At 44.6% G+C, this 142239-nt stretch overlaps 1 protein-coding gene across 1 annotated transcript; it reads left to right on the top strand.

Annotated features, from left to right (window-relative positions):
* The first annotated feature begins 48424 nt into the window (after nt 1–48424).
* kcnk9 (potassium channel, subfamily K, member 9) lies at nt 48425–136585 on the top strand. Its single transcript, XM_070876017.1, has 2 exons — nt 48425–48974; nt 135744–136585. The coding sequence occupies exons 1-2, from the start codon at nt 48425–48427 to the stop codon at nt 136583–136585; spliced, it is 1392 nt and encodes a 463-aa protein (XP_070732118.1).
* Nucleotides 136586–142239: the final 5654 nt, after the last annotated feature.

Here is a 142239-nt window from a genome sequence, read left to right as displayed (position 1 = left end):
CCTGGGTTCACTAGATGCTGGGTTCAAACCATTTAAACTTATTTTACATAGGGGCTAGGAGATAGCAGACAGTGGTCAGTTTATAGATAAGTAATAAAAGGTTTCTAATTATACACACATATTACTTACAATTTTAACAAAGAATATTTGAAAGCCATGGACATGCAAGAGTTGTAATGGGACCCTTTTGTAAATCTGTTCACTAATTACAGAAATATAATGGAGAAACCTCTGTTACCAGGACAGATTGCATCCACTGGGGTATTTTACATTGGAGCATTTTGATTTTGATTAAAATCTGATCTAATTTGCTGACCTTTTTGTGTTTGTTCAAGTTTTTTTTTTACATAAGAGTGAATGTGAATTGTGCATTAGAAGCTTATCCATGGATCCTATATGAATGCCCAATTTTAACAGCAAACAGATGGAAGGTATTGGCAACCATATTTGTTCAATTCATGGCTATGAAAAATTTTGATTATAATTGAAGATAATTAATTGAAGATTATACGTAAGTTGGAGTGTGTGACAAGCCAGTAACCCATGTAGGATTTCAGCTGAAATACAATGAACCAGCGAAATGCACTGCTTTTTGTAAATTCAGGTGTAGTTTGTTGGGGCAATTTAATTTACTCCACATATCTGCTGTTTATTTGTGGAAGAGCTGATAAGGTGCTAAATGTGTAAAGTGTTCCATTTCTGAACCCAGACAGTCCTCAACCTGATGTGCACAAAGATTCACCAAATAATACTTTATATATTTTTAATTGATTACGATTTGAGACAATGGGCCCAACTTTGTCCATGACTTGCATCAATTTTTTTGGAGTAAGTTGTTTTTTCTGGTGTAAGTTTAAAAAATGCCATTTTCCCCCCAAAATTTGCTCCAGAGTAAGTCAGTTAGGTATGATTTTATTTTTTAGGTCAGTTTTTTTTTCAAAAGGGGCCGTTCCCAGACACTTACGCCAGTTGTGGCCATTTATACCACTTTGGCCAGCAAAACTTATTCCAAATTGACTTAGGTCAGCGTATGTGGCCAGCTCTGAAAAACCTTTTGGGCAGTGAAGAAAAAGCAGCGCACATTCGGCAGACATTAGGGCAGGGATAGGGGCGGGAAGGGAACTGGAGAGGACCTCAACAACCAAGCAACAAAAATTGCAAGGAAAAGCTCAAACAATTAAAATACTAATAAAAATACCTCGCCCGGGAACTCGGCGGGCAGGCCGGCCAGTGCGGGAGGCCACTCGGCCGGGGATAGGGTACGGCGAGATCGGGCGTCCCTTCGGCCGGGGATAGGGGCTGCGAGCATCGGGTCCTGCTCACAGCCTGCAGGACACACTGCGAGGGCAGGAGCATGCACGCAGCCTTCACTGCACATGCTCGCAGGTGTCGGCAGTGCTTTCTGCGCTGGCCTGTTGCTCCGCCCCCCCCGCCTCCTTCAGTCTGCACGCCATGCCACGACTCCGGGGACTCCGAAGAACGGCCAGGATGGGGCCCCTTTTTTCCGGCACCCTTTCCAGCGCAATAAGTCGCCGCACTTAAGGTAAATGCATCAAAAAAAGGGGTTGGACAAAGTTGGGCCCAATATTACTATATTATGACCCACATTTTGAAAAATCTACAAAAACAATATAGCGCATTTAATAAAGTAACACATCCCAAGGAGCTTCACAGGAGCGTTATCAAACCAAATTTGACAATGAGCCACATAAGTGGATATCATAGAAAAGTACAGCACAGAAGGAAGCCATTCGGCCCATCAAGTCTGCGCCAACTCTTTCGAAGAGCAATCTAGTTAGTCCCACTCCCTTGCTTTATCCCCATATCCCTTCAATTTATTTTTCTTCAAGTATTTATCCAATTCCCTTTTGAAGGCTACTATTCAATCTGTATTCCTTCACCCATAGAACCATTCTCGTAAATCTATTCAGTACCCCTCCAAAGCCTTCACATGCCCAGAATTGGACAGAGTACTCCAGCTGGGCCAAAGTAGTATTTTATATAGGTTTTGTATATAGAGCTCCCCTTAGTGGACTTCTGCTCCATCTAGTGGACTACTGTAATGTAACTAATAATAAATAATTAAAGAATCATGTGACAAGGTCACATGACAAGTCCTGTAGAGCCATCTTGTGTATGTGTGTGTTTGTGATTTCGTAAAGAATATATCACATTGGTGATGAGGATAGGACAATTGGATTCTCTAGCTGAAATTTATGTTGGTGGATGATTCCTGCCAAGCAACAGAGTGACTTTGAGAGGGTCTTTGTTTTGCAACACAGCTGAAAATCCAAAGTAAATTTCAAGCACACTGTCTGAACTTCCAGAGTCCAGATGGCTGTGCCTTTGGGAATAATAGGATGCTTGGGTGAGTTCCATCGTGATCGAGAGACTTTCAGAGCATATGTGGAGCGGCTGGAAATGTTTTTCACCTCGAATAGTGTAATCAAATTCCCTGATGATGAACAACGTAACTGGGTGGTGTTAGAAAGTATCAGTGAGTACATTGTAGCTTTGAAAAAGCTATCCATTTTGGAAATTTTCAGAGCCGAGCATTACGTGAACGCTTTGTTTGTAGGATGAAAAATGAAGCAATCAGTTGTTGACAACCCCTAACTTGATTTTTGATTTAGCTTGTCAGACAGCTATGCCAATGGATATGGCCAACCAATACACCTGAGAATTTTGCGCCATTTCCAGTTGTCAGACAACCGAGGTGAATCACCTGCAGGTTAAAAATAAAAGGCAGTTGAGCCCCAACTGGCCAAGGTAACAGCACATTGAAGTCCTGCTATCGATGCCTGGGACAACACATTGCTCAAAGCTGTCCATATACGAAGGCAGAGTGTTTTTTCTGCAAGAAAACTGGGCATCTTGCATGCCGACTGAAGAAAAAAAAGATGTTCAATATTAGAAGTAGAAATCGGCAGACACTGCATAGCATTGAAGCAACAGGACAAGGAGGTTTTGGAGATGCGTGCCATCAGGAGCACAAGGGTACCTAACAATGATTCACGAAGTATCATCATCCAAGTAGACGTTGCAGGAACCAGGATACCCATGGAAATTGACACTGGTGCATCCATCAGCGTAGTACTGGAATCACTATATTGCGACAAGTTGAGTGATTTTCCACTGGAGAAATTGAAAATAGAGCTGCGAGGCTACTCAGGAAAGCAAATTCCTGGGGTAAGACGTATCACCGTACCGGTGAAATACAAGGATCAGTTTCAGAGCTTGCCTTTCATAGTAGTGGCAGAAGACAAGCCTGCCTTTATAGGTAGAAATTGATTGGGATTACTGAAGCTGGATTGGACTGAGATTTCTCATCTTGAAATGAGATTTGCATTAAAAGGTGATGTCATCAAGCAGTATCCGAAGATGTTCTGCGAAACAGGCAGTCCGATCCCAGGCTTCAAGGTGAGCATCAGGGTGCAGAAGGACGCTCGACCAGTTTACTGCAAGCCACATCCCATACCATATGCACTTGAGGAAAATGTTGAGCAAGAACTCGGAGTAAAAACTGAGAAAATTATCTCTAAGGTAGACCTAAGTAATTGGGCTACACCCATTGTTGTTGTACCTAAGTCAGATCGTAAGATAAGGTTGTGTGGTGATAAAGTAACCATAAACCAGGTTCTAGAGGGTAATCTACCCAATACATTGCCAAATGTAGAAGATTTGTTCACAACACTGACAGGTGGCCAGGTCTTCTCAGTTAGATCTCACAAATGCCTATTTACAACTTGAATTAGATGAGGAGTCCAAGTCATGCTTGATCATAAATAATCATCTAGCCTTATATCAATTTAATAAGCTACCATTTGGAGTGTCTTCCGCTCCCGCCATATTCCAAGGGGTGATGAACCAGATTTTGCAAGGCATTGAAGGGGAAGTATGTTATTTAGATGACATACTCATTTCGGCACCAAACAGGAAAATCCATAATAACATATTGAATGAAGTGCTCAAATGGCTAGAGAAGTACAGAGTACGAGTGACTGCTCACAAGTATGAATTATTTTAAAACTCAGTGGAATACTTAGGGCACAGAGTAGACAAAGATGGTTTCCATCTAACCAAGGGAAAGCTGGATGCAATCAGAAATGCACCTTTTGAAATATTATGCAAAGTTCCAACCAAATTTGGCTACAGTGTTACATCAACTGAATGAACTGTTGAAAAAAACAGGTCCATTGGAAGTGATCAGAAGAATGTGATGCAGCATTCAAAGAGTGTAGAAGCCAGGTGGTAGAGAGTACTGTTGTACAGCTGTCTTGCTCTTTTCACTTTGTTGCTTTAAACGTCAAATTACACACACACTCAGTTGTAGTAAAGGCAGGATCGGTCTTTTATTTAAACATTCAAACAAACCCAGTATAACTGCTACTGAGACACGAACACCACAAGCCAACTTTCTGCTTGCTCGGATTCCAGTGGCTACTTGTGAGGCACACACCTTCCGAATGTCCAGTGTCCAGTATCTACTGTGTCTGTGTCAAACTCTCAACTTTATACTAAAAAAACCTTGAACTCTTATTTCTTTGCATGGTACATTTAGACAATTAACATGCAGACGATGTGGAATCAAAATGGCATTGTCCTGAAATCACGGCTAACTGCTTTCTGAATCGTTTAACATACAGACGATGTCATCAAATTATTATTCACATTGAAAAAGAGTGGGAGAGCTATAGTGATAGAGGACTCTATTGCAAGGGGAATAGATAGGAATTTCTGCGGCCGTAACTGAGACTCCAGGATGATATGTTGCGTCCCTGGTGCAAGGGTCAAGGATGTCTCGGAGCGGCTGCAGAGCATTCTGAAGAGGAAGGGTGAACAGCCAGTTGTCGTGGTACATGTAGGTACCAACGATATCGGTAAGAAGCGGGAAGAGGTCCTACAAGCTGAATTTAGGGAGCTAGGAGTTAAATTAAAAAGTAGGACCTCAAAGGTAGTAATCTCTGGATTGCTACCACTGCCATGTGCTAATCAGAGTAGAGGGAGCAGGATAGTTAGAATAAATACGTGGCTTGAGCAGTGGTGCAAGAGGGAGGGATTCAAATTCCTGGGACATTGGAACCAGTTCTGGGGGAAGTGGGACCTGTACAAAAGGGATGGTCTGCACTTGGGCAGGACTGGAACTGATGTCCTGGGGCTAACATTTGCTAATGCAGTTCGGGAGTGTTTAAACTAATATGGCAGGGGGATGGGAACCTATGCAGTGAGATAGGGCGAAGTAATATGGAGTCAGAAACAGATGGTAGAAAGGTAAAAAGCAATAGTGGAAGGCTGAGTAAACAAAGGCAAGAAACAAAAAGGGCCACACTACATCATAATTCTAAAAGGACAAAGGGTGTTAAAAAAACAAGCCTGAAGGCTTTGTGTCTTAATGCAAGGAGTATCCGTAATAAGGGGGATGAATTAACTGTGCAAATAGATGTTAACGGATATGATGTGATTGGGATTACGGAGACGTGGCTCCAGGTTGATCAGGGCTGGGAACTCAACATCCAGGGGTATTCAACATTCAGGAAATATAGAATAAAAGGAAAAGGAGGTGGGGTAGCATTGCTGGTTAAAGAGGAGATTAATCCAATAGTTAGGAAGGACATTAGCTTGGATGATGTGGAATCTATATGGGTAGAGCTGCAGAATACCAAAGGGCAAAAAACGTTAGTGGGAGTTGTGTACAGACCTCCAAACAGTAGTAGTGATGTTGGGGAGGGTATCAAACAGGAAATTAGGGGTGCATGCAATAAAGGTGCAGCAGTTATCATGGGTGACTTTAATATGCATATAGATTGGGCTAACCAAACTGGAAGCAATACGGTGGAGGAGGATTTCCTGGAGTGCATAAGGGATGGTTTTCTAGACCAATATGTCGAGGAACCAACTAGGGGGGAGGCCATCTTAGACTGGGTGTTGTGTAATGAGAGAGGATTAATTAGCAATCTCGTTGTGCGAGGCCCCTTGGGGAAGAGTGACCATAATATGGTGGAATTCTACATTAGGATGGAGAATGAAACAGTTAATTCAGAGACCATAGTCCAGAACTTAAAGAAGGGTAACTTTGAAGGTATGAGGCGTGTACTGGCTAGGATAGATTGGTGAATGATACTTAAGGGGTTGACTGTAGATGGGCAATGACAGACATTTAGAGACCGCATGGACGAACTACAACAATTGTACATCCCTGTCTGGCATAAAAATAAAAAAAGGAAGGTGGCTCAACCGTAGCTATCAAGGGAAATCAAGGATAGTATTAAAGCCAAGGAAGTGGCATACAAATTGGCCAGAAATAGCAGTAAACCTGGGGACTGGGAGAAATTTAGAACTCAGCAGAGGAGGACAAAGGGTTTGATTAGGGCAGGGAAAATAGAATACGAGAGGAAGCTTGCAGGGAACATTAAGACGGATTGCAAAAGTTTCTATAGATATGTAAAGAGAAAAAGGTTAATAAAGACAAACGTAGGTCCCCTGCAGTCAGAATCAGGGGAAGTCATAATGGGGAACAAAGAAATGGCAGACCAATTGAACAAGTACTTTGGTTCGGTATTCACTAAGGAAGACACAAACAACCTTTCGGATATAAAAGGGGTCAGAGGGTCTAGTAAGAAGGAGGAACTGAGGGAAATCCTTATTAGTCGGGAAATTGTGTTGGGGAAATTGATGGGATTGAAGGCCGATAAATCCCCAGGGCCTGATGGACTGCATCCTAGAGTACTTAAGGAGGTGGCCTTGGAAATAGCGGATGCATTGACAGTCATTTTCCAATATTCCATAGATTCTGGATCAGTTCCTATGGAGTGGAGGGTAGCCAATGTAACCCCACTTTTTAAAAAAAGGAGGGAGAGAAAACAGGGAATTATAGACCGGTAAGCCTGACATCGGTAGTGGGTAAAATGATGGAATCAATTATTGAGGATGTCATAGCAGCGCATTTGGAAAGACGTGACATGATAGGTCCAAGTCAGCATGGATTTGTGAAAGGGAAATCATGCTTGACAAATCTTCTGGAATTTTTTGAGGATGTTTCCAGTAGAGTGGACAAAGGAGAACCAGTTGATGTGGTATATTTGGACTTTCAGAAGGCTTTCGACAAGGTCCCACACAAGAGATTAATGTGCAAAGTTAAAGCACATGGGATTGGGGGTAGTGTGCTGACATGGATTGAGAACTGGTTGTCAGACAGGAAGCAAAGAGTAGGAGTAAATGGGTACTTTTCAGAATGGCAGGCAGTGACTAGTGGGGTACCGCAAGGTTCTGTGCTGGGGCCCCAGCTGTTTACATTGTACATTAATGATTTGGACGAGGGGATTAAATGTAGTATCTCCAAATTTGCGGATGACACTAAGTTGGGTGGCAGTGTGAGCTGCGAGGAGGATGCTATGAGGCTGCAGAGTGACTTGAATAGGTTAGGTGAGTGGGTAAATGCATGGCAGATGGAAGTATAATGTGGATAAATGTGAGGTTATCCACTTTGGTGGTAAAAACAGAGAGACAGACTATTATCTGAATGGTGACAGATTAGGAAAAGGGGAGGTGCAACGAGACCTGGGTGTCATGGTACATCAGTCATTGAAGGTTGGCATGCAGGTACAGTAGGCGGTTAAGAAAGCAAATGGCATGTTGGCCTTCATAGCGAGGGGAGTTGAGTACACGGGCAGGGAGGTGTTGCTGCAGTTGTACAGGGCCTTGGTGAGGCCACACCTGGAGTATTGTGCACAGTTTTGGTCTCCTAACTTGAGGAAGGACATTCTTGCTATTGAGGGAGTGCAGCGAAGGTTCACCAGACTGATTCCCGGGATGACGGGACTGACATATCAAGAAAGACTGGATCAACTGGGCTTGTATTCACTGTAGTTCAGAAGAATGAGAGGGGATCGCATAGAAACGTTTAAAATTCTGACTGGTTTAGACAGGTTAGATGCAGGAAGAATGTTCCCAATGTTGGGGAAGTCCAGAACCAGGGGTCACAGTCTAAGGATAAGGGGTAAGCCATTTAGGACCGAGATGAGGAGAAACTTCTTCACCCAGAGAGTGGTGAACCTGTGGAATTCTCTACCACAGAAAGTTGTTGAGGCCAATTCACTAAATATATTCAAAAAGGAGTTAGATGTAGTCCTTACTACTCGGGGGATCAAGGAGTATGGCGAGAAAGCAGGAATGGGGTACTGAAGTTGCATGTTCAGCCATGAACTCATTGAATGGTGGTACAGGCTCAAAGGGCCGAATGGCCTACTCCTGCACCTATTTTCTATGTTTCTATGTAACAAGGTACTCTCAAATACAGACGATATCATGAATTACTATACACAACTCAGATTATTATTTGCATAGTAACAAGGTACACTCAAACACTCAACATGCAGACAAATGACCAGCCACTCTTTATCCTGAAGTCAAGTCTCACTTCCATAAATCAGCTCCCACCATGAAGTACTGTAAACACACAGGTGATCAGATAGACATATTTGAATGGCTACATGGCTCCATATCGTCTCGCAGCCTGTTTCGATTCAAACATCCTGTTTTTAATTCAAACATCAATCTTCAACTTTTAACCCTTTTGATTTCTCCAGACTGCGCCCAGGCAAAGAGTTTCAGAAATGCAGGCTTGAGAATATGAATGATTATTCTCATTCTTCGTAATGAGTTCCCATTATTATGAATGAGAACATACTTTACCTGATTGGCTACCCAGAGCCATGTGACTGCAGCTCCAGCCCTGCGCACGTCCTGACGTGCACACGCTCCGATGCGCAGTCAGTGGAAGCCTCAGGACTGGGAACTCATGTGGGCGCAGCAGCTTCAGGTAAGTGCGCATTTTTTAAAAGTTTTTTTTACCCAATCGCCCGCAGGAAGCAGCCGACCGAGATTTCTGGGCTCATATCTTTTGTTGTGTATAACCATGCAAGTTATGCATAATGATTATTTTGTTATGATTACTTTTTCATTAAGGAGGGAGAAATGTAATAAAGAGTTCCCCTAATGGACTACTACTCCACCTAGTGGACTACTGTGGTAATTCAACTAATGATGTATTTCATAAAAGGATCATGAAGGTCACATGACAAATTCCGATCGCGCCATCTTGTAGTGTGTGTGTTTGTGATGTCGTAAAGAATATAACACATGTTTAGCATAACTTTCTGGCTTTTATTACTCTCTGTCACTATTTATAAAGCCCAGGATCTCATTTGTTTTATTAACTGCTTTGTTAACCTGCCCTGCCACCTTCAAAGATTTGTGCACAAGCACCACTAGGTCTCTCTGTTCTTGCACTCCCTTTAAAATTTAACACTTCTCTGCATTGTATTTCATCTGCCATGTGTCTGTCCATTCCACCAGTCTATGTCTTCTTGAAGTATATTGGGACAAACTTGGTCAAAGAGGTAGTTTTAAGGAGTGCCTTAAAGAAGGAGAGAGGGGTAGAGGTGGAAAGGTTTTGGGAAAGAATATCAGAGCTTAGGACCTCGGCAGCTGAAGGTACGGCCACTAATGGTGGAACAATGAAAATCAGGGACACGCAAGTGGCCGGAATGTAGACGCAGAGTGGAATGTAGGAAAGTTGTCGGAGGTTACAGAGGTAGCAAGAAATTTAAAATTGAGGCATTGCCAGAATGGAGGCCAATGTAGGTTAGCGAGCAATGTAGGGTGATACGTGAACAGGACTTGGTGTGATTTAGGATACGAGCAGCAGCGTTTTAGATGATGTCAAGTTTCCAGAAGGTGCAAGATGGGAGGCTGGCCAGGGGAGCATTGGAATGGCCGAATCTAGAGGTAACAAAGGCATGGATGAGGATTTCAGCAGCAGATGAGCTGAGGCAGGGCGGAGATGGGCAATGCTGCTACCATGGGTAATAAATGTTGAATATCTACTGCAGTGTGGGTCACATGATGCAATGTCCACTGAAATGCAGGACACATGCAATGATATTAACTGCCGTGTGAGGCATATGGGGCAACGTGCTGAAATGTGATTCATATGGGGCAATATGCACTACAAGTAAACACATATGGTGCATTATCAACTGCATTGTGGGTCACATGCAGTAATATCCCCTGCAGTGTGAGTTTACATAGCGCAATATCTACTGCAGTGAGTCACATGCTGTTACATCCATTGCAGTGTGTCACATAATGCACTGCACTGTGGATAACATGGTGAAATATCCACTGCACTCTGAGTTGCATGCTGCAATGTGCATGCCATATTGACTGCAGTGTAAATCATATGATGTAATATTTACTTCAGTGTGAGGTGCATGGTGCAATATTTACCACAGTGTGTAAATATGTTCTGCAATATGAGACCGATGGCACATTATCTATGGCAGCGTGAAACAGTCAATCACTGATTCTGTCACTTGTGTAGCACCCCGTTTGGGGGCAGTAATAGCTGTGAGACAAGCGAGTTCCTGCATCAGGCACAGAAGTACCGCCCTGCTTGCGATATTGGGGTTACTGCCAGCAGAGAGCAAGTCGAGCGCCAAATTAACGCGTTCCACTTCCTCTGTGGGGCACAAACGGAGCAGAAACACACGGAGAGGGTGCAGAGCTACGCGCTGGAAGATGTAGCACTGCCACATAGGAGGGGCCCTACCCTTCATTAAAGGTGCGGGGTGCCGTGGCAGCAGCCTGGCACTCAAGCGGAGTGTCAGGCTGCCAGATCGCAGCACGGACTCTGCATTCAACGATGCAACAGCCAAGTTGGCTGGTTTTGTTTGCGCACGCCACCTCCCCTTTAACTAGCATCCGCGAGCATCCTACGTGCCCCCTGAAGCTGACTCTGTCATCGCCTGGCGCAGCTTCAGGGGGTGCTCACGAATAGGTCACTGCACACGAAGATGACGTTGTCATCGCCGACGGATCGGGATACTACTGGTTACCACCGCTGCTAAACTCCCGCGGAATTTAACAGGAGCCGTTAACGGTGCTGCGCCTGGGCAAAAAGTTGTTTATGCCCCATTAGCGCCCCCCCGGAAGCGCTAAAGGGAGACGCAAATGACCCCAATTTCTCCCCCTAAAGTTTCTGCAAATTTTGCAGCTTTCTAAACTTGTTTAAAGTTGTTGAGGTCATGTGGAGAATGCCTTGATTCTCATTTAATGAATTCTATTCACATCACTTGCTCACAGTCATGGGTGCTCTACTTGCAGTCCCCCTCGCACTCAATTATCTTAGGGGAGAGGGAGCGGGGACAGTGAAGAAGAGGAGAACATGTTCGCAGATGGAGAAGGAGGAGGAGAAGCAGGGGCAGGGGGGCTCTCAACAGGAGGCCTTACCCACCTCGGATCTTCCGCGAGCACTTCTCCTTCCTTCATTTAGCGAGCAGCAGTAAATTAGGAGGCTCCACTTCACCAAGGAGGTGGTCACAGAACTCTCTTACCTCCTGCAACCAGACCTGCAGCTTCAGAGCAGGGCAACCATATAGCCCTCAATTTCTTCACCAACGGATCCTCCTAGTCTGCCAACATCTCCCAGTTGGCCGTCCATCGTTTCATCCGGGAGGTCACAGAGGCTCTCTACTCCAAGAGAAGGGATTACGTTGACTGCTCTCTCAGAGAGAGAAACAGGATGAGCATGCATTTGGCTTTGCCAAGATAGTGGGCTTCCCCATGGTACAGGGTGCCATTGACTGCACATATATGGCTTTGCAGGCACCCTATACCAATCCTGAGAAGTTCTGTAACCACAAAGGTTACCATTCATATAATATGCAGTTGTTTTGTGACCACACCCAGTACATCATGATGGTAAATGTCAGCTATCCTAGCAGCAGTTATGATGCCTTCATCCTGTGCCAGTCTGGTTTGTCAGCAATTTTCCAGCAACGACGTCAAACCCAAGGGTGGCTACTCGGAGATGAGAGCTATCCAACCTGCACCTGGCTCATGCCTCCACTCTGCAATCCCACCACTCGTGCCCAATATTCGCTTAATGACAGCCATGTTGCCACCAGGAACATAATTGAGCAGACCATCTGAGTGTTCAAGCAACGGTTCTGCTGCCTTGATCACTCAGGAGGAGCCCACCAATATTTGCCGGAGCAGGTGTTCCATTTCGTGGTTGTCTGCTGCATGCTTCACAACTTGGCCATAATGAGGGCGCAGCCCTTGTCACCAAGGATTACGAGACCACCTCAGGAAGAGGTGAGGACGATAAGGAATGAAGAAAGAGGAGGGAGGGAGGAGGAAGGTAGCAAATTCTCATTTTGCACGGTCTTTCAGTCAAAACCCCTCATTAGACTCCGATTCCAGTGAATGAAGCTCTGGATCCCGTTGCTCACCACTTTCCCATCATACCATTCCTCTATCATGGAACATCACAGCATCCTCCTTAGAAACATAGAAAATAGGCACAGGAATAGGCCATTTGGCCCTTCGAGCATGCACCACCAATCAATAAGATCATGGCTGATCATTCAACCTCAGTAACCCTTTCCTGCTTTCTCTCCATACCCCTTGATCCCTTTAGCCTAACTCCCTCTTGAATATATCCAATGAACTGGCATCAACAACTTTCTGCGGTAGGGAATTCCACAGGTTAACAACTCTCTGAGTAAAGAAATTTCTCCTCATCTCAGTCCTAAATGGCTTACCCCTTATCCTTAGACTGTGTCCCCTGGTTCTGGACTTCCCCAACATCGGGAACATTCTTCCTGCATCTAACCTGTCCAGTCCCATCAGAATTTTATATGTTTCTATGAGATCCCCTATCATCCTTCTAAACTCCAGTGAATACAGGCCCAATCGATCCAGTCTCTCCTCATATGTCAGTCCTGCCATCCTGGGAATCAGTCTGGTGAACCTTCACTGCACTCCCTCAATAGCAAGAATGTCCTTCCTCAGATTAGGAGACCAAAACTGAACACAATATTCCAGGTGAGGCCTCACTAAGGCCCTGCACAACTGCAGTAAGACCTCCCTGCTCCTATACTCAAATCCCCTAGCTATGAAGGCCAACATACCATTTGCCTTCTTCACCACCTGCTGTACCTGCATGCCAACTTTCAGTGACATGTACCATGACACGAGGTCTCATTGCATCTCCCCTTTTCCTAATCTGCCGACATTCAGATAATATTCTGCCTTCGTGTTTTTTGCCCCCAAAGAGGATAACCTCACATTTATCCACATTATACTGCATCTGCCATGCGTTTGCCCACTCACCTAACTTATCTAAGTCATCCTGCAGCCTCTTAGCGTCCTCCTCACAGCTCACACCACCACTCAGCTTAGTGTCATCTGCAAACTTGGAGATATTACACTCAATTCCTTCATCTAAATCATTAATGTATATTGTAAATAGCTGGGAGCCCTGCAGCACTCCACTAGTCACTGCCTGCCATTCTGAAAAGGACCCGTTTATCCCGACTCTCTGCTTCCTGTCTGCCAACCAGTTCTCTATCCACGTCAGTACATTACCCCAATACTATGTGCTTTAATTTTGCACACCAAGCTCTTGTGTGGGACCTTTTGAAAGTCCAAATACACCATTTCGACTGGTTCTCCCTTGTCCACTCTACTAGTTACATCCTCAAAAAATTCTAGAACATAAGAACATAAGAATTAGGAACAGGAGTAGGCCATCTAGCCCCTCGAGCCTGCTCCGCCATTCAATAAGCTCATGGTTGATCTGGCCGTGGACTCAGCTCCACTTACCCGCCCGCTCCCCATCTTGCATGTCCATGTGCATGCCCATCCCCCTTCTTCTGAAGGCTGCCCCATCAAGGTCATCATCTGAGTCCTCTGCAGCAGAACTCATGTACGAACTCACCATCCGTGGTGCTGGCAGTCAAGCTACCCTTTCCCTCTGGCCTGGCTGCAGCCCATTCATTCCCCGTGACTCACAAGATCCCGTCTCTATACCCTCTAAATTCCGCAAAGCGCTGTTTTCTGAGCTGATGTCTGTGAATGTCAAATGCAGTGCCAGAGTTTCTTCTTGTTTGTCTCATCCTTGACCAAAGTGAACATGAGCAACAGGTTGGACTGCTGGCAGTTCTTGGGTATCTGAAAGCAGAAAGGCACATGGGTCAGGTTGTGGTGAAGGAGGGGGGAAGCAAGCTATCTGTGCATTAACCATCAGCAGCTTGTGAGTGAGAAGAGATTGCGGGATGAGGGGGGAGTAAGATGTGAGAAGAAGGATTAGGTATGACCATACCACCATCATCATCAATGGCTTCATCTTCTCTGCTGGCCACGGACTCCGCCACTGCCCTCCAATAATTTCAAGCACCAATTCCTCCAAGTTGGTGAGGTTCTGAATTGTGGCTTGGCCGCTTCCCGTCTGCCGCTGCTCCTGCCGGTTGTGAGCCGCCTTTGCCTGCAAGAGAAAGAGAAGTGTGTCAGTCAGTGTGGTGCAATGTGTTCGGGTGATTTGCCTGCCTTAGTTGAATAGCTGTCAGCATGTGCAAGGTGTGAGATGTGCATGTGAGTGTTGCAGCAGTGGTAAGGTTGTGAGTGTGAAGTGAAGCCATGATTATGAGGTGTGAGTGATGATAGGTAGAGATTGTTGGTAAGTGAGTGTTGGGGGCATGGTACATTGAGTTGTGTGTGAGGCTTATAGGATATGGCACTTGCTGAAGCCTTCACTTACCCTGTCCAGCCATGTGAGGTCATTAAACTTTTTTCAGCACTGGATCCAGCTCCCTTGGACTGCACTGGTGGTCGTGACAAAGTCAGTTATTTCCACATACAGCCTTCTGCAAATGGTCTTGGATGGCCTCTTGGCACCATCTGGGTACAGGACAGCCGGCCTTTGTTTCATGACCAGGACCAAGGCCTCCAATGCAGCATCTGAAAACATTCTTGCTTGCTCCCTTGGTTGCTGTGCCATTGCTAGCTCTACAATGACAATGAGGTGCTTCTGTAACAAAGCACTTCCCCTGGAAGTAGTACAGATAGCCCAGGCCAAACATTATTGTCCATTATATTGCACTCGATATCTCCCCAACCCCGTTCAGTGCTAAACCAATCAGCAGTGCGTTCAGCACTGAAATCAGTACTACAATCAGTATAATGAGCAGGCAGCACAAATTTTGTGTACTACCTGCACCACTTTGAATGGGTGCAGGCAAATAGCACTGGCCCGTGACACCGCCCGTTTTTGGGCCACATCCAATTTCTAGGCCAGAGTTTCGGACTAACTTGATTAAATTCTTTGATGAGGTGACAGAGAAGGTTGATCAAGGTAATGCAGTAGATATTGTATATGTGGACTTTCAGAAGATGTTCAACAAAGTGCCATACAGGAAGCTTATTAAGAAGATGGAAGGCTATGGAATTAAGGGGAAAGTGGTGGTAGGAATACGATATTGGCTCAGTGACAGGAAGCAATGGGTGGTCGTGGATGGATGTATTTCAGACTGGGAGGTGGTTTGCAGTGGTGTTCCCTCAGGGCCATTTTTGGGTCCATTACTCTTTGCAATTTTTAGAAATGATCTAGACTCGGGTGTAGGGAGCAGCATTATAAAGTTTGCAGATGATACAAAACTTGGTAAAGTAATAGAAAATGATGAGGATAGTTATAGGCTTCAGGATGGTGAAATGGACAGAAGCAGGGCAGATAGAGTTCAATGCGAGGAAGTGTGAAGTGCTGCACTTTGGGGGGACTAATATGGAAAGACAGTATACTATAAATGGCATGCTTTTGAAAAGTGTAGATGAGCAGAGAGACCATGGTGTCCATATACACACATCCTTAAAGGGGCCACAGCAAGTTGATAAGGTGGATAAAAAAGCACATGGCTTACTTGGGTTTATAAAAAGAGGAATAGATTATAAAAGCAAAGAGATCATGCAAGAACTGATTCGGCTGGAGTATTGTGGACAATTCTGGGTGCCACACTTCAGGAAAAATATAATGGCCTTAGAAAGAGTACAGAGGAGCTTTCTCAGGATGTTACCGGGGTTGAGGGACTTAAGTTATGAGGAGAGGTTGTAAAAATTAGGACTGTTCTACTTGGAATAGAAAAGGTTAAGAGAAGACCTAATGGAGGTTTTCAAGATGATGAGCAGTTTTTATTGAGTAGATAGAGAAAAAGTATTCCCTCTGGTGAGTGGGTCAATAATCAGAGGTCATATATTTAAAATCATTAGCAAAAGATCTAGGGGGAGAAATCGTTTCACTCCGAGAGTTGTCGGGATCTGGAACACGCTGTGAAAAGGTGGTGGAAGATGATTCCATAATTAATTTTAAAAGGGAGTTGGACAGGCATCATCATCATAGGCAGTCCCTCGGAATCAAGGAAGACTTGCTTCCATTCTTAGCATGAGTTCTTTGGTGGCTGTACAGTCCAATACGAGAACCACAGTCTCTGTCACAGGTGGGACAAATAGTCATTGAGGGAAGGGGTGGGTGGGACAGGTTTGCCGCACGCTCTTTCCGCTGCCTGCGCTTGATTTCTGCATGCTCTCGACGACGAGACTCGAAGTGCTCAGCGCTCTCCCAGATGCTCTTCCTCCACTTAGGGCAGTCTTTGGCCAGGGACTCCCAGGTGTCAGTGGGGATGTTGCACTTTATCAGGGAGGCTTTGAGGGTGTCCTTGTAACGTTTCCGCTGCCCACCTTTGGCTCGTTTGCCGTGAAGGAGTTCCGAGTAGAGCGCTTGCTTTGGGAGTCTCGTGTCTGGCATGCGAACGATGTGGCCAGTGCTTCAATGCTGGGGATGTTGGCCTTGACGAGGACGCTAATGTTGGTGCGTCTGTCCTCCCAAGGGTTTATAGGATCTTGCCGAGACATCGTTGGTGGTATTTGTCCAGTGAATTGAGGTGTCTACTGTACATGGTCCACATTTCTGAGCCATACAGGAGGGCGGGTATTACTACAGCCCTGTAGACCATGAGCTTGGTGGCAGTTTTGAGGGCCTGGTCTTCAAACAATCTTTTCCTCAGGCGGCCGAAGGTTGCATTGGCGCACTGGAGGCAGTGTTGAATCTCGTCGTCGATGCCTGCTCTTGTTGATAGGAGGCTCCCGAGATAAGAGGAGTGGTCCACATTGTCCAGGGCCACGCCGTGGATCTTGATAACTGGGGGGCAGTGCTGTGCGGCGAGGACAAGGTGAGGACCTTACAGGATTACGGACATAAAACCGGGTGTGGGATGAAGCACGACTGTTCTTTTAAAGAACCAGCACAGACACAACAGGCAAAATGGCCTCCTTCTGTGCTGTAAGTTTGTATGATTCTATGATTGTATGAATATTAGGCATATGGAAAAATAGCCACTTGTACAATATTGAGAGTAGTGCGAGCCACATGATGCGGTATCCTTCTGAATGAATTACATGTTGTAATATTCACAGCTGTGCAATTCAAATTGTGTGAAATCTTCTGCAATATGCGTCACATATGCATGCTAAACAGTGGATGCAGCAATCTATAAACAGAGCTCGGCGATTCCACAATCAACGGATCAGATCAAAGCTCTGCAGTTTTGTCACATCCAGTCGTGATTGATGGTGAACAATTAAACAACTAACGGGAGGAGGCGGCTCCATGACTATCCCCATCCTCAATGATGGCGGAGCCCAGCACAAGAGCACAAAAGACAAGGTTGAAGCCTTTGTAACCATCTTCAGCCAGAAGTGCCAAGTGGATGATCCATCCCAGCCTCCTCCTGAGGTCCCCACCATCACAGAAGCCAGTCTTCAGCCAATTCGATTCATTCCACATGATATCAAGAAACAGCTGAACGCACTAGATACAGCAAAGGCTATGGGCCCTGACAACATCCTGGTTGTCGTGCTGAAGACATGTGCTCCAAAACTAGCTGTGCATCTAGCCAAGTTGTTCCAGTACAGCTACAGCAATGGCATCTACTTGACAATGTGGAAAACTGCCCAGGTATGTCTTATCTACTTTCAATCATCAGCAAAGTGATGGAAGGTTTCATCGACGGTGCTATCAAGTGGCACTTACTCATTAATAACCTGCTCAGTTAGGGTTCCGCCAGGACCACTCGACTCCAGATCTCATTAAAGCCCATCCAAACATGGACAAAAGAACTGAATTCCAGAGGTGAGGTGAGAGTGACTGCCCTTGATATCAAGGCAGCGTTTGACCAAGTGTGGCATCAAGGAACCCTAATAAAATTGAAGTCAATGCGAATCATACCTAGCACAAAGGAAGATGGTGGTGGTTGTTGGGGGTCAACCATCTCGACCCCAGGTCATCGCTGCAGGAGTTCCTCAGGGCAGTGCCCTCGGACCAACCATCTTCAGCTGCTTCATCAATGACCTTGCCTCCATCATAAGGTCAGAAGTGGGGATGTTCGCTGATGATTGCACAATTTTCAGTTCCATTTGCAAATCCTCAGAAAATGAAGCAATCCATGCCTGTATGTAGCAAGACCTGGACGATATTCAGGCTTGGGCTGAAAAGTGGCAAATAACATTCACGCCGCACAAGTGCCAGTCAATGACTATCTCCAACAAGAGAGAGTTGAATCACTGCCCCTTGACATTCAACAGCATTGTTGAATCCCCTGCCACCAACATCTTGGGGTCACCATTGACTAGAAACTTAACTGGACCAGGCACAAGAGCAGGCCAGAGGCTTGGTATTCAGTGACGAGTGTCTCACCTGCTGACTCCCCAAAGCGTTTCCACCATCTACAAGGCAAGTCAGGAGTGTGATGGAATACTCTCTACTTGCTGGATGAGTGCAGCTCCAACAACACTCAAGAAGCTTGACACCATCCAGGACAAAGCAGCCTGCTTGACTGGCAGCTCATCCACAACCTTAAACATTCACTCCCTCCACCACCACGCACCATGGCTGCAGTGTGTACCATCTACAAGATGCACTGCAGCAACTCGCCAAAGCTACTTCGGCGGTACCTCGCACAAGCTCTACCACGTAGAAGGACAAGGGCAGCAGGTGCATGGGAACATCATCACCTGCAAGTTCCCCTCCAGGTTACAAACTATCCTGACTTGGAAATATATCGTCGTTTCTTCATCGTCACTGGGTCAAAATCCTGGAACGCCTTCCCTAACAGCACTGTGGGAGTATCTTCACGCCACGGACTGCAGCGCTCCAAGAAGGTGGCTCACCACTACATTTTCAAAGACAAATAAGGATGGGCAATAAATGCTGGTCTTGCCAGCGCCGCCCACATCCCAGGAATGAATAAAAAAAATATTCACAGTAATGTGAGACATATGACGAAATATTTACTTCAGTGTGTGTCATAGTGCGATGTGCACTATAGTGTGAGGCACATACTGCATTATCTATTTCAATGTGAGAGGTACTGTCATGTGTTCAACTGTCATTGTAACCCGTGTATAAACTGACCTAAGTTGTACACCATGAGAACATTGACCACTAGGTGGTGAACTTGTGGGAGACACTCCTAACCTAGACTTTCAGGTATAAAAGGGGAAGCTCCACCCAACTTCATCACTTCAGTGCTGGCTAATAAAGGTTACTGGTCACAGAGTGACCTTCTCTCAAGTATGGGCCTCGTGTGCATTTATACTGTATAGTAAGGACATATTATTGGCGACGAGAAACTGGGATATAGTCGAACCCAAAGGTGGAATTCAACAGAGACAATGGCTAGCTGAACGGCGATTCATGCCATCGCAAGGGACAATGCGGCCAGTAATGGGGCCATCAACACCTGTTAATAGTGCATTTAAGGACAGTTACAGAGACAGTCAGAGACGATCGACTGGTAATGGACCTTTTGTTTCCAACAACGGCTCATGTTAGAGGTGTGGAGGAAAACACCCAGCCAGAGCTTGCAGGTATCAGCAATATACCTGCAGAAACTGCAACGTCAGTGGTCACTTGGCGCGTATGTGCAGGAAGCCTGCAGCCAGGTTGATGTACGAGGAGGACGGGCCCGATGTAAGCCCTATGAGGCCAAATGAACATTGGGGGAAATCGCTGGAAGCTGAAGTTCAGCGAGTTCATGTGGAGCACATATACACCAGGACGCCACCGATAATGATGAAAGTGCTCCTCAATGGTATCCCAGTATCAATGGACTAGACACAGGGGCCAGCCAGTCCCTGATGAGTATCAAACAGTTCGACAAGTTGTGGGCGTCCAAGACCAGGAGGCCAAAATTATTTCCGATTGACGCACAGTTACGGACATATACAAAGGAGATCATTCTGGTGCTAGGCAGAGCCACGGTAATCGTGACCCACAAAGATTCGGAGAAAAGATTGCTACTCTGAATTGTCCTGGGGGACGGTCCCGCATTACTGGGGAGGAGTTGGCTTGCTGTCATGAACTGGAAATGGGGCGATGTCAATGCAATTTCTTCTGTGGAGCGAGTATCATGCTCACAGATCCTGGACAAATTTGACTCATTATTTCAACCCGGCATCGGCAGTTTCATGGGGACCAAGGTAGTGATTCACATAAACCCGGATGCCAGGCGAGTACACCACAAAGCTGTACGTGATACGGGAAAAGATAGAAGGCGAATTGGACCGCCTGCTGAGGGAAGGCATCATCTCGCCAGTCGAATTCAGTGACTGGGCGAGCCCGATTGTGCCGGTGCTCAAGGCGGATGGGTCGGTCAGGATATGTGGTGATTACAAGACCACCATCAATCGTGTGTCACTCCAAGACCAGTACCTGCTACTGAGAGCGGAGGACCTCTTTGCGACGCTATCCGGTGGCAAACCTTTTTCAAAATTGGACCTGACCTCAGCTTACATGACGCAGGAGCTGGCGAGTGAGTCGAAGAAGCTGATCACCATCACGACACACTAGGGGTTGTTTGAGTACAACAGATGTCCATTCGGGATTCGCTCGACCACCGTGATCTTTCAACGAAATATGGAAAGCCTCCTCAAGTCGATTCCAAGGATGGTGGTTTTTCAAGACGACATCCCCATCACGGGTTGCGATACTGAAGAACACCTCCACAACCTGGAGGAGGTGCTACGCAGACTGGACCGTAGGGCTGCGACTGAAAAAGGCGAAGTGCGTCTTCCTAGCTCCAGAGGTAGAATTCCTGGGGATGAGGATAGCAGCAGACGGGATCAGACCTACTGCGTCCAAAACGGAAGCGATCCAGAGAGCACCCAGACCCCGCAACACGACGGAGCTGCGTTCGTTCCGAGGGCTCCTGAACTATTTTGGCAACTTTCTTCCCAAATTGAGCACGCTGTTAGAGCCGCTTCACGTGCTCCTACGCAAAGGTCGCGATTGGGTCTGGTGGGACAGCCAGGAAAGGGCTTTTGATAGAGCACGTAATTTGTTATGTTCCAACAATCTATTAACGCTAAATGACCCATGTAAGAAACTTGTTTTAATGTGCAATGCGTCCTATGGGGTTGGGTGTGTGTTGCAGCATGTTAATGCCAATTACAGCCGATAACTGATGCCTCCAGAAGTCTGTCCCAGGCAGAAAGGGGCTACGGGATGGTAGAAAAGGAAGTGCTTGCATGTGTATATGCAGTAAAAAAAAATGCATGTTTGGCAGGAAATGTGAGCTGGAGACAGATTACAAACCCCTTACGTCCCTTTTGGCCGTCAACAAGGTGATAAATGCAAATGCATCGGCCCGCATACAGAGGTGGGCACTCACGTTAGCCGCTTATGACTATACAATTCGGCACAGACCGGGCACTGAAAACTGTGCCGATGCACTCAGCAGGCGCCCACTAGCCAGGGACAACTGAGCATGCTGCTGAGATGGTCATGGCTGTTGAAGCTTTCAAAAGCGAAGGCTCACCTGTGACAGCCCGTCTGATCAAAGTCTGGACAAATACAGATCCGCTACTGTCTTTAGTCAAGAAATGTGTCCTGAATGGGGACTGGGCAGCCATGTACAGGGCATGCCCTGAGGAGTATAAACCATTTCACAGGTACGATTCAGGCCGATTGCCTACTGTGGGGAAACCGAGCAGTCATGCCCCAGATGGGCAGAGAGGTGTTCATCAGAGAACTCCACAATGAGCACCCGGGCATTCTCATGATGAAGACAATTGCCAGGTCACAAGTTTGGTGGCCAGGGATAGATGCAGACCTGGAACTTTGTGTTCGCAGGGTGCAACACGTGTGCCCAGCTGGGCAATGTGCCCAGGGAAGCCCCCCCTTAGCCCCTGGTCCTGGCCCGCCAAGCCATGGTCACGCATCCATGTGGACTACGCAGGTTCTTTCATGGGAAAAATGTTTTTGGTTGTAGTAGACGCCTATTCCAAATGAATTGAGTGTGACATTCTTAATTCAAGCACATCCTCTGCCACTGTAGAAAGTCTAAGGGCAATGTTCGCCGCCCATGGTCTACCGGGCGTCTTGGTCAGCGACAATGGCCCATGCTTTACAAACATTGAATTTCAGGACTTCATGGCAGTAAATGGTATCAACCATGTCAGAACGGCACTGTTCAAGCCGGCCTCAAACGGCCAGGCGGAACGAGCAGTGCAGATAATCAAACAGGGGATATTCAGAATCCAAGGGGGATCCCTACAAAGCCGCTTATCACGCCTCCTGTTGGCCAATAGATCCCAACCACACTCGCTCACAGGGGTTCCACTCGCAGAGCTGCTAATGAAAAGGATGCTCAAAACCAGGTTATCCCTTATACACCCCACCATGAAAGAAATTGTTGAGAGCAGGCGCCAGTTACAATGTGACTACCATGACAGGAATGCGAGGGCGCGATGTATTGATGTCAATGACCCTGTCTTTGTCCTCAACTGCGCTGCAGGGCCCAAATGGCTCGCAGGCACTGTGATTGCCAAAGAGGGGAATAGGATTCTGGTAGTTAAATTTACCAATGGACAAATCTGCCGCAAACACGTGGATCAAACAAAAAGGAGATTCAGCAACCCCATAGAAGAAGCAGAGGAAGAACACGATGTGGAGTTCACTCCACCACAGGTGACCGAACACCGGAACCAAGTGGAGGAGAGCCCAGTCACTGTGGACAGTCCGGACAGACCTGAGGCACCGCAAACAGCAGACACTCAGGCCAGCGGGCAACAACCGGAGCCCCAACTTAGGTACTCTACAAGGGAGCATAAACCACCAGAGAGACTTAACCTGTGATCCCAATAAGACTTTGGGGGGAGGTGATGTCATGTATTCAACTGTCATTGTAACCCATGTATAAACTGACCTAAGTTGTGCACCGTGAGAACATTGACTACTAGGTGGTGAACTTGTGGGAGACACTCCTAACCTGGACTTTCAGGTATAAAAGGGGAAGCTCCACCCACCTTCATCACTTCAGTGCTGGCTAATAAAGGTTACTGGTCACAGAGTGACCTTCTCTCAAGTATGGGCCTCATGTGCATTTATACTATACAGTAAGGACATATTAGGTACAGTCAATTTCTGCTGCAGTGTCAGATACATGGTTCAATATCATGCAGCCTCAGATGGAATTCTTGCCTTATATTTATACGTGCATTACATCCATTCATGTATTTATACATCGAGGAACTTGCCACTCAGTAATAAACTTCCAATTTTATTCAATTGCTATGTATTTAGCAATATATAAATAATAACCTGTTTGATAATATATGCTATAAAGCAGTTAAACATTCTTTGATATAGTTGCTGATCAATTGCTGTTGCTTCAGTCTTGGTTCTCTGTTACCATCAATCTATTACTGTCAACAGCGAAGGTCTATGTTTCGGATGACCCCAAAAGTACGTCACCATCCTCCATCTACTCCACGATGACATGCAGGCCATGATCCTTACCAACAGATCCATCACAGACCCAATCCACGTCCGGACCAGGGTCATGCAGGGCTGCGTCATCGCCCCAGCCCTCTTCTCAATCTTCCTCGCTGCCATGTTCCACCTCACAGTCGACAAGCTCCACGCTGGAGTGGAACTAAACTACAGAACCAGTGGGAACTTGTTCAACCTTCGCCATCTCCAGGCCAGTCCAAGACCACCCCAACCTCTGTCATCGAGCTACAGTACACGGACGACGCCTGCGTCTGTGCGCACACAGAGGCTGAACTCCAGGACATAGCTGACGTATTTACTGAGGCATACGAAAGCATGGGCCTTACACCAGCCTGTCCTCGCCACACAGCACTGCCCCCCAGTCATCAAGATCCACAGCGTGGCCCTGGACAACATGGGCCACTGCTCTTATCTCGGGAGCCTCCTATCAACAAGAGCAGGGAGCAGGTATCGACGACGCGATCCAACACCGCCTCCAGTGCTCCAGTGCAGCCTTCGGCCGCCTGAGGAAAAGTGTGTTTGAAGACCAGGCCCTCAAAACTGCCACCAAACTCATGGTCTACAGGGCCGTAGTAATACCCGCCCTCCTGTATGGCTCAGAGACGTGGACCATGTACAGTAGACATCTCAAGTCACTGGAGAAATACCACCAACGATGTCTCCGCAAGATCCTACAAATGCCCTGGGAGGACAGATGCGCCAACGTTAACGTCCTCATCCAGGCCAACATCCCCAGCATTGAAGCACTGACCACAATTGATCAGCTTCGCTGGACAGGCCACATGGTTCGCATGCAAGACACAAGACTCCCAAAGCAAGCGCTCTACTCGGAACTCGCCCACGGCAAGCGAGCCAAAGGTGGGCAGTGGAAACATTACAAGGACACCCTCAAAGCCTCCCTCATAAAGTGCGACATCCCCACTGACACCTGGGAGTCCCTGGCCAAAGACGCCCCTAAGTGGAGGAAGTGCATCCGGGAGGGCGCTGAGCTCCTCAAGTCTTGTCGCCGAGAGCATGCAGAAATCAAGCGCAGGCAGCGGAAGGAGCATGCGGGAAACCAGACTCCCCGCCCACCCTTTCCCTCAATGACTATCTGTCCCACCTGTGACAGAGACTGTGGTTCTCATATTGGACTGTACAGCCACCTAAGAACTCATGCTAAGAGTGGAAGCAAGTCTTCCTCGATTCCGAGGGACTGCCTATGCTGATGATGACTCCCTCATTAAAAAGATGGGTTTTGAGAAGGTTTATAAAGGTACAGAGAGAATTGGAGAGATTAGGGGTTTTGGCAGGCGGTTCCAGAGAGTGGGATCAAAAGCGATTGAACTCTGTCACTGACAGTGGGACGAAGGGAGGGTGCTGCACAAAAGGCCAGAATAAGAGGAACAAAGGATACAGGAGGGGATGTATGGCTGGAGAGGGTTGCAAAAATCGATTGGGGTGAGTTCTTGGAGAGATTTCAGGACGAAGTTCTCAATTTAATACATTGAGCAAAGGGAGCCAGTGTCGGAGCCAGGATCGAGGCTGGGATGCCAGCAAAGAGGACTTTGCTGAAATTGAGTTTAGCAGTGCTAAAATTGTGGATAAAGTTTTCAGTGGTAGTGGGTGAGGTAAGGGTGGAGGTCGGCAACCAGTCCTTGTAATGGGTAGAATGTGTGGTTTTAAGCTCAGCTCTTGGTTTATCAGGGCAGCAAAGTTTCACATGGCTCGGTTTAATCTGAAGAAGTGACCGGCAAGGGAATTACAGTTATAGCAGGGACTGAAAATAACGGCTTCCGCCTTTCTACTTTACAGTTGGAGGAAATTTTGGCCTAGAAATTTGGGTCTTTTGCATCTTCCGTTAACGGGGTGCAAATGATTTTTCGCCCGGGTGCAGCACCGCTAATGACTCCTACTAAATTCGGCGGGAGTTTAGTGGCGGTGGTAACCTGTCGCACCCCGCAATGCCAGCAACAGCTTCAGGGGACATGAACTGAGCTGCAGGCCGCTCGCAGGGTGTGAGTTAAAGGGGAGGTGGTGGCCATGTTGAAAGAAATTTTTGCCATTTTTGTTCAATGCTCCATTGGCGCCACGATCACGGGGTTCATGCTGTGATCGTTCAGTCCGGCAGCCCCGCTCCCCAGTGGTCCATAGAGGCCCAGTTCTTACCCGCAGAGTTTGCCGTTGGGCTTTCCCCTTTAATGAAGGGGTAAGCCCCTCCTACGCGGCCCAGTGCGTAGCGCTATGTCCCGCTCCCGACCTGTCGGTCGCACTACTGCCCCAGAAAGAAAGTGGAGTGTGTTATTTTGTGCTCCACTTCCTTTTGGGGCGGTAACCCGAAATTTTCGAGGGGGTGGGACTTCTGCGCTTGGTGCCTCCCGGATGTTACCACCCCCAAAACGGGGCACAGCACAATTTCTACCCATTTGACTCATCCACAACTTGATATCAGACAAGCAATCTTTTGGTCAGGGCAAACAATGGATCTGGGTGTCATCAGCATACATATGGAAGCTGACTCCCGTGTATGGGGGTGATTAGTGGCTGTAGATGAGGAAGAGGAGGAACTGTGGGATAAATCCTTAGGGAACACCACAACTGATGGTGTGTGAGCAGAAAGAGAAGGTATTAAATGAAAATACCTTGGCTGCATTGAGACAAGCAGGAATAATGGAAGAGAATACCATGATATGACAGTGAGAGAATGGGATAAACAAGGAAGCACCACAGTTGGTCAAAATCATTCCTGTTTTTGGCCAGGGCAAGCTCAGTGCTGTGGACAGGAGCTGGATTGGAGAATTCAAAGTGTGACTGATAGACATTGATCTGAAAGGTGACAACACCTTGGAGGACCTTAGAAAAGAAATGGAGATGAGAGTTGGGGAAGTAGTTAGAGAGAACCGGTGAGTTGAGAGTAAGCTTTTTGAGGACTATGTAATGACAATGGTTTTGAATGATAGAGGGATGTTGCCTGAGCAAATGCAGCCAATTTGAGAATTAGTAGTTGACTGGGAGGAATCAAGGCAGCCAGAGGCGATTTCCATGGAAACGATGGCTTGGAAGGAGATAGGTAAGGAGAAAGTAACTGCAGAGTGAGGGGGTTTGGGGGTAGGGTGGATGCGACACTCAGGACATCAGAGACAGCAGGAAAGATGGGGGAGATACAGCTGCATGGATATTTTCAAACCTAGGGACAACAACATCCATGAGCTCTTTACACTTCGTGTTAGAAGTGTGGGATGTGGGATGGAGGAAAAAGGGTTTAGTGATTCTCTGCAGAGGGGCCACCAGTTTGTAAATTATCCTTCATGAGTTTTGCAGCGGTGCTCAGGACCACTCTGCCCATTTACCCGCTGCGGTGTGCACGTGCCGACCCCTTACTGATAGGCCGGGACACCCTCGCAAAATTGCCTTCGAGAGAGTGTTCGCGCACTCTCTGTAACATGGCGGCTCGGCCATCCATAAAGGGGAGGGCGCACTGCCCCATGACCGCCATGTTATTTTTTTTGTCGGCTGACTGCCAGGTCAGCCCGACAATTATGCCCCCGGGTTTGGCCACTGAAACCCTCACTGGTGGCCCAGTGGACCTAACTTAAAAATATGCAGAGCTCACAGCGGCTCTCCCATTTAACTGAAGAGGAGAGACATTGTGACGCGTCAGCGTGATGCGGCACGTCCACGTCATGCCTTACGTCATCAGCAATGCGCTGACGACTGGTCGGGGTGGCGGACCCGCTGCAAGGGCACTTCTGCCCCCCGAGTCCCCATGACTTTCGCCCCGAGCCAAAAAATACGACAAAGTGCCGAATCTCAACGGTAGCTCCGCGCATGGGTTGAGGCGGAGAAAAACTTTTTAAAATGGAGGGTGTGCCCCATTTCGGGCGGAGGGCAATTTCTATCCCATCATCTTTTGCTTCTGGGATAGTTGTGGTGTATGAGGAGAACTTGGCTGAGGAGAATGAGACATGGCAATGCTGAACCAGATCTAGCAACAAATGACTAGACCAGTATATAATTGACTTGTAAATAAATCTGACTCTTATTTTTAGCCTGAATGTAACAGTCCTTTGTATGCTACTTCATGCCTTTCAGAGTAGACAGGAGAACATGATGGGTATTGCACCAGGTTTCTAATGCAACATACCAAAGGGTAATTGTTAGTCTCATGGTATGCCATTCCACTCAGGGTATACCTAAGGGTACAGGTTTTGGTTCAGATGAGACTCAGTTTGTTTGTGGAAACTGTCTATTTGTTATGAACACCATTTCTGTATTAGTAGGAAGTTCTACACATAATGCCGCAACCTGTAGCTTTAAAAAAAATTACATCCCATGTATGATGCTTAAAAAAATTATACATCTTGTTTCATAGCCTGTATAGAATTTGAAGTTAAATGTTTGCTATTTTTTGATCAGCTTCTTGCTGGTTTTAGTGCAATGTCCACAGAAGCGTGCTATGTTCTTTTATCTTCACATGATTAATAATATTACTGCTTGTATAATTGATACTTCAAGATGTGAATATCAAAACATATATTGCACACTCATGGAAAACAATCAGATGGGATGTAGTTAATGGCTCAGAATTTGCGGTTGGAGGCTTCCTGCGGGCAGATGCCACCGACCGCAATAATTTCTATGAAAGTACCTGGTGGTTCCAGAGGTTTGGTGACTTGCAGTCCTGGGGCTCTATGCGAAGGACAGGGTAGGGTCCCACATATCCCAGGACTGTATGGGTTTTGTACGGATCTCCGAGATCACGTGGGCCGGCCCAACCTATCAGAGTAGGGGGAGCCCTAGTCATACTTTTGGTAATTCCGTATGTACGAAGCTGCCATAAGTATGAATGGAAACACAAACACTGAAAGTAAATTAAAAAAACACATTACATATTTTACATCAATGAAAATGCAATTTAATTAAATATTTTACACACACATTTATTTTTTGAAATATTTTAAATATGTTTTAATAGGGCTAAAATAAACTTACCTTAATGGACAGGGTTTTTAATATATAAATGAGTGACAACATTTTATTTTTCTATTTTTTAAAGATATTACACTTGTAAAAGCAGGCCTTACGCTTGATCAGCTTGCTTTTACCAGTGCAAGAAATTGAAGGACATTCACTGGGCAGGACCCAACTCTCCGCCCATGGAGACCCTTTTCCTTCGCATGCGTTCGATCTGTCAAAATGATTTTTGACAGATCGCAAATGTCGGGTTTAGGTGCATGCACTTCGCATACCTAAATCCAGAACTTGCGAGGACCCCACGGGCAAGTGCACACTACATACGCGCCCGTGGGGAATGCAATTTCAAGCCCGTTATATTGAGTTAACAAAAACTATCTGATCCAGCCAATTCAACACTTCTTCCTTAGTGTTGCTTTATGAGGAGTATTGATTGCTAGATTGATTAGCACTTAAAAAAGGAAACGGATTGGACATAAAGAATGTCCCCTGGGGTAAAACATTACAGAGTCATCATTTCCTGTGGAACTCAACCTTAGCATGAATTGACACCTTCAAGACAGGAGTGAGAAATAGGGAGGGAAAAAGGAAAAACTGAGGAGAGATGGGAGCAGACATAATGGCATGTAGGAAGATAGTAAGATGGCGGAACTGGGTGAGCCACTTCTTTGCCTCTAAAATATTTTATTCCAGAGGAATAATAAGTGGCCGCTTCCTAACACAATACGTGAAGCAGTTGCTGCAGTTGCTTTGGTACTGACCAATTAATTGGAAATGATTGGAAACCTCCCCATCCAGCTCTGCAGTTTCATTTTGTGTAAGCACAAACAAAACTTTTTGAAGGTAGCAAGTGTCGATTGTTGTCATTTAACAATTTAATGAACAGCTATGTAATTTCATGTCACATTATGATCGAATCTTAAAGGGCTAATGTGTTGTAAAATACAAATGTTATGGTATTGCATTTTATTTGAATTCTTTGTTCCCCTTTCATGTTGTGTATCAGTTTTTAATTATTGCAATGAAAGCTTACCTGTTTTGTTTTCCAGTTGAGGTATTACTATCTCCTTTTAAGATGTGATTCAGTGAAGGTCATAGATTTCAGACCACATGTAGTTTTTCCTTCTACTTTGAATCCTGATTAACTGCAGGTAATACTGGCATTAGAGGATAATGGTTTGTGAGATTATAGGATCTTCTCCTAATACCTATATAAGATAAAAACAAAAGCAAAATGCAGCAGATGCTGTAAATCTGAAATAAAAACATTTCAGGCCGATGACCTGACGAAAGGTCATCATCCAGAAACTCTTTCTCTCTCCATAGATGCTGTATGACCTGCTGCGTATTTCCAGCATTTTCTGTTTTTATTACTTATATAAGATAGTTCATCATAACACGACAATTAACCTAATATTCAAATATCATTGCGGTTAGGTTCAATGTAGTCTTGGCAAAATCTGGGTCCTTCATTGGATCAGTTGCTTTTACTGGTGTAGGGGGATACTGTCATGTCTGTGTACACCAGGAATAAAATTTTCAAAATATGCAAATATATTTTCAAGAGTTGAAAACCAAGCCACTTGACCTTTGGGAAATTTCCCTTTCTTAATTAAATGTTTAAGGCCCCCACTCCCTGCTCAAGGTGGACATAAAAGAACCTTTGATATTATTCGAAGAAGAGTAGGGGAATTCCTCCGGTGTCCTGATCAACATTTATCCCTCAAGCAACATCACTTAAACAAATGATATGTGGCTAGATTTTACACTTTTGTGCATATCACCCAAAAATGGGCGGTATTTCCGCATGGGCAGTAAAAATGGGTTTTCAGATTGCTGGCTTCTCACCCATTCTTAAAGCATCTAGTCTCCATTTTTGAAATTGGGCATTACCGCGAACGATATGAAATGGGCGGTAGCGTTAACCCTCGCTGACCTCCTGCCATAAAGTGTCACCGTCCTTAGCAACGGTATGGCAACGCTCAATTCCCGTCATTCAGAAGGTCAAGGATCATCATGACATGCGCAGAAGAGGAGAGAGAGAGGGAGCTGAGGGACTGAAAGCGTGTGTGGCTATGGTGTGTGCTTGTTTGGCTGTTGTGGGAGGCACGAGGGAGATTCACGAGCAGCAAAAAGCCTACTAAGGACAAAGAACATCGTTGGCACCGAGTCTTTGTCCAACAAATAATGTATAACATGGAAGGGATGGTGGGGGGCCTGGAGCTGGTAGCCAGGAACACTGGTGGTAGAGGGCTCCCAGTGGTCCCGGAGCGCGGCACTGCACCCCAAGGTGCTGCACCCCCATTGCCAACCACACATGAGAGCCAGCAGCAACATCTTGCTTCTGGCTCAGAGCATGTTCCCACCTCAGGACTGTCCTCTCCCGTATCCGTCCAAGCAGCGGTTCGGTCGTCATCCCCCTCACCCCCAACGAAGCATCGCCTGAGGAGCTCCTCGGCCAGGTGGCTTGGAGTCAGGAGGGGAAGGGGTAGAGGTGGGGAGGAGAAGCAGGCGGTGTAAGGGTTGGTTTTTACAGAAATACTGATGATTTCAGACAACTGTTCAGTTTAAATGTTTTTTATTTAACAAAACCTTGTTGCGCATTGAGTCAGATAGCTGCACCGTTACACACTGGTGATTCCTTAACATCAAAAGGTATAATTACACTTAACTTCAATCAACTTAAACTTTAACTGTCACCAAGGTGATGCCCACCATTGATGTATAACCTGCACACCCAGCAGTGTGTCAGCCTTGTAAATAACACCAACGTTCTTTCAGGCAAAAGTGCTCATTGATGAGCTGCTGACGTAAGACTCTTGCAGCTATCATGCCACCACGGTCCCTTTCATATGTTCTACAGGGGGGCGGGGGCATGGCTTCAGCATCAGCCTGATAGTCTGGGCCGATGTCAGCGTCCATCTCCTCGTCCTCCTCTTCCTCTCTCTGGTGAGGTGGACTGTCAGACCCTCTGGCAATTCTTGTCCCCTCCTGATAGCCAAGTTGTGCAGCATGGAGCACACCACCACGAATTGAGCTACCTGCTCACGGTGGTTTTGGAGCTCGCCTCCTGAGTGGTCCAGGCATCTAAAGCACTGCTTAAGCACTCCAACAGTTTTCTCCACGAAGCTCGTGGCTCGTGGCTCGTGGTTCTCGTTGTGTCACCTCTCAGTTTCGGTGAGGGTGTCACGCAGGGGGGTTATCAGCCAGGTGGCGAGGCCATGTCCTTTGTCACCAAGCATCCAGCATTGACCTTGTGGCTGATTGTTAACCAAGTCAGATACAGTGTTCTCACGCAGGATGTGAGCATCATGGATGCTGCCCGGAAATTTAGCATTCACTGCCATTATAATTTTCTGGTGATTGACAACGAGTTGGACATTCAGAGAGTGGAATCCCTTGCGGTTCCTGAAAACCTCTGCATCCTGAAAAGGTGCCCGCATCGCAATGTACTGCACCTTGAGGAAGTTTGAAATTCTGGAGAATCCTAGAGCCCTCTCACTCTGTGCCTCCCTGATCATAGGGAAGCTGATCAAGTCCTTCCAGCATGCATACAGGGCTTCAGTAACCTGTCTAATGCAGCAATGTGTGGCACGCTGAGACAGACTGCAAATGTCACCAACTGAGGACTGAAAAGAACCTGATGTGTAGAACGACAGTGCCGTGGTGACTTTGACCTCGACAGATAGTGCAGTTCTGATGGTGCTGGCAGGCTGAAGATCTCCCCTTATGAGCTGGCATGTGTCAGTGATAACCTCTTTGTGGAAGCGCAGTCTCCGAAGGCAGGTGGTGTTGGGCAAGTCGAGGCAAGACTGTTTGTCCCTGAAAGTGCGGTGGGTGTAATGTCTGGTCCTCCTCATCAGTCTGGCACGTCTTACATTGGGCACATACTACTGTGCAGCGTACCTTCGGCCACCTTGAGTCTGCAGCATGTAATTGATCATCAAGAGAGGGTGAGAAAGGACAGGACCCATTGCAAAAGGTCTCTGTTTTCCACCGATTGGTCACAAACAATGAATGTCCCGATGAAGGCACCTATTAAATTCCAATCGGTCACAGTATGGTCAAGATGTTTGTACAGATGTTTACATCAACTCCAACGACCTCCAGAGTACATCCAAACTCCGCCGAGGTTGAAGCACAGCAGTCTTTTAAAGGATGTAGAACATGGCGTCCATAACGCTGTGATTAGTTCCGGTTAGTTCCACTTTTTCCGGACGGTTTTTAGGGCGAGCGATATTGTGGGCGATATGTGTGCAAGGTGGTGAAAGTGACGCTGGGCGATCGCATGGCCGCTAGTTTCGGCAAATATGATCTTTACGACAAAAAAAAGTGGGCAGGCAGTATTATTGAATCTTGGCGTTAATTCCGTGCGGAAAGTAACGCTGAGCGATATTATGGAGGTTGATTTCACCCATTCTGATGATTCTGCCCAAAAAAGGTGGGCGGGCAGTGTTATTTTTTTCCCGGTGTTATGCACACGAGGAAAGTAACACTCGGCAATAAGTTTCTGAAAAATGCCCGTCAATTTCCATTTTGTGGTGAAATGGATGATATATGGGCGTTATACATCATTTCAGCGATAAAAATGGACGTTAAGTGGGCGTTAAGTATGCAAACAACAAGGCAAGTCTAGCCCATGGTCACTTATCTCATTGCTGCTTGTGGGACTTTGCTGTGCATTATTTGGCTGCTGCATTTGTCCATATTATAACAGTGACTACGCTTCAAAAGTAATTAATTGGCTGCATATGATTTGGCACATCCTGAGTACGTGAAAGATGCTATTTAAATGCAAATTTATTTTTTATTTAAAAAAAACCCCATCATGTTCAAGATCTAGTCCCAAGGTGTGAGTGGGATTTGGGGTTTCCAGGAAAAGAAGGCTTCATCACTGAGCATCCTGAGTAGCTATGGAGATTTTTTGCCCAAGCGCCTCATAGTAGCATCTTAATCAGCTATTGCGGCATTAGATTGGATGCTCTGAACATCAAGGTGGATGTCACCTCACAAACTGAGCTAAGTAGCTTCTTCTCCTAACAGTGGATACCCATCATATAGCTGGTGATGAAACTCTATGATTTGGAAGGCCATGTGTGGCAATATATGATCATCCAGCAAGGGTTTGGCACCTATCATGAAGAGGTTGTAGAGAGCCACGCTAGCTGCAGCTGAAATTCCGCCCCAACAACTCGTGTAACCACCAATAAATGGGATATGCTGTGTGTCCATGCTGTGATCAGGAGGAAGGTAATACTCACACACTTTATGGTGAGCTGGTATCTGCTGCGTATGTAACAAGGATTCAACCCTTCACATCAGCAGCCTATTGAGCAAATAGTAACTATTTTCATTGGAGAGAGTAAATGGGTCTCTTTGTGGGTCAATATGGTGTGAAAATAACATGCTTGTTAATAAAAGATTGGAATAAAGTAACCCTCCATTAATAATAAGGCGAGTTGAGAGTGACTGTCCTTGATATCAAGGCAGCATTTAACCGAGTGTGCCATCAAGGAGCCCTCATAAAATTTACGGCAATGTGAATCTGGGGGGGAAACTTTTCACTGGCTGGAGTCCGACCTGGCATGAAGGAAGATGGTTGTGATTGTTGGAGGCCAATCATCTCAGCCCCAGGACATCGCGGCAGTATCCTAGGCCCAACCATCTCCATCTGCTTCATCAATGACGTTCCCTCCATCATAGGGTCAGAAGTGGGGATCTTCGCTGATGATTGCAGTGTTCAGTTCCATTCGCAAATCCTCAGATAATGAAATAGTTTGTGCCCGCATGAGGCAAGATCTGGATGACCTTGAGACTTCAGCTGATAAGTGGCAAGGACCACACAAGTGCCAGGCAATGACCATCTCCAACAATAGAGTGTCTAACTACTGCCCTTTGACAGGGGGGCGGTCACCATTGACCAGAAATTTAACTGGACCAGCCACATAAATAATGTGGCCACACGAATAGGTCAGAGGCTGGGTATTCTGCTGCGAGTGCCTCACCTCCTGACTCCAAAGCTTTTCCACCATCTACAAGGTACAAGTCAGGAGTGTGATGGAAAACTATCCATTTGCCTGCATTAGTAAAGCTCCAACAACAATCAAGAAGCTCGACACCATCCAGTACAAAGCTGCCCGCTTGATTGGCACCCCATCCACCACATTAAACATTCATTCCCTCCACCAGTGGTGCACCATGGCTGCAGTGTGTACCATCTACAAAATGCATTGCAGCAACTCACCAAGGCTTCTTCGACAGCACCTCACAAACCCATAACCTCTACCACTTAGAAGGGCAAGGGCAACAGGCGCATGAGAACATCATCACCTCCAATTTCCCCTCGAAGTCACACACCATCCTGACTTGGAAATATATCGCCATTCCTTCATTGTCACTCGGTCAAAATCCTGGAACTCCCACCCTAACAGCACTCTGGGAATAACGTCACCACTCGGACGGCGCTCCTTTCCCAGCAGTACATGGAAAGCGCCATCGCACAAAGGTCACTGAATTTCCCACCGACCGAGTTTTCGCCAAAAGGGGTGAAATAGCATCAAAAACCCAGTTGCAAAATTGCCGAATTTCTATTAATGTGGGGTCGAAGGTAGTCAGAAAATGGGTATGCATACAGTAAATCAGAGACACAGACATGAACCATCATCATAGGCAGTCCCTCAGAATCGAGGAAGACTTGCTTCCACTCCTGAAGTGAGTTCTTTGGTGGCTGAACAGTCCAATACGAGAGCCACAGTCCCTGTCACAGGTGGGACAGATAGTCATTGAGGGAAGGGGTGGGTGGGACTGGTTTGACGCACACTCTTTCCGCTGCCAGTGCTTGATTTCTGTGCGCTCTTGACATTGAGACTCAAAGTGCTCAACGCCCTCCCGGATGCACTTTCTCCAATTAGGGCAGGGACTCCCAGGTGTCAGTGGTGATGTTGCATTTTATCAGGGAGGCTTTTAGGGTGTCCTTGTAACGTTTCCACTGCCCACCTTTGGCTCATTTGCCATGAAGGAGCTCTGCATAGAGCACTTGCTTTGGGAGTCTCGTGTCTGGCATGCGAACTATGTGGCCTGCCCAGCGAAGCTCATCGAATGTGGTCAGTGCTTCAATGCTGGGGATGTTAGCCTGGACAAGGACACTGATGTTGGTGCGCCTGTCCTCCCAGGGGATTTGCAGGATCTTGCGGAGACATCGTTGGTGATATATCTCCAGCGACTTGAGGTATCTTCTGTACATCGTCCATGACTCTGAGCCATACAGGAGGGCTGGTATTACTACAGCCCTGTAGGCCATGAGCTTGGTGGTAGATTTGAGGGACTGGTCTTCGAACACTCTTTTCCTCAGGCGGCCGGAGGCGGTGTTGAATCTCCGCATCAATGTCTGCATTTGTTGATAAGAGGCTCCCAAGGTGTGGTAAATGGTCCTGGGAAATAACACTGTCAACCGCAAGGGTCTATGGAGCATCCTCCTCCATTTCGGATGCCCCCAAAAGTTTGCCAACATCCTTCGCCTGCTCCACGATGACATGCAGGCCGTGATCCTTACCAATGGATCCATTACAGACCCAATCCACGTCCGGACTGGGGTCAAATAGGGCTGCGTCATCATTCTAACCCTCTTCTTAATCTTCCTCGCTGCCATGCTTCACCTCACAGTCAACAAGCTCCTCGCTGGAGTGGAACTAAATGACAGAACCAGTGGAAAGCTGTTTAACCTATGCCGCTTCCAGGTCTAAGGTCACCCCAACCTCTGTCGTTGAGCTACAGCAAGCAGACGATGCCTGCGCCTGCGCCTGCGCACTTTCTGAGGCTGAACTCCAGGATATAGTCAATGTATTTACTGAGGCATACAAAAGCATTGGCCTTACACTAAACATCCATAAGACAAAGGTCCTCCACCAGCCTGTCCTCGCCACACAGCATTGCCCCCCCAGTCATCAAGATCCATGGCGCGGCCCTCGATAACGTGAACCAGTGCCCAGGAAAAGGCAGACATTGGGAAGCAGGAAAGGAGGCAGATCAATATTAAGATATTGAGAATTTTGAACTAAAACAATAGAATTCAACTCAGAGGAAGTTGTAATCAAATTTTGGACTACTTGTGTCAGACTGCATCTTTAGTACTGTGTCCAGTTCTGGGCACCAAGACACAGGGGAAACATTCACTGCCTGGAGACTGTGCAAAGAAGAACCACAAAGCTCATCCCCTGTCTTAGAGGTTTCAATAATAAGGAAAAGCAGGGAAACATGGGCTCAAATTTAGCCTTTAAGTGAGACATCTGAGAGATGATCTTAGAAGTATACAAGATAATAAATGGTATGGAAAAGGAAAATCTGGAAAATTGCTATGAATTAAACTGTGAGAGTCAATCAAGGGGTCACAGGTTTAAAGTAGCTAAAGGCAAAAAGTGATCAACACTGAATGGAATCTCAGATAGAGTAGTGTAAGTCATAACTATGGATTCTTTTAAGAACCAGTTGGATGCACCAATAAGGAAACCTTGGCCCGGATTTTGTGGTGGTAATGATGCCGAAGCTGTCAGCGTTCATCATCATTACTCCTCTGAAACTGACCGTAATTTCAGGATTTAGCGCATGAGCAGATAAATGCAAAAATCCCGAAGATGCAGTCAGTCATTCCCTGCTCTGCCATAAGTTGCGCTGTGAAACTCCCCATAGCCGGCAATCAGTGAAATCACTTGAACTGATGAAAACTTCCCCTTCTCTGCTCTAATATCCCTGTTAAACATCCCGCAAAAAGTTAAGCCTCGTTGAAATAGGTGTAACTAGGGTTTTAACAGCGTATTAATAAAACATAAGAACATAAGAAATAGGAGCAGGAGTAGCCCATATGGCCCCTCGAGCCTGCTCCGCCATTCAATAAGATTATGGCTGATCTGATCATGGACTCAACTCCACTTCTCCGCCCGCTCCCCATAACCCCTTATCCCCTTATCATTTCTGTCTTAAATTTATTAATGTCCCAGCTTCCACAGCTCTCTGAGACAGCGAATTCCACAGATTTACAACCTTCTGAGAGAAGAAATTTCTCCTCATCTCTGTTTTAAATGGGCAGCCCCTTATTCTAAGATTATGCCCTCTAGTTCTAGTCTCTCCCATCAGTGGAAACATCCTCTCTGCATCCACCTTGTCAAGCCCCCTCATAATCTTATACGTTTCGATAAGATCACCTCTCATTCTTCTGAATTCCAATGAGTAGAGGCCCAACCTACTCAACCTTTCCTCATAATTCCTCATCCCCGGAATCAACCTAGTGAACCTTCTCTGAACTGCCTCCAAAGCAAGTATATCCTTTTGTAAATATGGAAACCAAAACTGCACGCAGTATTCCAGGTGTGGTCTCACCAATACCTTATATAGCTGTAGCAAGACTTCCCTGCTATTATACTCTATCCCCTTTGCAATAAAGGCTGAATAACTGTTCTGGCCCTGAAAATCTAATTTTATATTTGTGGAATATCAAATTTCTTCATTATGATAAAAATGACTAGATTTTAAAAATAATAAAAAATATCATTTTTATTTTGTTTCAAAGTTTGTTTGATATTTCAGCTCCTACCTTTACCCCATGTGTATGTCCCAATCTTTATTTTGCTCTCTGTAAAATGATTAAAAAGTGAATGATAATCAGTGCTTTTTATTTCCTGGTTTCAAAGGTGGCATGATGCTGAACGCTGCCAATTTGCCGTCATCCCAACCACAAATTCCGGAACAATGTTTACATTAAATTACTGCCATGTGAATCTATTCCCCAGGCCCGTTTGGGAGAAAAGCACTTTCATTTTCTCTGAGGTAAGAATGGCATTATACCATTTGGACACTCTCCCTGAGCACATTTGTGAAATGTTTGATGAGCTGTTTACCTTTAGGGGTATTATCAATTTTAAATGAGTATCTGGGAGAAAATTGGTTTGCCCAAGAAGATATCTCTTTACTGACTGAAATATTTAGGATACTTGTCACAAATTGGCTTAGAGTCAATGAGACGTAAGCTGCTTTCAACCATAGAAGCTTCCTTGCCTGGTCTGGACTATTCTCCAATGGGAAGCCATATCATTGAACAGAAGAAATGATGTAGCCCATGAGTAGGAGCTTTTTTAATAGCATGTAAAATCCAAGGATATTGGATTATGTCTCCTACAAACAACAGATAAACCTCATACCAAGAATTCCCCACAATGGAGCTCTCACTGCTTGGCCTGAGATAATGGCTGATCATCATCATAGGCAGTCCCTCGGAATCGAGGAAGACTTGCTTCCAGTCTTAGCATGAGTTCTTAGGTGGCTGTACAGTCCAATATGAGAGCTACAGTCTCTGTCACAGGTGGGACAGATAGTCATTGAGGGAAAGGGTGGGCAGGGAGCCTGGTTTGCCGCATGCTCCTTCCGCTGCCTGCGCATGATTTCTGCTTGCTCTCGGCGATGATACTCGAGGAGCTCAGCGCCCTCCCGAATGCACTTCCTCCACTTAGGGCGGTCTATGGCCAGGGACTCCCAGGTGTCAGTGGGGATGTCGCACTTTATCAGGGAGGCTTTGAGGGTGTTCTTGTAACGTTTCCTCTGCCCGCCTTTGGCTCGTTTGCCGTGGACGAGTTCTGAGTAGAGCGCCTGCTTTGGGAGTCTCGTGTCTGGCATGCGAACTACGTGGCCTGCTCAGCGGAACTGATCAAGTGTAGTCAGTGCTTCAATGCTGGGGATGTTGGCCTGGATGAGGACGCCAACGTTTGTGCGTCTGTCCTCCCAGGGTTTGCATGATCTTGCGGAGACATCGCTGGTGGTATTTCTCCAGCGATTTGAGGTGTCTGCTGTACATGGTCCATGTCTCTGAGCCATACAGGAGGGCAGGTATTACTACGGCCCTGTGATCTTGACTTCTGAATAGCATGTCATTTAAAGGGCCAGAAAACAATTAAAATCGCCACCTACTCTCGCTTAATGAAAATATAGGGAATAGGCGATGGAAACTATTGCATATCTATTCTCTTCACCTGTGGTCTCAGCCAATGGGAAGTATGTAGGAGAATGGAAATACCAACCTCCCTCTTTTCCCACTTAAAGTCACAGCTCTTTCACCCACCGCACAGTTACTAATGCTCTCTGTAAGGTCCTTCTACAGAATAACTAGATAGGATCAAAGAGTCAAATGGAAAATATTACACACAATTCAAAGAATGGGAATTAGCATGGAATAATTTAGAGAGGGATCCTTAAAAAGGTAGCAAATGTAACCCTGTTATTCAAGTACGGAGGGAGAGAGAAAACAGGGAATTACAGTTCAGTTAGCTGATATCAGTCATTGGAAAACACTGGAATATATTATTAAGAGATTGGTAACAGGACACTTAGAAAATCATAATATGATTAGGCAGCATCAACATGTTTTAAGAAAGGGAAATCGTGTTTAACAAATTTATTATAGTTTTTTTGAGGATGTCAGTAGCAGCGTAGATAAAGGGAAACCAGTGGATGTAGTATATTTAGATTTCCAAAAGGCATTCGATAAGGTGCCATAAAAGGTTACTATGCAAGATGTAGGAGATGCAGAATTACCCCACGTCCGTCCAACAGTTTATAAAGTTCGGACTTGTGGAACAGACAACTCAAAACAAATATTTTTGGAATAAGTTATCTTTACTTAAAATCAACAGAACATTACAAATAAGCATCCAATAGTACCATTACACACAGTAATCCCGGATTACTAATAAGCATGCACAGCTGGATATTGACAGTTTAAGGTGATTGAGCAATAATGTGGCAGATGGAGTATAATGTGGGGAAATGTGAGGTTATTCACTTTGATGGGAGGAATAAAAAAAACAGTATTTTTTTAAATGGTGAGAAATTATTAAGTGTTGGTGTTCAGAGAGATTTAGGTGTCCTCGTGCAGGAAACACAAAAAGTTAGTATGCAGGTACAGCATGCAATCAGGGAGACAAATGGCATGTTGGCTTTTATTGCAAGGGGGTTGGAGTACAAGAGTAAGGAAGTCTTACTACAATTGTACAGGGTTTTGGTGAGACCACAACTAGAGTACTGTTTGCAGTTGTGGTCTCCTTACCTGAGGAAGGACATACATGCCTTGGAGGCAGTGCAATGAAGGTTCACTAGATTTATCCCTAGGATGAGAGGTTTGTCCTATGAGGAGAAATTGAGTAGATTGAGCCTACTCCTGCTCCTATTTCTAATGTTGTTATGTTCTAAGATTTTGAGGGAGATTGACAGGGTAGATGCTGAGTGGTTGTGTCCACTGGCTGGAGAGTCTAGAACTAGGGGGCATAGTCTCAGGATAAGGGGTCGGCCACTTCAGACTGAGATCTGAAAGAATTTCTTCACTCAGAGGGTTGTGAATCTTTGGAATTTTCTGCACTAAAGGGATGCGGATGTTGAATTGAGTATATTCAAGTCTCAGATTGATAGATTTTTTGATTCTAGGGAAATCAAAGTATATGAAGATTAGGTGGGAAAATGGAGTTGAGGTCAAAGATCACTCAAAGGGCCATATGGCCTACTCCTACTTCTAAATCTTATACTCTTATGTTCTTATGGAACAGTAACAAATAGTAGATGTGCTACGTGCAATGTCCTACCAATATGATGAAGCCATTAAAAGAAGCCATTAGTTGAAAAGATCATAACTTGGCAGGAGAATAAACTGATTCGATATATATGATATGCGAAAGTGTGATAGTTCTTAACTTTTTATATTAAGGTTTGATGATGATGCCAATGTGACTTGCCAATGCTTATGACTTGCTTTAACTACAGTGTGTGGATGTTCACCTACATTCAAAGAAGAAAATTGCTCGCTATAACGATCGGAAATATCTTTCTTTGCCCGAGCCCTTATCATAAACGCATCAGCAGAGATTCTAGACATGAGTATTCTAACTCGGCATTACTTTTATGATAATTGAACTATTAGTCACTGTCATTTTTAATAACCATTACAAAAGTACATAGAAATATACTGAAAAATTCATTTTATCGAGACGACGTTTTTCTACACATCTCCAATCCACTAATTATAATCCCAGTGCATGTAAAATTGATTTTGGCGGGCATTTTGTAATATAGAAGCGCTGTATTTGCAGCGTGTCATTCAATCCAAAATAGTTTCCCCCTTTAAATAGTCCATTCAGCTTTATACCAATTACCTATAAACATAGCATTTGATCGCATTGAAATTTACCAAACAACTTACTTCGAACTATGTCGGGCTTCAATTAATCTATCTTCTGATTGCTGTTTTTTGGGCAAATGCCCTCAAGGTAAATATTCTTCTATAAATGTCTCCCTCAAATGAGCTTTATGAATTCTGAAAAGCGTCTTTATCACGAATTCAAGTCATCAGAGAAGTACGATAGAATTAGATTCCGTGCGATCACAAGTCAGAGAGGACTTGTAGCCCCAAACTGTGTACAATTAAATGGAATAGACTGCTTCCTGAATGTCCTTGGGTACAACTGATACAGATAGTTTCTGTCTATTTCCCCTCAACTGCCTTGATCTTCTACTTGGCCAATACATCGGAGCACCACAGTTACATGCAGCAACCAAATAGTAAAGCACATGCTAACAATATGAATAATTATTCAATAGCTTGTTAAGATCTTGTAAGGCATGTCACAATCAACATAACACGATTATATTCTATGTAAATGTGACATCAAAAGGGAATCTCAGTGTCGACTGATCTTATTCAGAATGATCTACTCAGCTACCCCGATAGCTCGTCGGTGAATTGCTGAGTCGCTCAGACCAGGCTCGATCTCTGATATCCACCAGGAAAGTGTAGGAGCACCACAATTGACCTCAGTGTTCATTGCTGAGAGAGGAAAATTGACTGGGGTTCCTGCTCCTAATTCCTATCTAGTGACCCCTGCTGGATGTTCATGAAATCTGATGGGGACAGGATTGAACGTTGTGATGATCTTCATGCTCAAATAACCCCTTGATATTATCTAAGCACACATATTAAGAATGACCGTGTAGCAAGTTCCTTAATGTGTCTAACACCAATTTTCTCCCCTCTGAAATCATACTCCAATAAGGAGTCGATGCCTTCAGAAGGGAGAAATTGGTTGAAAAAACAATTGTTGTTAATGCAGTTACATTTAACCCCATACAATTTCTGATTCTACGAAAAAAGTGAAGTTCCGAAAACTCAGGAAAATGAGAGATCCAACCAATATATAAGGGTTCTTCATGTATGTTTGAAGGAAGTTCTTGATAAATGTTAAAATGATGTCCAGTTTCTGAGACAATGCATACATCCAATTATAAAATAAATTGTAAGACTGCATGTTATCTTTAAGAACCATTATAAGAACAGCAAGTTATAAATGGCCATACCTTCACAGTCTGTTTCCATGCATTTCTCAGTGCATAGTCACTGCCTATTTAAACATCGAAGGCATTTCATCGCCTCAAGAAAGGGTGAATTGAACATAGTAATACATAGAGAAAAACAAGTGAGTGGGGAGATTGAAAAACAAACAAACTAGAGACAAAAGCAGCATATGTGAAAAGCAGAAACAGTTTAAAATATGAGAATTAGAGAGCCAAGTAAGAAAATAAGGAGGAAAAGACAAAAAACAGGTTGGTGAACTGAGGAAAAAAGAGAGCACGAGATCATAGAATATAAGTTTCTCAGCAGGGAAGGAAGCCATTTCGGCCCATCATGTCCAGCCTAATCCCACTTTCCAGTTCTCAGTCCGTAACCCTGCAGGTTGGCACTTCAAGTGCACATCCAAGTACTTTTTAAATGTGGTGAGGGTTTCTGCCTCTGCCACCCTTTCAGGCACTGAGTTCCAGACCACCACAACCCTCTGTGTGAAGAAATTTTCCCTCAAATCCCCTCTAAACCTTCTACATAGACGACAAAACCTGAAAGACAAGAAAGGCGAGAATAATATTCGTGTGTGCATGAAAGAGGGCAGAAGAATCTAACAAGTGAGTGAGTGAAAGGGCAGACAGGGCTTATCAGAGTGAGTGAAAGGGCGGACAGGGCTTATCATTGTTCACCTGGTCCAACTCCAAAACAGTTTTGGGGGATGCTATGGTAAGTGTGGTAGCTGACAGCAGGAGTAAGGAACATTAAAATAGCATGTTACAGGTATATATATCATTAGCTTACTTCAGTAATTTGGTTCAATACTTTTCTCGGTGCATTATTACGTGCTGGTATACAGGAAAATAACCAAAGAAAAACAGAGCAAACTGTAGAGTGTTAGAAACTTAAAACGAAGTTTTAGTGATCTTCTTTCATTTGCACTTCTGGTCCTACAATATATTGTAACTAAACTGTATATACTTGTAACCGATACACGAAAAATGCAAAATGTAGTCTGGAATTACCTCCCTAAACCTCTCCACCTCTCTTCCTCTCTTTAAGATGCTCCTTAAAACCTACCTCTTTGGCCAAGCTTTTTGCCATCTGCCCTAATTTCTTCTTGTGCTCGGTGTCAAATTTTGTTTGATAAAACTTATGTGAAGGATTTCGGCATGTTTAAGTATGTTAAAGGTGCTACATAAATATAAGTTGTTGTTGTTCTAGGAAGCAGAATTTTGGAAACTGATCCTCGGGGAGTGGATTGGTGGTCAGCCCATTCAATCTTGAACTGTTACAGGATGAAAGAGCTGCATTTTACACAAGTCTTGCCTTAAAACAGCTCATTCCTAGTCCTGTCTGACAAATGTTTGAGGGGGTCTGAGGCAACAGGTGCTCAGGACACATATACTGCCCGAAACACTGCAAGTTCATGCTGGAGATGTAAAACGACAAATATCAAATGAACCATTGATGATTGCACAACCTACAACCCCTGCTGTGAATTTGCTGGTTATCAGTGATCTTACTAATAAAATTATCACTTCAACCGCTAAGCTCTGCACCATGGATATCTAATAAAGTATATAATCAGACTTTGTACTTCGAAATTATATGCTGCATTGTTCAAGGTGAAAATGTTGCCTATTCTGTCCCACAAGATTTGCCCACGTTTGAAAAGAATTTGCCGGTCATGATTTTACAAAGATCCCGGATTGTTAATTCCAGGCTTCCTTTCACTGTGTGTACGTTGTCTCTTTTTAGTGAAGATATTAGTTTTCTTATGTGATGGCGTGATGTACTCCCCTTCACTTCCGAAATATTTTGTTTAGAGAAGTCTTTCCTAAAATCGGTAAGTGGTGGAGGTATACATACTCAACCACATATTCAATCCCATAATAACATCTAGAATTAAATCAACCTTTAAAAGGGAGCACTTTCAAGGAGAATGAGGCTGAGGGAAGTCTTTAGGTCTCATTTGTTCTCTCACACCTCTCAAACTCTTCCCATCAACCACCCAAAAGCCTTCTTGTAGTCAATTGTCCTCATCCTGGAACGTGCAGCGATTATTCCCTATAAATGTGTATTTTTGTTTTGCGGAGCTACATGCGCAATCCAAAATGCGGGGCAGATCGCTTGCATTTGTAAACTGTTTCACAGCAACTGTCCAGCGATGCGTACATTTTCCAGTCGTTTTATTGTGAATTGTCATATCCTTAGGTCAAGCCCCTCATGGAAAATATAACAATAATGAAACTAACTGCAGCCGCTCCCTATACTCGGGTGCAATGTGAAACCGTGTGTATATCTTGAAAAGTATTAATAGCAGCTCTCCTGTCACACTCGACTTCGTGGCTGTCATAATAATGACCAGAAAGAGGTTGGGCAGCGCTGTAATTGCAACACCTTTTGCTAAATCAAATGTTGGTGGAACAAAAATGTTTCAAATACTGCCTGCTATTGGGATCCCGAAGAAATGGATCAAACGATTGTAAAGATAGATCTGAGGAATACGAGATGTCTGTTTTCATTTAAAGTGATTACTTTTGCGACCCCGGGCAAAACAAAACCAGAATCAACTCACGTTTCGGTCGGGTATTGGCAATCTGAGTTATTTATCAGGCTCGGAAAGTCAAAGGACAAACTGTGAGAGAGGATTGCTTTCTGAATACAATAAAGAGGGGAGTCATATGACATCACGTACACGAATGGAGCAGTAACGTGTATTTTAATCCTCGGCAGAAGCTGTTGCTGCACATAGTCCAACGGCAATATTTTAACGAAGTTAAAATGGTTATATTTACAGTAATCTTGCTAATCATACTTGTTAACTTTGCTCCATATATATTTTCTGTGGACTCTGCTGATATGATGTAAAGACGATATGGGAATAGTGCCTGGTGTCAGCGTGGTCCTGTTCGTGGATCACATCTTGCGGAACAGTTTACTTTGCAGCTTCATGGGTTGTTGTGCTGAACACACTCGGGGGAACAATTCACCTGAAACTAAACGGTTGCTTCCAACACAAGTTACACTTTTAAAATAACAATACAGAGCTTTGAGCTTTGAATGGTTGGCCGTATTAATGAGATCGTTTACTTTAATTGAATGTCTTGGTCGGTGGAGACGGCACCATTTTAATCTACAGTGCGCGTCCTAAATGGTTCTGGCCCCGGAGAAGCTGTTTAAGCCTGGCTGAAGTTATACAGGCTAACGGGATTGTGCAGCCGCTGACTCAGCAGAAAGAAGGCTGACTCGGGCAAACTATCTCACGTCCCTCCTCATGCATCTCTTGATTTCCACGTAACTCACCCACGATGTCAGTTTCTTCTTCTGCGGATGACGCACAGAAGGAAAACCCCGCCCCGGAGCTGGTGCCTGCTGCTGCCTTTCAGAACCATCGACAGTTCAGAAAGAACAAAAAAACAACGTGGCTTCTTCTCTATGAAATTGTTATTGGTTTTTATTATTAGACCAATTACCTTTTCACAACGGCGGTCCCACATAACTAACGCCATTTTGGGACCATGCTTTGATCGTGCACGAATTAGGACTCCTTTAATGTATAATCAAATGCAAAAACAGATCCCTATTTACACTAGATGCGTTTCTCCAAATTCTCGAGATACACCACTGTTTAATCCTGATAATGGCATAATTAAATTGCCCAAGAATGTTACGCTTGAACCAAGATTACACTTGAATCCGGATTTCTATGTATGGCAGATAACATGGATAATTTGCAAATCTTGACTAAATTATCCATTGTGTAACAGGATCTTAAGGAGATTTTTTTCTCACACAAAATCTATCACACTTTTCACATACTTGTTGTTTTAGGTTAAGTTGACTACAATCCCATCCCTGTGCGTTTAAATGGAGCAAGCAACTTGGGACAAGGAACTCATTGAAACAGGGGCAATGGATTGACAGTATTCTGAAGTCTGATTATGAGTAATTATGTACAATATCTTGGGGACCATTCCCGAATGTCTCCGGTCACCCCATGGTGATTCTGTTGTTTTACTTGCTGGGTTCTTCTATATGGTTTCTGAGCGCTAACTTTACTGGGTTATTCGGGCAGGTGTTTATCTGCGATCCAAAGCTGGGTTGTTTCCATTCCCTGCAGTTACTCTAGTTATAGGGTAATCATTGATATCGTGCGCTTCTGGGGCTCTGTCTCACTCTTGTACCATTTCGCATTTGCCTTTCTTTCAGTCGGAATAACATGACAGGGAATAAAAAAATCACATGTTTGAGGAATCGTGATAGATTGGTGAAGCTGCGATGCATCATGTGCACTTTTTGACTATGAAGGGTCACCTTCAATAAATTATCCACCTACTATACTCAACTTAAAATATTACATGCACCAGGTCAAAAGGTGTTAGGTGTAGAGGTAACGTTACTAGTAATGTGATCAACCTGGGTTAATGGTCTGATGTTGAAATTCCAGCTTCGGCTCTTGTAAAACTGACTTTTCAGATCAGCCATGATCTTATTAAATGGCAGGTACTCGTGTACTTGAATTCCAAACGGTCTACTAACGCCAGTCTTGTGAGGAAAGAGACACCTTGTGCCTAGTAATCAGGGTGCTCAGTGTAACGAGCCGCTTGTACTAGTTGTCTATGTTTTATAGAGGAACTTTTGAGAAAAACACATATAGCCCGAAACTCAAAAGCAAGCCATTAAAAGAGATACAACACTGAGCGTACATTAAAACATATACACAAAAATAAAACAGAAATAAAACATACTTGCGATCCATTATTAAAATGTCAAATGTGAAGCTACCCTGATTAATTTGCCCGACAATGTACCTAACCCAGGCGCCCTTGTGAGATTGGGAATGGGGGTTTATGTTGAGTGGGGGGCAGGGGTGGATGTAGAAGTTTGTGCACAACACGATTTGACATTTCTGTAAGAAAGTTCCCGTTGATGGTCTTTCACTCGGCTCGTCCCCGCCCTCACCTTCGGAATCACCTGACTTAATCCCCCTTTAGCCGGTTATTTAATTCCCGCCTTTCGCGCATTATAGTACAAATATGGAGATGAGCTCAGCCAGTCATCTAGCAGAGGCTCTACCTTATAAAAAGCCATCGGAAAATACCAGCCCTTAAAATAAATAAATAAGCAGACACCCTGATGTGGCAGTGGCTGGGATCCCACTGGGTGTGGTTAGAGAGGAAAGGAGACCCGGGGGGTGGCAACGCTCTCCAGCAATCACATTCAGCCCAACTGGGTGGGCATCCCACCCAGATCCATCAGGGATCCGCCACGCCCATTCGGTCCATCCCCCGTCAGCGTTTCTCCACTGTCACCAGCGGGCTTTGACGCAGACTCCGCTGCTTTTGGGCACCCGATCGCATCCTTTGTGAACAGATCGCTCAGCGAAAAGCATTTCCCCCCACCTAGAACGTGCTGTTTTGATGGCCCTGCGCACTGGGACCACTTGGTTTGGTCAGGTCTTGCGCAGAGTTAGGTTGCAGGGATCCTGGTCCCGGCGATCGAGCAGCTTGCTTTGCCTGTCCGCCTCCGAGAAAACCATCGACGAGGACCAGTACATCTCGGATAACTTGAGCCACCGGTGCCGGGATCCTGGCTGCTGCACCCGGGCTTTCTCGGTGGACCTCGGCCGTTTGGAGACTAGGAGGGAGAACGGACATGAGCCGCTCACACGCCGCTTTTTGGAGGCCATGAAGCGGCAGAACGTGCGAACTCTATCCTTGATCATCTGCACGTTCACTTACCTGCTGGTGGGAGCCGCTGTCTTCGATGCCCTCGAGTCCGAGTTCGAAATGGAGCAGGGTGGGATGCTGAAGGAGCAGCAGATCGGGCTCAAGGGCAAGTACAACATCAGCGATGAAGACTACAAGCAACTGGAGGTGATCATCATGAAAGCGGAGCCCCATAGGGCTGGAGTTCAGTGGAAATTCGCCGGATCCTTTTATTTTGCTATCACAGTGATCACAACTATAGGTAAGGATGTGCTTTGTGGTTCCACTTTGAGCACACACATATAAAGGGATATTTATGTGCTGACTTTAGTGCTGAAAGAACAGCAACAAACGGGGAGGGAGAGCCTTCAAAACCACGAACGTTTACCGGGTTAATCACTTTCAGGGTAGCAAGAGCAGTCTCAGAACGGGAGGTGAGGTTATTTGTTTACTTCGTGTTACACGGTCTGTCTGGCGACTGAAACCAGTTTATAAACCCTATCTTCATCCAAATCTAAACTCCAAATCTAGTGTGACCTTTCCCCTGGGTGATAGCGCACCGAATGTAATCATAAAGAGAGGTGTTCATCTTCGTGTGTTTTTCTGTAAATAAATTGCTGCCCGTGGATAGAGTTTCGCTGAAAAACTCGCTACTTCAGTTATACAGCCAAGCACCTTGGCTTTTACCGTGACTTCCAGCTTCTTGAATACGGTATGTGGACTGTTTTAAATACGATCATACCTATTTTTCATCATTGTAATTTTAAGCGCATTGAGATCATAGATAGTTCCAAAGAGTGGTCCTGTATGGACAGCGACCATGTCCTTGTGGCACTCGGATCCTGATCAAATCGCAACTACACTCGAGTCTGCTTCAGTCTTTTCACTGAACTTGTGCCCTGTTGCATGCACAGTACTAAACCATCTTGTAGGGTTTAAAGCAACAGGGATCTGGTTGCCTATTGACGAAAGTACATAGGAGATCCCAAAGGTGTCTGTAAAGTGTAAGGGGAGACTATGGAGAAGGAGAGGGAGAAGGCGGGAGCTTCTATTAAGATTGTTCCCCTCACTGTGGGACGTGTTGCCTTGTAATGTCCGAAATGAAAGGAGGAATTGATTTGAAATGCTGTCAATAAAACCGCAACGTGAGCAAAACCGATGTCATAAAATAACTGCTTCTCATGTGTGTGCAGTGCAGCAAACGCGGAGGATAACGTGCTGTGTAAGAGCAGGGAATAAACATACACATGGGAAAATATTCAATGAGGTGCGCAACATAGTTTTCAGCTAAGATACATGTTGCAGTTTGTAGAATAGGGCCGAGCATTTAATGTCTATTATTCGTTCATAGGCCTATAAGAGAAGAAATATATTAAGTATCTAAAATTTTATTTATTAAACCGAGATATTTTCAGATATTAAAGGGACATGGCTATTATTGGCGGCATTTGTCAATAACATGTCTTGTGACGGGGTGACCAACCTTCTACTGCACCAAAGGCAGTAAATTCCTGTTTGGAACAAGGCACTGCAGTAAGTGACACCCAGCAGATGGGATTCACCAGCTCTCCCTTCCCCTTTGAAATTACAACAATAACCAATAATAATGATGTCATTTTACTGAAATGCGCAAGAGTGGTGATTGTGCGGAGGTGATTCACTGCTACATCACCCATGCTCTTATGCTAAACATGGGGAACCTAACTTCTCTGAAGTAGTCACGTGATTGCAATATAAAATTGTAAGTCCCACATCATGACTTCCTCATGTGAGATTGGAGTTAATTTGACCACAAGTTAACACCAACCACACCTAATCTGAATTGCAGCCTGCCTCCAATCAACTTCTAATATCTATAGATTTAATTGGTTCCCATAACTTCTCAGACAATTATATCGCAAGCGCCTTGGAACGTTTTACTACGTTAAAGGCGCTTATATAACGGCAAGTTATTCTTTTATATATTTATAACTTTCTTGGGGATAATCAAAAGATGGAATCCCAGTTACCACGGCGTGATTTCCAAGTGACTGAAAGTCCCTGTTGTAATTTGTGCTAAAGCCCCGTGTAGCGCCTGTGCCCTGAGAGTCACTGCTCTTTACTGATCCCTCAGTGTCTGAATTGACATTTCAAACCGCCTTCCCGTCACTCGATCCAGTGCACTTTTCCTGATTAATTGCTTTAAATGTTTCCACCAACGCTGCTTATTTAATTACCGACAACAAGCACAGGCTTAGAAATGCATTTAAGTTAGTATCACAACAGAGTGTCAGAACTCGGCGGGGGGACACCCACATACATTCAGGTGCGGATTGTGTGACAATAGGCTCCTCGCATCCTCCAGCACCTTGTAGGTCCCGGTATAGAACCATTGGATCTGAGGAGTGCATTCGCTGTGCAGTTTAGATGCGCTTACAATGTATAACTTATTTCCGCTGTTTTGTACATCAAATACATAAGATGTGCAATATTACTTGAATCTATGATATACTGATAACTGCACTGCGCGAGCATGAGAGTGTTTCAGTGGTACTGTAATTCCTCTTTAATAGTTCAACATGTAGAAATAATTCAGTTATTGAAGGTAAGGAAACTGCCTTGTGTTTTAAAACTCCCAGCTATCAACATATATAGCTATTCGAATTAGGTTAGGATACAAATAAACTGTCATCGCCCAGATTGTATTTTCGAGCACGCTTTATGTTCGGGAACGCAGGCGGCTCAGTGATGGATTATAGGACAGTATTTTAGTGTTAAGGTTAATGGGAGAGAACTGTAGCGCCCCCGCAAGGGAACATTTAGAATATCACACCCGTTCCCCCGTAACTTATCTCCCTTTTAATTGAATGACGATTTCGATTGGAACTTCACTAAAGTTCAGGACGTTTTATTTAATTTTGACATACGCAACACGTTTCGTTTTCTTTAATCTCAGAATTGACTGGCATTTGTTATTCAGCTTTGATTTCTGATCCACAGCCCATTCAATATAGCTTGTATTCTACATAATAGATATTGAAAACTAGTATGGCCTGCAGTAACGACAATTATATGTCGTAAAAGACAAATAAACGACGGGCCTCGAAAAGATTATTTTATTTGGTAACTAAATGGAGATATCTGATATTTCTAAGACCCAGGGGCAAATGCCCTACTTAGTAGAGAGATAACTGTGGGGGGCGGGGAACATAACTCTACGCAACCTTTTCAATCTGCTCCCCTTCAGTCCCTTGTTTTCCGTTGAACGTCACTTTCCCTAATCTTTATAGCAGATACAATTAACGAGAGCGTGGGCGCAGTTAGCAAATCTATGGTGTAGATTCCTGGATACGCATTTGATCTGTATCCGTTGACAGTTTTGTTAAAGAGGTAGATAAACGTATTTTCAAGAAGGGAACTGGAGGTTACAAGGATATCAAAAGATGATTAAAGACCGTGGGGAACTGGATCATTCCCGTGCTGCATATGGGAATGCCGTCTATGGCCAAACTTGAATAATGTACATTGCAATGTCAGATTGAAATCCTGGAGTTCTGCATGATTATTCTGGAGGTTGGGGAGACATTTTACAAAGCTCTGACTTCAGATGTCAGCAGGCAGCAATGAACAATGATTTGATGAGGTGGAGAAAGGAACAAAAGGTAGCCATTTGGAGATTACATTAAAGTGCAATTAGAGCTACCAATGGGGAGGGGCGCTACTCCAAAAGTTTTGTCTCTTCCGATCTTCAAGGTCAGTCTGGCACCAAAACCATTTCCCTCCGCACCCAGGGATGGGGAGAGGGCCACGGTAGGTCCTTACTTCTCCCGGCGCTTTTAAAAGCAAAACCACTCACAATTTGCAACATCGGCCATTTTCAGTTTCAACTTCAGCAAATCGCTCCCCCAGATGTTGACAAATCAAGAATCGTTTCCATTCGCCGTTTATTTCAGCATATCCAAATTTGGTGGTTTACATTTTCGTTATATCCTTTCTCTCTACTTTGTCATAACTCTCAGTATCATTACTTCTTTCCGAATTCATCTTGGAATAAATCTTTAGCCAAGCAGGTTGATTTTAATAGTTACATTCAACAGGCTCATAGATCAGGTTTGTTTCCAAATCTTCTAAACCCACTGCCTCTGTACCACAGCTAACTTACAGATATACCCCAATTTTATCGGAATCTATCCAGGTATGACAAAAAAAGTTAATTCTTTAAATACATATATTCCAGCGTGACGTGATCAAAATATTGGGCTACCCGGATATGGATTTACATTGATTCGTATCCTGATTGGTTTAGGGTGGAGAGTCTCGGCGGTTTTCATGAAAACTCTGAGTTGGGGTGGTTTGCAGTCCTCACTCAACCTCCCTTGAGTTCTGATCTTGTCCTTTACTTCTTGGGGTGGTGAGCGACTTACTGCTTAGTGTTCTGTGATCATTCTTCTATTAACACATTGAGGAACGGGGGAAGCCATGCCATTTCATTTTTTTTCATAATGCTTTACTGGAGTTTTGTCGGTCTCGGTTTCTGGTTGATAGCTGTGTCCCAATGGACTCGGCTCGAGAAATGGTCTCCCTTCAGCCAGGACTCAGATATAGCATTTTGCACTCTCTGCCTTTCCACACATCTTTCTCGATCTCTCCCATCTATCTGTGTTGTCCCAATCTTACATTTCTCTCCTCATATTTCCATTCATCCTCTTTTCACTCTCTTCGTCTCTCTTCCTGACTTTTCTTATCTTCTAACCGTTCAGCGTTCCTCTTTTTATTCGTTCTGTTTTACAATCTCCAAATTGACTCCCTCCGAGTGTTTTGTTGTTACAAGACTTGTTTTTACATTTTTTTTGGCAGCTTTGCAATGGAGAAAAATAATAATCTAAAAGTGTTTGAAATTGTATTCAAGCACATAATTGCCACTCTCAGAGCAAAATTACGGAGAATGAAAGAAAGGCTCAATTAAATTACCGAAGTACTATTTAACAGCCATTCACTTCCAGCAATCAATGGATCTTCTTCAAATTCATATGAAAAGTACATTTAATTCCTAACAAACTGGCCCGATGTGTTTTCTGATTTTTCTGAACCTTCTTCATTCCCGTCCAAATAATAGAGGATGCGTTTGAACAAAGCGGTGGCAAATCCCTCTTCACAACCCCAAGGGATAACGCTCTAAAACATGTTCAATTTCTTTAGCCGCAGGCTCAACATTTGCGCAGTCTGCGCAGAGCGGCAAATCGCACCGACTTCTGTTGGAGCTCAGAAGTTATTCAATCTTTTATTGCTTGTGGTCTGAACTCCTCCTGTCACTCGCGGGAATCACCTATGCTACTCATTATACTTTAAACATTAAAACGGGAAAGCATCCTTTGCATCAGTTTTAATTACTGTACCTCACAGTTCACGCTAGGATATGACCACGTGTTCACCCAGAAGGTTCCGCTCTAATTTATTTATTGTTATAAATTGGAAACTGTAACTACACACACACACAGCTGTGCCACATTTCACACACCTGTACACAGCTGTTCTGTAGGCCACACACACACAACTGTATTACATTTCACACACAAGTACACACGCTACTGTTCCATCTCTCACCCACACACACAAAACACATCCACATTACAAACACAAATTGTGCCATCTTTCATATATACACAGATTCTCCTTTGCCATATTATGGACCCCATCAATGGCCACAGTTGCCACATTACTCACTAATTTCTCAACAGCAGCAACTATTTGTTTTGTACTGAGTTCAACCAGGATGGGCTGGTAGCTGATTATATAAGCATGCGATCCACATTAGCCATATTCTACAATCAAATACCACTGAGAATGACAACAACAGACCAATTAATCGAAGATTGGGGGTTCAGCAATGGATTTCCATTATTGAACCTTCTATTCTACTGCTTCAGTGATGGTTTGTAGTTGCTGGAGCACACCAATCACACACAGGAACAGTACTACTAATCCTTTAGTGTCAATTAATGAACAAGTTTCAAGGAAAGCTGGACTGGCCATCCATTTCAATTTCTGTTCCAAAATAATATTATACTGATGCTGCAATTTTCTAAATATGGTTTGTACTTTAAAAATTGTTCCATTAACATTTTCTAACATTTTTACCGTAAATTATGGTGACTTTAACAATGTAACAGTCATTGGTATGTGAGAGTAGTTGAGGGATTGACTCTGAAGATTTTCCCTCCTTCACTCTGAAGAAGCCCTGTATCTGTTTGATTCTTTCTCTGAGGCACATTAGTACATCAACACATTATACTTCCAGCCTGTACAAAAAAACACTGTTGCATAATTCCTTGATTAAAAAGTAATAGAATTAACATATCAGCCTAGCTAATCATTTTAATTGTTAAACGTTTGAACTTACTCCCTCCAAAAATATCAAAATTAATCTTTAGTTTCTTTAGCAGCAGTAAGAAGGGTGAGGATATGTTTAGTTTGGTCATTATGCACCTCTTTCAAATTATTTTCTTCTCTATTCACCACAACTTTCTGATCTTCCCAAGTTATGCAGCTGCTATGGAAAAGGGTAGATTTGCATGTCTCCCTGACATGGGGGTGATAGAGGGTAATACGTAGTGCCCCAAAGTAGTACATGTTGCTGCATGTGTATGATTCATTAAGACCACTAAGTTCCTGATCTCAGCTGTACTGCTGTGGGGGGAGGAGGCGGGTGCAGTGGGGGGTGGTCGGTAGTGGGGGAGGACTATACAACAATATAAGAGGAGGCTTAGAAGCCTAGGTTGCTGTGACCAGTGCACTAGAAGATGCATTAGCATATGGTCCTCCCTACGGTAGTGAGGCTGAGATCAGAAAGTCAGTAGGCTTGGCGAATCTCACGCAGGCAGTAACATGTCACTACTTTACGGTACCATGCATTGGCAGTCTCAAACTCCTAGATCAGTGTGTCACACAAATTTATGTATTTAAAAAAATATTTTTAATTTCTACATGAAATACTAATATACGTCATAGAATCGTTCAGGTAAACTGTGACGTACATTGTCTTGTGATGGATTCTGTGGCTATAAAGTCTCAGTGTTAGTTTAAAGACATTTATTTTATTGCTTATGTTTAATACATGGGATGAATGAATAACTTTTCATTCTCAAGTCATATCATTGCAAAATAGCCATCATTCAGGAAGTAATTGTCTTTATGAAACTAGAGGATAGGTGTAAGAATGAAGTGTGCACATATTAATGTTCTTTTGCTCCTGCAAAAAATATGAACAAGAAAGCCTCATATGCGTAAAGAATATTTAAGCTACTCTCTAATAAAAAGCAATATAATAATTTTGCACAAACAATAGTAGTTTGATGTTGTGCAATTCTTTGATTTTATAGTCAATGTGATAACACTTGGAAAACAAATATTTTAAAATATAGGCCATCAGTATATCAACTGGACATATTTTAAAAATGTCACATTATGTTTCAAGATTACACGGTGTGATTTAAGATAACTTCGTAATGGTGATTTATAGTTGAATAACCCTAGGAGTTTGCTCAGTGTCAGTCCAGCAAGTCCAACTGTACTCTTGCCCTTGGCCCAAACTCGGAACACTGTTTTAAAATAATTATATTGTGACTTGGTGCAACATAATACTCCCTTTAAAGCTGACAGTTGGGGGCTCCTTTTGCAGGATAACTGCAATGCTGCCTGGCATTGCAGTAAAACCAGAGTGAGCGTGCCGCAGGAACATTCATTGCCAAATGTTCTTCCATAATATGGATGTTATCATTAATTCATTCCCTCCACATGTAAAGCCCACATCAAATAAGGATATGATTTCAAAAATTAAAATGAAACATGTCCCACTTTTTAAGCATGTTTAAAAATACATTTTAAAAATTAAGTTAAATTAAATAAATTGTACCCAGTGCAATTTTGCTTTGGAACCTCAGACATATTTTATGGAAGTTAGACATGAGCAGAAAACAATAATGGGAAATATCTACTTAGCAAAGCTTTTGCTTTCTCTGAGTAAAAAAAGCATTCCAGTCTCCAGGACTGTCAGCTCTCACCATTAAAACTAAACACAAGGAACAAAAAAATCCTCCTTAAAACTAATACAAAAATGCCTTTTCCGAATAACAGACTCTGATTGAAGTTGAGCTCACTAATAGTGATTCAAAACATTTATCATATGCTTTGTGCATTGTATTTAAAGAAGAACACAGCAATTCTTTGCTATTGCCATTTTAACTTGTATTTGAAATATGAAGAATTGGGGAAATTGATCTTTTATAACAGATAGGTACATATTTAATTTGCTTGAATACAATGACAATGCATTCCCAGATGCATGATGAAAATATGATGCCATTTTTTCCATTTACTGTTCTTTTATATTATATTGAATTTTCACCCTTCTGTAAATGTTGTTTTACATATGTTTAAATAGCATTAGTAATAGATGAGAGTGTCTGCAAAGCCAGCAGATCTTTGTAGTTTCAGTACATCCCTTTTGCATTTGAGGGTATCACAGACAAAGGTGAAGTTGTTTGTATGGTGGATTATAGTAAAATGCACAACATAATGGTGGTAGTTTACCCAACCTCTGTTGTCGAGCTATAGTACGCGGACGACGACTGTGTCTGCGCACATACAGAGGCTGAACTCCAGGACGTAGCCGACGTATTTACTGAGATGTACGAAAGCATGGGCCTAATGCGAAACATCAGTAAGACAAGGGTCCTCCACCAGCCTGTCCTCACCACACAGCACTACCCCCCAGTCATCAAGATCCATGGCGCGGCCCTGGATAACGTGAACCATTTCCCATTCCTCAGGAACCTCTTATCAATAAGAGCAAACATTGATGGGGAGATTCAACACTGCCTCCAGTGCACCAGTGCAGCCTTTGGCCGCCTGAGGAAAAGAGTGTTTGAAGACCAGGCCCTCAAATCTATCACCAAGCTCATGGTTTACAGGGCTGTAGTAATACCCACCCTCCTGTATGGCACAGAGACATGGATGATGTACAGTTGACATCTCAAGTCGCTGGAGAAATACCACCAACGATGTCTCCGCAAGATCCAACAAATCCCCTCGGAGGACAGATGCACCAACATTAGTGTCTTCGACCAGGCCAACATCCCCAGCATTGAAGCACTGACCACACTTGATCAGCTCCGCTGGGCAGGCCACATTGTCCGCATGCCAGACACAAGACTCCCAAAGCAAGCACTCTACTCGGAACTCCTTCACGGCAAATGAGCCAAAGATGGGCAGAGGAAATATTACAAGGACACCCTCAAAGCATCCCTGATAAAGTACAACATCCCCACCGAAACCTGGGAGTCCCTGGGCAAAGACCGCCCTAAGTGGAGGAAGTGCATCCGAGAAGGCGCTGAGCACCTCGAGTCTCATCGTCGAGAGCATGCAGAAATTAAGCACAGGCAGCGGAAAGAGCGTGCAGCAAATCTGTCCCACCCTCCCTTGCCCTCAATGACTATCTGGCCCACCTGTGACAGGGACTGTGGCTCTCGTATTGGACTGTTCAGCAACCTAAGAACTCATTTTAAGAGTGGAAGCAAGTCCGAGGGACTGCCTATGATGATATAAGAGCATAAGAACATAAGAAATAGAAACAGGAGTAGGCCATACGGCCCCTCGAGCCTGCTCTGCCATTCAATAAGATCATGGCTGATCTGATCATGGACTCAGCTCCACTTCCCCGCCCGCTCCCCATAACCCCTTATCCCCTTATCATTTAAGAAACTGTCTATTTCTGTCTTAAATTTATTCAATGTTCCAGCTTTCACAGCTCTCTGAGGCAGCAAATTCCACAGATTTACAACCCTCTGAGAGAAGAAATTTCTCCTCATCTGTTTTAAATGGGCGGCCCCTTATTCTAAGATCATGCCCTCTAGTTCTAGTCTCTCCCATCAGTGGAAAGAACCTCCCTGCATCCACCTTGTCAAGCCCCCTCATAATTTTATACGTTTCGATAAGATCACCTCTCATTCTTCTGAATTCCAATGTGTAGAGGCCCAACCTACTCAACCTTTCCTCATAAGTCAACCCCCTCATCCCCGGAATCAACCTAGTGAACCTTCTCTGAATGGCCTCCATAGCAATTGTATCCTTTTATAAATATGGAAACCAAAACTGCATGCAGTATTCCAGGCCTCACCAATACTTTATATAGCTGTAGCAAGACTTCCCTGCTTTTATACTCCATCCCCTTTGCAATAAAGGCCAAGATACCACTGGCCTTCCTGATCACTTGCTGTACCTGCATACTAGCCTTTTGCGTTTCATGCACAAGTCCCGCTGTACTGCGGCACTTTGCAATCTTTCTTTATTTAAATAATAACTCACTCTTTGATTTTTTTTCTGCCAAAATGCATGACCTCACACTTTCCAACATTATACTCCAACTGCCAAATTTCTTCCCACTCACTTAGCCCGTCTATGTCCTTTTGCAGATTTTTTGTGTCGCACATTGCTTCTCCTCCCATCTTTGTATCGTCAGCAAACTTGGCTACATTACGCTCAGTCCCTTCTTCCAAGTCGTTAATAAAGATTGTAAATAGTTGGGGTCCCAGCACTGATCCCTGCGGCACCCCACTAGTTACTGGTTGCCAACCAAAGAATGAACCATTTATCCCGACTCTCTGTTTTCTGTTAGTTAGCTAATCCTCTATCCATGCTAATATATTACCCCCAACCACGTGGGTTTATCTTGTGCAGTAACCTTTTATGTAGCACCTTGTCAAATGCCTTCTGGTAGTCCAAATACACCACATCCATTGGTTCCCCTTTATCCACCCTGTTTTTTACATCCTCAAATTGTTCAAAATTGGAATCCAAACCTCAACCTGCCTACAACCTGCTTCCCCATTAAAATCCAACCCAGTGTTTCAATGCAGTTGCTTATGTAATGATTTTTATTTCCCTAACTTTCTCCTAATCTCTTTTGAAAGCATGACTCACATTAAGATATAGTTCCATATTTGCTGGCTTCCCTGAAGTTATTCACGTGACTGGTCCATCTTCTTGTCTAAACTAACGTGTAAACTAATGTGTAAATATTGGCCCAGACTTTGCTGAAAAAATAAGGCTGTGTGAACGACGGAAATTTTACTAATGTACAAATCAGCCAGCAACTTGTGGTGAGGAAGAGCTATCCCTTGAATTACGAATCACCATAAATTTCTGGATGATTTGCACTAATCCACCATTGACAAATCTTCTGGAATTTTTTGAGGATGTTTCCAGTAGAGTGGACAAGGGAGAACCAGTTGATGTGGTATATTTGGACTTTCAGAAGGCTTTCGACAAGGTCCCACACAAGAGATTAATGTGCAAAGTTAAAGCACATGGGATTGGGGGTAGTGTGCTGACATGGATTGAGAACTGGTTGTCAGACAGGAAGCAAAGAGTAGGAGTAAATGGGGACTTTTCAGAATGGCAGGCAGTGACTAATGGGGTACCGCAAGGTTCTGTGCTGGGGCCCCAGCTGTTTACACTGTACATTAATGATTTAGACGAGGGGATTAAATGTAGTATCTCCAAATTTGCGGATGACACTAAGTTGGGTGGCAGTGTGAGCTGCGAGGAGGATGCTATGAGGCTGCAGAGCGACTTGGATAGGTTAGGTGAGTGGGCAAATGCATGGCAGATGAAGTATAATGTGGATAAATGTGAGGCTATCCACTTTGGTGGTAAAAACAGAGAGACAGATTATTATCTGAATGGTGACAGATTAGGAAAAGGGGAGGTGCAAAGAGACCTGGGTGTCATGGTACATCAGTCATTGAAGGTTGGCATGCAGGTACAGCAGGCGGTTAAGAAAGCAAATGGCATGTTGGCCTTCATAGCGAGGGGATTTGAGTACAGGGGCAGGGAGATGTTGCTACAGTTGTACAGGGCCTTGGTGAGGCCACACCTGGAGTATTGTGTACAGTTTTGGTCTCCTAACCTGAGGAAGGACATTCTTTTTATTGAGGGAGTGCAGCGAAGGTTCACCAGACTGATTCCCGGGATGGCGGGACTGACCTATCAAGAAAGACTGGATCAACTGGGCTTGTATTCACTGGAGTTCAGAAAAATGAGAGGGGACCTCATAGAAACATTTAAAATTCTGACGGGGTTAGACAGGTTAGATGCAGGAAGAATGTTCCCAATGTTGGGGAAGTCCAGAACCAGGGGACACAGTCTAAGGATAAGGGGGAAGCCATTTAGGACCGAGATGAGGAGAAAATTCTTCACCCAGAGAGTGGTGAACCTGTGGAATTCTCTACCACAGAAAGTTGTTGAGGCCAATTCACTAAATATATTCAAAAAGGAGTTAGATGAAGTCCTTACTACTAGGGGAATCAAGTGGTATGGTGAGAAAGCAGGAATGGGGTACTGAAGTTGCATGTTCAGCCATGAACTCATTGAATGGCGGTGCAGGCTAGAAGGGCTGAATGGCCTACCCCTGCACCTATTTTCTATGTTTCTATGTTTCTGTTGCTTGCAAGTAGTGACATTTGGTGGGGTTATTGTTGTTGCCTGTCTAAGAGTGGGTTACTCTGGCTGGTCTGCATTCTTCTCCTGTTAAGTGGTTTGAGTGTTTTTGGGGTGGGCTTTCAGGGTAGAAAGCCAAGTGGGTACCCAATAATGGGCTTGGTATTTCTACAGTCCCAGATGGAGATCGAACCTCACCTGCTAGAATTGGGATTTGTTACCCAGGTACTTCAGCGTTATGCTTGTGTGCAGAGGGGAGGCAATGGGGATGTATTTCACCATAGTGGGAGGATGCACTTTTTTTGCAGTTAGTACCTGGAGTAAAAAAAGGTTCACCAAATAAAACAAATTCTTTCACTAGAGCCATATTCTATTATTCTATTAGTTACTAATTTCACCTTGACCAGGATGACCTAAATTGCTACTTCCAGATTTCATGCTTACTCCAAAATCCAACAATATTTCTCGAACTTCGACATGAGATGATCCCTGGAACTGCCTAGAATTTGGGGTCAGTGGTAAAGTGACAGCGCCCACTGATGGCTTTGAAGAAAGCTGCGTACAAACATTTAGTAGGCTCTGTGGTGTAATTTCTACCTTTCCCGGTGTTAATTTCATTCTGGAGTCATCTTTAAGGGATCTCTGGCATTCAGCAACAATGATGTCATCAAGCAGACTAAGCAGCCAATCACATGGAAGAATTATCACAGACAGCAAACCAGGAAGTAAAAAGTAGGGTTTATCATTCACTTTCTATAATTTTATAGAAAACAAAATAAAGGTTGGGGTATACATATGGGAGAAGTTGAAATATCATAAACAAACTTTAAAAAACAAATAATCTTTATTATTTTAAAAATCAATGGAATTTTATCATGGAATGGAGAAAATGACAGTCTACAAATATAAAATTAGCTTTTCAGGGTCAGAGAGGCTGTTCAGCCATAATTATGACTTATTACACCACTAAAAAGCCAGTTACACCTCATTCAACAAGCCTTAACGTTTTGGGGGATTTTTACAGCAAGATTAGAGCATAAAAAGTGGTAGTCACGTCAATTCAGTAATTTCTAATTGATTTCTATCCGTGAGGACTGCAACATGGCAGCCTATGGAGGAGCCAGGTATTACTGACAGCAACTTCAGGATATCTGCATTTAAATGTGCATGTGCAGACTTCAGTTTTACAGAATAAAGTTTTGCCGTCATTATAACTGCAAATTCAATGTCTATTCCTTAGTAGTTCCCACCCCTAGACACATCTGCATCCTATGCACTATGTTCACCTTCATGACAGAAGAAAACAGATTAAACACTGGATTTTCAGCTTTGATGATTTCGGGGCGGTAATGGCAGTGGGGCGGTAAAGTTTGTGCCAGGGAACAGGTTGCGCCTCAGTAAGCAAAATTGGGCAGCTGGGCCCTGAGTCAGGGGGCGCAGCGCTAAGGGAGGCTAGCTCTTGGGTGCTAGCATGGGAAAATCCCGATTGAAGAGCCGGGCCGGGAACACTCCAAGAGATGCCTGGGGAGAAAGAAACCTAAAAAAACACCCCACAAAAACATTCCCAAAACAGTGCCCACACCACCAAAACATAAATCTCACTTACCTTAGGAGTCCATTACTTACCTCTCTGCAGTCGGTATCGTTGCACCGCCTGATTTCTCCGGCGTTCATTGTGGGGCATGCTTCCGGACGTACAGGTCGGGCTGAAGTCAAAACTCGCAACCAGGGGCTTTGCACACTGGCGTAGCTCTTCTGGGCGGTGCTCCTCCGTGCCACCGCAAAACCCATCCCGAGGATCCCTGCGGGGCGCTGGAGGCTGACTGCCCGCCCAGAAGACCTCACTGCCTTCATTGCCTCCTTCGCCTCCAGGGCAAAAAACGGAGTGCAGAAGACCTTAAAATCCGCCCCGAAGAGTTGCTTTGAAACAAGACTTAAGTATTCGGTTAAGGTAGGAGGGCTTGTCAGAGGTTTAGAGATCCTCAACATTACCACCTTCAGCAAAATATGCTAGGGCCAAGTCAAGATCATACATCATAAGGACTGTACATTCACACAAGTTCCACAAATTTAACTCCACTATATATACTCGATAATTTCAGCATTATATTGCACTGAAAAAGTGTCAGCAGTTATTTCAAATATTTGGCCAATATAGTGAGTGCAAATTCTGATCCATGAAAAAAGGCATTCAGCATATCATTCATGTTGCTTATTAATCCCTATGGCTAGCTTAAAATATAAGACCTTCTTTACCCATTAATTTGAACTGGGTTCAAATGAAAGGACAATGTTTCAAACCATTGTGCCACAAATCCTTATCCTGGCAGTTATTTAAAAAAAAATCTGGTGAAAGTTTAGTGGAAACCTGCGCATATAGGCATAGGTCTCAGAGATGTATGTTAGTTATGAACCACTCACTAGTTTTATTAGGATAATAGCAATTACAGTAGCCTTTGAATACGAAAGTTTCCCATTCCTGAGACTTCTTATCTGAAACATATGAGAATGACATCTTGATGAGTCATAAATGCTCCACATTACAATTACAGCACAAACTGATATTTATGAGTAATATTGTCTGTGAAATTACTAAATAACCTTTTTGATTTGATGTCTCAACCTCAAAAACAAATTATATTAATAAATATCCTTGAAATTGAAAAACATAAAGAAAATACTGGTAAGAAAAGAATGTATGGCTTCTTCACGTCACAGCCTACTGTTAGTCTCTTCTGTGCATCCTTTGTGATTATTCTTTGTGACTGTGACAAAGCAAACTATTCCACTTTGTCTTTCTTGACTTGTCTGCAGCCTTTGACACGGTTGACCACTCTATCCTTCTCCAATGCCTCCCCACTGTCGTCCAGCTGGGTGGGACTGCACTCGCCTGGTTCTGTTCTTATCTATCTAATCATAGCCAGAGAATCACCTGCAGCAGCTTCTCTTCCTGCATCCGCATTGTTACCTCTGGTGTCCCTCAAGGATCTATCCTTGGCCCCCTCCTATTTCTCATCGACATCCTTGGCAACATCATCCGAAAACACAGCGTCATTTTCCATATGTACGCTGATGACACCCTGCTCAACATCACTACCACTTCTCTCGATCCCTCCATGGTCTCTAAATTGTCAGACTGCTTATCCGACATCCAGTTCTGGATGAGCAGAAATTTTCTCCAATTGAATATTGGGAAGACCGAAGCCATTGTTCTTGCCCCGCCCCCCCAACAAACTCCGTTCCCTAGCCTCTGACCCCATCCCTTCTATGTCAGCTGTGTCTCAGTGGGTAGTACACTCGCCTCTGAGCCAGAAGGTTGTGGGTTCAAGTCCCACTCCAAGAACTTGAGCACATAAATCTAGGCTGACACTCCAGTGCAGTGCTGAGAGAGTGCTGCACTATCAGAGGTACCGTCTTTCAGATGAGACATTAAACCGAGGCCCCATCTGCTCTCTCAGGTGGACGTAAAAGATCTCATGGCACTATTATGAAGAAGAGCAGTGGAGTTATCCCTGGTGTCCTGGCCAATATTTATCCCTCAATCACCATAACAAAAATAGATTATCTGGTCATCATCATATTGCTGTTTGTGGGAGCTTGCTGTGTGCAAGTTGGCTGCCGCGTTTCCCACATTACAGCAGAGGCAGGGAGGTTATGCTTGAACTGTATAAAACACTAGTTAGGCCACAGCTAGGGTACTGCATGCCGTTCTGGTCACCACATTACAGGAAAGATGTGATTGCAGTAGAGAGGATACAGAGGAGATTTACGAGGATGTTGCCTGGACTGGAGAATTTTAGCTATGGGGAAAAATTGGATAGGCTGGGGTTGTCTTCTTTAGAACAGAGGAGGCTGAGGGGAGACTTAATTGAGGTGTATAAAATTATGAGGGGCCGAGATAGAGTGGATAGGACATAGATTTAAAGTAATTGGTAGAAGGTTTATAGGGGATTTGAGGGGAAATGTCTTCACCCAGAGGGTGGTGGTGGTCTGGAACTCACTGCCTGAAAGGGTGGTAGAGGCAGAAATCTTCACTACATTTAAAAAGTACATGGATGTGCACTTGAAGTTCCGTAACCTACAGGACTATGGACCAAGAGATGAAAGGTAGGATTAGGCTGGATAGCTCTTTTTTGGTAGGCGCGGACATGATGGGTCAAAATGGATTCCTTCCATGCTGTAAATTAATATGACTCTATGACTACACTCCAAAAGTACTTCATTGGCTGTAAAGCGCTTTGAGATGTCCAGTGGTCGTGAAAGGCGCTATATAAATGCAAATCTTTCTTTTTCTCTCTGCAACTTCTGTCTGAGACTGAACCAGACTGTTTGCAACCTTGGTGTCATATTTGACCCTGAAACGAGCTTTCGACCACATATCCGCAGCATAACTAAGACCGCCTATTTCCACCTCCCTAACATCGTCCGTCTCCATCCTTGCCACTGCTGAAGCCCTCATCAATGCCTTTGTGACCTCGAGACTTGACTATTCCAATGTACTTCTGGCTGGCCTCCCACATTCTACCCTACATAAACTAAAGGGTATCCAAAACTAATTTGCCCGTGTCCTAACTCACACTGTCCCGCTCACCCTGTGCTCGCTGACCTGCATTGGCTCCCGATTTCAAAATTCTCATCCTTGTTTTCAAATCCCTCCATAGCCTCATCCCTCCCTATCTCTGTAATCTTCTCCAGCCCCACAACCCCCCCGAGATGTCTGTGCTCCTCTAATTCTGCCCTCTTGAGCATCCCTGATTATAATCGCTAAATCATTGGTGGCCGTGCCTTTTGTTACCTAGGCCCTACGCCTAAACCTCTCCGTCTCCATTTCAATACATTAAAGGCGCTATATATACAAGTTGTTGTTGTTGTTGTGAAATTTTATATTTTTTCTTCTCCATCGCTCATATATTGTTCTATTCAGACATTTATTTTTCAATAGCTGAAAATAAGCTGTGGTATCGCAGTACCATTTCATCATGATCGAAAGGCCAAATTAATTTGAGACATGTGGATTCTTTGGCAAAATTAAATGAAATGATATGTCATTCTGCAATCCAATGAAATAAAAACTTTATTAATAACTCTAAGGACTAGATTTATTACAAGGTTAATTAAGGAGACAAAATAGATAATTGTCTCATTAATAATGTTATTTCATAGCATCACTCTGATCATTATTGTCCCTTGGAAGCCATTAGTGAACTGTAAGATTGCTTGGTAGGGGAATGGCTACTTAGGGCCCAATAAAATTGCAGTCCCATGAAAAGTAATGTTCCAGCTTGTCTCTATGGATTACATGGAGAAGAATGTATAAGGCAGGCAACAAATGGATATATTCTTTCTAAAATTGGTAGGCCTTTGCTAGAGTACTTTCTGATACAGTCTGACTACAGATTGTTCATAGATCCCTCACTGACCACCATCATCATGATAGGCAGTCCCTCAAAATCGAGGAAGACTTGCTTCCACTCTAAAAGTGAGTTCTCAGGTGACTGTACAGTCCAATACGGAAATTACAGTCTCTGTCACAGGTGGGACAGACAGTCGTTGAAGGAAAGGGTGCATGGGAAGTCTGGTTTGCCGCACGCTCCTTCCACTGTCTGCGCTTGGTTTCTGTATGCTCTCGGCGACGAGAATCGAGGTGCTCAGTGCCCTCCCGGACACTCTTCCTCCACTTAGGGCGATCTTGGGCCAGGGATTCCCAGGTGTCGGTGGTCCCCTCACTGATACTCATACAATGTAAGGCACACTCATATTATAATTAAGCTTTCAAAACTTTCAAAAGGTAATTGGATAAAACATGAAAAGGAACAATTTGTAGGGCTATGGGGAAAGAGAAAGGAGTAGGACTAATTGCATAGTTCTTTCAAAGATCCGGCACAGATATGATGGGCCGAATGGCCTCCTTCTGTGCTGTATTATTCTATGCTATCTTCAAAACATGCTCAAAATATAGTAATATAAGAAGGATCCAATCTTTGGATGCATATTTCTATTTGATTACATTTTATCATTGATATTTCCTCATGTTAGATCAACCAATGCAGCCTCCAATGCTGACTTGCTTTCTTTAGCAAGAACAACAAGATTGTGTAAGCCTTGGACTTCCTGTTGACACCATCAATGGAATCCTGTAAACTGCTAGCATGACAACATCAACAACAACTTGTATTTATATAGTGCCTTTAATGTAGTGAAACGTCCCAAGGCGCTCCACAGGAGTATTATGAGATGAAAAATTTGACACAGAGCCACATAAGAAGAAATTAGGGCAGGTGACCAAAAGCTTGGCCAAAGAGGTAGGTTTTAAGGAGCTTCTTAAAGTAGGAAAGAGAGGTAGAGAGGCGGAGAGGTTTAGGCCGGGAATTCCAGAGCTTGGGACCTAGGCAACAGAAGGCACAGCCACCAATGGTTGTGGGATTACAACCAGGAATGCTCAAGAGGGCAGGATTAGAGAAGCGCAGACATATCAGGGGGTTGTGGGGCCGGAGGTGATTACAGAGCTAGGGAGGGATGAGGCTATGGAGGGATTTGAAAACAAGGATGAGAATTTTGAAATCAAGGTGATGCTTAACCGGGAGCCAATGTAGGTCAGCAAGCATAGGGGTGATGGGTGAGTGGTATTTGTTGTGAGTTAAGACATGGGCAGCTGAGTTTTGGATCACCTCAAGTTTATGTAGGGTAGAATGTGGGAGGCTAGCCAGGAGTGCATTTTAATAGTCAAGTCTAGAGATAACATAAGCATGAATGAGGGCTTCAGCAGTGGATGAGCTGAGGCAAGGGTGGAGATGAGCGATGTTACGGAGGTGGAAATAGGCAGTCTTAGTTACGCTGAGGATATGTGGTCGCATGCTCATTTCAGGGTCAAATCAGACAAAGGTTGCGAACAGTCTGGTTCAGCCTCAGACAGAAGTTGGGGAGAGAAAAAAAGAAAGAGTTGCATTTATATAGCACCGTTCATGACCACTGGACGCCAATGAAATACTTTTGGTGTGTAATCACTGTTGTAATGTGGGAAACGCAGCAGGCAACTTGCGCACAGCAAACTCCCACAAACAGCAATGTGATAATGAACAGATAATATGTTTTTGTTATGTTGATGAGGGATAAATATTGGCTAGGACACTGGGGATAGATAACTCCCCTGCTCTTCTTTGAAATAGTGCCGTGGGATCTTTTACGTCCACCTGAGAGAGCAGATGGGACCTTGGTTTAATGTCTCATCCGAAAGCCGGCACCTCTGACAGTGCAGCACTCTCTCAGCACTGCACTGGAGTGTCAGCCTAGATTTATGTGCTCACGTTCTTTGCTAGTTCTTGCTGGGACTTGATCCCACAACCTTCTGACTCAGAGGCGAGCGTGCTACCCACTGAGCCACAGCTGACACAGAAGGGATAGATTCAGTGTCTAGGGAGTGGAATTTTGGAGGCGGGGGGCGGGGCGAGAACAATGGCTTTGGTCTTTCCAATATTTAATTGGAGAAAATTTCTGCTCATCCAGAACTGGATGTCGGACAAGCAGTCTGACAATTTAGAGACTGTGGAGGGATCGAGAGAAGTGGTCGTGAGGTAGAGTTGTGTGTCATCAGCGTATATGTGGAAACGATGCTGTGTTTTTGGATGATGTCGCTAAGGGGCAACATGCAGATGAGAAATAGGAGGGGGCCAAGGATTGATCCTTAGGGGACACCAGAGGTAATGATGTGGGGTGGAGGAGAAGCCGTTGCAGGTGATTCTCTGGCTATGATTGGATAGATAAGAATGGAACCAGGCGCGTGCAGTCCCCCCCAGCTGGACGACAGTGGGAAGGTGTTGGAGAAGGATAGAGTGGTTAATCATGCCAAAGGTTGCAGACAAGTCAAGAAGGATGAGGAGCGATAGCTTGCCTCTGCAACAGTCACAAAGAATGTCATTTGTGACTTTGATGAGAGCCGTTTCGTTACTACCCTAGAGAGCTGTGAAAGCTGGGTCATTGAATATATTTAAGGTGGAGATCGACAGAATTTTGAGCGATGAGGAAATAACGGGCTGTGGAGGCATGGAAACCAGATTGGAGGGATTCAAACATGGAATTGCGGGAAAGATGGGCATGGATTGGGAGATGACAACACATTGAAGGACTTTGGAGGGGAAAGGAGATGGAGCGGTAGTTTACAAGGATGGAGGGGTCAAGGGTTAGTTTTTGGAAGAGAGAGTTGATGACGGAATATTTGATGCAGAAGGGGACAGTATCTGAGGAGAGAGAACTGTTAACAATGAGAGCCTATTAGAGACCACGTGTGGAGACAGAAGATATGGGAATGGTTCTTAATGAATACTTTGCGTCTGTCTTCACAGAAGAGAGGGGCGATACAAACATTGTAATTAAGGAGGAGGAGTATGAAATATTAGATGCGATAAACATAGAGAGAGATGAAGTATTAAGAGGTTTAGCATCTTTGAAAGTAGATACAGCTGCAGGCCGGATGAAATGTAACCCAGGCTGCTAAGGGAGGCCGAAGGAAATAGTGGAGGCTCTGATCATCATTTTTCAATCCTCTCTGGCTCCAGACCTGGTGCCAGAGGACTGCTAATGTTGTGCCATTGTTTAATAAGGGAGAAAGGGATAGACCGAGCAGTCACAGGCCAGTCAGCCTAATCTTGGTGGTGGGAAAATTACCGGACAAATTTTGAGGGCCAGTATAAATCATCATTTAGAAAGTCACGAATTATTTGAGGACAGTCATCATGACTTAAGAACATAAGAAATAGGAGCAGGAGTAGGCCATTTGGCCCCTCGAGCCTGCTCTGCCACTTAATAAGATCATGGCTGATCTGATCATGGACTCAGCTCCACTTCCCTGCCCCCTCCCCGTAACCCGTTGTTTCCTCATCGCTCAAAAATCTGTCTATCTCCACCTTAAATATATTCAATGACCCAGCCTCCACAGCTCTCGAGGGCACAGAATTCCATAGATTTACAACCCTCAGAGAAGAAATTCCTCCTCATCTGTTTTAAATGGGCAGCCCCTTATTCTGAGACTATTTCCACTCGTTTCCATTTCCCCTATGAATGGAAATATCCTCTCTGCATCCACCTTGTTGAGCCCCCTCATGATCTGAAATGTTTCGATAAGACCACCTCTCATTCTTCTGAACTCCAATGAGTATAGGTCCAAACTACTCAACCTATCTTCATAAGTCAATTCCCTCATCTCCAGAATCAACCGAGTGAAGCTTCTTTGAACAGCCTCCAACGCAAGTATATCCTTCCTTAAATACGGAGACCAAAACTGTACGCAGTACTCTAGGTGTGGTCTTACCAATACCCTGTACCATTGTAGCAGACTTCCCTGCTTTTATACTCTATCCCCTTGCAATAAAGGCCAAGATTCCATTTGTCTTCCTGATTACTTGCTATACCTGCATACTAACTTTCTGTGTTTCATGCACAAGGACCCCCAAGTCCTGCTGTACTGCAGTACTTTGCAATTTTTCTCCATTTAAATTGTAATTTGCTTTTCTATTTTTTCTGCCAAAATGGATAACCTCACATTTTCCCACATTATACCCCATCTGCCAAATGTTTGCCCACTCTTTAGCCTGTCTATATCCCTTTGCAGATTTTTTTGTGTCCTCCTCACAATTTGCTTTCCCACCCATCTTTATATCGACAGAAAACTTGGCTACATTACACTCAGTCCCTTCATCCAAATCATTAATATAGATTGTAAATAATTGAGGCCCCAGCTCTGATCCCTGCGGCACCCCACTAGTTACTGTTTGTCAACTGGAAAATGACCCATTTATCCCGACTCTCTGTTTTCTATTAGTTAGCCAATCCTCTGTCCATGCTAATATATTACCCCCAACCCCGGCACCTTATCGAATGTCTTCTGAAAATCCAAATACACCACATCCACTGGTTCCCCCTGATCCACCCTGCTCATTACATCATCAAAGAACTCCAGCAAATTTGTCAAACATGACTTCCCCTTCATAAATCCATGCTGACTCTGCCTGACCGAATTATGCTTTTCCAAATGTCCTGGTACTGCTTCCTTAATAATGGACTCCAGCATTTTCACAACCACAGATGTTAGGCTAACTGGTCTATAGTTTCCTGTTTTTTGACTGCCTCCTTTTTTAAATAGGGGCGTTATATTTGCAGTTTTCCAATCCACTGGGACCTCCCCAGAATCCAGGGAATTTTGGTAGATTACAACCAATGCATCCACTATCTCTGCAGCCACTTCTTTTAAGACTCTAGGATGAAAGCCATCAGGTCCAGGGGACTTGTCCGCCTTTACTCCCATTATTTTACTGAGTGCTACTTCTTTAGTGAGACTGATTGTATTAAATTCTTCCCTCCCTATAGACCCTTGATTATCTGATACAAAATATTTATTCAACGTCTCTGCCATTTCCCTGTTCCCCATTATTAATTCCCCAGCCTCATCCTCTAGGGGACCAACATTTACTTTAGCCACTCTTTTCCTTTTTATCTACCTGTAGAAACTCTTACTATAGTGTATGGAAAAAGAGTCAGACTGAACACTGTGAGCTCAAAGTAAAGTGTGACCTTAGTCTTGTATTGCCGGTCTCCAGAGTGCCTCTCCAACCTGTGAAACCTCCTTAAATACCTGTGCTCCCAAGGGATTATTGGATCCCTTAGGACTCCAGGAGATGATCCCTCTGGTGGCTGTTCACATATATAACAACATTCCCCCCCCCCCCGCCAAAGTCTATGGTGTAACTATTTACAATGTGAGTCGATGTGGGGCCCTTCTTGCCCTGGTTGATCGCCTCGGTGTGATAAGGTAGTATTGTTGAATCATTTGTTGGACCCTTGCTGGGCTGCTATGCAGCTGGCCTTGCTGAGCTGCCTGGTGTGTTGGGCTCTGTTGGGCTGCTGTGGATGATGGGTTCTGCTTCGTGGTCAACCGGGATGCCGGTTGCCACTGGTGTGTATGTTGGGGGATCAAAAAAGGTAGGGTCCAAGGTGGGTTGCTCAGGATAGTCCGTGAATCTGAGTTTGATTTGGTCCAAGTGTTTCTGGTGAATGAATCTGTTGTGCATCTGTAAAGCATGCACTCCCATGTTCTGCCACCAGGGAACGCATTCCCTGAAGTCCCAAGGGATCCCAGCATCCCTTGGGAGCACTGTATATGAGCTGGCCCGTAAGGCCTGTTCCTCACTATGGAGTGTCTTAATAAAGACTGAGGTCAGCGTTACTTTAACCTCCCTGTGTGCAGTCTCATCTGTGTTAGGAACAGAATAACTGGCGACGAGTATACGAATCCAACGCAAAGATGCAGCAAATTGTGGGCATCCTGGAGAAGTTCTTGGAGGGTGAGGACTGGGAAGCCTATGTCGAATGGCTAGACCAATACTTTGTAGCCAACGAGCTGGATGGAGAAGGAAGTGCTGCAAAAAGGAGAGCGGTTGGTCTGCGGGGCACCGACCTACAGCCTCATGAAGAATCTTCTGGCTCCGGTGAAACCCACAGATAAGTTGTATGAGGAGCTGTGTACACTGGTTCGGGAGCACCTTAACCCGAGGGAGAGTGTGCTGATGGCAAGGCATCGGTTCTACACGTGCCAGCAATCTGAAGGTCAGGAAGTGGCGAGCTACGTCGCCGAGCTAAGGCGATTTGCAGGACAATGTGAGTTTGATGGCTACCTGGAGCAGATGCTCAGAGACTTTTTTGTACTGGGCATTGGCCACGAGACCATTCTTCGAACATTTTTCACTGTAGAGACACCGACCCTCAGTAAGGCCATTGCGATAGCACAGGCATTTATGTCCACCGGTGATAACACCAAACAAATCTCTCAGAACACAAGTGCTAGCAATGTTCATAAAATAACTGGAACTGTGTTTGTGAGCAGAAATGTACAGGGCAGAAACCATGAGTCTGCAACTGCCAGCAGGCCTCAGGTGACCCAGATGACTCAAAGTCCGCAAACAAAGGATGAATGCCAGGCAATTCACACCTTGTTGGCGTTGTGGAGACTTCCATTTGGCCTATTCATGCCGCTTCAAAGGTTATGTTTGCAAGAGCTGTGGAACAATGGGACACCCCCGACGAGCTTGCAGACGAGCTGCAAGCTCTGCAAAACCTGATAACCATCACGTGGCAGAGGCAGATCGGTCCATGGTGGATCAAAGCAATTTTGAGCCTCAGAGAGAGGAGGCAGATGGTGAAGTACACGGGGTGCACACATTTTCAACGAAATGTCCACCTATAATGCTAAATGTAAAATTGAATGGCTTACCGTAGCCATGGTACTGGACACTGGCACTAGCCAATCCATCATGAGTAATAAGATGTTTGAGAGACTGTGGTGCAACAAGGCACTCAGACTAACCCTGAGACCCATCCACACGAAACTGAGAACGTACACCAAAGAGCTCATCACTGTCCTGGGCAACGCCATGGTCAAGGTCACTTACAAGAGTAGGGTGCATGAACTGCCACTCTGGATTGTCCCGGGCGATGGCCCCACACTGCTTGGAAGGAGCTGGCTGGGCAAAACCCGCTGGAACTGGGATGACATCCGAGCGCTATCACATGTTGATGAGGCCTCATGTACCCAGGTTCTTAACAAATTTCCTTCCTTTTTGAGCCAGGCATTGGAAACTTTTCCGGGGTGAAGGTGCGGATCCACTTGGTCCTAGAGGCACAACCCATTCACCACAAGGCGCGAGCGGTACCTCACATGATGAGGGAGAGAGTGGAAATCGAGCTGGACAGGCTGCAACACGAGGGCATCATCTCCCCAGTGGAATTCAGCAAGTGGGCCAGCCCGATTGTTTCAGTATTCAAAACTGATGGCTCGGTCAGGATTTGCAGCGATTATAAAGTAACCATTAATCGTTTCTCGCGACAGGACCAATACCCGCTACCCAAGGCAGACGACCTATTTGCGATGCTGGCAGGAGGCAAGATATTCACCAAGCTCGACCTGACTTCGGCCCACATGACGCAGGAGCTGGAGGAGTCTTTGAAGGGCCTCACCTGCATCAACACGCACAAGGGACTGTTTATCTACAACATGCCTGTTTGGATTTCGGTCGGCTGCAGCGATCTTCCAGAGAAACATGGAGAGCCTACTCAAGTCGGTACCACACACGGTGGTTTTTCAGGACGACATATTGGTCACGGGTCGGGACACCGTCGAGCACCTACAAAACCTGGAGGAGGTCCTCCAGCGAATGGATCGCGTAGAGCTGCGGCTGAAGAGGTCAAAATGCATCTTCGTGGCAACAGAAGTGGAGTTTTTGGGGAGAAAGATCGTGGCAGACGGCATTCGGCCCACAGACGCCAAGACAGAGGCTATCAGGAACGCGCCCAGGCCACAGCCCGTCATGGAGCTGCGGTCGTTCCTGGGACTCCTCAACTATTTTGGTAGAGCCCCTACATGTGTTATTGCGTAAATGTGAGAACTGGGTATGGGGAAAAAAACAAGTATTTGCTTTTGAGAAAGCCAGTCGCATTTTATGCTCCAACAAGCTGCTTGTATTGTATAACCCATGTAAAAGACTTGTACTAGCATGTGATGCGTCGGCGTATGGAGTCGGGTGTGTATTACAACAAGCTAACGTTGCGGGGAAGTTGCAACCTGTCGCCTATGCCTCCAGGAGCTTATCTAAGGCTGAGAGGGCCTACAGCATGATTGAGAAAGAGGCATTAGCGTGTGTGTTCGGGGTAAAGAAAATGCATCAGTACCTGTTTGACCTCAAATTTGAACTGGAAACCGATCACAATCCTTGTTCATATCCCTGTTCGCTGAAAACAAGGGGCTAAATACTAATACCTCAGCCTGCATACAAAGGTGGGCACTCGCGCTATCAGCGTATAACTATACCATCCGCCACAGGCCAGGCACCGAGAACTGTGCGGATGCTCACAGTCGACTACCATTGCCCACCACGGGCGTGGAAATGGCGCAGCCTGCAAACTTGTTGATGATGGCGCAGCTCGCAGACTTGTTGATGGTCATGGAAGCGTTTGAAAATGATAAATCACCTGTCACAGCCCGCCAGATTAGGACTTGGACCAGCGAAGATCCTCTTATGTCCCGAGTAAAAAACGGTATACTGCATGGGAGCTGGGCCAGCATCCCCGTTGAAATGCAAGAGATAATCAAGCCGTTCCAGCGGCGAAAGGACGAGCTGACCATTCAGGCAGACTGCCTGTTGTGGCGTAACCGCGTAGTGCTACCCAAAAAAGGGCAGGGAGACGTTCATCTTGGATCTCCACAGGACACACCCGGGTATAGTAATGATGAAAGCGATAGCCAGATCCCACGTCTGGTGGCCCGGTATCGACTCTGACTTAGAGTCATATGTACGCAATGCAATGTGTGTGCCCAGTTGAGCAACGCGCCCAGAGAGGCACCACTAAGTTTGTGGTCCTGGCCCTCCAGATCATGGTCGAGGATCCATGTCGACTATGCGGGCCCATTTCTCGGTAAAATGTTCCTGGTGGTGGTGGATGCTTTTTCAAAATGGATTGAATGTGAAATAATGTCGGGAAGCACCGCCACCACCACCATTGAAAGCCTGAGGGCCATGTTAGCCACCCACGACCTGCCTGACATACTGGCCAGTGACAACGGGCCATGTTTCACCAGTGCCGAATTTAAAGAATTCATGACCCGCAATAGGATCAAACATGACACCTCGGCCCCGTTTAAACCAGCCTCCAATGGGCAGGCAGAACGGGTGGTACAAACCATCAAACAGAGTGTGCAGTACAAACAATCAAACAGAGCCTTAAATGAGTCACAGAAGGCTCACTCCAAACCCGTCTGTCCCGAGTACTGCTCAGCTACCGCACAAGACTCCACTCGCTCACAGGGGTGCCCCCGGCTGAGCTACTCATGAAAAGGACACTTAAAACGAGATTCTCGCTGGTTCACCCCGACCTGCATGATCAGGTAGAGAGCAGGCGGCAGCAACAAAATGTAAATGATGGTCGCGCCACTGTGTCACAGAAAATTGATCTGAATGACCCTGTGTATGTGGTAAACTATAGACATGGTCCCAAGTGGATCGCGGACATGGTGATAGCTAAAGAAGGGAGTAGGGTGTTTGTAGTCAAACTAGAAAATGGACAAATTTGCAGAAAGCACCTGGACCAAATGAGGCTGCGGTTCACAGACTGCCCTGAAGAACCCACAGCAGACACCACCTTTTTCGAACCCACAGCAGACACCACCTTTTTCGAGCCCACAACACACACCCAAAGGATCAACGACACCACGCTGGACCAGGAAATCGAACCCATCATGCCCAACAGCCCAGCAAGGCCAGGCCCACCCAGCAGCCCTACAGGGCCAACAACACGTCAGCCCAGCGAGGGCACAGCCAACACACCAGAACAGACATTTGTACCGAGGCGGTCCACCAGGGAAAGAAAGGCTCCCGACCGCCTCACCTTGTAAATAGTTTTCACTTTTACTTTTGCGGGAAGTGATGTTGTGTATCTGGAAAGCATGCACTCCCATGTTCTGCCACCAGGGAACGCATCCCCTGAAGTCCCAAGGGATCCCAGATTCTGACGACGCCGTTACCCTTAAGGACTGGGAAAATAGGACTGGCCCATTCGTTGAACTCGATCGGGGAAATTATGCCCTCTCTTTGCAGCTGGTCTAGCTCAATCTCTACCCTTTCTCTCATCATGTACGGTACTGGTCTCGCCTTGTGATGGATGGGTCACGCCCTCGGAATTAGGTGGATCTGCACTTTTGCTCCTTGGAATTTCCCGATGCCTGGTTCGAACAGCGAAGGAAATTTGTTTAAGACCTGTGCACACGAAGTGATAGCGCTCAGACATCGTCCCAGTTCCAGCGTATCTTTCCCAGCCAGCTCCTGCCGAGCAGCGTGGGACCATTGCCCGGTACCACCCAGAGTGATAGCTTGTGCACCGCTCCATTCTAGGAGACCTTTACGGTAGCACTGCTGATTACAGGAATCAATTCTTTCGTGTAAGTTCTTAGTTTCGTGCGAACTGGAGTTAAGACTGGCATTGAGGTCTTGTCGCACCACAACCTTTTGAACGTCTTTTTGCCCATGATGGACTGTCTCACACCTGTGTCCAGCTTCATTGACACTGGGAGTCCATTTAATTCAACATTCAACATTATCGGGGGACAATTCGTGCTGAATGTGTGCACCCCATGTACCTCTGCTTCCTCGGTCCGAGGCTCTCGTTCATCGTAATCCTCCGTGGATCTGTCCTCCTCTGCAACATGGTGGTTTGCAGGTTTAACAGGCTTTGCATCTTGCCTGCACACTCGTTGGAGGTGTCCCATTGTTCCACAACCCTTGCAAACGTACTTTTTGAATCAGCATGAATGGAAATGATGATCACCCCCGCAGCGCCAACAAGGTGTTAATGGCCTTGCATTCATCACCCTTGATGGTGGACTCTGAGACATCTGCGGACGTGTAGCTGCAGGTATGTGTGACCTGCCCTGTCCGTTACGATTCAAAAACAACATCACTTTGTTCACAGTAATTGTAGCAGCACTTGTGTGCTGAGAGATTTGCTTCATGTTGTCACTGGTGGCAATGGAACGCCTGGGCTAGCGCTATGGCCTTACTCAAGGTTGGGGTCTCTACAGTCAAAAGTTTGCGAAGTATGGTTTTGTGGCCAATGCCAAGTATGAAAAAGTCTCTGAGCATGTGCTCCAAATGTCCTTTGAATTTGCAATGCCCTGCAAGGCGTCTTAGCTCGGCGACATAACTCACCACTTCCTGGCCTTCAGACCTTGCCATCAGAACACTTTCCTTCGGGTTCAAATGCTCTCAGACCAGTGTGCACAAGTCGTCATATGATTTCTCCGTGGGTTCCATGGGAGTGAGCAGATTCTTCATGAGGCTATATGTTGGTGTCCCACAGACGGTGAGGAGGATTGCCCTTCGTTTGGCAGTACTCTCTTTACCATCTAGCTCGTTGGCCACGAAGTATTGGTCGAGTTGCTTCACAAAAGTTTCCCAATCATCTTCCTCCGAGAATTTCTCCAGGATGCCCACTGTTCTCTGCATCTTTGCGTTCGCTATCTGTATCTCGTCGCCAGTTGTAGTGTATGGAGAAAGAGTCAGACTGAACACTGTGAGCTCAAAGTAAAGTGTGACCTTAGTCTTTTATTGCAGGTCTCCAGAGTGCCTCTCCAACCTGTGAAGCCTCCTTAAATACCTGTGCTCCCAAGGGATTATGGGATCCCTTGGGACTCCAGGGGATGAGCCCTCTGGTGGCTGTACAGAGTAAATACAAGTTCACATATATAACACTTACTATCTTTTTATATTTTGTGCTAGTTTACTTTCATAATCTATCTTGCCTCTCTTTATTATTTTTTTAGTTGTTTTTTGCTGGCTTTAAAACATTTCCCAATTCTCTGGCCTCTCACTAGTCTTGGTCACATTGTATGCCCTTGTTTTCAATTTGATATCATCCCTGATTTCCTTAGTTAGCCACGGATGAATTTCCCTTCTCTTGCAGTATTTCCTTCTCATTGGCATATATTTTTGTTGTGAGTTATGAAATATATCCTTAAACGTCTGCCACAGCTCATCAACCATCCCATACTTGCTTTGTTAAGGGAAGTTCATGTCTGACTAACTTGATTGAATTTTTTGGGGATGTAATGAGGAGGGTCAATGAGGGTAGTGTATTTGATGTAATCTACATAGATGTTAGCAAGGCCTTTGACAAGGTCCCACATGGCAGCTTGGTCAGAAAAGTAAAAGTCCATGGAAACAAGTAAAATTGCCAAGTTGGATCCAAAATTCGATCAATGGTTGGAAGCAAAGCGTCGAAGGTTGTTTTTATGACTGGAAGGCTCTTTTAAGTGGAATTCCACAGGGCTCAGAACTAGGTCTCTTTCTTTTTGTGGTGTATATCAACTATTTAGACTTCAATGTAGGGAGCATGTTTTAGAAGTTTGCAGATGATACAAAAATTGGCTGTCTGGTTGATAGTGAGGAAGATAGCGATAGCAGGAAAATATCAATGGACTGGTCAGGTGGGCTGAAAAGTGACAAATGGAATTCAATCCATAGAAGTGGAGGTAATGCATCTGGGGGGGGGGGGAGGGAGGCTAACAAGACAAGGGAATATACAATAAATGGTAGGATACTGAGAAATATAGAGAACAGAGGGACAGTTTAGTGCATGTCCACAGATCCAAGGTAGCAGGACAGGTAGATAAGGTGTTTAAGAAGGCATAGGGGATACTTTCCTTTATTAACCGCGGCATAGAATATAAGAGCAGTGACGTAATGGTACAGTACTCTAGCTGTGGCCTAACTAATGTTTTATACAGTTCTACCATTACCTCACTGCTCTTATATTCTATGCCATGGCTAATAAAGGAAAGTATCCCCATTCCTTCTTAACCACCTTATCTACCTTACGCTGGATAGGAGATGGGCAAATTGCCCAACTCTTCGCCCGCGGAGGCCCTTTACTTTCGGATGCGGTGGATCTGTCAAGAGGATTTATGACAGATCGCAAGTTCCGGTTTTAGGTGCATGCGCTTCGCATACCTAAACCCGGGACTTGCGGGACCCCTACAGGCATGTGGGCACCTCAGTACATGCCCGTAGGGGCCACGAATTCAGGGCCATTATGTTTACTGGTTCAGCAAAGAGCTGGGAAGACATTCTCAATGAGGACAGTTACACTCAAGTGTCAGGCAAAGCTGGGATTTGAATTTAACCCTCTGTAGTCCATTCATCATGGCTGCCTCCCTCACAGTACAACAAACAAAGTAAAAATACTCTTTGAAGCAAAAAATTCAATTCTGTACTGCTCTGGCTGTTGATTTTTATCCAATTTTGAACTAGAAAACTGTGTATAAATTTAATAGCTAGTAAAATTATAATGTACCTTTAGCTGATTAAAACAATCTTGCTTGATGAAAATGAGCTCAGGCAATTTGTTTAACATAAAACAATTCAATTAGAATATTAATATTGAAATGCCAAATCACTAAGGCAACCGATGTAGTGGTAAAATTAGATTTGGCATGTTTAGCATATGATAATTTATAGATATATTTCTGGATTATACAGTTTCTTGCTTCATAATAAATAAAAAAATGCAAAATATAGAACCTAGTATGCAAAAGGTGCAGTAAAAATAAGCTGGAGTGTGATAGTGTCAAACCCTGTACCACAAGCTTTTTACACTTACACTACTACATGACTATCAGCAGTATTGCCCGAGGTTCTATGTCATGCAAAGGAAATTCTCATCTGGATAAGGGAAACAGAACATTTTTCATATCAAAATAATAAATCATTGTCCTTTAGACTTGCTATAAAATATGTACTGCATTCTTCACCTCAAAATAACAAGGTACTAACAGAAAACGGTTAATATTTACATTCTCTTTATTCTTCAGATTGCACACTCTTTCCCTTTGTTTTTCTCTCTCAAGCACTCACTCACAGATACACAAACACATTCATTGTCACTGACATACACTCACAGATACATACACACACTCAAAATACACATGATCTCACATAAAACTTTCTCACATATGTTGTCATGACATATGTTGACAAACCCGCTCACAGACACAGTCACTGATACTTATAAACTCACAAATGCCCAGAATAAAAAAAATCTAATATTATACACTATTGGCTAGATTTTCGGGGCATTAATTGCAGCAGGGTAGTAAAGATACTGTCTGAAAAATGTTTGCACCCTACACTGCGGAATTCGGCAAAAAATGAGGATCCATGATCGGAGGAGTTAAATCAGGCGTTACACAACAGACTTTGTGCACCCGAGCCGAAAATCGCGGCGTTAAAAAAGTTTTGTTGTTGTTTAGGGCCTTGCAACATAACGTTGTATATTGTATGGTTTTCTTTTGATGGGGGGAGCTTTTGTGAGTTTGTTGCAGTAAAATTTATGATTCAGCATTTGCCATTGGTGTCTTGTGCACCATTCCAATGTTCACCAGAGATGTGCCTTTGTGAGGGCACATAGCCCTGTTGATAAAGGATGTAGTCACTGTAATAATGAGAAACGATATTGGTTCAAATGATCAGGATGTTGAAATAGTTTGGGTAGAGATAAGGAAAAATAAGGGGAAAAAGTCACTGGTGGGCGTAGTCTATAGGCCCCTTAACAGTAGCAACTCTGTTGGTTGGAGTATAAACCAAGAAATAGTGGGGCTTGTAAAAAGGGAACAGCAATAATCATGGGTAATTTTAACCTCCATATTGATTAGACAAATCAAGTTGGTCAGGGTAGCCTTGAGGAAGAGTTCATAGAGTGCATAAGGGATGGGTTCCTTGAGCAGTATGTAATGGAACCAACCAGGGTGCAGGCTATCCTAGATCTGGTCGTGTGTAATGAGACAGGATTAATAAACAATCTAGTAAAGGATCCCCTCGGAATGAGTGATCATAGCATGGTTGAATTTCAAATTCAGATGGAGGGTGAGAAAGTTCGATCTCAAACCAGTGTACTAAGCTTAAATAAAGGAGACTACAAAGGTATGAGGGCAGAGTTGACTAAAGTGGACCGGGAAAATAGATTAAAGTGTAGGACGGTTGATGAACAGTGGTATACATTTAAGGAGATATTTCACAACTCTCAAGAAAAATATATTCCAGTGAGGAGGAAAGGGTGTAAAAGAAAAGATAGCCATCCGTGGCTAACGAAAGAAATAAAGAATGGTATACAATTAAAAACAAGGACATACAAAGTGGCCAAAACGAGTGGGAGAACAGACAATTGGGAAGCTTTTAAAAGCCAACAAAGAATGACAAAAAAATGATTAAGGGAAGATAGACTATGAAAGTAAACTAGCACAGAATATAAAAACAGATAGCAAGAGTTTCTATAGGTATATAACAAAGAAAAGAGTGGCTAAAGTAAATGTTGGTCCCTCAGAGGACGAGACCAGGGAATTCGTAATAGGGAACATGAAAATGACAGAAACTCTGAACAAATATTTTGTATCGGCCTTGACGGTAGAGGAGACTAAAAATATCCTATCAGTGGATAGTCAAGGGGCTATAGCGGGGGAGGAACTTAACACTATCACAATCACTAAGGAGGTGGTACTCAGTAAGAGTGGATAAATACCCTGGACCAGATGGCTTGCATCCTAGGGTGTGAAGAAAAGTAGTGGCAGGGATTGTGGATGCATGAGGAAGTGTGAGGTTATGCACTTTGGCAGAAGAGCAAGTTATTATTTAAATGGAGAAAAATTGCAAAGTGCTGCAGTACAGCGGGACCTAGGCGTACTTGTGCATGAAACACAAAAGGTTAGTATGCAGGTACAGCAAGTGATCAGGAAGGCCAATGGCATCTTGGCCTTTATTGCAATGGGGATGGAGTATAAAAGCAGGCAAGTGTTGCTACAGTTATACAGGGTATTGCTGAGGCCACACCTGGAATACTGCGTGCAGTTTTGGTTTCCATATTTAAGAAATGATATACTTGCTTTGGAGGCAGTTCAGCGAAGGTTCACTAGGTTGATTCTGGAGATGAGGTGGTTGACTTATGAGGAAAGGTTGAATAGGTTGGGCCTCTACCCATTGGAATTCAGAAGAATGAGAGGTGATCTTATCGAAATGGGTAAGATTATGAGGGGGCTTAACAATGCGGATCCAGAGAGGATGTTTCCACAGATAGAGGAGACTAGAAATAGGGGGCATAATCTGAGAATAAGAGGCCACCCATTTAAAACTGAGATGAGAAGGAATTTCTTCTCTCAGAAGGTTGTAAATCTGTGGAATTTGCTGCCTCATAGAGCTGTGGAAGCTGGGTCATTGAATAAATTTAAGACAGAGATAGACAGTTTCTTAAACGATAAGGGAATAAGGGGTTATGGGGAGCGGGCAGGAAAGTGGACCTGAGTCCATGATCAGATCTGCCATGATCGTATTAAATGGTGGAGCAGGCTCGAAGGGCCATATGGCGTATTCCTGCTCCTATTTCTTATGTTCTTATGTTCTCAGTTTCCTACATTTAGGAGAGCCGGTCCATTATGAGCTGGCGACATACGACTCTTGGTGCGGCAACATATCCATGCTGCCTTGCATGTGGATGGTGTGATTATCCAATGGGGGCCTCGCCAGGGTCCTCTTCGTCATTCTCCTTCTTCTGAGGTGGGCATGCAATCCCCAGTGGCAATGCCTGGCCCCTCATGATGGCCAAGTTTTGCAGCATGCAGCACACCACAATGAACTTGGATACCTGTTGAGGGGAGTATTGAAGGCTGAGTGTAGGAGATGGCATATCTCTGTCAGCACTTCCTTTCGAATGCACAGCCTTCTCCCACACTGCTCCTCAGAGAGCTGGAGGTATGAACGTTGTTGCCTGTATACCCGTGGGGGCTAAGCCCTCCTCCCCAGACATCTTTGGCCTCTCCTCATCCATGAGCTGACTTGGCCAAGAGCCCATCTTCTAGCTTGATGCCGCCTGGCAATGGCATGGAGCATGATATGCTGGTGAACTAGTAATGCCCCGATGACATTTTCTCACTCACCTTATAAGGGCACTGTAAAGGGCAGATAAAAGTGCCGTTTGCAAGTCGCAGCTTCACGCAGTATTATGTGTGCAACCGTTGCAGTCAATGTGACCTGCAATGTAGGATCCTCATCCCTCCATTTAAACAGGCTGCCAATACCACCTGCTGTATCATGGGAATGAACACCTGTTTTTTCAGATGTTTCATGGGGCAGGCATTAAATGAGGCAATAGGGCTGAATTTTGCATCCGGGGTTGATGTCATGATCTTAGTGAAACTGGAGGGCGGGGCGGTAAGTATTTGCACCACCGCAAACCATGAGTCAAATTTACTGGTCAGGCAGTAAAACCTGGAAGCCCAGTGTAACACCCAAAAACAGCATTTACCGCCCCGCTGGGGTGCAAACAGAGGTGCAAAAGAACCAAAAATCCAGCCCTAGAGATGTTTGCCTGGATTTTGCATTGAGAATAATAAGTGAGGCTAACAATGCTCACCGTTATTATGGAATAAATCGGACAGCAACTTATGGAGTACACACATGCGCAGCTAAAGGTGGAAATCCAGAAGTTGCAGTCAGAGTTACCCTACTACTCCAGAGGCTGTGCTATAACAGAACCTCGCCGATAGATTCAGAATTGAAATCAATTTAAGGGAGTGAAGTGCTGGTACTTTTTTATTCATTCATGGGATGTGGGTGTTGCTGGTAAGGCCAACATTTATTCGCCATCCCTTATTGCTCTTGAGAAGGTGGTGGTGAATCACCTTCTTGAACCTCTGCAGTCTGGGCCTACACTCATTGGAGTTTCGAAGACTTAGAGGTGATCGTATTGAAACGTATAAGATTCTGAAGAGGCTTGACAGGATAGATGCAGAGAGGATGTTTCCCCTCGTGGGGGAATCTAGAACTAGGGGCATAGTTTCAGAATAAGGAGTCACTCATTTACAACGGAAATGAGCAAGAATTTCTTTTCTCAGAGGGTCGTGAATCTTTGGAATTCTCTACCTCAGAGAGCTGTGGCGGTTGGGTCATCGAATGTATGTAAGGTGGAGATAGACAGATTTTAGATAGATAAGGGAGTCAACGGTTATGGGAAATGGGTGGTGAAGTGGAATTGAGGCCAGGATCAGATCAGCCATGATCTTATTGAATGGCGGAGCAGGTTCGAGGGGCCAAATGTTCTACTCCTGCTCTATTTCTTATGTTCTTATGTGTGGTGAAGGTACTTCCCTGATTTTGACCTTGGGACAATGAAGGAACGCGATATATTTCCAAGTCAGGATGATGTGTGACTTGGAGCGGAACTTGAAGGTGATGGTGTCCCCATGCGCCTGCTGCCCTTGTCCTTCTAGGTGGTAGAGGTCATGGGTTTGGGAGGTGCCGTCAAAGAAACCTTGGCAAGTTGCTGTAGTGTATTTTGTAGATGGTAAACACTGCAGCCTCAGTGTGCCAGTAGTGGAGGGAGTGAATGTTTAAGGTGATGGATGGGGGCCCAAACAAGTGGTCTGCTTTGTCCTGGATGGTGTCGAGCTTCTTGAGTATTCCATCACACTCCTGACTTGTGCCTTGTAGATGGTGGAAAGGCTTTGCGGAGTCAGGAGATGAGTCACTCGCAGCAGGATACCCAGTCTCTGACCTGCTCTTATAACCACGGCATTTATGTGGCTGGTCCAGTTAAGATTCTGGTCAATGGTGACCCCCAGGATGTTGATGTTGGGGCATTCAATGATGGTAATGCCATTAACTGTCAAGGGATGGAGGTTAGGCTTTCTCTTGTTGGAGGTGGTCATTGCCTCGTACTTGTGTGGTGCAAATGTTACTTGCCACTTATCAGCACAAGCCTGAATGTACAGGTTTTGCTGCTTGTGGGCATGGACTGTTTCATTATCTGAGGAGTTGCAAATGGAACTGAATATTATGCAATCATCAGCGAATATCCCCACTTCTGACCTTATGATGGAGGGATGGTCATTGATGAAGCAGCTGAAGATAGTTGGGCCTAGGACGCTATCCTGAGGAACTCCTGCAGCGATGTCCTGGGCTTGAGCTGAATGTTCTCCATCAACCACAACCATCTTCCTTTGTGCTGGGTATGGCTCCAGCCAGTGGAGAGTTTTCCCCCTGATTCCCATTGATTTCAATTTTACTCGGGCTCCTTGACACCACACTTGGTCAAATGCTGCCTTGATGTCAAGGACAGTTCCTTTCACCTAACCTCTCGAACTCAGCTCTCTTGTTCATGTTTGAACCACGGCAGTGATGAATTCAGGAGCCGAGTGATCCTGGCAGAACCAAAATTGAGCATTGGTGAGCAGGTACTGCTTGATAGCACAGTCGACCAACACCTTCCATCACTTTGCTGATGATTGAGAATAGACTGATAAGGCAGTAATTGGCTGGATTGAATTTGTCTTGCATTTTGTGGACAGGACATACTCCTGGGCAGTTTTCCACCTTGTCGGGTAGATGCCAATGTTGTAGCTCTACTGGAACAGCTTGGCTAGAGGTGTGGCTAGTTCTGGAGCATGTCTTCAGCACTACAGCCGGGATGTTGTCGGGGCTCATAGCCTTTACTGTATTCAAAGGCTCAGCTACTTCTTGATATTAGGTGGAGTGAATTGAATTGGCTGAAGACTGGCTTCTATGATGATGGGGACCTCAGTATGAGGCCGAGATGGATCATCCACTCGGCAGTTCTGCCTGAAACTGGTTGCAAATGCTTCAGCCTTGCCTTTTGCACTCATGTTCTGGGGATTGTTCATGGAGCCTCCTCCTATTAGTTGTTTAATTGGCCACCACTATTCACGACTGGAATGGCAGAACTGCAGAGCTTTGATCTGATCTGTTGGTTGTGGCTTTGCTTAGCTGTGTCTATAGAATGCTGCTTCCGCTGTTCAGAATGCATGTAGTCAGTCCTGTGTTGCAGCTTCACCAGGTTGGCACCTCATTTTTAGGTACATCTGGTGCTGCTCCTGGCATGCCCTTCTACACTCCTCATTGAATTTGGGTTGGTCCCTTGGTTTGATGGCAATGGTAGAGTGAGGGATAGAGTGAGGTCACAGATTGTGGTGGAATACAATTTTGCTGCTACTGATGGCACACAGCACCTCTGGATGCCCAGTTTTGAGATGCTAAATCTGTTCTGAATCTTTCCCATTTAGCACAGCTGGTAGTGCCACACAACACGATATAGACTGTCCTCAGTTTGAAGACGGGACTTTGTCTCCACAATGACAATGTGGTGCTCACTGCTACCAATGCTGTCATGGACAGATGCATCTGCGACAGGTAGATTGGTGAGGATGAGGTCAAGTAGGTTTTTCCCTCGTGTTGGTTCTCTCACCACCTGCTACAGGCCCAGTCTGGCAGCTATGTCCTTCAGGTCCATTCTGTTTCTTGACCTGCACACACACACACCACAGATACCCTGTAGAAGGCGCAACACTGGATCAGATGCCGGATGATGGCAAGTCTGTGCTCAAAACCCAGCAAGACCTCTGTGGGCTGCTGTTGGAGTAGTGAAGGTCGAGCGCTGTTCCTTTGCCGCTGGCTGCAAAATCTAGGCCATATTATACTCCTTTTAAGAAGTGTTTGGCTAGCTGGTGTCTGTATATCAATCATAATACAGATTTTTAAAAACAATACAGAATCATAGATTCAGCATAGGTTACATTTTTAGCAAAAATAGAAATTACTCAATTTTAACAGATAAATATTTATTTAGTACATTAAACTTACTCAGTGGTATAAAAGGCATCTGGCAGCATTATTCAGTCAATGATTTCAACTGCACATCATATGAGCCCTGAGATGAGATGAGAGATGATTGGATTAGATTAGAGGATAGAAATTTGAATCAGTGAAGTTCACAGAAATGTTTAATGTGGTCATATTATGTTCATTTATGCATTATTTCTGCACAGATGGACCTGCACATACACACACACACCACAGATGCCATGGTTTTTGGTTGGATTTTATTTTAAAATATCTATCTAACTCAGATGTGTAAACAAAATCAACTGCATTCCAAGACTCTTAAATGATGTACCAGCAAAATGTAATAAAGTGCTAATTCGGCTGACTGAGAAGTGTGAAAAAAGACATTAAGCAGATTGCACACTTCCTTAAAATAGATGTCCTTTAAAATAAGGTTAACATCTGTACAGAAATAATGCATAAATGAACATAATATGACACATTAAAGATTTATGTGAACTTTACCAAGTGCAATCATAAATATATTCATCCCTGAATAAAAGTCATGCTTTATTTCATAAACAAATGCACAAACTAATCTCTGGTGGTGCTATGTTACGCCAGTGCAAGAAATACATAGCATGTATCCAATACTGGCCTGGAATTTGTGATGAGTAATAACAGTGAGTGAATAGCGTTCGCTTTTACTACCCCTTTAAAACTGACCACAATTTCAGGATTTAGCACATGCACATCCTAACGCGGAAATCCTGAATTTGCTGTCAGTCATTCACTGCTCCAACACTGGCTGCAGTGTGGCCCCTCATAGCTAGCAATCAGTGTAATCATGGAAATTAGTGAAACTGTCAAAAACTTGGGTTTTTCTGCGGTAATATCGCTGTTAAATACTCCATTGAATGTTAGACCTTGGTGCTCTAGGTGTAATTGGGGTTTTAACAGTGTATTGACTGCTAAACAAACGTATGGCCCTGAATACGAATTTTAATTTAGTGGAGTGTCAAATTTTTCTATTATAATAAAAATTACAATTTTTAAGAAACTTAAAAAAAAATTATATTTTTAAAAAGCTTATTCATATTTATTTCAGGTTCACCTATTCCCCATGTGAGAAGACCAAATATTGTTTTCTCTCTATAACATTTTTAAAAAGTTAAAATAAAAGGAGCTTCTTCACTTCCTAGTTTCTTGTCTGTGAGAATTCTGCATAGACAACTTCTTGATGTCACAGCAGCTCGTACTATGGAATTCCCCATTAACTTACACTGATTTCAACTGCACATCGAAAAAGCCAAAGTTCTCGCCACAGGGATCGTAAGATCTTTGTGGGCAGCTTTCTTCGGGGCTAGTGGTAAACCTCTTTGCTTCGCCACTGACTACAAATTACGGGCCACCATCCTTCCAGTGGGATGCATTTCCAATATATAAGCTTTGAATTGGCACTGGGAGATTGGTCAGATCCTTATATACATCAATGACAACTTTCATTTATATAGCATCTTTAATGTAAATAATGTCCCAATTCTCTTTATGGAGTGTCTTAATAAAGACTGAGGTCACTGTTACTTTACCCTCCCTGTGTGCAGTCTCATCCGTGTTAGGAACAGAATAACTGGCGACGAGTATACGAATCCAACGCAAAGATGCAGCAAACTGTGGGCATCCTGGAGAAGTTCTCAGAAGGTGAGGACTGGGAAGCCTATGTCAAATGGCTAGACCAGTACTTTGTAGCCAACGAGCTGGACGGAGAAGGAAGCGCTGCAAAAAGGAGAGTGGTCCACCTCACAGTCTGCAGGGCACCGACCTACAGCCTCATAAAGAATTTTCTGGCTCTGGTGAAACTCACAGATAAGTCGTATGAGGAGCTGTGTACACTGGTTCGGGAGCATCTTAACCCGAGGGAGAGCATGCTGATGGCGAGGTATCAGTTCTACACGTGCCAGCGATCTGAAGGTCAGGAAGTGGCGAGTTACGTCGCCGAGCTAAGGCGACTTGCAGAACAATGTGAGTTTGATTGCTATCTGGAGCAAATGCTCAGGGACTTTTTTGTACTGGGCATTGGCCACGAGACCATCCTACGAAAACTTTTGACTGTAGAGACACCGACCCTCAGGAAGGTCATTGCGATAGCACAGGCGTTTATGTCCACCAGTGATAATACCAAACAAATCACTCAGCACACAACTGCTAGCAATGTTCATAAATTAACTGGAACTGTGTTTGCGAGGAGAAATGTACAGGGCAGAAACCACGAGTCTGCAACTACCAGCAGGCCTCAGATGACCCAGATGACTCAGAGTCCGCAACAAAGGATGAATGCAAGGCAATTCACACCTTGTTGGCGTTGTGGAGGCTTCCATTCAGCCTATTCATGCTGCTTCAAAGGGTATGTTTGCAAGAGCTGTGGAACAATGGGGCACCTCCAACGTGCTTGTAGATGAGCTGCAGGCTCTGCAAAACCTGCTAACCACCACGTGGCAGAGGAAGATTGGTCCATGGTGGATCAAAGCAATTTCGAGTCTCAGAGGAGGCAGATGCTGAAGTACACAGGTTGCACACATTTTCGACGAAATGTCCACCTATAATGCTAAATGTAAAATTGAATGGCTTACCCGTAGCCATGGAACTGGACACTGGCGCCAGCCAATCCATCATGAGTAAAAAGATGTTTGAGAGACTGTGGTGCAACAAGGCACTCAGATCAACCCTGAGCCCCATCCACACGAAACTGAGAATGTACACCAAAGAGCTTATCACTGTACTGGGCAGTGCCATGGTCAGGGTCACCTACGAGGGCATGGTGCATGAACTGCCACTCTGGATTGTCCCGGGCGATGGCGCCACACTGCTTGGAAGGAGCTGGCTAAGCAAAATCTGCTGGAACTGAGATGACATCCGAGCGCTATCACATGTCGATGAGGCCTCATGTATCCAGGTTCTTAACAAATTTCCTTCCCTTTTTGAGCCAGGCATTGGAAACTTTTCCAGGGCGAAGGTGCGGATCTACTTGGTGCCAAAGGCACGACCCATTCGCCACAAGGTGTGAGCGGTACCTCATATGATGAGGGAGAGTGGAAATCGAGCTGGACAGGCTGCAACGCGAGGGCATCATCGCCCCAGTGGAATTCAGTGAGTGGGCCAGCCCGATTGTTCCAGTACTCAAACGTGATGGCACGGTCAGGATTTGCGGCGATTATAAAGTAACTATTAATCGTTTCTCGCTACAGGACCGATACCCGCTACCTAAGGCAGACGACCTATTTGCGATGCTGGCAGGAGGCAAGACGTTCACTAAGCTCGACCTGACTTCGACCTACATGACGCAGGAGCTGGATGAGTCTTCGAAGGGCCTCACCTGCATCAACACGCACAAGGGACTGTTCATCTACAACAGATGCCCGTTTGGAATTCGGTCGACTGCAGCGATCTTCCAGAGAAACATGGAGAGCCTACTCAAGTCGGTACCATGCACGGTAGTTTTTCAGGACGACATATTGGTCACGGGTCGGGACACCGTTGAGCACCTACAAAACCTGGAGGAGGTCCTCCAGCGACTGGATTGCGTAGGGCTGTGGCTGAAGAGGTTGAAATGCATCTTCATGGCAGCAGAAGTGGAGTTTTTGGGGAGAAAGATCGCGGCGGATGGAATTCAGCCCACAGACGCCAAGACAGAGGCTATCAGGAACGTGCCCAGGCCACAGATCATCACGGAACTGCGGTCATTCCTGGGACTCCTCAACTATTTTGGTAATTTCCTACCGGGGTTAAGCACCCTCTTAGAGCACCTACATGTGTTATTGCGTAAAGGTGAGAACTGGGTATGGGGATAAAAAACAAGCAATTGCTTTTGAGAAAGCCAGAAACATTTTATGCTCCAACAAGCTGCTTGTATTGTATAACCCGTGTAACAGACTTGTGCTAGCATATGATGTGTCGTCGTACGGAGTCGGGTGTGTATTACAACAACATTGCGGGGAAGTTGCAACCTGTCGCCTATGCCTCCAGGCCGAGAGGGCCTACAGCATGATTGAGAAAGAGGCATTAGCGTGTGTGTTCGGGGTAAAGAAAATGCATCAGTACCTGTTTGGCCTCAAATTTGAGCTGGAAACCGATCACAATCCCTGTTCACATCCCTGTTCGCTGAAAACAAGGGGATAAATACTAATGCCTCAGCCCACATACAAAGGTGGGCACTCGCGCTATTAGCGTATAACTATACCATCTGCCATAGGCCAGGCACCGAGAACTGTGCGGATGCTCTCAGAGGGCTACCATTGCCCACCACGGGGATGAAAATGGCGCAGCCTGCAGACTTGTTGATGGTCATGAAAGCATTTGAAAATCATAACTCACCTGTCATGGCCCGCCAGATTAGGACTTGGGCCAGCGAAGATCCTCTGCTGTCCCTTGTAAAAAACTGGGTATTGCATGGGAGTTAGACTAGCATCCTCGTTGAAATGCAAGAGCTAATCAAGCCGTTCCAGCAGCGAAAGGACAAGCTGTCCATTCAGGCAGACTGCCTGTTGTGGGGTAACTGCGTAGTGCTACTCGAAAAGGTCAGGGAGACGTTCAACTCGGATCTCCACAGCACACACCCGGGTATAGTAATGATGAAAGCAATAGCCAGATCCCACGTGTGGTGGCCCGGTATCGACTCTGACTTAGAGTCCTGTGTACGGCAATGCAGCGTGTGTGCTCAGTTGAGCAACGCGCCCAGAGAGGCACCACTAAGTTTGTGGTCCTGGCCCTCCAGACTATGGTTAAGGATCCATGTCGACTATGCGGGCCCGTTTCTCGGTAAAATGTTCCTGGTAGTGGTGGATGCTTTTTCAAAATGGATTGAATGTGAAATAATGTCGGGAAGCACCGCCACCGCCACCATTGAAAGCCTGAGGGCCATGTTTGCCACCCACAGCCTGCCTGACATACTGGTCAGTGACAACGAGCCATGTTTCACCAGTGCCGAATTTAAAGAACTCATGACCTGCAATGGGATCAAATATGTCACCTCGGCCCCGTTTAAACTAGCCTCCAATGGGCAGGCAGAACGGGCAGTATAAACTATCAAACAGAGCCTTAAACGAGTCACAGAAGGATCACTTCAAACCCGCCTGTCCCGAGTACTGCTCAGCTACTGCACGAGACCTCACTCACTCACAGGGGTGCCCCCAGCTGAGCTACTTATGAAAAGGACACTTAAAACCAGACTCTCGCTGGTTCACCCCAACCTGCATGATCAGGTAGAGAGCAGACGGCAGCAACAAAATGTAAATGATGGTCGGGTCACTGTGTCATGGGAAATTGATCTGAATGACCCTGTGTATGTGGTAAACTATGGACATGGTCCCAAGTGGATCGCGGACATGGTGATAGCTAAAGAAGGGAGTAGGGTGTTTGTAGTCAAACTAGACAATGAACAAATTTGCAGAAAGCACCTGGACCAAACGAGGCTGCGGTTCACAGACTGCCCTGAAGAACCCACAGCAGACACCACCTTTTTCAAGCCCAAAACACACACCCAAAGGATCAACGACACCACCCCGGACCAGGAAATCGAACCCATCACACCCAACAGCCCAGCAAGGCCAGGCTCACCCAGCAGCCCTGCAGGGCCAACAACACGCCAGCCCAGCGAGGGCACAGCCAACACACCAGAACAGACATTTGTACCAAGGCGGTCCACCAGGGAAAAAAAGGCTCCCGACCGCCTCACCTTGTAAATAGTTTTCACTTTGACTTTGGTGGGGAGTGATGTTGTGTATCTGTAAAGCATGCACTCCCATGTTCCGCCACCAGGGAACGCATCCCCTGAAGTTCCAAGGGATCCCAGCATCCCTTGGGAGCACTGTATATAAGCTGGCCCCTAAGGCCTGTTCCTCACTCTGGAATGTCTTAATAAAGACTGAGGTCACTATTACTTTAACCTCCCAGTGTGCAGTCTCATCTGTGTTAGGAACAGAATAAAAGGCTTTGTGGGACGGGTAGGAAAGGTGACTAAAAGCTTGGCGAAAAAATGTGAATAGGTAGGAATGGAACCATGTGAGGGCAGTCCCACAGAGGTGTACAACAGAGGAGAGGCAATAGTGGGAGACAGCATGGTCAGCCACATTGAACGTTGCACAGTGGGTTGTGGTGAACAAGGAGCAGTAAGATGTCATGTTCAGTGAATATCATTCATTATCACTCCATGAATCAAGAAGAAAATCACTCTCCAGAGTGTTGAGATTCATTTATCAAATCCTCCAAAACAGCTGTAGAAGTCATTTGATGGATATAAAGATATCTATACGTTAAGTGAATTTAGATTTCCTTGTCCTTGTGCGGCAGGAGAGCGAGTGGGTAGGCTGCTACATCACACAACAGTGAATGGCCAATTTAAGTTTTCTTCCTACCTTTTCTTAGTAGAATGGGTTGGATGTCGGCAACCATTGGTAAGACACAAATGATCCCTTTCTTATTTTGTATATCGGAAGATAGTTTTCAATTGTGCTCAGCTCCAGACCTCATTACAGCCTTGGTCCAAACATGGACAAAAGAGCTGAATTCCAGAGGTGAGGTGAGAGTGACTGCCCTTGACATCAAGGTAGTATTTGATCGAGTGTGGCATCAAGGAGCCCTAGTAAAAGTGAAGTCAATGGGAATCAGGGGGAAAACTCTCCACTGGCTGGAGTCATATCTAGCACAAAGGAAGATGGTTGTGGTTGGAGGTCAATCATCCCAGCCCTAGAACATCGCTGCAGGAGTTCCTCAGGGCAGTGTCCAAGGCTAGTTCATTAATGACCTTCTCTCCATCATAAGATCAGACGTGGGGATGTTCGCTGATGACTGTACAGTGTGCAGTTCCATTCACAACTCCTCAGAAAATGAAGCATCCATGCTCACATGCAGCAAAATCTGGATGACATTCAGGCTTGGGCTGATAAGTAGCAAGTAACATTCATGCCACACAAGTGCCAGGCAATGACTATCTCCAACAAGGGAGAGTCTAACCACCTCCCCTTGATATTCAACAGCATTGCCTTCATGGAATCCCCTACCTCATCATCATTCTGCGATTCACCATTGACCAGAAACTTAACTGGACCAGCCACATAAATACTGTGGCTACAAGAGCAGGTCAGAGGCTGGATATTCTGCGGCGAGTGTCTCATCTTCTGACTCCTCAAAGCCTTTCCACCATCTACAAGGCACAAGTCAGGAGTGTGATGGAATACTCTCCATTTGCCTGGATGAGTGCAGTTACAACAACACTCAAGAAGCTCAACACCATCCAGGACAAAGCAGCCCACTTGATTGGCACCCAATCCACCACCTTCGACATTCACTCCCTCCACCACTGGCGCACCGTGGCTGCAGTGTGTACCATCTACAAGATGCACTGCAACAACTCATCACAGCTTCTACAGCAACACCTCCCAAACCCACCACCTCTACCACTTAGAAGGACAAGGGCAGCAGGCGCCTGGGAGCACCATCACCTGCAATTTCCCCTCCAAGTTACACACCATCCTGACTTGGAAGTATATCACTGTTCCTTCATCGTCGCTGGGTCAAAGTCCTGGGACCCCCTCCCTAGCAGCACCTTCACTACAGGACTGCAGCGGTTCAAGAAGACGGTTCACCACCACCTTCTCAAGGGCAATTAGGGATGGGCAATAAATGCTGGCCTTGCCAGTGATGCCCACAATGAATAAAACAATTGACCCAGGGCATTCCTACCAGCCCAACGCAGTATGAAATGGCAAAGTTACAGTGCACGAGCTTTAATTGACTGAGTTGTTGAGACATGCAGACCAGGAAGGTCTCAATTTTGATCTCCAGTCTCAGTCAGGACAAAAGTAGGATGATAGATTTGGCCTCTGCCTCTGCATTTGGGATGGGAACAAGTCAGCCAGAGTCCACAATAATGATTGCTATCTCCTGCTGTAAATGCATGCCTGTGGATATCAGTCTATAAGGCCCCGCCAATGAACACTCAACATTCACTGCCAAAGAAACATTTTTATTAATGCCCATTTGGATGCGATGTGGGAGGATGAGTGAGGGCTGTGGCCCTATACCTTGAAAAGCATCAACATTTCAAGTGAGAATGGGAGAGGAAAATTAGTGAAGAAATGGTAGAATGGGAAAAAATGAAAGACATCCTTATTTTGGTGGGGGTGGGGGGGAGCGGGGGGAATTTACTTTTCACTTGTTAAAAGAAAAGAGAGCAATCCCTTGACTAATTATTCACCAATTCTAATATTCTATTGTTCCCCAGTCAATGCACACCATGTATAGGAACATCAGGATTTGAGTGTGAGTAACCTGTAATTTTAATCAGTGATGGACACATGGGATGATTCATCCTAATGCTTATTGTTGACATCTGAAATCACTAGCATGATCAGCAATTCTGAAAATGGATATCCCTATTTGTTTTCTCCACACTGTGATAATGATTGTGGAGTAATACCTAAAAGTACCCAGACTCTAAGAATAGAATATGTGGTATGAATATAACAGAAAGGCCATTCTCAGATCCATGTTCAACAATGGATAGATCTTGACATCAATCTCATCTCCCATGTGGCCAAGCACTTGGTACATTATAGTGAGTAGCTTTATTAAAGTAATTTAATGGTAGCTTTTAATGCAATCCATCTGAGTGGATTTTAGGAAGACATAGATAAATTAGTAGAATGAACAGATAGGTGACAGATGCAGTTTGTGAGGAAAAACAAGCAATGGAAGTACGAACTCAATGCAAAGGCGCTGAAGTATTTGGAGGAACAGAGACACCTAAGGGTGCAAATACATCATTCCTAAAAATGTGAGTGCAGGTAGATAAAACCATAATTTGGCTAACAACATTTAGGTTTTATAAATAGTTGCCACAGAGTACATGAGGTTGTGATAAATTTGTATAAGGCAATAGTTATGCCACAATTAGAGTACTCAGTACACAATGAGAGTACACAGTTTTGCATGCCCTATTAGAGAAAGGACATTAAAGCTGTAGATGGCATACAATGTACATTCACCAGGGCAATACCAGGCAAAGTACCTGCAAAAGGGGCAGGAAAATATAGTGCAGCTACAGGAATCTCAGAAAAGCAGCTGCATGTCAGATATCATGGTATCTTCTGGCTTTTGATGGTGATCAGTAGCCATAAGGTTCAGATTGAACTTTAAAACCTGATGTTGTGAAGGTGGGATAGATAAAATAAATTGCAATCCTTCGTCTGCTCCTGTGACCCATGTAAACCCTCAGTGGGGGTTAGAGGAAGGCCACAACATCATGTTCTGGGCGCCCAGCAAGCAGCCAAACACAGAAACAAGGCAGGTGGCTGGAATTGCCACTCCTACCTCATTAGCATTCCTCTGACTGGCCTGCTCCTATCACAGTAAGTGCAAACTAAGCTCCACGTCCCTTCCAGAAAAGCCGCAGAAACCCTGTGGCTATATAAAGGAGATGGAGAACATGAATTTTGGTTTCTACTTCTTTTTCTTGATCTCTGTGTCTGGGGGACTGGATGTTCTCCATGGGTAAAGGTGGGGAAAGTCCTGCCTTATTTCTCTGCACTAACAGTGATCAATAGCTGAAAGGTTGGTTGAGGCCAGGGCTTCATGTAAAAAACAACTAGATTCTGGAATGGGAAGGCAGTAAGTCTGGAAGAATGTGATCAAATGAGCTGAAACGTCTTTGTCATCTGGACCTATCTAGTAATCTCTTCTGAAAGCCTGGACGGATGCTGGGGTGGTTCCATGAGTGATGGCCATCATCTGATATCTTACCCAACTGACCAATCTTCATGTTTAAGCCATGACAGTGAGTGTTAGCAGGCTAGCCATCTATAAAAGAGGGCATCACCACTGAATTAAATCATGTTCTCACCTGATGTCCAGGTGTCACTGCTCAATGATCAAGCGGGGTAATCCAGGCTGATTTTTCTCTTCCCTAGTCCACAGATGTTATGGCCACCCAATGTAGCATCCCAATCAACTTCTTAGCTGAGATTAGCAAACTCATCATAGAATGGGCATCAAACCTGGGGACATTCTGGTCTGTATGTTTTGGTACAATCTAATGCAGCACAGGTATCTAGTGAATCATCAAGGACGGTTATATGCACTTAAATCAAGCGTTATATTGCATTCTTGAGTGTGTGAGATCCTCTAAGCACTGCTCTTTGCAAAGGCATTTCCTGTTGCTCTTGATCCCAGCCCTCTCATCTTTAAGAAAAACTTGCCTTTTCACTCACATCAGTGTTTGGTGTTAAGGCTAAAATAAAACTGATACCACCTAGATTCTAATGCAGTGTTACCATTGAAGCCATTATAGGTTGACCTGAAGTAAGTTTCTCAGCCATTACACGTATTGTGATACAAAACTAATGTAATTCATTGAAAAACATTGTGGGCAACACAGTATTTTTAGACACAGACTGAAACTGATACTCAATGTTTTCTTGTCAGCCGAATCATTTCCTTTAATCCATAATCATGGTTCACAAAAAATGACACAATCTGTGTTTATTTAGAAATACTGTTAAATGGGGCATCGAGGTTGGAGCAAATGTGTCCCAAATATCAGGTTATCCCCCAGTGAGCAAAACTCATCTGTACTGAGTATGCAGGTGCTATCAAATCTTTTCATCTGTTTGTAATGTCCTTCCTCAGCTTTCAAAATATAAGTAAAACAACCTGTTTATTAATAGTACACTATTTATTTAAAAATGATATAAAATTGGCTACTGAGTATTACCTTTTGAAACCCCAGACACATTAACATCCAATGGGCTGCTGGAAATAATAACTAGTAATTGTACACTTCAACAGAGAGATCCTCAATTACAATCTACTTCATTTAACTGTACAGTTTTGTTTATTTTAAAGCGAAACCTTTTCTCTTATTCTTTTTCGTGACACTTGCTTGTTCTAAGTGTATGATAATATAAGTAATATCACTTTATATCTGTAACAATATGGGTTATGTAATTTTAAGTGTAGAATAATAAGGGTAATTTCACGGTAAGTGTATGGATTGTGTCATTTCAAGTGTATGGTGATGCAAGTAATGTGAGTTTAAATGTATGGTAATAAGAGTTATTGATGGGAAATTTTAGCACCCTGCCCAGTTTCTAGATAGTTAAAATAGAGCAGGAGTGTTATCTGCAGCCTTCCTGCCCGGATCCTGTCAACTGCAATTTAAATTGCAGATGCCAAGGGCACCCACCTGAAGCCAGTGAGATCCTTGTTTAAATATGCAGATCAGGTTCTGATGACGTCAATATTAACTCCAGGCCTGCATGGGGTAGTTTCACAGCTTCCGTGCCACACCAAACCTACCGGGAACAAGAGTTGGGGTCAGAAGAGGCCCAGCAAGCTAGGATTTTCAAACAAAATGATTTCCTTGTGGGCCTGGAAGAGCAGAAGTGCTCCTCCGAGTCTAAAAATGAAACCATGAGCCTTTCCCGCCCTCCACGCCATTACCTCCGGACATCTCCACTTAGCTGACACCAGAGATTGTTCCCTTGGACCTTGCTGGTGACCTCCGGCTGCCTGAAATCCCGCTCCCATCAGCATTCCTGCTGGATTTGGACAAGAGACCATCCTGCAGAATGTAAATTAGGCCTGGTCGCTAAAGCTAACTAGGGCTCCATGCTATCACTCCTGGATGGGCCAGCTGCTTACTGGGCTGCATTCCTGCCTGGAAGTTAAATCAACCCCATGGTTTTAAGTGCATAGTTTTTGTGCTGGACTTCCATTACCACCATTGTAAGTATTCATTCATTATTTGTTTGTCTATCTATTGCATTCTATCCAGTATAAAGATGTGGCTTTATCCTCTTTAGACACAAGCTTTAGATACTTAAAAACATATTTCTTTCAATGGTTATTGGCTCCAGTTACAGGAGTGTCCTGTTTCATCAATAACAGATATTCTACAATTGGTGTTAAATGACAATCATCTGTTAGATTTGGCAGGTCAGTTACAGTAATAATCTCACACTCAATCTGCTCCAATAATGTAGTCATATCTTTATGTTAAAGTTGCATAGAGGATACTAATCACCTCTCTGGATAACAAGACAAATGATCCAGTCGAGCCATTAAGATGACATGATAAATTCAAGCAGTTTACATGTCATCTAAACTCCTCGACAAGTATCTTAAATTAATTGATGACTATCTAGTAGCATTAAAAATATGAAGATGATGAATTAGTAATTGACAACAGGTGATCATTAAAAGTTTCATGTGATGAGCAATCTCACAATACTACACTGAACAAAATGATGTTTGTGCTGCTGAGCCATGAGAGGGAGAATATTGTCCAGAAAGCAGCAGGCCAGGGTTGGATAGAGTGGATGGATGAATATTCTGGATTATTTGGGGATCAAGGAGATTTTATACAAAACTTTCCTTGAAAAGATTTAATAGATGGGGTAGAGTCCATGACAGGGCAGATTATACATGATCTGCGCAAGGAGTAGGCTTGATCATCAAATCTATTTGCATGCTTTCTTTCTTATGAAAATGCTGTTCATGGTACATAGAAATATAGAAACATAGAAAATAGATGCAGGAGTAGGCCATTAGGCCCGTCGAGCCTGCACACCATTCAATAAGATCATGGCTGATCATTCACCTCAGTACCCCTTTCCTGTTTTCTCCCCATACCCCTTGATCCCTTTAGCAGTCAGGGCCATATCTAACTCCCTCTTGAATATATCTAACGAACTGGCATCAACAGTTCTCTGCGGTAGAGAATTCCACAGGTTAACAACTCTCTGAGTGAAGAAGTTTCTCCTCATCTCGGTCCTAATTGGCTTACCCCTTATCCTTAGACTGTGTCCCCTGGTTCTGGACTTCCTCAACATCGGGAACATTCTTCCTGCATCTAACTTGTCTAGTCCTGTCAAAATTTTATATGTTTCTATGAGATCCCTCTCTTCTAAACTCCAGTGAATACAGGCCCAGTCGATCCAGTCTCTCCTCATATGTCAGTCCTGCCATCCCGGGAATCAGTCTGGTGAACCTTTGCTGCACTCCCTCAATAGCAAGAGTGTCCTTCCTCAGATTAGGAGACCAAAACTGAACACAATATTCCAGGTGAGGCCTCACCAAGGTCCTGTACAACTTCATTAAGACCTCCCTGCTCCGATACTCAAATCCCCTAGCTATGAAAGCCAACATGCCATTTGCCTTCTTCACCGCCTGCTGTACCTGCATGCCAACTTTCAATTGACTGATGTACCATGACACCCAGGTCTTGTTGCACCTCCCCTATTCCTAATCTGCCGCCATTCAGATAATATTCTGCCTTCCTGTTTTTGCCCCCAAAGTTGCAACATTTATCCACATTATACTGCATCTGCCATGCATTTGCCCATTCACCTAACCTGTCCGAGTCACCCTGCAGCCTCTCAGTGTCCTCCTCACAGCTCACACCACCACCTAGCTTAGCGTCATCTGCAAACTTGGAGATATTACACTCAATTCCTTCATCTAAATCATTGATGTATATTGTAAATAGCTGGGGTCCCAGAACTGAGCCCTGCGGCACCCCAATTGTCACTGCCTGCCATTCTGAGAAGGACCCATTTATCCCTACTCTCTGCTTCCGGTCTGCCAACCAGTTCCCTATCCACGTCAATACATTACGCCAATACCATGTGCTTTAATTTTGCACACCAATCTCTTGTGTGGGACATTGTCAAAAGCCTTTTGAAAGTCCAAATACACCACATCCACTGGTTCTCCCTTGTCCACTCTACTAGTTACATCCTCAAAAAATTCTAGAAGATTTGTCAAGCATGATTTCCCTTTCATAAATCCATGCTGACTTGGACTGATCATGTCACTGCTTTCCAAATGTGCTGCTATTTCATCTTTAATAATTGATTCCAACATTTTCCCACTACTGATGTCAGGCTAACCAGTCTATAATTACCCATTTTCTCTCTCCCTCCTTTTTAAAAAAGTGCTGTTACATTAGCTACCCTCCAGTCCATAGGAACTGATCCAGAGTCGATAGACTATTGGAAAATGATTACCAATGCATCCACTATTTCTAGGGCCACTTCCTTAAGTACTCTGGGATGCAGACTATCAGGCCCTGGGGATTTATCGGCCTTCAATCCGATCAATTTCCCGAACACAATTTCCTGACTAATAAGGATTTCCTTCAGTTCCTCCTTCTCACTAGACCCTCGGTCCCCTAGTATTTCTGGAAGGTTATATGTGTCTTCCTTCGTGAAGACAGAACCAAAGTATTTGTTCAATTGGTCTGCCATTTCCTTGTTCCCCATTATAAATTCACCTGATTCTGACTGCAAGGGACCTACATTTGTCTTCACTAATCTTTTTCTCTTCACATATCTATAGAAGTTTTTGCAGTCAGTTTTTATGTTCCCAGCGTTTCCTCTCATACTCTAATTTCCCCCTCTTAATTAAACCCTCTAATTAAGCTCCTCTGCTGAATTCTAAATTTCTCCCAGTCCTCAGGTTTGCTGCTTTTTCTGGTCAATTTATATACCTCTTCCTTGGATTTAGCACTATCCCTAATTTCCCTTGTTAGCCACGGTTGAGCCACCTTCCCCATTTTATTTTTACTCCAGACAGGGATGTACAATTGTTGAAGTTCATCCACGTGATCTTTAAATATTTGCTATTGCCTATCGTATCATTCCCTTTAAGTATCATTCGCTAGCCTATTTTAGCCAATTCATGTCTCATACCATCGAAGTTACCTTTCCTTAAGCTCAAGACCCTAGTCACTGAATTAACTGTGTCACTCTCCATCTTAATAAAGAATTCTACCATATTATGGTCACTCTTCCCCAAGGGGTCGCAACAAGATTGCTAATTAGTCCTTTCTCATTACACATCACCCAGTCTAGGATGGCCAGCCCTCTAGTTGGTTCCTCGACATATTGGTCTAGAAAACCATCCCTAATACACTCCAGGAAATCCTCCTCCACCGTATTGCTACCAGTTTGGTTAGCCCAATCTATATCTAGATTAAAGTCGCCCATGATAACTGCTGTACCTTTATTGCACGCATGCCTAATTCCTTGTTTGATGCTGTCCCCAACCTCACTACTACTGTTTGGTGGTCTGTGCACAACTCCCACTAGCGTTTTCTGCCCTTTGGTATTCCGCAGCTCCACCCATACAGATTCCACATTATCCAAGCTAATGTCCTTCCTTACTATTGCGTTAATTTCCTCTTTAACCAGCAACGCTACTCCACCTCCTTTTCCTTTCTGTCTATCCTTCCTGAATATTGAATACCCCTGGATGTTGAGTTCCCAGCCTTGGTCACCCTGAGGCCATGTCTCCGAAATCCCAATTATATCATATTTGTTAATAGCTGCCTGCGCAGTTAATTCGTCCACCTTATTATGAATACTCCTTGCATTGAGGCACAGAGCCTTCAGGCTTGTCTTTTTAACACACTTTGCCCTTTTAGAATTTTGCTGCAATGTGACCCTTTTTGATTTTTGCCTTGGGTTTCTCTGCCCTCCACTTTTACCTTTCTTCTTTCTATCTTTTGCTTCTGCCCCCATTTTGCTTCCCTCTGTCTCCCTGCATAGGTTCCCATCCCCTTGCCATATTAGTTTAACCCCTCCCCAACAGCACTAGCAAACACTCCGTCCAGGACATTGATTCCGGTTCTGCCCAGGTGCAGACCGTCCGGTTTGTACTGGTCCCACCTCCCCTAGAGCGGGTTCCAATCTCCCAGGAATTTGAATCCCTCCCTGCTGCATCACTCCTCAAACCACGTATTCATCTTAATTATCCTGCCATTCCTACTCTGACTAGCATGGTACAGGCAGCAAAAGATAGGACACTTGTGTTATAGTATCACAAAGTGCTCTGGGTTATTTCCGATAATAGACTGTTTAATATTACCTAAGAGTTTTACAAATGCTATATAAATAATGCAAAATTTCAACAAGAAAGTCAGGAAAAATGTTTTAATTAAGAGAGTGGTGAGAATGTGGAACTCATTACCACGTTGAGTGGTTGAGGCGAATAAGATAGATGTATTTAAGGGGAAGCTAGATATGTACTTGAGGGAGAAAGGAATAGAAGGATATGTTGATAGAATGAGATGAAGTAAAGTGGGTGGAGGCTCATCTGGAGCATAAACACCGGCATAGACTTGCCGGCCGAATGGCCTGTTTCTGTGCTGCAAATTCTAATAGTCTAGAGATATCACAAAGAGAAAGCAGTTTGTACTTAAAGGTCAAGGTTTATGAGGAAGCAATTTTTTACCTTGCATCATGTACAAAATGTAACGTGGCCTGAACCTGCATTCATAAACACCAGGAGTAAAGCTTTAAAGTCATAATAATAAGATTATTTCTATTTGTAAAATGAACAGATTTTAAAATATAAATTTAAACTAAATTCCGAAGAAGTTTGACTGGAAAAGCTTTCCTTTCCATTAAGTGGCTTGGTAAAACCCAATTTGGCCGTCAGTTTTTATGATAAAGCAATCTTGAATACTGTTCAGATTTTGCTCCTCTTTTAATCTTTGATTGTTTGGCATTTCTGCTGAAAAGGAATTTCTCTTCCATTAATTTAACTCATAGTACCTGTGAATTCAAATGAAAAGAAAACATCAAGGGGTAGAAATTTCCCCCCGCCTGAAATGGGGCGCGCCCACCCCGTTTCGATGATATTTACCGCAGCTGCGGTTCAGGTCGCCTCTTGAGCGACATTCGGCTCTTAGTTGTTTTTTTTTTCTTGGATCTGGAAGTCGCTCTTAATGGGGGCAGTGACAACACTTGAGGGGCAGATACGGGGTGGTAGCAACACCTGAGGGGCGGAAGTTGGGGGCTCTTCACTTAAAGGGGAGAGCCTCTGTGATTTTAAAACCACTGGACCAGGTTTTGGCCGGGCCTGCGGCCTGGCACCCAAGAGCGGCTGCCAGACTGTCTGTTGGCGGCCCGGCTGAACCCGACAGCAGTATTGGCAGGCTAACAAAAAAAAACATAGCAGCAGTGCGCCCTCTCCTTTGAGGGAAGCTGCACCGCCGTTGCAGAAGGCCACAGCCTCACTGGTCCACTGGGAAAAAACAGGTTTTGGCACTGCCGGGCAGGCCGAAGGTTTTCAGAGGGGAATATTGCCATCGGGGGTGGGGGGTGGGGAGCGGGGGGAGGGATAAGATTGGTGGAGTGCACGATGATGACGTGTTAACCACAGATTGGCAGCAGTGTAGTGGTGGGGGGGTGGGGGGTGGGGTGAGTGGGGGCAGGGGCAGGTGATGGGGCACCGCCGGGAAAACTCGGGAGGGCAATTGGACTAGCAGCGGCCATTCCACAGAAAGTCGGCGGCCACTCCACTCCGCAGCGTGGCCGCCGATTTGCAGTGGCAACAGGCCTTAAGGAGAGGGGCAATTTCGGCCCCCAAATGTTTTAATCCTTTCCAATTTAGAGACTGCATTTGTCGGACAAATTTCCTGCATCGGCTAGCAATACTCAAGTATGGTTGCCAATTCCTGTCGAAACATAATGAGATTTTTAGATCAACAGATGAGAGGACAAAGACGTTCTCCGTGACCCCAAATATTTTTCCCCTCATTCTCCCATTACTTTCCATTTTAAACTAAGTTTTCTTTTCAAAATGCAGTTACCTTACTCGTTGTTATTTATTTGTATCTGGAGCTGTCTAGCATTTGCCTTGTCATTTCATATCACTTCACTTTTCCCTCTTTTTCTTTCATCGTTTATTTTCTGCTTTAGTGGATCTGTCAATTGCTTCCACCTGCTTGTTTGCTGGTGATGCAAAGTAGAAAGAGACACAGGGGAGTTTCAGACTTGAAGTGCATTAACACTACAGCAGACAATTCACAATAAATATTAAACTCTGAAGTGTGGCACTTTATTCTGATCACAATTCCTAGTTGAAAACTCTCACTTTGTCACAACTGTGCTGCCGATGTGCATCTGGGTGATATAACACCAGAGGCAAATGAGGTAGACATTTTCTATAAGAAAGAGCTTAGAACACAATAGGCTGATAATTCCATTCCAGTCTGCAAATGTGCTGAACCTGAGTTGCACTGAGTGAAAACCTTAACTTAAAATGCCGTGCATATATCAGCGATCAAATGGGACCACAAAGAGGAACGACCTTATTTTTCATGAATTGATGCGAGTTTATTTCTAAGTATCAAGACAGCATCATATGCGTATGGTTCATCATATTTTTCCTAGTATGTGCATTCCCAACTGCAATCCTCATGTACATTGCCAAGTATACCCTTTATAAGAACATAAGAACATAAGAAATAGGAGCAGGAGTAGGCCAGACGGCTCCGCCATTTAATAAGATCATGGCTGATCTGATCATGGACTCAGGTCCACTTCCCTGCCCGCCCTCCATAACCCCTTATTCCCTTATTGTTTAAGGAAACTGTCTATTTCTGTCTTAAATTTATTCAATGTCCCAGCTTCCACAGCTCTCTGAGGCAGAGAATTCCATAGATTTACAACCCTCTAAGAGAAGAAATTTCTCATTGTCTTAGTTTTAAATGGGCGGCCCTTTATTCTAAGATTATGCCCTCTAGTTCTAGTCTCCCCCATCAGTGGAAACATCGTCTCTGTATCCACCTTGTCAAGCCCCCTCATAATCTTTTCGATAAGATCACCTCTCATTCTTCTGAATTCCAATGAGTAGAGGCTCAACCTTTCCTCATAAGTCAACCCCCTCATCTCTGGAATCAACCTTGTGAACCTTCTCTGAACTGCCTCCAAAGCAAATATATTCTTTCGTAAATATGGAAACCAAAACTGCACACAGTATTCCAGGTGTGGCCTCACCCCTGTATAACTGTAGCAAGACTTCCCTGCTTTTATACTTCATCCCCTTTGCAATAAAGACCAAGATGCCATTGGCCTTCCTGATCACTTGCTGTACCTGCATACTATCCTTTTGTATTTCATGCACAAGTACCCCCAGGTCCCGCTGTTCTGCAGCACTTTGCAATCTTTCTCCATTTAAATAATAACTTGCTATTTGATTTTTTTTCCGCCAAAGTGCATGATCTCTCACTTTGCAACATTGTACTCCATCTGCAAAATTTTTGCCCACTCACTTAGCCCGTCTATGGCCTTTTGCAGATTTTGTGTGTCTTCCTCACACATTGCTTTTCCTTCCATCTTTGTATCATCGGCAAACTTGGCTACGTTACACTCAGTCCCTTCCTCCAAGTCGTTAATATAGATTGTAAATAGTTGGGGTCCCAGCACTGATCTCTGCGGCACCCCACTGGTTACTGATTGCCAACCCGAGAATGAACCATTTATCCCGACTCTCTGTTTTCTGTTCGTTAGCCAATCCTCTATCCATGCTAATATATTACCCCCTACCCCGTGAAATTTTATCTTGTGCAGTAACCTTTTATGTGACACCTTGTCAAATGCTGTCTGGAAATCCAAATACACCACATCCACTGGTTCCCCTTTATTCACCCTGTTCGTTACATCCTCCAAAGAATTCTCGCAAATTTGTCAAACATGACTTCCCCTTCATAAATCCATGTTGACTCTGCCTGCCAAAGTCTGACATAGTTCATGGAATATCTAGAAGCTGCATAATTGAAGAGTTTTAACTTGACTTTTTCAGAATTTGGCATTTTAAACAAGTGTGAGCCAAGGCAGTGATTGTTAGCATGCTATTAATGGCGATGGTCATCTCACCCTGTCCCTACAAAAGTTTTCTAGCAAGTTAGTGATCGGGAGTGGGGACCCTCACTTATTTTTTCTTTTCCCTGCCTCATGGCATTGAGATAATTTGCAGCACCACAGCTGCTACCTGGCTGATATTAATTATCTAGGTAGAATGTTTAAGGGGTTCTGTAATACTCCAAAATTAGGCCCAAGTTTTCACATGATTTGCGCCTGATTTTTAGGAGCAACTGGTGGAGAACGGACTATCTTAGAAATCGCAATTCTCCACATTTTTTTTTCTGCAGTTCTAGTCAGTTAGAACAGTTCTACTTTGGAACAGAATTTTTTCTTCAAAAGGAGGCGTGTCCGGCCACTGACGCCTGATTTGAAAGTTTCCACAGTGAAAACGTACTCCAAACTAACTTAGAATGGAGCAAGTGAAGATTTTTGTAGAACTGAAAAAACCTGTTCTACACATTAAAAAATTAGGCGCAGGTTACAAATTAGGCGTCCAGAACGAGGTGGGGGGGGGAGGGTGGGGGGAAGGGAAGGGAAGTCATTAAATTCTACAATAAATCCTTATTTATACTTCTACAAATATTATACAAATAAATCCAACCTGAATAAACATTTATAAGCAAAGAAAAGATTAAATAAACCATCTTCCTACCTGTGTGAAAGTTCTTCAGCCAGGGAGAATGCTGCAGTCAGCCTCACAAGTTGAGGCAGCCGTTCGTTCCCGCGGGGGGGGAGGAGGCGCCGGTTTGTTCCCGCGGGGGGGGAGGAGGCGCCTGTTTGTTCCCGCGGGGGGGGAGGAGGCGCCGGTTTGTTCCCGCGGGGGGGGAGGAGGCGCCTGTTTGTTCCCGCGGGGGGGGAGGAGGCGCCCGTTTGTTCCCGTGGGGGGGGGGAGGAGGCGCCCGTTTGTTCCCGCGGGGGGGGAGGAGGCGCCGGTTTGTTCCCGCGGGGGGGGGAGGAGGAGGCGCCGGTTTGTTCCCGCGGGGGGGGAGGAGGCGCCGGTTTGTTCCCGCGGGGGGGGAGGAGGCGCCGGTTTGTTCCCGCGGGGGGGGGAGGAGGAGGCGCCGGTTTGTTCCCGCGGGGGGGGAGGAGGCGCCGGTTTGTTCCCGTGGGGGGGGGGAGGAGGCGCCCGTTTGTTCCCGTGGGGGGGGGGAGGAGGCGCCGGTTTGTTCCCGCGGGGGGGGAGGAGGCGCCCGTTTGTTCCCGTGGGGGGGGGGAGGAGGCGCCGGTTTGTTCCCGTGGGGGGGGGGAGGAGGCGCCCGTTTGTTCCCGTGGGGGGGGGGAGGAGGCGCCTGTTTGTTCCCGTGGGGGGGGGGAGGAGGCGCCGGTTTGTTCCCGCGGGGGGGGAGGAGGCGCCCGTTTGTTCCCGCGGGGGGGGAGGAGGCGCCCGTTTGTTCCCGCGGGGGGGGAGGAGGCGCCCGTTCGTTCCCGTGGGGGGGGGGAGGAGGCGCCCGTTCGTTCCCGCGGGGGGGGGGGGGGGGGCGGGAAGGAGACAGTGAGAAGGCTGCAGGAAGCCTCAGTGCTGATGTGCTGATGGCAATGTGGTTTTATTAAAAAATGTTCAAAAATTAAACAGCTACAAAGAACTACAAAAATGGCCGAGTGCCAATGTTTCCTTCACACTGCGTGTGCGCGAACGCTCCAACGCGCACGCGCAGCGTTGCCGGCAGGAAAAAACTAATTTAAATGGTACCCGCCCCCTCCCACTTACAAAATCGGCGCGAGTGTAGGCTCCGCCCCCCTGGGCCGCGCCAAACAGATAAGGAGCTGCAGGGCTCTCCAGAATCGCGAGTTTTTTTTCCGGCACCATTTTAGGCGCGAAAAACGGGCGCCCAGCTCCGAGGGGCGCCCGTTTTTTATCGTGTGGAAACTTGCGCCCACAGAGTTAAAGTTTTCAGTGAGCCTCTGTATCAAATAACCATTCTCAAGACTCTGAGAATCTCAGTATTTCTACTCCCCAAAGTCTGACATAGTTTGTGGAATATCTAGAAGCTGCATGATTCAAGAGTTTTAACTTGACTTTTTCAGAATTTGGCATTTTATACAGTTGTTGCCCATCAGCATCAACCAGAAAGCTGCTATTATGTGTAAGAAATATTTGACCAAAGTCCCGTTTGATTCAAATGCTTGCCACTGCATATGCTGTGTCAGTAATGATTAACTATTATTAAACACAGGTATAGAGGAGAGGAGGGGTGCTGTAAACTAGAAACACATGTATTAAAATATTTCTTATTTTACAATTTTTGAATTAAGATGTGATTTGAAGAAAATTATTATAAGAACTTTGTTTTACTGCAATATGAAATTTAGACATCAAAATTATATAGCAATATAAAATTGGATGAAACAAAACTTTTTAAAATTTGGGAACGATAACACAGAATGCTTTACTTTAATATAAAGGCATAGTAATTTGTTTCATAAGCACAGTGTCAGCATGCAGAATGAACACAATCGTATCTTCCCCAGTCAGATGTTGAAACCAAATCAGCCACCAGCAATATCATTTCATATTCTCACAGTGAACAAAACAATTCTCAGAAAATAGTTCTGTAATTCTTTTTGAACTCATCAATGTGAAGGATGTTAGTCTGGGAATGGAACACTTTGCATTTTGAACATTCAATATCCCTGGCTAGGTATTAAAAACTATTCTCAATTTTGTTTAAGTTCTGAATTTAGTCACATCAATAAGACAAAGACATAAATGAGAAGGGTATGTTAATAAAACTGATATTTGGTATTTTACATTCAATACTCTTGCACATCCTTGTCAAAACCTTCTGCCTTGTTACATCTCCTCCGACTTTCAAAAGCCTCTTCAAAACCTATCTCTTCAAATGTGTCTGTGGTTACCTTTCCTAAAGCATCCCCCATTTCCTGCTTGGTGTCCAGCTCCTCTTTGTATAGCACTTTGTGGTAATTTGTTACATTAAAGGGACTATATAAGTGCAAGTTATTACTCATGAATGTTGTGTACTCAACAAAACACTTTTATTCATGAATATGTCTAAGAGCTGTAAACATTTAGTCAACAAATAGGCTTAATGTTTATCTTCATTGGTAATCTACATGATTTTTATTGTAACTAATTGTTTACCAGTAATTTTTTTCTCTGTTTTCTCTCTCTTTCCTCAAAGTTATGTCCCCTTCCTCACATTTAAACTTCTATATAATTCACCTGTCAGGAGAATGAAATAATATTTCCACAGAAGCTTCATCCTTGAGTCACCCATCAGGATCTGCATGAGCACTGCACGATCCTGGGGCAGACCCAAGTGTGAGTCAGTCCACACAGGAACCTGGCATAACTCCCAGATAAAGGGTGAATGCTCCAATCTTGTGCCCACCACTTATAGGCAGCCGTTTGTGCGAACGCGATTTGCCTGCTGCACGTGATAGCTTGTATAATGCAATAGAATTAATAAAATTAAAAATCATTCCAGATGGTTGCTCCTGAGTAGCTGCTGAGCAGAATTTGTCCCTAAGGATTAATTTTCGGACTAAGACAAAGGCCACGATTTCACCAGGAACGAGGCGACCGGGGTCTGTAGCACGGTCTCGGCCCACTGCGGGTTCCATCCCGCTCTGTTGAAGTGATTTTTTCTTGATGGGGCTTGTTAAGACCAACCAGCGAGGTTCCCAGCCAAGTTGATGAAGCGTCATCAGCCGGTTTCCTTAAAGGGACCATGTCCACATTGATTTTGACAGTTGTGCTGTCAGTATTCTACAATATTGAGCTGCTGCAAACATTGGCAAACACTGTACAAAGGTACCCTGCTGCAACCAGGCTCTCCCATGATTCCCTCTGTATGCTTATTGAGGGAGTCACAGCATTCAGGAAGATTCTCTTCCCTACCAATGGGCGGAAGCCACCTCCCCAGGGGATCAATGCAGCATGGTTGCACAATGCACAGGAGGACACAACCGGGGATGTCGTCAGGAGGACCTGGCTGCAGTGGCGCAAACCTTTCAACGATCTCTATAGATCACAAAACATTACTGTAAAGCCACACTCCACCTCAACCTGCTGTGTCACTCATCACATCCCCATCACTCTGCCTTCCCAACCCTACTCCTGCACATCCTTATTAACACCAACCTACCTCACACCTTCACCCATCCCTCTCTATCTATCTACATTTTCACTTCCCCATCTCACTAGCCACCCCTCACACTTGCCCTCATCCTTGTCCAAACATACAACTAACAACACACAAGGGTAGGCACTTGGGTGTTTTAGCCAATGTTCATGTAAAGTTTCTGTTAGTGTGTTATCAAACATTGAAACATTTATTTTCAACACTTTGCATTCTTGGACAGATTTGTGTACATCTTTGGAAGTGGCTTAGTGAGTTGCAGTGAATGGTGAGACGTAAAATGGTGAAAGGAATGGCTTGGTCATTGTAGAGATGTTTTATAATGCTGGTGTGGGGTGGTGCCAATCTGGCGCATCATGTGTCATGTGGCAGCGTCAAGTGAAGTAAATGTGACCAGGTGCTGATGCTCGGGCGGCAATGTGGTCTGGTGTCCTGTGCTGAATCAGTTAGTTGTAGAGAAAGTCAGTGTTGTTGGTGCTGCTGGTGTGCCTGGTGATGATGCTGTGCCTCATAATGTTGGTGTTGGGGCTGAACGTGATGGGATTCTGTGGACCAAGGTGAGAATTTTTCAATGCTGACGGAATAGATGGCAGGTGAGGTTGAGATGACAGAAGTGATCTGTTAATGGTAAGAGAGGTGTTCCAAGGAGGTGACAGTGGAGAAAGAGTTCACTCCAAACATTTCCAACCTGCATAAAGCTCAAATATGTCTTCCAAATCCTGAAGACCCCAGCTTCTAAAATTGGAATGTGAACAGCTGTGAAATGGTAGCTTTTATACCACATTTGCAGCTGTCAACTATTCAGAAGAATGGATACTGATGGAACACCCGACCTACTTACCTGACATGATCCTCGAGCGCCATGAACCTTGTGAAAAAGTTGGAAAAATGGTGAGTGCAGGGAAATTGACTTTTAACTAGATCTTAATGATCTAAATTGCCTCCCCCGCCGCTTGGTGTCAGATCTGTTAAGCACTGACAGAGCTGACACATGGGAGCCAAGTGTGGAGGTGGGTTGACAGCGGACTCCTGACCCACTGTAAATCATTTCTATTTGGCACATGACCTGCCTCTGATCCTGCCCTGTCAGCGCCAGTAAAATTCTGGCCAAAGTGTTCCGGGAAAAAACTCAGCTAAACTCAGTTTACATTGAATCAGTGTGTGGAGTGTAATACGCGTTTAAAGAGAAAAAAAAAGGGCTCAATTTTCCCCAGTAATTTGCGCCGTTCTTTTGCCGTGTGCCTCTTTTTTTGGCTTAAATTTAAAAATCCAAATTTCCCTAATCTTTGCGATTTGTTACGATTTTTTTAGGTAAGTTTTTTTGTGTCATAGGGGGTGTAACCTGATGTCTGTGCCAGTTTTTCACAATTATGGAAGTTTGGCTAATTTAAATTTCTCCAAAGACGGCGTATGTGACCACTACCGAAAGACCTTCTGGGCACTTATGAGAAACCAGTGCACATTAAAAAATTGACGCAGGAAGATGCCATTGTTTTTATGTGAAGTTTTGGCGGGAGTTAAGAACACATAAATATCCATAATCAAGCTTAAATTGTTAAAACTTAAAAAGCAGGAAATGGAAGTTTAATGGAATTCTTTAAGTTTTCATTTTTAAAAACTAACACGCCACCACCAAGCGTCTCCAAACCAGGCTCGACGGTCAGAGCATTGGCTGGCAGAATCAGTCCCTTGCCGGGACACGGGCTCGGGGCTCAGCTTCAAAAGAAGCCCGGGGGAGGGTGGATGAGGTGCTGTGGAAGGCAAACGGAAGGCAGGAGAAGCCTACACTATGCATCAAATGAAGCCCGGTTGGGGGGGGAGGGGGGGGGCGTGGTTCCCCATCATTTCATATGCTCAAACCTAGGTGTGGTCCATACTAGAGCATCGACCTTGGGGAGAGAGAACAAAGAACGTTGTCCTGCCTGCTATTTTGAGCATCTTGCAAAGGTACAATTTAATCATGAGGGCAATACTGACAATGCCATACCTTGCCATAGCAGGAGAAAATGGTAAGAATACACATTTAAAAGCTCTTTATCTGAATGCATGCAACATTCGTATCAAATTAGATGAGCTGTCGGCACAAATAGTTACAAATGGGTATGATCTGGTAGCCATAACAGAGACGTGGTTGCAAGGTGACCAAGACTAGGAACTAAACATTCAGGGGTACAGTTCAGAACCCCTGAACTGTACCCCTGACAATTCAGAAGGACAGACAGAAAGGAAAAGGAGGTGGGGTAGCCATGTTGATAAAGGATGGAATCATTGCAATAGTGAGAAACTATATTGGCTCAAATGTTCAGAATGTTGAAACGATATGGGTGGAGATAAGGAATAATAAGGGGAAACAGTCACTGGTAGGCGTAGTCTATAGGCCCCCTAATATCTGTTACGGTAGAGTATAAACCAAGAAATAGTGGGGGCTTGTTAAAAGGGTACAGCGATAATCATGGTGATTTTAACCTCCATATTGATTGGACAAATCAAATTGGTCAGGGTAGCCTTGAGGAAGAGTTCATAGAATGCATAAAGGACGGGTTCCTTGAGCAGTATGTAACTGAACCAACCAGGGGGCAGGCTATCTTAGATCTGGTCCTGTGTAATGAGACAGGATTAATAAATAATCTCCTAGTAAAGAATCCCCTTAGAATGAGTGACCTTAGCATGGTTGAATTTCAAATTCAGATGGAGGGCGAGAAAGTTGGATCTCAAACCAGCGTACTAAGCTTAAATAAAGGAGACTACAAAGGTATGAGGGCAGAGTTGGCTAAAGTGAACTGGGAAAATAGATTAAAGTGCAGGATGGTTGATGAACAGTGGCATACATTTAAGGAGATATTTCACAACTCTCAAGAAAAATATATTCCAGTGAGGAGGAAAGGGTGTAAAAGAAAAGATAGCCATCCGTGGCTAACGAAAGAAATAAAGGATGGTATCCAATTAAAAACAAGGGCACATAAAATGGCCAATACTAATGGGAGAACAGAAGACTGGGAAGCTTTTAAAAGCCAGCAAAGAATGACTAAAAAAATGATTAAGAAAGGGAAGATAGACTATGAAAGTAAACTAGCACGAAATATAAAAACAGATAGCAAGAGTTTTTACAGGTATATATAAAGGAAAAGAGTGGCTAAAGTAAATGTTGGTCCCTTAGAGGATGAGATCAGGAAATTGGTGATGGGGAACATGGAGATGGCAGAAACTGAACAAATATTTTGTATCCGTCTTTACGGTAGAGGACACTAAAAAGATCCCAACAGTGGATAGTCAAGGGGCTATTGGGGGGGGGGGGGGGGGGGAGGAACTTAACACAATCACAATCACTAAGGAGGTGGTACTCAGTAAGATAATGGGACTAAAGGCGGATAAATCCCCTGGACCTGATGGCTTGCATCCTAGGGTCTTAAGAGAAGTAACGGCAGGGATAGTGGATGCATTGGTTGTAATTTACCAAAATTCTCTGGATTCTGGGGAGGTCCCAGCAGATTTCAAACTGCAAATGTAACACCCCTATTTAAAAAAAGTAGGTAAACAAAAAGCAGGAAACTATAGACCAGTTAGCCTGACATCTGTGGTTGGGAAAATGTTGGAGTCCATTATTAAAGAAGCAGTAGCAGGACATTTGGAAAAGCATAATTCAGTCAGGCACAGTTAGTATGGATTTATGAAGGCGAAGCCATGTTTGACAAATTTGTTGGAATTCTTTGAGGATGTAACGAACAGGGTGGATAAAGGGGAACCAGTGGATGTGGTGTATTTTGGCTTCCAGAAGATATTTAACAAGGTGCCACATAAAACGTTACTGCAGAAGATAAAAGTTCACGGGGTTGGGGGTAATTATATTAGCGTGGATAGAGGATTGGCTAACTAACAGAAAATGGAGAGTCGGGATAAATGGTTCATTCTCAGGTTGGCAATCAATAACTAGTGGGGTGCTTGGACCCCAATGGAATCTTGACCTTTATTGCAAAGGGGATGGAGTATAAAAGCAAATAAGTCTTGCAACAGTTATATAGAGTATTGATGAGGCCACACCTGGAATATTGCATACAGTTTTGGTTTCCATATTTAAGAAAGGATAAACTTGCTTTGGAGGCAGTTCAGAGAAGGTTCACTCGGTTGATTCTGGGATGAAGGGGTTGACTTATGAGGAAAGGTTGAGTAGGTTGGGCCTCTACTCATTGGAATTCAGAAGAATGAGAGGTGATCTTATCGAAATGTACAAGATTATGAGGGAGCGTGACAAGGTGGATGCAGAGAGGAGGTTTCCACTGATAGAGGAGACTCGAAGGGTTATAAATCTGTGGAATTCGCTGCCTCAGAGAGCTGTGGAAGCTGGGTCATTGAATAAATTTAAGACAGAGATAGACAGTTTCTTAACTGATAAGGGAATAAGGGGTTATGGGGAGCAGGCAGGGAAGTGGACCTGAGTCCATGATTGGATCAGCCATGATCGTATTAGGCTCGAAGGGCCGTATGGCCTACTCCTGCTCCTATTTCTTATGTTGTTATGTTGTTATGTTGCGCAAGCCTTCTGCATGATGGTGCTGCGGAGGAGACAATTGACTCGATGTCATCGCATGAGGAACCTCAGAGCGCGTAGGATGATGGGCAGGAGGCCTTACTAACGTCGGGTATATCGAGAAATTTCTCAAAATGCAAAACATATCTGCATTCGGCAGGGACTGCTGCACTATATGCTCAGAGGAATGACTCCATAAAGTTCCCTATGACCGCCCAGGTAATGCGTGAAAGGGCTGTGGGCTTCTTCACAATTGTTGGCTTCCCAAAGGTACAGGGCTGCATTGATTGTACCCACATTGCCTTGCGAGCAACTTTGGAGGATTCCGAGATGTACAGGAACAGAAAAGCTTCCACTCGATTAATGTGCAGCTCGTGTGCGACGACATGCATCGCATCATGTCAGTTGTTGCAAGATACCCTGGGAGCACCGATGATGCGTTCATCCTATGTGAGAGTCTTATATTTGCCATGTTTCAGCAGCAGCCAGAAGGGCAGAAGTGGCTACTGGGAGACAAAGGATACGGCCTCGCCACCTAGCTCATGACGCCCCTACGCGTAACCCGGATGGAAGCTGACCACGAATACAACATGTCGCACATTGCGACACGCAGTTTAATAGAGATGACCATTGGCATCTTAATAGAAATGGCTGGACCATTCCGGAGGCTACTTGCAATACTCCCCTGAGATTGTCGGTCAGTTCACTGTTGTGTGCTGCATGCTGCATAACTTAGCCATCATGAGACAGCAGCAGCTGGTAGTAAAAGACCCACCTGAGGTTAGAGCAGTTTGTAAAGTCCTTACTCTATAATATGAAACCACATGAGGCACATTCTGGGGACAAGGTCACTCTGTGATCTGAACTCTTTATTCACAGGACTCCAAAGACAGTGACCCTGCATGGGACCTCCCTTTTTATACCTGAGTGATCAGGTAAGGAGTGTCTCCCACAAGTTCACCCCTTGTGGTCAAGGTGTGCATCTAGATTGAGTGTATACAGTAATACAGTAGTGTTACGTTGTGGTTACATACATGACACAGCTGATGATGATGAGGAAGATGCAGATGACAAGGAGGAGATGGAGGACGAGGATGAGGAAACCATACAACTACCTGAACCCGGAGCACGGCAGCAGAGGAGGGCAGGCTGTCGTGCCCCTTTTAACGATTGCTCGAGCCTTGCGCCAGCAGCTCATCCATGAACGCTTTGCTGCCTGAAGGCTCAGCGGCAACTATTCCACATGGACCATCTTTACTGTTTGGACCTGTTCCATAATGTTGTTTTGTGTTAATACTGGAACGAATAATGGAAATGATTCTCCTTTAGTTCAAAAAGTTGTTAATAATGGAACAAATAATGAAATTATTCAATTATAATGTAAGATATATTTCAGCCAAAAGTTTAACAAACATTTGTTTGTACTTAACTTTAATAAAAATATTCTTGTATCAAACTTTAAAGTTTTCAGTTAAGATATTTTACAAACTTTAAGATCACTTTAAGATCAAGGAAGGATATACTTGCAATGGAGGCTGTTCAGAGAAGGTTCACTAGGTTGATTCTGGAGATGAGTGGGTTGACTTATGAGGATAGGTTGAGTAGGTTGGGCCTATACACATTGGAGTTTAGAAGAATGAGAGGTGATCTTATTGGAACTTATAGATAATGAGGGGGCTCGACAAGGTGGATGCAGCAAGGATATTTCCACTCATACGAGAAACTAAAACTAGGGGAGCTAGTCTTAGAATAACGGGCCGCCCATTTAAAACTGAGATGAGGAGAAATTTTTTCTGAGGGTTGTAAATCTATGGAATTCTCTGCCCCAGAGAGCTATGGAAGCTGGATCATTGAATATATTTAAGGTGGAGATAGACAAATCTTTGAGTGATAAGGGAGTAAAGGGCTTTGGGGAGAGGGCAGGGAAGTAGAGCTGAGTCCATGATCAGATCAGCCATGATCTTATTGAATGGCGGAGCAGGCTTGAGGGGCCAAATGGCCTACTCCTGCTCCTATTTCTTATGTTGCTTATGTTTCTTATAGAAACATAGAAATTTACAGTGCAGAAGGAGGCCATTCCGGCCCATTGTGTCCGCGCCAGCCGACAAAGAGCCACACGGCCCTTGGTCAGCAGCCCCAAAGGTTACATATAAACCTATGAACAATGACGGAAAGGCAAAGAGCACACAGCCCAACCAATCCACCTCACCACAATTGCGACACCCCTTATACTAAAACATTCTACACTCCACCCCAACCGGAGCCATGTGATCTCCTGGGAGAGGCAAAAACCAGATAAAAATCCAGGCCAATTTAGGGAGAAAAAAATCTGGGAAAACTCCTCTCTGACCCATCCAGTCGATCAAAACGAGTCCAGGAGATCACCCTGGCCATATTCTATTCCCTGCAGTACTTACCATTATATCTGCTCTGTCCAACAAAAGGTCATCCAGTTTAATCCCAATTACCAGCTCTAGGTCCGTAATCCTGCAGGTTACTGCATTTTAAGTGCCCATCCAACCATCTCTTAAAAGTGGTGAGGGTTTCTGCATCCACCACTCTTCCAGGCAACGAGTTCCAGATCCCCACAACCCTCTGCGTAAAGAAGCACCCCCTCAATCTCCTTTAAACCTTCCACCAACCACCTTAAAACTATGCCCCCTCATACTAGAACCCTTCACCAATGGAAATAGACCATTACTATCCACTATGTCCAGGCCCCTCAATATTTTGTACACCTCAATGAGGTCTCCTCGCAACCTCCTCTGTTCCAATGGGAACAAACCCAGCCTATCCAATCTGTCCTCATAACTAAGATTCTCCATTCCAGGCAGCATCCTAGTAAATCTCCTCTGCATCCTCTCTAGTGCAATCACGTCCTTCCTATAATACGGTGACCAGAACTGCACGCAATACTCCAGCTGTGGCCTAACCAAAGTATTATACAATTTAAGCATAACCTCCCTGCTCTTATATTCTATGCCTCAGCCAATAAAGGCAAGCATTCTGTATGCCTTCTTAACCACCTTATCCCCCTGATCTGCTACTTTCAGGGATCTGTGGACAAGCACTCCAAGGTCCCTTTGTTCATCTACACTATTAAGTGGCCTACCGCTTAATGTGTATACCCCTTCCTTATTAGCCCTCCCAAAGTGCATCAGCTCACACTTCTCTGAATTAAATTCCATTTGCCACTGTTCTGCCCACCTGACCAGTAGATTGATATCGTCCTGCAGCCCATGACTTTCCTCTTCATTATCAACCACACAGCCAATTTTAGTGTCGTCTGCAAACTTCTTAATCATATTCCCTATATTCAAATCTAAATCGTTGATATACACCACAAAAAGCAAGGGTCCCAGTACTGAGCCCTGCAGAACCCCACTGGAAACATCCTTCCAGTCACAAAAACATCCATCAATCATTACCTTTTGCTTCCTTCCTCCAAGCCAATTTTGGATCCAACTTGACAATTTGCCCTCTATCCCATGTGCTTTAACCTTCATGACCAGTCTACCATGTGGGACCTTATCAAAAGCCTTGCTAAAGTCCATATATACTACATTGTATGCACTACCCTCATTGAGCCTCTTGGTTACCTCCTCAAAAAATTCAATCACGTTAGTCAGACACGATCTTCCCTTAACAAATCCGTGTTGACTGTCCCTAATTAATCCTTGCTTTTCCAAATGCAGATTTATCCTGTCTTTCAGGATTTTTTCCCATAATTTTCCCACCACTGAAGTTAGGCTGACAGGCCTGTAATTACTCGGCCTGTCCCTTTCTCCCTTCTTAAACAAGGGTACCACATTAGCAGTCCTCCAATCCTCTGGCACCATGCTCAGTTCCAAAGAGGACTGGAAAATGATGGTCAAGGCCTCTACTATTTCCTCTTTTACTTCGCTCAACAGCCTGAGATGCATTTCATCTGGGCCCTGGAACCTATCTACTTTCAAAGCTGCTAAACCTCTTAACACTTCCTCTCTCATTATATTTATTTTATCCAGAATATCACACTCCTCCTCGACAGCAGTATCTGCATTGCCCCTTTCCTTTGTGAAAACAGATGCAAAGTATTCGTTAAGAACCCTACCAACATCTTCTGCCTCCACACAAAGATTACCCTCGTGGTCTCTAAAAGGCCCTACCCTTTCTTTAATTGCCCTCTTACTCTTAATATATTTATAGAACATCTTAGGATTTTCCTTAATTTTACTGGCCACAAATTTCTCATGCATTCCTAATATGCTTTTTAATTTTGCCCCTTAACTTTCTATATTTCTCTAAAATTCAAGAATATTTAGCCGTTGATATATGACATAAGCGTCCCTTTTTTTCTTAATCCTCCCCTGTAAGTTGCTAGACATCCGGGAGGCTCCAGAATTATTTTTTCCAACCTTTTTCTTCAAGGGCACCTGTTTAGCCTGAACCTTCCGGATCTCCTCCTTAAATGCCTCCCACTGTTCCTACACTGATTTACCCACAAGTAGCTGTTTCCAGTCCACTGTGGCCAAATCACTCCTTAACTTAGCAAAATTAGCTTTTCCCCAATTCGGAACATTTATTCCAGGCCTATTCTTGTCATTATCCATAACCAACTTGAATCTGACTGAATTATGGTCACTGGCACCCAAGTGCTCTCCCACTAATACCCTTTCAACCTGCCCAGCTTCATTCCCCAAAACTAAATCCAAGACCGCCCCCTCTCGTGTTGGGCTTGCTACATACTGACTAAAAAAAATTCTCTTGAATGCATTTCAAGAATTCCGCACCCTCTATACCCCTTCACACTAAATTTGTCCCAATCAATATTTGGATAGCTAAAATCCCCCACTATTACTACCCTATGGTTTTTGGATTTCACAGCAATTTGCCTACATATTTGCTCCTCTGTCTCCCTCCCACTGTTTGGGGGTCTATAATACACGCCCAGCAGTGTGATCGCCCCTTTTTTATTTTTCAATTCGACCCATGTGGCCTCATTTGATGATCCTTCTAACATATCATCCCTCTTCACCACTATAATATTTTCTTTAATCAGTACCACAACCTTGCCCCCCTTTTTACCCCCCTCTCTATCTTGTCTAAAAATCCTGTAACCAGGAATATTGATCTGCCAAACCTGCCCCTCTTTCAGCCATGTTTCTGTAATGGCTATAATGTCAGACTCCCAAGTGTCAACCTGTGCTCTTAGCTCATTCATCTTATTCGCTATACTCCTTGCATTAAAATAGATATCATTCAGCACAGGAAGACCTCCTTGCTTACTACATATTAAACCCCATTTCCTCTGTCTTACAGATTCGCTTTCTTGCAATCCAATTTCAGCTTTACTTCCTTCGCTTTTGAATTCGTTCTGAGGTTCCCATCCCCTCTCCCCAACAGCACTAGCAAAACTCCCCACGAGAATATTGGTCCCGGCGCTGTTGAGGTGCAACCCGTCCGGTTTGTATCAGTCCCATCTCCCCCAAAGCAGTCCCAATGCCTCAAAAATTTAAAGCCCTCCCTCCTGTTGTGTATCTGTAAAGCATACACTCCCATATTATGCCACCAGGGAGCGCATCCCCTGAAGTCCCAAGGGATCCCAGCATCCCTTGGGAGCACTGTATATAAGCCGGCCCCTAAGGCCTGTTCCTCACTCTGGAGTGTTTTAATAAAGACTGAGGTCACTGTTACTTTAACCTCTCTGTGTGCAGTCTCATCTGTGTTAGGAACACAGTAACTGGCGACGAGTATACGAATCCAACACAAAGATGCAGCAAACTGTGGGCATCCTGGAGAAGTTCTCGGAGGGTGAGGACCGGGGCGCCTATGTCAAACGGCTAGACCAGTACTTTGTAGCCAACGAGCTGGACAGAGAAGGAAGCGCTGCAAAAAGGAGAGCGGTTCTCCTCACGGTCTGCGGGGCACCGACCTAAAGCCTCATGAAGAATCTTCTCGCTCTGGTGAAACCCACAGATAAGTTGTATGAGGAACTGTGTACACTGGTTCAGGAGCATATTAACCTGAGGGAGAGCGTGCTGATGGCACGGTATCGGTTCTACACGTGCCAGCGATCTGAAGGTCAGGAAGTGGCGAGCTACGTCGCCGAGCTAAGGTGACTTGCAGGACAATGTGAGTTTGATGGCTATCTGGAGTAGATGCTAAGAGACTTTTTTGTACTGAGCATTGGCCATGAGACCATCCCACGAAAACTTTTGACTGTAGAGACACCGACCCTCAATAAGGCCATTGTGATAGCAGAGGCGTTTATGTCCACCAGTGATAACACCAAACAAATCTCTGAGCACACAAGTGCTAGCAATGTTCAGAAAATAACTAGAACTGTGTTTGTGAACAGAAATGTACAGGGCAACTGCCAGCAGGCCTCAGGTGACCCAGATGACTTAGAATCTGCAACGAAGGATGAATGCAAGGCAATTCATACCTTGTTGGCGTTGTGGAGGCTTCCATTCAGCCTATTCATGCCGATTCAAAGGATATATTTGCAAGAGCTGTGGAACAATGGGGCACCTCCAATGAGTTTGCAGATGAGCTGCAAGCTCTGCAAAACTTGCTAAACACCACATGGCAGAGAAAGATTGGTCCATGGTGGATCAAAGCAAATTCGAGTCTCAGAGAGAGGAGGCAGATGCTGAAGTACATGGGGTGCATACATTTTTGATGAAATGTCCACCTATAATGCTAAATGTAAAATTGAATGGCTTACCCATAGCCATGGAACTGGACACTGGCGCTACCCAAGCCATCATGAGTAAAAAGATGTTTGAGAGACTGTGGTGCAAAAAGGCACTCAGATCAGCCCTGAGCCCCATCCACAAGAAAATGAGAACATACACCAAAGGGCTCAACACTGTCCTGGTCAACATCACCTACGAGGGCACGGTGCACGAACTGCTACTCTGGATTGTCCCAGGCAATGGTCCCATACTATTTGGAAGGAGCTGGCTGAGCAAAATCCGCTGGAACTGGGATGACATCTGAGCGCTATCACATGTCGATGAGGCCTCATGTACCCAGGTTCTTAACAAATTTCCTTCCCTTTTTGAGCCAGGCATTGGAAACTCTTCCGGAGCGAAGGTGCGGATCCACTTGGTCCCAGAGGCACGACCCATTCCCCACAAGGCGCGAGCAGTACCTCACATGATGAGGGAGAGAATGGAAATCGAGCTGAACAGGCTGCAATGCGAGGGCATCATCTCCCCAGTGGAATTCAGCGAGTGGGTCAGCCCGATTGTTCCAGGACTCAAAACTGATGGCACGGTCAGGATTTGCGGCGATTATAAAGTAACTATTAATCATTTCTCGCTATAGGGCCAATACTCGCTACCTAAGGCAGATGACTTATTTGCGACGCTGGCAGGAGGCAAGACGTTCACCAAGCTCGACCTGACTTCGGCCTACATGACGCAGGAGCTGGAGGAGTCTTCGAAGGGCCTCATCTGCATCAACACGCACAAGGGACTGTTCATCTACAACAGATGCCCGTTTGAAATTCGGTCGGCTGCAGCGATATTGCAGAGAAACATGGAGAGCCGACTCAAGTCAGTACCATGCACGGTGGTTTTTCAGGACGACATATTGGTCACGGGTCAGGACACCGTCGAGCACCTACAAAACCTGGAGGAGATCCTCCAGCAACTGGATCGCGTCGGGCTGCGGCTGACGAGGTCGAAATGTGTCTTCATGGCAACAGAAGTGGAGTTTTTGGGGAGAAAGATCGTGGCAGACAGCATTCGGCCCACAGACGCTAAGACAGAGGCTATCAGGAATGCGCCCAGGCCACAGAATGTCACGGAGCTGCGGTCATTCCTGGGACTCCTCAACTATTTTGGTAACTTCCTACCGGGGTTAAGCACCCTCTTAGAGCCCCTACATGTGTTATTGCGCAAAGGTGAGAACTGGGTATGGGAAAAAAAAACAAGTAATTGCTTTTGAGAAAGCCAGAAACATTTTATGCTCCAACAAGCTGCTTGTATTGTATAACCCATGTAAAAGACTAGTGTTAGCATGTGATGCGTTGTCGTACGGAGTCGGCTGTGTATTACAACAAGCTAATGTTGCGGGGAAGTTGCAACCTGTCGCCTCTGCCTCCAGGAGCTTGTCTAAGGCCGAGAGGGCCTACAGCATGATTGAGAAAGAGGCATTAGCGTGTGTGTTCGGGGTAAAGAAAATGCATCAATACCTGTTTGGCCTCAAATTTGAACTGGAAACCGATCACAAGTCCCTCATATCCCTGTTCGCTGAAAACAAGGGGATAAATACTAATGCCTCAGCCCGCATACAAAGCTGGACACTTGCGCTATCAGCATATAACTATACCATCCGCCACAGGCCAGGCACCGAGAACTGTGCAGATGCTCTCAGTCGGCTACCATTGACCACCACGGGGGTGGAAATGGCGCAGCCTGCAAACTTGTTGATGGTGGCGCAGCCCGCAGACTTGTTGATGGTCATGGAAGCATTTGAAAATAATAAATCACCTGTCACGGCCTGCCAGATTAGGACTTGGATCAGCGAAGATCCTCTGCTGTCCCTAGTACAAAACTGTGTACTGCATGGTAGCTGGGCCAGCATCCCCGTTGAAATGCAAGAGCTAATCAAGCCGTTCCAGCGGCGAAAGGACGAGCTGTCCATTCAGGCAGACTGCCTGTTGTGGGGTAACTGCGTAGTACTACCCAAAAAGGGCAGGGAGACGTTCATCTCGGATCTCCACAGCACACACCCGGGTATAGTAATGATGAAAGTGATAGCCAGATCCCACGTGTGGTGGCCCGGTATTGACTCTGACTTAGAGTCCTGTGTACGGCAATGCCGCGTGTGTGCTCAGTTGAGCAACGTGCCCAGAGAGGCACCACTAAGTTTATGGTCCTGGCCCTCCAGACCATGGTCTAGGATCCATGTCGACTATGCGGGCCCATTTCTCGGTAAAATGTTCCTGGTGGTGGTGGATGCTTTTTCAAAATGGATTGAATGTGAAGCACCGCCACCGCCACCATTGAAAGCCTGAGGGCCATGTTTGCCACCCATGGCCTGCCTGACATACTGGTCAGTGACAACGGGCCATGTTTCACCAGTGCCGAATTTAAACAATTCATGACCTGCAATGGGATCAAACATGTCACCTCGGCCCCGTTTAAACCAGCCTCCAATGGGCAGGCAGAGCGGGCAGTACAAACAATCAAACAGAGCCTCAAACGAGTCAAAGAAGGCTCACTCCAAACCCGCCTGTCCCGAATACTGCTCAGCTACCGCACGAGACCCCACTCGCTCACAGGGGTGCCCCTGGCTGAGCTACTCATGAAAAGGACACTTAAAACCAGACTCTCGCTGGTCCACCACAACCTGCATGATCAGGTAGAGAGTAGGCGACAGCAACAAAATGTAAATGATGGTCGCGCCACTGTGTCACGCGAAATTGATCTGAATGACCCTGTGTGTGTGCTAAACTATGGACATGGTCCCAAGTGGATCGTGGGCACGGTGAAAGCTAAAGAAGGGAGTAGGGTGTTTGTAGTCAAACTAGACAATGGACAAATTTGCAGAAAGCACCTGGACCAAATGAGGCTGCGGTTCACAGACTGCCCTGAACAACCCACAGCAGACACCACCTTTTTTGAGCCCACAACACGCACCCAAATGAGCAACCACGCCACCCCGGACCAGGAAATTGAACCCATCACACCCAACAGCCCAGCAAGGCCAGGCTCACCCAGCAGGGCCAACAACACGACAGCCCAGCGAGGGCACAGCCAATACACCAGAACAGACATTTGTACCGAGGCGGTCCACCAGGGAAAGAATGGCTTCCCATTGCCTCACCTTGTAAATAGTTTTTACTTTGACTTTGGGGGTGAGTGATATTGTGTATCTGTAAAGCATGCACTCCCATGTTCCGCCACCAGGGAGCGCATCCCATGAAGTCCCAAGGGATCCCAGCATCCCTTGGGAGCACTGTATATAAGCCAGCCCCTAAGGCCTGTTCCTCACTCTGGAGTGTCTTCATAAAGACTGAAGTCACTGTTACTTTAACCTCCCTGTGTGCAGTCTCATCTGTGTTAGGAACACAATACCTCCTACACCAACTTTCCAGCCATGTGTTCATCCTCTCTATTGTATTCTTATACTCATTAGCACGTGGCACCGGTAGTAACCCGGAGATTACTACCTTTTTATCCTACTCTTTAATTTTCTTCCTAACTCCCTGAATTCTTCCTGTACGACCTCATCCCTTATTTTACCTATGTCGTTGGTCCCGATATGGACCACAACTTCTAGCTGTTTACCCTCCCGCTCCCCTCTCCAAGGATGCGCTGCGTCCGCTCTGTGACATCCTTGACCCTGACACCAGGGAGGCACAAAACCATTCAGGAGTCATGTCTACAGCCGCAGAAACGCCTGTCTGTTCCCCTAACTACAGAATCCCCTACCACTAGAGCTCTTTTATTTTTCGTCCCTCCCCCCTGTGCAGCTTAGCCACCCATGGTGCCTTGGAATTGGCTTTGGCTGCACTCCCCAGAGACACCATTGTCCTTACCGATACTCAGAAGTGAATATTGGTTTGAAAGCGAGATGGACTCTCAGGGCAGGGTTGGGAGAGGACTCCGGCGCTACCTGCCTAGCACAGTTACCACGTCTGGTGGTCACCCACTTCCCCTCTACCTGCACGCCTTTAAACTGCGGGGTGACCACCTCCTGAAACGTGCTATCCACGTAGTTCTCAGCCTCGCGGATGCACCTTATTGACTCCATCCGCTGCTCCAGTTCCAAAACGCGGAGCTCGAGCAGTTGAAGCTGGAGACACCTGCTGCACACATAGTTGTCTAGGTTGCGCGAAGCGTCCAGGACTTCCCACATGCCGCAGGATGTGCACTCCACGGGACTGAGCTGCATTGCCATCCCTCCAGTTAGCTTTATCTAGTTTAAAATCTACTTAAAAAGAAATAGAGAAAAGAGAGCTACTTACCAACTCATCTCACCGACCTCTGTGGCCTCCTGACCTCACCGACCTTTGTGGCCTCCCGACCTCTTGGCCTCCGAACTCCCAACCTAAAAGAAATAGAGAAAAGAGAGCTCTAAAATCTCTTAAAAATTTTAAGGTGACTTACAAACTTGTAAACTTGTAAATTTTAATAACTTACAAAAAACTTTGAATTTGAGAACAGTTACAATAGTAACAACAATAATGGCCCGAAAATTTCGGTCGGAGGCTTCCCGTGGGCAATTGCCTTTTGACTGGAGATTTTTTACGAAAGTACCTGGTGGTCTAGGAGGCGCCCTGGATTCCAGTGGGGAGGCCTTCTTTTCCCGTGCTGCGAAGCGCGCTCCCGTTCGGAGGGTTCCCACGCAGAAGATGCAGTCACATGTGACCGCTCAGCCAATCAGGTAGGTAGTTCACAGATTCCCATTAATAGCACTGAGACTCGCGTATCTACGAGTTCTCAGTGCTATTAATGGGGAAAAAAAACACACACTAATAAAAAAAAATACACCTCACATAATTAAAATTAATTGAAATTAAAGTTAATAAATGCCTCAGAAAAAAACAATATATTTCTGATTTTTTTTTAAAGTTTTATAATTCGGATTAAAAATAAACTTACCTTGGTGGGCAGAGTTTTTAACAATACAATGTGTTTATTTTATTTTATTTGATTGTATTTATATGTGTTTTTAAACACTTTCGCCTGTAAAAGTAGGCTATGCACCTGCTTTTTCAGGTGCAAGATTTTTGAGGACATTTGCTGGGCAAGATATGTGTAAATCCCGCAATCTTGCCCGTACAAATGTCCTCGCTCCTGATCTGCGGATGACCTGTCAAGCTCCAGCCTTCTCTGGTCCGTAGAAACTACACACGGGCCCGGGACGTCAGAATTTCTACCCCAATAATAACAACAACAGCAGCAAAGAAAGGCTGCACCCATCTCTCCTCCACCTTATTTTAAGACCACCTGCTGTGCTTGGTCTTGGTGACTCCACCCCTGCCCGTAGGCAGTGGCACAGTGTTTCTGGGGTTGGTACCAAGCTTATTCTTTCGAACATCTTGGGTAATGCGCACTTCTTGATGGGGGGGGCAAGGGGGGGGGGGGCGGTCGCAGGCGATAATGTGGAAGGCCTGAGTTGAGCCCGTTCAGAGGCTGGTGTGGGGATTGGAGTGGGAGTGGCAGTTGATTCTATCAATGGGCGCGGGGTCTGGGCGTGTTCCCTTATTGCAGCAGCTAACTCCAACATTCCCTCCCTCATGTGCCCTGACAATGTGTCTACTACCTGCAACATTCCCTCCCTCATGTTTGCCAACGGTGTCTCAGCTACCTTTGACGTACCCTCCCTCGTGTTCACTGACAGCGCATCAACTACCTGCGACAATCCTTCCCTCATGTGCACCGACATTTTTTCAGCTGACTGGGACATTCCCTCCCTCATGTTCCCGGACAGTGTTTCTAATTCTCGTGAGAGTATTGTTACTTCTCCCGACAGTCCCGATACCTCATCACCCACCCCACTGATGGTGTCCAGGAATGATCGTGTAAGGTCAATGCTCTCCCCACTCATTGCCATCATCTGAACCACATCTGGTAGATCCTGCACCTCAGGAGAGCGCTGTTGAGCTCTCCTTTCCCTCCTCACCCTGGGTGTGCCTTGCTGCATCCCACTGGGACCCGCAGCCTTGGATGGTGGGGCCCTGGGTGTGCCTCGCTGCACCCTACTGGAATCTCCAGCCTTGGATGGTGAGAAACCATGGAATGTCCCACCAACAAACCACTCGGGGAAGGGGCTGGCACCTCAATGGGCGGCACCTGCACCCCCTCCAGAGTGAGTACAACAGTGGGGCCTTCATCCATCACCTCCCCATCCTCCGTCTCCTCACCCTTATGCCCATGGAGGGTGGGATTGGAAGATGTTCTCCTCTTCAGACTTGTCCACACTCAATCTTCTTCTGCATCGTCAGGATTGGCCTCAAGATCTGCAAAATATAACAGAACAGACAAATGGTTAGCAGCAGAGGAGGGGGCAGGGTGGGTGGCATGAGTAGACTCACACAGTGCAGGCAGCTGGCTCATTTGAAGGACCACGATCAATGATAGCACATTGCACCAACCGAAGCATGCTGGAGACATCCCCATGAACCGAAGCATGGCTAGCTCGCGCAGTATTTAACATTTAGCAAAGCCAGACTGTGGAATTTGCAGGACTTACCCTCTCCCTTGAGTGTGGGTCCAGCTTGTGCAGTGGTGGTTGCTTTTCTCCAGCAGGACCCATCAAAGCAGTGACTCTCTCTTCCAAGGGTGTCAGTGGCTGCAAATTTGCCAGGCCTCCTCTTGTTCAAGTTCTTTCTCGTTTGTTGTGTGCCACTTTCCTCTGCAAAGATGAAAAGGTGTCTTTCTGCTGGGTGGGACATATACAGCTGGTCACATTTACAATTGCAATTCCATTGAATAAATGAAAATATTACTTAGACTAACTACTTGACCAAGGTCCTGCCACTTCTTTTTGCACTGGCCTCCAGACCTCGGGGTAGTCAGCATTGCACAGTAATCTGTGTAAGTTGGTTCCAGTGTTTCTTCATTTCTTTTGGTGGAACTTTTATGTGACCTCTGCTGGTGTCCAGCTTGTGCCATCTGCCCTCAATCACAGTAACTAGTACCTCCACTTCATCCTGTAAGAAATTCTTGGTCCTTGCGCCGTGTTGCATCTTGTATTGCAGCTCCGATTTTTCCAATGAGAATTAAAATTCTCACACACAACTGGCTCTTTAAAAATGGCGGAATTCAGACCGGGAGCTGTACTGGGCATGCGTGCCCATAACAATCATGTCAAAAGCATCCTTTTTTTCCCCGCGCATGTGCAGAAGAGGCGGCATCATTTAGTCGGCGCAGACATTAGGCTCCACCCACTGAGGCGACAGGACAGGCTGCACGGCAGCAATTTCAAAAAATAGAGTTGGGAAACTTGGTACTTTTTTTTTGGAGTAGTTGGGGCTAAGAAAAACAGGCGTAACTCTAGCAATACGCCAAAAAACAACATTGGGGAAAATTGAGCCCAAAGACTTGGATTTATATCGTGCCTTTCACGACCACTGGACGTTTCAAAGCGATTTACAGCCAATTAAGTATTTTTGGAGTGTAGTCACTGTTGTAATGTTTAGGAGACCTATCTTGGACACATGCAAAGAACTTTATTCCCTGGACAATATTTTTCATGATCTTGTTGAATGGCGGAGCAGGCTCGAGGGGCTAGATGGCCTACTCCTGTTCCTAATTCTTATGTTCTTATGTTCTTATGTTCTTATTAATGTTGGGGAAGTCCAGAACCAGGGGTCACAGTCTAAGGATAAGGGGTAAGCCATTTAGGACCGAGATGAGGAGAAACTTCTTCACCCAGAGAGTGGTGAACCTGTGGAATTCTCTACCACAGAAAGTTGTTGAGGTCAATTCACTAAATATATTCAAAAAGGAGTTATATGTAGTCCTTACTACTAGGGGGATCAAGGGGTATGGCGAGAAAGCAGGAATGGGGTACTGAAGTTGCATGTTCAGCCATGAACTCATTGAATGGCGGTGCAGGCTTGAAGGGCCGAATGGCCTACTCCTGCACCTATTTTCTATGTTTCTATGTTTCTATGATCGGATAGACAAACTGTCTGCTTTATTCTAGCATTAAAACAAATTCCATGCAAAGTTTTCTAAGTTTCTATTAGCTCTTAAAATGCAACTTTGGGCTACAATTTTGCTATACCAAATAGACACCAGAGCCTCCTGGATTTAATGTGCTTGGCAGCCATAGTGGGATCAGTTTCTCAAGTTACTATATACTTTCATGTAATTATACGAACTAGTGAGTAAACACAACTGTTTCTGCCTGAAATAATTGCAGCACTTAAGACGCTACAACCAGAAACATTGAAATTGAAATTAATGCAAATGTCTAATGGTTATCACTTTTTGGCTGATATAAGCGGTGGATGTTTTAAATGGTGGGAACGGTATTTTCCTTTATGCCACCCATCAGTTTTTCTTCATGCTGTCTCTTAATATTCTAATTGCCTTTTTTGCTTCCCCTCTATTATTTTCAAAGCTCTGCTTGATTTTCTTTTATACTTGACTTAGATTTGCACATGTCTCTTTCTTAAGTATCATTTTTAAGTTTTCTATTCATTCAAAGAGCCTCAGCTTTTGCTACACCCCTGTGCAAATACATTTGGTTTATACTGTAAACATTTCCTGTTTGAAAGCTTCCCATAATTTATCCACTGACTATTGGCCAACTCTTATTTCTAATTAATCTGAAGTAGTTTTCTTTTTATCTCATTGAAATTGGCTTTTTTAGTTAAATATCTTTAGCTTTTAACTTTTCTTTTCAATTTTGATACCAAACCTAATTATGTTATGGTTATTGTTTCCTCGATGTTTGCCATCCCTAATAATACCTATTTGCTCCACTTAATTTCCTAGAGCTAGATCCAGCATTGCCACCTTCCTTGTTGGGCTAAAAACATACTGATCTAGAATGCAGTTCTGGGCGCATTGTAGAAACACTTCTTCTTTGCCACTTATATTACCAAAATTATCTGCAGTCCTTCTATTATTTTTGCTCTCATAGTTTAATATTTATCCATATGCACATGCAATGATGTAATAGCATTAATATGCCGATATCTTAAATATATGTCTTCAGAGTAATAGTGTACAGTACACTCCTTCAATTGAAAATGCCACTAATCACCAATAAACATAAGATGAAAAAGGCACTGTTCATGAAATATACAGAACGTAATCAGCCTGGCCATAAAATATAAAATGGTTGAACTAGCTCTGTTGGAAATCATAACTGGAGAAAATCATCATTGCTAAAATACAACAGATTAGCAAATGGTAGAATCTCATTCTCTAATTGTTTTGATGGCTGTGAGGTGGAAAAAATTACATTGGTAAAGTTATTTAAGACGATAAAGAATGACTTGCATTTATATACGCATCTCTGAAATGTCTCAATGTTTCACATACAATGAATTCATTTGAAACACAGTGACAACAACAACAACTTGCATTTATAAAGAACCATTAATGTAGAAATAATGTCCTAAGGTGTTTAATTGTTATGTAGGCAAATGCAGCAGCCATTTTACGCACAAAGACGATCCCACAAACACCAATCAGATGACAAAGTAGTTAATAGTCCGGAATTTCCTCGATCCGACTCATGCTGTAATTACACTGAGCTTGATGATGGCAACTTATGCAAAAATTTCCCGTGAATCTCACTGCCCAAATGTAAAAAAAGTGTAAAAATAGCAGAAAGCGATGTAAACAATTGGTGCGCAAGGTAATTCCAGGCCAATATGTTTTCTGGTGGTGTTTGGTGAAATAATCTTGCAAGGTTGTGTATAGATGTGAAGGAAATGTATCAAATATTTAACTGTATTTTTGTCTTCATTCAATGAATTATTACTACAGTAATTTTACTGTTTCCCTCCCTCTGGCACAACCACACTTTGCCCTTCAGTTAAGAGTGTGACAGGCTGACCTGCTGGCACTGCAGTGGGTCCTGACACTGTTTCTTGTAATGCTATTATTATAATTTGTATAACCTTTGTTCACATTGGAGGATCCAATTGTAAAATGTAATTGTAGCAAAACATTCCCCATTTTTTTCTCCACTGTTTAGTATTACAAAACTAGACAAAGCTCTCTAATTGTGTTTTTTACAAGTCCACAGGATACTAGATGTTGATAATATAGGGCCCAAATTTCCCCAGGAGTTGCTCTGTTTTTTTTGGAGCAACTTGATTTTTCTGGAGTATCTTTTTAGTTACAATTCTGGCCATTTAATTTGCACCAGTGTAAGTGAGTTAGCTAGGTATTTTTTTAGTTTAGTTTTTTTTTCAAAAAGGGGCGTGTCCAGCCACTTACGGCTGTTTTGGCGATTTAAGCAAGTTTGGCCAGCAAATAGTTGCTCCAAACTAACTTAGGCCAGCGTTATTGCCACTTCTGTCCGCACAGATAAACCTTACCTAGAGTTAAGGAATCGGCACAAGTAACTACATTTAAAGCACCACCAAGCACCAAACAAAGCACAAAAAGTAATAAGCATTCAATAAAAATAAAGAACTGAAGTAAATAATTAAATTAACAAATAAAGAACTGAAGTAAATCCTACCTTCAACTAAACTCGGCAGCAGCTGGCCGTGTGGGAGTCCCTTCGGCCTGGGATAGATGCGGCAGAACGCGGCATCTGAACGGGCGGGGGGGGGGGGGGTGGGAGGAAGGGAGGGAGAAGGCTCAACGCAGAAGGCTGGAGGTGGTGGGTGGTGAACGGGGCATCTTAACGGGGAGGGGGGAGGGGGGAGAGCGGATTTCTTGAGATAGAGAGAGACACACACGCACGAAATGTATTCGATTTGGTCAACAAAATAACGCCACGAACCGATATTGGATTGTTTCCAGCAACTGTTGGTTGTTTGCCTTGGTTCGTTCAAACTTTGCTTTTCTGGCCTCAGCCAGCTTGGTAATTCAGCTCGAGCCGGGTCCCCATCTGCCTTGCCCCCGCTTGGCCTGTTCCTTCGCTTTCACATGCTGCATGACACCATCCCCACACTCTGAATACTTCATGTGCCCCACATGCACATTAACCCTGTTGCCGAGCATCTCCTGATTTTTACTTGCTGGTTGACAATAACGCCTTCGGCAAGTTACACTGTAAAGATCCCAATCATCATAAGATATTCAAGATACTTTAAATCAAAGCGTGCGCCCATACATAGGCACAGCCACTGAAATAATGCTGCTCGGGCCAGTGGGGGCCTGCTTACATGAACACGGCATTGTGGGAGCCCATTCGGCCAGGGCTAAGGGTGGCGTGCTTCGGGCCCCTCACACACAGCCTGCAGAGATTTGGGCTGTGAGGAGCTACTGCACATGCGCACACACTCTAGTGCACATGTGCAGAGGTCCCGGCACTATTTTCAGCGCTGGGACCTGGCTCCGCCCTCCACGCGTTCTGCTGTGCTGTGCCAAGGGCCTGGATCGACCAGATTGTGGGGAGAATACGAAGGTAAATAATGGGCGCCGTTTCTGTTCTAAAAAGTCGGTGCACTACACGGAGGTGCGCCGTTCTAACTCTGGGGGCAAACTTGGGCCCAATGTTGCTACATTTAACCCGGAGGTAACAGCACATTTTAGAAGCCAAACTATTTTGTGTTTAGTGTTTTACATGTCTTTGAATTGGTGGCTGAATGAAAGGATAACTAGGTACTAGAGGCTATTTTTATCTAGTTGTTGTTGATGAAATCCCAATTAAAATTTTGGCAATCCAGTAATGTATTTATTAGATTTGAAGAGTACATATTTAGAAGCTGAGTGGTATTATATAAGAACATAAGAAATAGGAACAGGAATAGGCCATACGGCTCCTCGAGCCTGCTCCGCTATTTAATAAGATCATGGCTGATCTGATCATGGACTCAGCTCCACTTCCCCGCCTGCTCCCCATAACCCCTTATCCCCTTATTGTTTAAAAAACTGTCTATTTCTGAATTAAATTTATTCAATGTCCCAGCTTCCACAGCTCTCTGAGGCAGCGAATTCCACAGATTTACAACCCTCTGAGAGAATAAGTTTTTCCTCATCTGTTTTAAATGGGCGGCCCCTTATTCTAAGATCGTGCCCTCTAATTCTAGTCTTCCCCATCAGTGGAAACATCCTCTCTGCATCCAACTTGTCAAGCCCCCTCATAATCTTATACGTTTTGATAAGATCGCCTCTCATTCTTCTGCATTTCATAGAGGCCCAACCTACTCAACCTTTCCTCATAAATCAACCCCCTCATCCCCGGAATCAACCTAGTGAACCTTCTCTGAACTGCCTCCAAAGCAAGTATATCCTTTCGTAAATATGGAAACCAAAACTGCACACAGTATTCCAGGTGTGGCCTCACCAATACCTATATAGCTGTAGTAAGACTTCCCTGCTTTCATACTCCATCCCCTTTGCAATAAAGGCCACGATACCATTGGCCTTCCTGATCACTTGCTGTACCTTCATACTATCCTTTTGTGTTTCATGCACAAGTACCCCCAGGTCCCGCTGTACTGCAGCACTTTGCAATCCTTCTCCATTTAAATAATAACTTACTCTTTGATTTTTTTCTGCCAAAGTGCATAACCTCACACTTTCCAACATTATACTCCATCTGCCAAATTTTTGCTCACTCACGTAGCCTGTCTGTCCTTTTGCAGATTTTTTGTGTCCTCCTCACACATTGCTTTTCCTCCCATCTTTGTATCGTCAACAAACTTGGCTACGTTACACTCGGTCCCTTCTTCCAAGTCGTTAATATAGATTGTAAATAGTTGGGGTCCCAGCACTGATCCCTGCGGCACCCCACTAGTTACTGGATTGTGGATTGAAACCTCGAGACATGGGTCCAAGTGCATTCCAGTAATGAACATTACCTTTACCAATGTCACATGTTAAATGAGTTTGGTTGATCTTGGTCAAGTCCCCAGTCTCCAGTCCCCAAATCAACTTGAATCCACAGTATAACAATTCTCACATGTTTTCTTTCTAAAACATGTCAATTTATATTTGTCAGACATTAGGTTCATATTGTAGCAGAATGAATTGCGGTGCTTCCTTAAATTTACAGTAATTCCATGCTTTTAGTTACCATTGTTGATTGTTGTCAGCATTCAAACTTGATGTGAAATCACTTAAATTTTAAGGTTTTTGTTCTATCATGCTTTAATGAAAATATATTTGAGAATTTTTCATTCCTATGTGATGGTTATGTGTACACTTTAAACATTTCAAAGACATAGGTTGCAGTATGGAGAGAGCACAACACTTGTCAGGTGTCAAAGGTCAACAAAAAATAATGAGGAATAATATAATCTTCAAAATTGAATATTTTCTAGTAAGTAAGGGTTAGCACTTATTGTCCAGGGTATTTTGTAAAGTTTTATGATTAAGTACACAGACACCCAAAGTCTCTGGGTGTGCAATTTGACTAATGAATGTGTTTTTTTTTGCTTTGCAGGATATGGCCATGCAGCTCCAGACACTGATGCAGGTAAAGCTTTTTGCATGTTTTATGCTGTGCTGGGAATACCACTGACCCTAGTCATGTTCCAGAGTCTGGGAGAACGGATGAACACGTTTGTCAAATATCTTTTGAAACGAATAAAGAAATGCCTCGGCATGAAAAGCACGGATGTGTCTATGGAGAACATGGTGACCGTGGGTTTCTTCTCTTGCATGGGGACCCTGTGCATCGGAGCAGCCGCTTTCGCACATTATGAAGAGTGGAACTTTTTTCACGCGTATTACTACTGCTTCATCACATTGACTACAATAGGGTTTGGGGACTATGTGGCCCTCCAGAAAGATAAGGCCCTGCAGAAAAGACCGCTCTATGTGGCCTTTAGCTTTATGTATATTTTAGTGGGTTTAACGGTTATTGGAGCTTTCCTCAACCTAGTGGTTCTCAGGTTTTTGACCATGAACAGCGAAGACGAGCGGCGAGATGCCGAAGAGCGAGCTTCTTTGGCGGGGAATAGGAACAGCATGATCATCCACATCCAGGAGGACCCCCAACAGGGCCGGCAGCGGTACAAAACTGAGGTGACAGACCTGCAGTCTGTTTGCTCCTGCATGTGCTACAGGTCCCACGAGTATACCAACCAGGTGGTATCTCACCAGAATTCATTCAGTTCCCAACTCAACCCTCAGTACTTTCACTCAGTATCTTACAAGATAGAAGAGATTTCACCGAGCACATTGAAAAACAGTCTGTTCCCATCTCCTGTGAGCTCTGTGTCGCCAGGTTTGCACAGCTTCAACGAGAACCACAGGCTCATGAGAAGGAGGAAGTCCATTTGAAACACTTTTTATTTTATTTTGTTTTTGAGTGTGCTGGAGAAGAAGAAGAAGAAAAAAAGAAGCCTTTCTCTGGAACTCAGAAACCAAGCATGAAGCATGGTTAATAACAGCTCCACAGCAGTAACAATATGCCTTACATGTGGCAGTTGGAATTTTAGGTACAAGCAACCTGTTGGGCATCCATCGAAACTACGTGCAAGAGGACTCATTTGATTGGCGTTAATCTGCTTCGGAGAGACTGTTAGAATGAGAGAGTGTTATTGATGAAAGTGGTTTGTGTGAGGAAACATTGCATTAGGTATTAATTTTGTAAAATTTTAAATACTGAGTTTCAGACTTGACCAACAGAACAGAACAGAAGAACCCAAATCCTGTTGCCAAAACAGCATGCACGCTGACACATGAAGCAGTCGGTATACCGGATGTGCCATTGTATTTTCAACAGCTGGCTCTTTATTACTGGATTGTAAAGTGCAGAAAGATCATTTTAGCATGCCAGTTAAAATGCATGCGCTTAGTAAAACTGGTATGCATTGTAACTTACCTGAAAACACAACTTAACTAGCAATGAAATTAATAAAGCAATTAATATTTATTGACTTATGATGAGTATTCATGCTTTTGCAGCAATTCCAGCCATTTGCTCTTTCTTGCCTTTTTGGGGGGAGGGGAGTAAAAACGAATGGCTGGAGTAGCATTTAGTAACTTTAGTGCAGTTATGACCTGCATGACCTGGAATTAGTTTTTGAATGCCTGGATAAAGAGAGTAAGACTAGAAAAACAACAACAAAAGATTTTCCTCACCAGAAGTTCTAACAGTTTAAGTGATTTTAACTGTTATTACCAAAACTGTGCATTTTTTTGCTGTTCTATGAAATAGTTCAAATGATAGGAAGCTGTAACAAAATGTTTACAACTCAAGGTAGATCTCAAACTCATGTATAACATGTAATTATTGAGGTTGCTTCTTTTTTGTAATGAATGCACTAACATGTATATATTTTACATTGTCTTTACAATTACTGCAATGTTGTAAAATAATGCACTTTTCTATTTTTTTCATTAAAATATGGCACGTTTCAAAATGTGCATTATTGCTTTTATAACAAATGTACATGTTTAAGGAAAATCCTGTAAATTTGCACCACAGAAGCTAACTGCAGTGATCGTATTTTGTACAAAAAATGGGCATCTATAGAGATTTATGAATATATATATATATTCAAACTTGAATGAAAATGTACAGAGAAGATTTAACTGATGAATTTAAGTATAAAGAGATGTTATAAATGACAAATATTTTGCATGCAATAAAAAGTACATTTTTGACAAGTGTTGTGCAAAGTGACATTCACAAATTTTCCCCAAATCAGATTTACAGTCAATTAAAAAGTTGTGTACTGTACGGTACTATGACTGGATGAATGAACACGCTGGTATAAGATTACACCTCCTCCTCCTGCCCCTCCCATCTTATCTCAATATGTAACATAATGGCAGCACAGGTGTCCACAAACGTGACCAGTCTAGAGGGTTTGATTTTTCATTCACAGTCTAAAGAACTTTTTGGGTTTAGTTGTTTTGGCTATCACATAATGTGACCATGACTTTTAAAGGGTGCAAGCAATATCTGACTACTTTAACACCTTGGACTCAGTACAGGCAGCATGGTGAAATCAAATTGAGCTCATGTTAGACTGACCAGCACAAAGGATTGATCGTGATCAGAATGTGGACCACATTGCACTTTACAGGCTTACAGCAATGTACAGTGCCAGAGACTGTCATGCACTTGTAGTTTATAGAAATGGCTTGCACATACTGGGGGGAAAATTGTGGTCGGAAGCTTCCTTCGGGCAAATGCCTCCGACCAGAAAAAAAATCTGCGAAAATACTTTTGGTGGTCCCGGAAGAACGTAAGATTGCGGTCAGAGGTCTAATTTCGCAATCCAGCGTACGGGAACATGTCTTCCAGGTACGTATTCGTATCCTGGGATCACGTGGGCCTGGACCACCAATGAACATCTAGTATTCTCATTGATAATAATGGGAGCTCCGAGCTCCCATTACTATCAATGAGAATACCCCCCAAAACAAGAAGCACAACACAATAAATTTTTAAAAAACCTCACATATTTAAAATTAATTGAAATTGAATGTAATTAAATGTTTTAGAAAAAAATTATTTTTTTAATAGAAACATAGAAATCCACAGCACAGAAGGAGCCCATTTCGACCCATCGTGTCCGACAAAGAGCCACACGGTCCTCGGTCAGCAGCCCTGAAGGTTACATATAAACCTATGAACAATGGCGGAAAGGTAAAGAGTATCCAGCCCAACCAGTCCGCCTCACACAATTCCGACACTCCCTGCACTGCAACATTCTACACTCCACCCCAACCGGAGCCATGCGATCTCCTGGGAGAGACAAAAACCAGATTATGAAACCCAGGCCAATTGGGGAAAAAAATCTGGGAAAATTTCTCTCTGACCCATCCAGGCGATCAAACCTAGTCCAGGAGATCACCCTGGCCGTATTCGATTCTCTGCAGTACTTACCATCGTATCTGCGCCAGCCAACAAGAGGTATCCAGTCTAATCCCACTTACCAGCTCTAGGTCCATAACCCTGCAGTTTACGACATTTCAAGTGCCCATCCAAGCACCTTTTAAAAGTTGAGGGTTTTTGCATCCACCACCCTTCCAGACAGTGAGGTCCAGACCCTCACAACCCACTGTGTGAAGAAGCCTCCCCTCAAATCCTCTCTAAATCTTCCACCAACCACCTTAAAACTATGCCCCCTCATAATTGACCCCTCCACCAAGGGAAATAGGCCCTTGCTATCCACTATATCCAGGCCCCTCAAAATGTTATACACCTCAATGAGGTCTCCTCTCAGCCTCCTCTGTTCCAATGAGAACAAACCCAGCCTATCCAATCAGTCCTCATAGCTAAGATTCTCCATCCCAGGCAGCATCCTCGTAAATCTCTGCACCCTCTCTTTTGCAATCATGTCCTTCCTATAATACGGTGACCAGAACTGCATGCAGTACTCCAGCTGTGACCTAACTAGGGTATTATACAATTTAAGCATAACCTCCCTGCTCTTGTATTCTATGCCTCGGCCAATAAAGGCAAGCATTCCGTATGCCTTCTTAACCACCTTATCCACCTGGCCTGGGCTATTTTCAGGGATCTATGGACAAGCACTCCAAGGTCCCTTTGTTCATCTACACTATTAAGTGGCCTACCGTTTAATGTGTATACCCTTTCCTTATTAGCCCTCCCCAAGTGCATTATCTCACACTTCTCCGAATTAAATTCCATTTGACACTGCTCTGCCCACCTGACCAGTAGATTGACATCCTCCTGCAGTCCATGACTTTCTTCTTCATTATCAACCACACAACCAATTTTAGTGTCATCTGCAAACTTCTTAATCATACACCTTATATTGAAATCTAGATCATTGATGTATACCACAAAAAGTAAGGGACCCAGTACTGAGCCCTGTGGAACATCATTCCAGTCACAAAAATATCCATCAACCATTACCCTTTGCTTCCTACCTCTAAGCCAATTTTGGATCCACATTGCCAATTTGCCCTGGATCCCATGGGCTTTAACCTTCATGACCAGTCTACCATGTGGGACCTTATCAAAAACTTTGCTAAAGTCCACATACACTACATTGTACATATGCACTACCCTCATCGACCCTCCTGGTTACCTCCTCAATAAATTCAATCAGTTTAGTCAAACACGATCTTCCCTTAACAAATCCGTGCTGACTGTCCCTAATTAATCTTTGCCTTTCTAAATGTAGATTTATCCTGTCTTTTAGGATTTTTTCCAATAATTTTCCCACCACTGAGGTTAAGCTGACAGGCCTGTAATTACTCGCCTATCCCTTTCTCCCTTCTTAAACAAGGGTACCACATTACCAGTCCTCCAGTCCCCGGCACCATGTCCTAATCCAAAGAGGACTGGAAAATGATGGTCAAGGCCTCTGCTATTTCCTCTTTTACTTCACTCAACAGCCTGCGATGCATTTCATCTGGGACTTGTCTACTTTCAAAGCTGCTAAACCCCTTAATACCTCCTCTCTCACTATGTTTATTTATTTCATCCAGAATATCACACTCCTCTTTGATAGCAGTATCTGCATTGCCCTTTTCCTTTGTGAAAACAGACGCAAAGTATTCATTAAGAACCATACCAACATCTTCCACCTCCACACAAAGATTACTCTCATAGTCTCTACTAGGCCCTACCCTTTAGTTATCCTCTTGCTCTTAATATATTTAAAGAACATCGTTGGATTTTCCTTAATTTTACTTGCCAAGAATTTTTCATGTTCTCTTTTAGCATTCCTAATATCCTTTTTAATTTTACCTCTGAACTTTCTATATTTCTCCAAAGATTTTACAGTATTTAGCCATCAGTATATGACATAAGCTTCCCTTTTTTTCTTAATGTGTTTTAATATGGTTAAAAATTAACTTACCTTAATGGAAAGGGTTTTTAATATAATAATGATTGATTAAATTCAATTTTTCTATGTTTTAAAACTCTTATCCTGGTAAAAGTATGCTATACACCTGCTTTTACCAGACGTAAGATTTTGAAAGACATTTGTTAGGCAAGAGTTGGGCAAATAGCCCAATCTCTGCCCCGCAAATATCCTTCCTGCGAGGATGCGTGCGCGCTGTTGCAAAAGCCGGTTCTCAGTGCATGTACATTGCATGTCGAGAACCGGTATCTGTGAGGCCTCTTTGGGTGCGTGCGCACATTGAACGTGTTAAGTATCGAATAACTCCACGAGGCTAAGTACGGTGAGCTAGTTCAGGCATGACCTTACTCCAGTTTTTCATTCTCAAAGTGAGGATTCGACATGGCTGCCAACATTATATACACAGCTTGCACGTGTCTGCCAGTGACAATTAGGACTCCGACAGTCACGCTCTCTGGTGGCAGGTAAAACCCAATTAACATACATAACATCATTCCCCCCAAAGTCCTTGGTACAGGTTGTATTTACAAGTTGAGACGGCCCTGGGCCTTCTGCTCTCTGGTTGATCCCCTCAGTTCGAATCCAAGCTTGGGTGAGTTAGTAGGACCATTGCTGCATTGCGGAGCAGTCGGTCTGACAGGACTGCCGGGGATGGTAGGTTCGTCATCGTGACTGACACAAGGGTCAACTGATGGTTGGATGTGTGTTGGTTGGTCGATGATGATGTCATCTTCAATTTGTTCTGGGTTGTCTGTGAATCACAGTTTGGTTTGGTCGATGTGCCTCTTGCACGTTTGGCCATTTAACAGTTTGACTACAAACACTCTGTTCCCTTCCTTGGCCAAAACCATGCCAGCAACCCACTTTGGACCATGACCATAATTTAGGACAAACACAGCATCATGAACAGCAATGTAACGTGATATGGCTGCGCGATCGTGGTACTGTTGGTACCGTTGCCTTCTGGTTTCGACGTGATCATTGAGATCTGGGTGTGCAAGGTAGAGCCTGGTTTTGAGGCCTCTTTTCATTAACAGCTCGGCAGGAGGGACCCCGGTGAATCAGTGGGGTCTCGTCCAGTAACAGAGCAGAATGCGGGACAAGCGGGTTTGTAGGGAGCCGTGAATCACACATTTTAGG

This window comes from Pristiophorus japonicus, chromosome 1 (genome assembly GCF_044704955.1).
Source record: "Pristiophorus japonicus isolate sPriJap1 chromosome 1, sPriJap1.hap1, whole genome shotgun sequence".
Taxonomy (NCBI): Eukaryota; Metazoa; Chordata; class Chondrichthyes; family Pristiophoridae; genus Pristiophorus; species Pristiophorus japonicus.
The sequence above is the reverse complement of the archived record's forward strand: the minus strand, read 5'-3'. Positions and strand labels throughout refer to the sequence as shown.

Coding starts and splice junctions, on each gene's coding strand:
- kcnk9 (XM_070876017.1), top strand. CDS start 48,425: ATGGCCCTGCGCACTGGGACCACTTGGTTTGGTCAGGTCTTGCGCAGA. Junction 48,975..135,743: donor CACAGTGATCACAACTATAG/GTAAGGATGTGC, acceptor TTTGCTTTGCAG/GATATGGCCATGCAGCTCCA.